At 51.2% G+C, this 129,046-nt stretch overlaps 4 protein-coding genes and 1 long non-coding RNA gene across 18 annotated transcripts; 3 read left to right on the top strand and 2 right to left on the bottom strand.

Moving 5' to 3' along the window:
* The first annotated feature begins 10,374 nt into the window (after positions 1–10,374).
* Positions 10,375–14,771, top strand: CD300C (CD300c molecule). 3 transcript variants are annotated; one of them, XM_047833779.1, is made up of 4 exons: positions 10,375–10,780; positions 11,525–11,644; positions 13,169–13,292; positions 14,392–14,771. In XM_047833779.1, the coding sequence occupies exons 1-4, from the start codon at positions 10,720–10,722 to the stop codon at positions 14,522–14,524; spliced, it is 438 nt and encodes a 145-aa protein (XP_047689735.1). In that variant the 5' UTR covers positions 10,375–10,719; the 3' UTR covers positions 14,525–14,771. The 3 variants fall into 3 exon arrangements, with proteins under 3 accessions (XP_047689735.1, XP_047689734.1, XP_047689733.1); XM_047833778.1 differs by having other exon boundaries at positions 11,496–11,644; XM_047833777.1 differs by having other exon boundaries at positions 11,309–11,644.
* A 3,520-nt stretch (positions 14,772–18,291) lies between these two features.
* Positions 18,292–28,727, top strand: LOC125151131 (CMRF35-like molecule 7). Of its 2 annotated transcripts, none has more exons than XR_007146649.1 (4): positions 18,292–18,436; positions 25,234–25,563; positions 26,580–26,854; positions 27,664–27,721. XR_007146649.1 is itself a non-coding variant. In XM_047831612.1 (4 exons), the coding sequence occupies exons 1-4, from the start codon at positions 18,400–18,402 to the stop codon at positions 27,767–27,769; spliced, it is 561 nt and encodes a 186-aa protein (XP_047687568.1). In that variant the 5' UTR covers positions 18,292–18,399; the 3' UTR covers positions 27,770–28,727. The 2 variants fall into 2 exon arrangements, 1 of the variants encoding a protein (XP_047687568.1); XM_047831612.1 differs by having other exon boundaries at positions 26,767–26,854; positions 27,664–28,727.
* An 11,348-nt stretch (positions 28,728–40,075) lies between these two features.
* Positions 40,076–76,685, bottom strand: CD300A (CD300a molecule). Of its 8 annotated transcripts, none has more exons than XM_047833285.1 (11): positions 76,454–76,682; positions 67,915–68,030; positions 67,158–67,303; positions 66,390–66,499; positions 65,113–65,319; positions 62,785–63,120; positions 61,942–62,107; positions 58,780–58,874; positions 54,866–54,903; positions 54,298–54,405; positions 40,085–40,652 (listed from the first exon to the last, which is right to left on the bottom strand). In XM_047833285.1, the coding sequence occupies exons 5-11, from the start codon at positions 65,171–65,173 to the stop codon at positions 40,479–40,481; spliced, it is 978 nt and encodes a 325-aa protein (XP_047689241.1). In that variant the 5' UTR covers positions 65,174–65,319; positions 66,390–66,499; positions 67,158–67,303; positions 67,915–68,030; positions 76,454–76,682; the 3' UTR covers positions 40,085–40,478. The 8 variants fall into 8 exon arrangements, with proteins under 8 accessions (XP_047689245.1, XP_047689241.1, XP_047689239.1 ...); XM_047833287.1 differs by lacking the exons at positions 40,085–40,652; positions 67,158–67,303 and adding exons at positions 52,953–53,084; positions 53,299–53,465 and having other exon boundaries at positions 76,454–76,677; XM_047833289.1 differs by lacking the exon at positions 67,158–67,303 and having other exon boundaries at positions 40,076–40,652; positions 61,942–62,050; positions 76,454–76,685.
* A 4,512-nt stretch (positions 76,686–81,197) lies between these two features.
* Positions 81,198–83,272, top strand: LOC125151931 (uncharacterized). Its single transcript, XR_007146987.1, has 3 exons — positions 81,198–81,328; positions 82,812–83,069; positions 83,154–83,272. It is a non-coding gene; the product is annotated as an uncharacterized LOC125151931 (long non-coding RNA).
* GPRC5C (G protein-coupled receptor class C group 5 member C) lies at positions 82,936–100,454 on the bottom strand. Of its 4 annotated transcripts, none has more exons than XM_047833476.1 (5): positions 100,252–100,454; positions 91,807–92,889; positions 88,880–88,974; positions 86,238–86,387; positions 82,936–84,302 (listed from the first exon to the last, which is right to left on the bottom strand). In XM_047833476.1, the coding sequence occupies exons 2-5, from the start codon at positions 92,855–92,857 to the stop codon at positions 84,270–84,272; spliced, it is 1,329 nt and encodes a 442-aa protein (XP_047689432.1). In that variant the 5' UTR covers positions 92,858–92,889; positions 100,252–100,454; the 3' UTR covers positions 82,936–84,269. The 4 variants fall into 4 exon arrangements, with proteins under 4 accessions (XP_047689432.1, XP_047689431.1, XP_047689430.1 ...); XM_047833475.1 differs by lacking the exon at positions 100,252–100,454 and adding an exon at positions 98,905–99,716; XM_047833474.1 differs by lacking the exon at positions 100,252–100,454 and adding an exon at positions 98,524–98,893.
* Positions 100,455–129,046: the final 28,592 nt, after the last annotated feature.

The following is a 129,046-nucleotide window of genomic DNA, read 5'->3' as shown; positions in this document are numbered from 1 at the left end:
ATAGTCATCAAAACAGTATGGTACCGACATATAGACAGACAAATAGACCAATGGAACAGAACAGAGAGCCCAGAAATAAACCCAAACATATATGGTCAACTAATGCTTGACAAGGGAACCAAGAATATGCAATGGAGAAAAAGCAGTCTCTTTAGCAAATGGTGCTGGGATAATTAGATATTCACATGTAAAAGAATAAAACTGGATTCTTTTTTTTACAGCTCTCACAAAAGTTAACTCAAAATGGATTAAAGATTTAAATGTAAGGTCTGGAACCATGCAGCTCCTAGAAGAAAGCATGGGAATAAAGCTCCTTCACATGGGTTTTGGTAATGATGTTTTGGATATGATACCTAAAGCACAAGCAACAAAATAAAAAGGAAGCAAGTGGGACTATGTCAAACTAAAGAGTTTCTGCACAGCTGATGGGAAACTATCAACAAAGTGAGAAACAACCTATGGAATGGGAAAAATATATTTGTAAACCATATACCTGATAAAGGGTTAATATCCAAAATACATAACGAATTCATACAGCTCAAGAGCAAAAAAACAACCCAATTAAAAAATGGGTAAAAGGCCCAAAGAGACACTTCTCCAAAGAAGCTATATGAAAGGTCAACAGACATGAAAAGATCCTCAGCATCACTAGTCATTACGGAAATGCAAATTAAAATCACAATGAGATATCACCTCATGCCTATTAGAGTGGCCAAAATAACAAAGACAGGATATAACCAATGTTGCCAATGGATATAGAGAAAAAGGAAACTTTCTGGTTGATGGACATATAAATTGGTGTAGCCACTACAAAAAACAACACAGATTATCCTCAAAAAATTAAAAATAGAAATACAACATGATACAGCAATTCCACTTTTGGGAATATATCCAAAGGAAATGAAAATACAAACTCAAAAAGATATCTGCATCTCCATGTTTATGGCAGCACTGTTTACAATAGCCAAGACATGGAAATAATCTAAGTGTCCAGGGGCGCCTGGGTGGCTCAGTCGGTTGAGCATCTGACTTCAGCTCAGGTCATGATCTCACAGTTCGCGGGGTTTGAGCCCTGCGTTGGGCTCTGTGCTGACAGCTCAGAGCCTGGAGCCTGCTTCAGACTCTATGTCTCCCTCTCTTTCCCTGCCCCTCCCCCACTCATGCTCTGTCTGTCTCCCTCTCTCTCTAAAATAAACGTTAAAAAAATTTTTTTTAAATCTAAGTGTCCAATGGATAAAGAAGGTATGGTATAGATTTACAGTGGAATATTGTTCTGGAATAAAAAAATTAGGAAATACTACCATTTGCAAAAATAAAGATGGACCCTGAAGGCATTATGCCAAGTGAAATAAGTCAGGAAAGGCAAATACTGTGTGATCTCATATGTGGAATCTAAAACAAAAACGAAAACAAAAAATAACCAAATTCATAGTTACCAGAGGCAAAAGTGGTGGGGGGGAACTGGAGGAAGGTGGTCAAAAGGTACAAATTTCCAGTTATAAGGTAAATAAGTACTAGGGATATGCTATACAACATGATGCCTACAACTAACACTGCTCTATGATATATAGAAAAGTTGTTAAGAGAGTAAATCCTAAGAGTTCTCATCAAAAGGAGAAAATATTTTTTCTTTTTTCCTTTCTTTTTCTTGTATCTATATGAGAAGATATATATCAGCAGGGAAAAACTATACTGGGCTGAATGAAAACTTAAAAAAATATATATCAAAATGGGGCACCTGGTTGGCTTAGTCGGTTAAGCATCCAACTCTGTTTTAAAATTTTTTTACATGTTTATTTATTTTTGAAGGAGAGAGAGAGTCAGGGCATGAGTGGGGGAGAGGCAGAGAGAGAGGGAGACATAGAATCCAGGCTTTGAGCTGTCGGCACAGAGTCTGATGCAGGGCTCAAACTCATGGACTGCAAGATCATGACCTGAGTTAAAGTCAGATGCCCAACCGACTGAGCAACCCAGGCACCCCAAACGTCCAACTCTTGATTTTGGCTCATGTTATGATCTCACAGTTCATGAGATCAAGCCCCATGTTGGGCTCTGTGCTGACAGCTAGAGCAGTGCTATGAGGGAACTTTATAGCCTCTAATTCCTGTACTAAAAAAAAAGGAAAAGTCTTAAATCAATCATGTAAACTCTTACCTCAAGAGTTTAGCCACTCTGGAAAACAGTATGGAGGTTCCTCAAAAAACTAAAAATAGAACTACCCAACTACCCAGCAATTGCACTATTAAGTATTTATCCAAGGGATACAGTGTGCTATTTCAAAGGGACACATGCACCCCCATGTTTATAGCAGCACTATCAACAATAGCCAAAGTATGGGAAGAGTCCAAATGTCCATCAATGGATGAATGGATAAAGAAGATGTGGTATATATATATACAATGGAGTGTTGCTTGGCAATCAAAAAGAATGAAATCTTGCCACTTGCAACTACGTGGATGGAACGGCAGGTGTTATGCTAAGTGAAATTAGTCAGCCAGAGAAAGACAAATATCATATGACTTCATTCATATGAGGACTTTAAGACACAGAACAGATGAACATAAGGGAAGGGAAACAAAAATAATATAATAACAAGGATGCAGACAAAACATGAGACTCATAAATATGGAGAACAAACTGAGGGTTAAGGGAGGGGTTGTGGGAGGGGGGATGGACTAAATGGGTAAGGGGCACTAAGGAATCCACTCCTGAAATCACTGATGCACTATATGCTAACTAATTTGGATGTAAATTATAAAAAATAAAATAAAATAAAATAAAATAAAAACCAAAAACAAAGAACAAAATAAACCTAAAGCAAGCAGGAAGAAAATAATAAAGATAAGAGCAGGCATCAGTGAAATTGAGAACAGAAAAACAGGGGCCCCTGGGTGGCTCAAGTAGTTAAACATTTGACTCTTGGTTTCTGCTCAAGTCGTGATCTCACGGTTTGTGAGTCCGAGCCTGGTGTCGGGCTCTGTGCTGACAGCTCGGAGCCTGGAACTTGCTTTGGATTCTGTGTCTCCGTCTCTCTCTGCCCCTCCCCTGCTAGAGAGTGCACAAATGTGCTCTCTCTCTCTCTCAAAAAAATAAAATAAAACATTAAAAAATTTTTTTTAGAAACAATGAACTTCTAGCAAGACTGACAAAGAACAAAAACAGAATGTACAAATGATATCAGGGGTGTCACTAAGACCCTGAAGCCATTAAAGGATAATAAAGAAATGCTACAAACAACTTTATATCCACAAATTTAACAAACTTAGAGGAAATGGACCAGTTTCTTAGGAGCCACAAATTACCAAAACTGACCCAAAATGAAATAAACAACCTCAGTAAGTCCAATTACCATTAAAGAGATGAAATATGTAATTTAAAAACATCAAAAAAGAAATATCCAGGCCCATATTCACTAGAGAATTCTAGTAAGCATTTAAAGATGAATTAACACCATTTTTGCACAATCTCTCCCAGAAGAGAGAATAAGAGTGAGAACTTCCCAATTCATTTTAAAAGCTAGTATTATCCAGATACCAAACTTAACAAAAACAGTACAAAGAAAACTAAAGACCAGTATGTCTCATGAGCATGGACACAAAAATCCTCCACAAAATATTAGCAAATGGAATCCAGCAATGCATAAAAAGAATTATACACTATGATGGAGTGAGATTTATTCGAGGTGTGCAAGGCTGGCTCAATATTTAGAAATCACTCATTGTAATTCACCATATCAAACTAAAAAAGAAAAATCATAAGATCATATCAATTGACACTCAAAAAGCATATGACAAACTCCAATACCCACCCATGATAAAAAAAAAACTCATAAAAATAAGAATAGAGGGAATTTCCTCAACCTGATGAATATCATCTAAAAGAAAGGCTAACATCATACTTAGTGATGACAAACTAAATGCTCCCCGTCTAAGATCATGAGCAAGACAGAGATGTCCTCTTTCACCATTGTTACTCATCCTAACATCATTGTTACTCATCCAGAAATTCTGGCCTTTGCAATAGGCTAGAAAAAGAAATAAAGGCATAGAGAATGGAAAAGAAGAAATAAAGCTGTCCTTATTTGCCGATGACATAGCTGTCTATGTAGAAAATCTCAAGTGATCTACAAAATCTCGTAGAACCAATAGGTGAGTTCATCAGGTCATGGGATCCAAGATGAACACACAAAAATCAACCACATTTCTATATACCAACAATGAACATATATGAACCAGAATTTAAAATGCAATTCCTTTTACAATAACTCCAAAGGAAATGAAATGCTTAGGTATAAACTTAACAAAATATGTAGTGGATCCTTACACCAAAAATTACAAAATGCTGATGACAGAAATCAAAGAAAATTTAAACAGATGCCAATCCTTCCCAAATCTGAGTTCTAATCTATTTTGCTGAAAACCAAATTTTTTTTCCCAAGGGGATGGAGACTTTCCCTGAGGCCCAGCTCTCTGTCTGAAGGGATCTGGAAGGATCATAACATGGCCTGATACCCAAATACAGAAGGCATTTCTATTTCCCAACCTCATGGATGAGAATGAAGGAAACAGCCAGAGCACATTTGTTGCAGTTTTTCAAGCCACCACGAGATGGTAATAGTGGCCATTTGCAGAGCTTCTCTGGAGACCCTGTTCAAGGACTTAAAAATAGTTCTACTCTGGGGTGCCTGGGTGGCTCAGTCAGTTGAGCATCCTCCTTTGGCTCAGGTTATGATCTCGCAGTCTGTGAGTTCGAGCCCCGTGTCAGGCTCTGGGCTGACAGCTTGGAGCCTGGAGCCTGCTTTGGATTCTCTCTTTCTCTCACTCTCTCCCTTCCCCGCTCATGCTCTGTGGTTCTCTCTCTCTCTCTCTCTCTCTCTCTCTTTCTCTCTCTCTGTCAAAAATAAATAAACACTAAAAAACTAATAATAATGATAATTCTACTCTAACAGGATTGCTTCTCAGTGGCTGAGTCCCTCCTGGGTGATTCAAATACCCTGATCCTGGCCACCCCTGGGTGTTAGAAACAAACCCATTGTACCCTCACGGCCTTTCCTTTTCAGGCTGAGTCTTACATCATCAGCTATGCATGTGGGGTCACTTTGTCTCCTTTGGGACCAACCAGAGGTGGACCCAGACATTCACAGGTCCAAAGCTCAAGATCCAACCAGGGGTCTGGAGCCCAAAGGGCAGTTCAGACTAGAATAAGTCGGAGCCCTAATACCCTGTGCCTGGAGGACGGAATAGAACCAGGCAGAAAGACAAGACACTTCTGACTCTACCCAGGGCTTCAGCTTTATTGAGAAGCAGCATCTGCAGGGCTCTTCTGGAATTCTTACCCTTGGAAAAGATAGAAGGACCCAGTGCCCCCTACTAAACATGGCCAGCTGGCTTAGAACTTGGTGTGGTGACAGCTGGCAATGCTTCCTCTCACCCCCCATGAACAAGGGAAGCAGCTTTTTCAAAGATATAATTGGTACCAGCAAGGTCTGAGGAAAGGCATCTGAGGAGGTGAGAAACAAGGAGACAGAGGTGCTGGGACCAAGAAAGATGGGCAGACATGGGCTGGAGGCTGGGGTGGGAAGGTCTACCTTGCAGCGTGGGGAGAGATGTCTGTACTTTGGCTCTGGCCTGGCATCCCAGGAACAGCCTCAAAAATGGTCTTTAACATTATCTCTATGTTGAATTGTTTACACAATCACAGGGCTGCATTGAATTGTCTATCCTATGTACTTATACATGTGTTTTATTTCTACCAAAGCACACATACATTAACACTATAATTCAGGAATCATTTTTATAGCCCAATTATTTATACCTTATGACCATTTGTGTATCAAAAAGTTGATTCATGAACTTCACACATTTAAAATATGCCATAATTTTTTTTTTGGTCCCCCGAGTACTCACACTCTCCCTTCAGTCCCAGAGTGGTCAGCACCTCTGTGAGCCCCAGTGCCCACAGCCCAGGGGTCCCTGCTGGCATCCTGAAGACAAGCTTGTGCCATCGGAGCCACCGCACTCGGGGCACCCGGTCCTGGCAGATAGTGGAACTCGGCATCCTACAGGCTGGCATTGGGAGCCAAGCCAAGCTGCCACCTCTTCCAACTCTAAAATACACTGTAATTTTGGGGGCGCCTTGGTGGCTCAGTTGGTTAAGCATCTGACTTCAGCTCAAGTCATGATCTCATGGTATGTGGGTTCAGTCCCCACATTCAGGCTCTGTGCTGACAGCTCAGAGCCTGGAACCTTCTTCAGATTCTGTGTCTCCCTCTCTCTGCCATCCCCTACTCACACTCTGTCTCTCTCTCTCTCTCTCTCTCTCTCTCAAAAATAAATAAACATTAAAAAAATTTTTTAATTAAAAAAAAATATATATATACCATAATTTTTGTAGCCCTATTTTGGAATCTCTCTTTTCTTAAGATGCTGAGAGCTTCACAAAATAAAAGTGGCCCAGGCTTCTCTGGACCTCAGGGGGACCATGAAGCCAAAGAGGAATAAAAAAGATACTTCTGATTCTAGTCCAAGGAAAGGCATAACATTTGCCTTTAACTTGATCTTTGTTTCATTATTTTTTGCTTGCAAAAGAGAGGCCCAATTCACTGTGTGGATGGTTCCCATGCTATTTCATGCTCAGCCTGCTGACCTCCTAGGCTTTTACTCTGCATTTCTCTATAGCAGCCTTTAAAACACCAATGTTCCATCAACTCTGGCAGATGTAGTGGGAGGTGACAGGAGGTGGTGAGTTTTTGGATCCTCCCGTGTTGAGTCCTCACATGGATCTTCCCTCATGTGGAGGCTTGAGGGTTGGAGAAGTAAATCGCCACTGGGTCAAAAACACTTGTGTTAGTCAGGGAAAGAGAGAAACAGAACAAACAGGAAAATTATGAAGAGTTCATTATAAGGAATTGGCCCCCATGGTTATGATAGATGAGGAGTACCCAAGAAAGCCAGTGGTATAATTCATTCCAAGTTCAAAGGTCTGAGAGCCAGGAATGCAGAGGGCAGGAAAAGATGGATTCCCTAGCTGAAGCCATCAGGCAGCAAGGGGCAAATTCCTCTTTCCTCTGCTGGTCATTGAATTCTACTCAGATCCTCAACAGATTGGGTGAGGCCCACCCGCCCAGGGGAGAGCAACTTACCTCACTGAGTCTGCAGATTCAAATGCTAATTTCATCCAGAAACATCCTCACAGACACATCCAGACATAATGCTCCATCTGAACAGCCAGTTAAGTTGACACATAAAATGAACCGTCACAGCACATACTCAAACCTAAAGTCAAGTTTCTGCTGTTTTTGCCCTGCCCACCCGGTGGACCTTCCAACTTTTCAGGGCAATCAGGAGCTGACAGAAGCTGAAATGTTTTCAGAAAAAGAAGAAGCACTTGGGAAGTGAGAGAGGAAGAGAGATGGTTGTGGGTGGAGAAGTTTCAGGAAACAGTGAGTCCCTGTCAATTTTCTCAATTTGGGTTACAATGGCCACTGGCTGCCTGACAAATCCTCTCATTCTGCTTCCTGGGTCTGAAGATTGTGCCTCTCCCCCTTGCTGTCTCTTGGCCACCCTCTCCCCACCAGAGTTATGATACGAGGGAAAGACGCTTGAGCAGTGGAGCCAGAGGAATCTGGGTTCGGATCCTGACATCAACCCTTATAACATGCTTCTGGTCAGCTTATTGATCCTCTGAGCTGTTGGCAAGGTAGCTAGAAGGGGGAGAGATTATGTAAACTCTTTGTTATATGAAGAAAGACCAATAAATGACAACTGCCCCCCCCCCAAAAAAAAATCAAGCAAAGTTTCAGAGCTATAATTTCAAGGTTTGGTTTTTTGTGGTTTTTTTTTTGTTTTTTTTAATTTTTAATTTTTTTTAAGAGAGAGAGAGCAAAGGAGGGGCAGAGAGAGAGAAGGAGACAGGGAACCCAAAGCAGGCTTTGCACTATCAGCACAAAGCCCAACACAGAGCTCAAACCCATGAACCGTGGGACTATGACCTGAGCCATTCGGATGCTCAACCGACTGAGCCACCCAGGCAGAAGCAATAGTATAGGACTTTCAAGGATCAATCATAAATGTGTTGGGCCTTGCTCCTTCTGGGATCACTCACTGTGGGAGAAGCTAGTTTCCATATCATGAAAACACTCATGCAGTTCTCTTGCACAAGGAGCTGAGGTCTCCTGCCAACAGCTATGTGAGTGCGCCATCTTGGAAGCAGATCCTCTAGGCCAGTCCAGCCTTCAGATGAGTATAGCCTTGGCCAACATCTTGACCACAACTTCATGAAAGAGATGCCCTGAGCCCAAACCACCCAGATAAGCCACTCTCAGATTTGCGACTCTCAGGAAGTGTGAGGTAATAATTGTTTGATATTTTTATCTGCTAAGTTTTGGGGGAATTTGTTATGCAGCAATAGATATCTAATCTAGTTGGACTTGCCTGGGGTCAGTGTCTGCAGCCAATTCAGTTCTCGTTTATTTACTCAATCACTCATTCACTCATATAGCAAATATTTATCATAAGCCGACCATTTGTCACATACTACAGTTGGGCACCGGGTTATTCCGTGGTGAATACAACGGATCCCAAATGCCGCTATGATATAAGCTATGATATATCCTAATGGGGTGGGGGAGTGGAAAGAAACCACCAAAAGAAAACATAATAACAAGGTTTGGTGAATTATGGAGGAAATAAACAGAGACCAGTGGTTTAGACAACAGAGTGACCCCTAGGAAGGGTGATCAGGGAAGGCTTCCTGAAGGGGTGACATCCAAGGTGAAATCTAAAGGGTAAGAAGGAACAAGCAATGAGAAGAGGTGGGCAAAGGATCCAAGGAAAGGAACAAGCAAGTGATAAGGCCCTGGGGCAGGATGGGCACTGTGGCTGGAACACAGGGCACACTGGGGCAGGGGGGCAAGATGGAATTGCAGAACCCAGCAGTGGCTGAGTCCTCTTGGGCTATGTAGACCAACCAAGAAGAGTAGATTTCATCTGAAGGTCATGAGACAAAGAGTGTACTAGCTACTATTGGCTTTTGTTGAAGTACTCTCTTGCTGATGAGTGGGAAAGAGGAAGGTCAAGGCACTGGGGGGACAAGGAAGAACAGGGATGTCACCATCGCACTGGGAAGAGAGAGTACAGTTGTAATATCAGGGGGAAGAGGGGAAATAGGAAGATGGAAAGTGCTAGAATAAGCATTAAGTGGAGTGACAGAGAGAGGAATCCCTGGTGTCGTGGTCTGGTTGCAATAACACTGGAAATATTGTTGTCTTTGATCAGGATAAGATAGCGTAGGAGAGGACCAGATCTGGGGAGAGAGTGTTTAGGGGGAAGTTGATAGACTTTGTTGTGTAGACCTGGTTGTGCATGACAATGCTGAGAAGCTGGCATAACCCAGGCAAGATGTTGGGCCCTGAACCTTGACCTGCTTCACTACCATTTCCAAGGTAAACTCATCCCAAATCCATCACGTCATGAGAATGAGCCACTCTGAGTTAAGATAGACTTGCCTCCTCACCTCCAGGCAAGGACCTTCCCCCATCCTGCACCTTGAAGAGACCCCCAGTCACCACTGTGAACCCAAAAGAGACAGCAGCAACTTGTGTTTGGCGGACCACCATCTTGTTACACAACCACCCCTCTGTGCCACTGGCTGGAGAGGACAGGCCCAGCCTCAGCTTCACTTGCCCCCATTTTCTCTTCAGTACCTCCAATCCCTGCATCTTCTTGTCCATTCTCAGTACTCCCCCTGCAAGTCACAGCAGAGTGGACTTTCCAAAGAAGACAGTAAAAAGTGAGGTCCTCATGTTGGTGACAGCTGCTCCATGTCTATGTCTGGAGAACAGAGAAACACAGCCTGAGGGATTTGTACCCTGGTTGGGAACCCCGAGTCAAAATGAGACCTTTTTTTAAAATTTTTATTTATTTTTGAGAGATAGTGTGTGAGCAGAGGAGGAACAGAGAGAGAGGGAGACACAGAATCTGAAGCAGGCTCCAGGCTCTGAGCTGTCAGCACAGAGCCCGAAGCAGGGCTTGAACTCTTGAACCGCAAGATTCAAGATTATGACCTGAGCCAAAGTCAGATGCTCAACCGACTGAGCCACCCAGGCACCCCAAAATGAGACCTTTGAAGGAATGTGAGGTCACAGTGCCAACATGTGTGGCTGGAGGAGAGCAGGGGTCCCATGGGGGACTGTGGGAGTGCTTGGAGCTGCAGGTTGGGGGGGGTCCTAACACCACTGTGGTCACCACTGATGGGTGCTCTGGCCTTTACCCCAGAGATGGTGCCTCCTGAGCACAAGGAAGTGACGTGTCACAAGGGTGTGGATGGCCCACTGAGGAGGAAATGCTCTGATGTGGCTCCGTAGTGTGGGGGTGAATGTGGATAGTGAGAGGAACAGCTGTGGGCTGTGGAGAGGGATGGCAATCCCACGCCGGCCCTGGACCCGGATTGGGACCTGTCCACAGATTGAGAAGCACCCAGGGCACCAGGTCCTGGGCTCTGCACCAGCCCATGCTCTTCTGTCCCCAAGCTTCCTCCACCCTGACCAGTTCGAGTGACCATGGAAGAAGACTGTGGGGACCAAAGACAGACTGAACAAGGAACCAAAGAGGCCTAGGAAAGCAGAAGTGGGATGTGGAGACCAGACCTTCTGTGAGGAGGCTTGAAAGTGTTCCCCCTCAGGAGCCTGACATTGCTGTGGGTGACGTCTGTGCCATAGAAATGACCCTGGGGAATGGGAGGGCATGGCTGCCTACAGCTCTACTCCTTCTACAGGTCTCAGGTGAGTGGGGCTGAGCCTGGGCAGGGAAGTCGGCCCTTGGTGGGAGGGAGGGCAGGGGGAGGTGGGGAGAGAGGGACCCAAGGGGAAGGAAGGAGGATGTGGGAGGGAGGAGGGAGAATAGAGAAAATTTCAGGAGCGGCCAGCTACTGCCTCAGCAGTGACCAGGAAGATTCAATGCATGAAGCAGGTGAATCTTGTCCACTGTCCTGGACTGAGCAGCACCGATGAGAGGGAATCTGTGTCCACCATTAACGTCATTGTCACAGTCAGAAGTGATGTCTTGGAGCATCATGTGCACACGCGGGCACACACACACACACACACACACACACAAACACACATCATGAACAACCTCTCCTTGCCCACTCTGTGACATCCTCTCCCTTGGGTCTCAGAAAAGGACTGTCTCCTGCCAAGGCCTCCTCCAGATCCTGAGGGCCCTTGAGGGACTCAAGAGGCACCTTGACCCAAAAGCCCACTGACCCAGGCCCATCTGATGAGGGGCCCACACTTGGCTGTGTTTTCCAGGCTGTTCCTCTATAAGTGGCCCCACCTCCGTGACGGGCACTGTGGGGGGATCCCTGAGCGTGCAATGTTCATATGAAGAGCAATTAAGAGAACATTCCAAATACTGGTGCAAAAGGCCATGTTTTTGGAAAACTGTGGAGACCAAAGGGTCAAACAGAGAAGTGAGGAATGGCCACGTGTCCATCAGGGACCATCCTGCAAGCCTCACCTTCACAGTGACCTTGGAGAACCTCACAGAGGATGATGCGGGAATATATCGGTGTGGAATCGATACATCATGGTTAGGAGGATACTTGGAAGACCCCGCCGTCCACATTGTGGTGTCTGTGACCCCAGGTGAGCTGTACACACCCCTCCCCCAGCACCAGTACTAGGGCCCCTGAGACTGGGGCCGGTCACCCCGAACCTTCAGGAAAGTGGTGACACGTAGGCTAGAAGAACAGGGAGAGGATGGGGCTGGTGACGCGGGACACCGGGGAGGTGTATGTATGTGCTCTTGTGGGCGTGTCCACATGTGTGTGTCTAGATGTATGTGCATTCATGTGTGCATGTGTTGTGTTGTCTGCACACTCACACAAGCACACCCCTGGCTGTCGTAGGTGCCTCTGTATGCCACACCCTGACACACTGTCAAGCCTAAAGCTCTCCCGGGAAGGGGGATGGGAGAGGCCCCGAGTCTGAGGTCAGCTGCCTTCCTGCCCTGACAAGAGTCCTGTCTACTCTAAAGGGACCCTAGTCTCCTCCTGGAATCTCTCTATCCTCCCAATGGGAGACAGGACCCCTCAGATATTGCTTCTTCACCCTTATAGGCTGCCCATGACCCTGGGGCCCTAGAGAACATCACTATGTCATGGATGGTTCCTGGGGCCCCAGCCTCACAGCTGTGATTTTCAAGGTCTGTAGCAACCTCGAGACGGCCCAAGAATGAGCTCCAGACCCTGATCTGGAGCTTCTGTGACCATTTGGGAACCACCCCGCCCTCCAACTTGACCCTCCCCCTCTTCTTCTGGGACCTCGTCCCCACAGGAGGGAACCCAGAGAAACCCCTGAAATGGCTCCCCTCAGACAAAGGAGAAGGAGGAGAAAATGCGTTCTCAGGTCTTATGGTCCCAAATATACCAAATAAGTCTTCTTTAATAGAACCCTGTTTTTGTTTCCTAAGAACAAAATGAAGCTCATCCCTCCAAGTCTGTGGATTTTTATCTCGTGTTCTTATTCTGCTTTTGTCCCTGGTTCCTCTGTGGGAACTCTGAGGTCCTTCTTGTGGGTCTTAGTTTGTCTCTCATGCATGAGGCATTTCCCTCCCATGCCCTCTGTTGGTTTCTACTCAACAGTGAGGAGCTGAGTGTCCACAGGCGTCCCTGGGGACCTGAGGGAAAGACCTTCTTCTCATTGGCTTTAAGACAGGCCACTTTCTATGGGGTCCACTGGGTGTGTGTCTGTCTCCCTAGATCGTTCTTTCTGGTCATTCCCTCCCCCAGAGAGGACTGTGCAAGGGCCGCCCAGGTTCGTAGGCCTGGCTGACAGTTCTGGGGGCCGAGTGCACTGAGGGCCAGGGTTTCCGTCACTCATCGCAGACTCTGCTGAATGTGCTCTTTCGTGATCCTCACCCCAGACATCAGCCCTGCCTGAGGATCCTGGCTCCCCCAAGCTCTGGATCAATCTCTACAGAGTAAACCTCACCCCATCCTCTGCCGGGGTGCACGTGGTGTGGCTGTGGTTGAGCCTGAAGCCATGTGTTCTGTCCATGCACTGGAATCTCTGAGTGACCAGGACTCTGTGAGTCAGAACCACACAGTTGACCGAGTGGGAGACCCAGGGGGAGGGCGGCAGGCCTGATGTGTTGTTCTTCCCTCTCAGGCTCCACTGAAGCCCCCAGCATCATGAGGTCCACCAGCCCCCCAGGCCTTCACAAGACCCTGCCAGCACCCACGGGGAGCACTGCAATCCAACAAGAGACCCCCAGTCCCAGCCGACATCCCGGGTAAGAGGCTTTCATGGGGAGACTTATGACACCTGACTGATTTCTAGACCACACGGGGAGCTGAGGAATGAGGGTGCGTCTCTCTCAGCCCAGCACCCTCATTATTTACCAAGTCCACACCTAACTGTGAGGGTCCCACCTAGTGCCAGGCACTCTTCTGTGGATACAGCCCTGAGCCACTGAGACACATCCTGCTCTGACAAAAGTGGGGGGTGGGATTCACACAAGGACTAAGTCAACATGCTCATCATAAGTGCGTATTCATGATGAGTGCTTGGAAAAAATCCGTCAGAGGGGTCGGGGAGGGCACGTGCGGGAGGGGGACAGGCAAGCTATTTAATACACAACCACGAGGGAGAGGACATTTCACTGGGGACCTGCAGGATTTAGGGAGTCGCCACTCAGATGTCTGCAGAAACGGGGCTCCAGAGAGAGGTAAGAGAAAGCATCAAGAGTTTTACAAAAGACGCCTTCAGGGCTCGGCCCAGGCCAGGTGCTCTGGGGGCCGGTGGCCCTGCCCTGTGCCCCCTCCTTCCCCCGCCCTCCAAGCCCTGGCCAGAGTGGCATCCTGTCGAACACCAGGCCTCTGAGGGAGGCGAGAGCTGAGCCATGTCATCTGTCCCTTCTATCATCAGCCACTGAACCAGGTGCCACACAGGTGCCAGATGCTCATTGCGAATAAAGCTAACATTTCCGAGCCCTTGTGGGAGATACTGTTTACGGGAGAGCAGACACCAGACAAATAACCCTGATACTGATTTCTAGTCCACAGACAGGGTAACCCCCAATGCAGAAGGCTGAGGTAGAACCCTCTTCCTGGCCCAGGTCCCACGTCACTCCCTGGAGTCTCCCTCACATCACTCCAGGAGCTGGGCCCTTTTTCGTGTCCACCGTCCTGTCTCAAGGCCACCTGTTAGCCTGAGGGGTACGGGAGCAGTCTCTAGTGTGGGGCTGCCATGCCCATGGACCCGCCTGGGACTCATCTCCGCATGGGTTGTTGGGGCCTCAGGACATGGGCACAGGGACAGAAGGAAAGCGGAGGGTACCAGGGACTCTCCCTGAGGATGTGGCTCACTGTCTGTCACTGTGTCCCCCACAGGTCCCTGCTCAGCAGCGTCTACTTCTTGCTCCTGGTCTTCCTGGAGGTGCCCCTGCTTCTAAGCATGCTCAGTGTGGTCCTCTGGGTGACGAGACCTCAGAGGGGCTCTGGGGGACAGGCGGAGTCAGCCTAATTATGAAGACCAGTAACACGTATTGCCCATTGATGATCTGTCCGGGAACACAGCGCCCCTCATGGATGGGAACGGCCTTCTGACCAATACATCCAGCTGTTGTCCACATTTCTATCAGAATACTCTGTATGGGAATGCAAGCTGGTGCAGCCACTCTGGAAAACAGCATGGAAGTTCCTCAAAAAACTAAAAATAGAACTACCCTACGACCCAGCAATTGCACTATTAGGCATTTATCCACGGGATACAGGTGTGCTGTTTCGAAGGGCACATGCACCCCCATGTTTATAGCAGCACTATCAACAATAGCCAAAGTATGGAAAGAGCCCAAATGTCCATCAATGGATGAATGGATAAAGATGTGGTATATATATGCAATGGAGTATTACTCGGCAATCAGAAAAAATGAAATCTTGCCTTTGCAACTATGTGGATGGGACTAGAGGGTATTATGCTAAGCAAAATTAGTCAGAGAAAGACAAAAATCATATGACTTCACTCCTATGAGGACTTTAAGAAACAAAACAGATGGATATAAGGGAAGGGAAACAAAAATAATATAAAAACAGGGAGGGGGACAAAACAGAAGAGACTCATAAATATGGAGAACAAACTGAAGGTTATGGATTGGGGGGGGGGTGCTAAATGGGTAAAGGGCACTAAGGAATCTACTCCTGAAATCATTGTTGCACTATACGCCAACTAATTTGGATGTAAATTTAAAAAATTAAATTAAACTAAAAAAAAGACTACTCTGTAAACTTTTTTTCTTGCAATGTATCATAGACACAAAAGAATGTATCCAATAAGTGCATACTCTTTTTAAAATATTTTTTTTTCAACGTTTATTTATTTTTGGGACAGAGAGAGACAGAGCATGAACGGGGGAGGGGCAGAGAGAGAGGGAGACACAGAATCGGAAACAGGCTCCAGGCTCCGAGCCATCAGCCCAGAGCCTGACGCGGGGCTCGAACTCACGGACCGCGAGATCGTGACCTGGCTGAAGTCGGACGCTTAACCGACTGCGCCACCCAGGCGCCCCTTAAAATATTTTTTAATGTTTATTTATTTTTTAGAGAGACGGAATGTGAGGGAGGGAGGGAGGGTCAGAGAGAGAGGGAAACACAGAATCTGAAGCAGGCTCCAGACTCTGAGCTATGAGCACAGAGCCTGATGCAGGCCTTGGACCCACAAACCGTGAGATCATGACATGTGTCGAAACCAGGAGTCAGGCGTTTAACCAACTGAACCACCCAGGTGCCTCTCCAACATATTAACAACAACAACAAAAAAGCCAAATCACATTATAGAAGTTGTTATTTTTATTGTTGTTATTGAGTTGCATGAACTCTTTATATATTTGGTATATTAACCCCTTATCTGATATATGACTTGCAAATATTTTCTCCCATTCTTTTGGCTACCTTTTCATTTCATTGATTGTTTCTTTTGCTGTGCACAAGACTCTAATATGAGGGGCGCCTGGGTGGCTCAGTTGGTTAAGCATCCAACTCATCACGAGCATGCACACTTATCTTGATGAGTGTGTTGACCTAGTCCTTATGTGAATCCCCCCACTTTTGTCAGAGCAGGATTGCGTTTCAGTGGCTCAGGGCTGTATCCACAGAAGAGTGCCTGGCACTTGGTGGGACCTTCACAGTTAGGTGTGGACTTGGTAAATAACGAGGGCGCTGGACCGAGAGAGACACACCCCCATTCCTTAGTGCCACCAACTCCCCACCCCCGCCCTTGTGGTCTAGAAATCAGCCAGGTGTCATAAGTCTCTTGGTTTCAGCTCAGGTCCTGATCTCACAGTTGATGAGTTCAAACCCCGAGTCAGGCTCTGTGCTAACAGTGTGGATCCTGCTTGGGATTCTGTTTCTCTCTCTCTCTCTGCTCCTCCCCCACTCACACGTGCTCTCTCTCAAAATAAATAAACATTTAAAAAACAAGCCAGTTTTTAATATGCAGCCCAGTCCTACTTATTATTAATTTTTGCTTTTGTTGCTTGCGTTTTTGATGTCATTTTGATGTCATTTCCAAAACTCTGTGCCAAGACCAACGTCAAGATGCTTTTTTCCCTGTTTCCGCCTAAGAGTTTTACAGTTTCAGGTGTTACATTTAGGTCTGAATCCATTTGGAGTCAACATTTGTGAGCGGTCCAAGTCCGTTGTTCTGCACGTGGTTCTCCAGTTTTCCCATCACCATTTCTTGAGCAGACTCTTCTTCCCCCCTTGGCCACTCTTGGCTCCCTTGTCAAAGGTTAGTTGACTTTACGTGTGGGGAGTTTTGTGGGCTTTCAATTCCGATCTAGAGGTTTTTATGCTGGTACCATACTGTTTTGATTACTGTAGATTGGTAATATGCTGTGTGTCACTACAGGACTGAGCCTTCTTCTTCTCAGCCCTTCCGAACGTGCCCCAGACCCCAGGACTTCCAGGAAGACCTCCTCTCTCCACAGCTGGCTCTGGACACCTGGGAAGAAATACCTTCATCTGTTCCCCAAAGTTGTTCTTCAAGGGGCACCTGGGTGGCTCAGTCAGTAAGCATCCAACCTTGGCTCAGGTCATGATCTCACAGTCTGTGAGTTCAAGCCCCATGTTGGGCTCTGGGCCAACAGCTCAGAGCCTGGAGCCTGCTTCAGATTCTGTGTCCCCCTCTCCTGCTCACGCTGTGTCTCTGTCTCAGAAATAAAATAAACATAAAAAAATTTTTTTTAAGTTTAAAAATTTGAAAAAAGGGAGGGGGGTGTCTCAGTGGCTCAGTTTTTTGAGTGTCTGACTTCAGCTCAGATGACGATCTCGCGTTTGTGGGTTCAAGCCCCATGTCGGGCTCTGTGCTGACAGCTCAGAACCTGGAGCCTGCTTTGGATTCTGTGTCTTCCTCTCTCTCTGCCCCTCCCTTTCTTGTGCTCTGTCTCGCAAAAAATACAACAAACGTTAAAAAAAATTAAAAAAAAAACAAAGCTGCTCTTTAAGAGTTTTAGCTACTGGGTTATAAATCAGGATCCCAATTAAATTAGGCCAGGTTAAGGCTAGAATTTGCTTTATTACTAATTAGAGAACCCAGTTCACCAGCCTTCTCTTAGCCTCCCGCCCTCGGCTTATTATGTCTGACTGCCTATCTAGCATCTAAAGCTTTACCTGGGGCACTAATAATAATGTAGAGTGCTAGCCCCATCCCAGGATTGGGTCCTCAAAACTCTGCAAGCCTTCTCTCACTTAATTCCTATAACAACTCTTACGAGCCCAGTTTACAGATACAAAAACTGAGGCTCAGAAAGGTTCAATAGGTTGCCCGAGGCCACACAGCTTGTAAGCAGTGCTTGGGGTTAAAGCCCAGGTCTGTCTGATCCTACAGTCTGCACTTTTATGCCCTTGGTTGTAACGCCTGAGCAAATGCATCTCTAAGTGCACCAAAGTTGCTCACCTGACACCTGAGTGGGAAGGAGGCTCTGCTCCCCGCTGCTGGGACCCACTGCTGTGGTAGAGAAATGTTTCTGGAGCTGACATGCAGGCTATTGTACCCCTTGGGCCCTAAGCCCAATAGGTCCGATGCATTCTGCTGAGACCCTTCTGCAGAAACACATCATCCTGCCCCTCCTCACTCTGCACAGCCCTGTCTCCTCTTTCCTACGTAGTGGAGACTTCCGTGCCCTGTGATCTGGCCCTTCTAAGAAATTGCACCCAGTTTGCTGAATAATTAAAAGCAGGAAATACTCTATAAAAGGAAGTGAATAGGTAAGAAACTCAAAGGCGGTCCAGTCAAACAAAGTGCAAGCTGGGGCTCCGGCAGAGCTCTGAGAGTCCAGCTGGGATCCGAGTGCGAGCTCTGGTTGTGGGTCCAGAGGGACAAGGAGCCCAAGAAGCAGGACCATGCCGCTGCTGCTAGTTCTTCTTCTCAGCCTCCCAGGTGAGCGCAGCTGGGGCCCTGGGGACTTCGTACTATTAGGGCAGGGCAGGGGATGGATAGCGACCCCAGGCTGAAGGGGAAGTGTCATATCTGGAGAAATGAGAAGTGGCTCTTTTTCATTTATTCAGCAAAAGCATACTGGGGTCTTACTCTGTGCCAGGCATACACCAGGCCATGAGGAAGTGAAGGGAAAAGGGAAACAGGGCTGGCCATTAAAAAGAGGACACCATGGGATGCCTGGGTGGCTCAGTTGGTTAAGCGTCCGACTTCGGCTCAGGTCATGATCTCATGGTTCATGAGCTCGAGCCCCGCGTTGGGCTCTGTGCTGACAGCTCAGAGCCTGGAGCTGCTTCTGATTCTGTGTCTCCCTCTCTTTCTGCCCCTCCCCTGCTCATGCTCTGTCTCTCTCCCTCTCAAAAATAAATAAACATTAAAAAAAATTAAAAAGAGGACCATACAGACAGCATCCGTTTGATGAACCTTGAAGAAAGGGATCAGCCCTTCAAGCAGAGAAGGGAGAAGAGCATGCCAGGGAGAGGGGAGTGCTTGGCCAAGACATGCAGGCTTGAGAAAGGATGGGGCATTCGTGGGCTGAGGGCCCACAGTGGGCAGGGGGCCCATAGTGGGCAGGGGGCCATGGGGTCACTGGTTTGTCGTGAGGTTGGAAACACACAAGACAAGATTACGAAAGCCCTTGGAGGCCAGGCCTAGGAATCAAGCCTTTCAAAGAGAAAATTGCTCAGGAACCCAGGTGGGAGATGGGAGATGGGTTGTGTATCTTTTCCTCCTTGGAAAGCCACTGCACACCCCCAAAGACATTAGGGACAGTTCAGAGGTTTGCAGAACAGATGCTGCGTGTGTGGGTCACACAGTCTTCTCTCTGGGCCAGGAGACTGACCATCTGGCAAAACAGACTGGTCCACAGGGATCCCCCAAAAAGGGCATAGCTAGGGAGTGGGGAGACTGGAGTTCCAGTCCTGACAGGGGCATGTGACACGAGCAAGTCCCTCGTTGCTCTAAGACCTGGATTTCTGGTGTGGATGAAAGTCCCTGAAGCCCTTCCTAGCTGTAACGTTGTGGGACCCTGTTATTCGGATCAGATATAAATAGATGAGGACTGTGGTCATTCTCGAATTATTGCCACCATTGTTGATTTTATCAGTGATGAGGAAGCCCATGATAATGCCTGCAGATGGGTGGGGAAGGCAGCAGCTTCTCTGTGACTTTTACGCTCCTTAGGCGGGACTCCAAATGGCCCAGAATTCCCAAAGAACAGCAATTCAGAATGCCTGCATCTCCCCCAGGACTCTACCTGTGCATTTGAGTTCAGAGACCCCCATCTGCTCCTCTCTTAATCCCAACATCCAGCTCAGCAGGAGGCCAAGGGTAAGGGTGAGCTGCCTGGGCTCCCACACACAACACACACACACAGTGGAGTCAGATGCACACACCCCCATTCACATCTGTGCTCTCACACACTCATACAGAGTTAGACACACACTCACATGCACACACAGGCTCACATACAATAAGCCACACACACTGTCTTCTCCCCCAGACGAAGGCTGAGAGGCACAGTGGCTGCTCTGACTTGGGCAGGGCCATGCCGCAGAGACAAGACAGGGTGTCCCTCATCCTCCTCCAACTCTGCAAGTTAATGAGGGAAGGGGGTGAAGTAGTCAATGACGCAAGAAAAGCCACCCCACTAGCAAATGGCCATTAGACACTCTGGGGTTACTTCTGTGAAACAAAGAATGAATGTGGATGGGCTGAGGTCAGAATGACCCAACTTCCGGTAGGACGTTCTTGTCTGCTCAGTTTTGTGGTCCTGCAGCAACATAGAGGAGAAGGCAGGGTGCTGGAACAGATGGGTGCTCAGTAAGCATCTGCACGTAGAAGCAGAGAACCACAGACCTGTAGCCCAGAAATTACTCTTTGGAGCCCGAGCTGGTGCAGTTGCAAGGGGACCCCAGCAGGGACACCTGCCCCATCATTGCAAGGCAAGGTGGGCTCAATCCCCTCTGCACATCCCACACCCACATGAGCCCCTCTGCTCTGAGCCCTGCCCTTGGCTGCCTTTGGCCCATTTTGTGTCATTTGTCACTTGCTATCAACCCAGATAGCAACTGTTTTCTCGATTTTGACACGAGACTATTCACCAAGGATTGTGCATATGGGGCAAATTTCCCTGAGGGATTGACATGAAGAGAGAGAATTTCCATCTCAGGGTCAGGGATAGGAAAAATGGAGATTCAAACAGCTTAGGGTTTGAAAAACGCATGGTCCCACTCTTGAGTCCTCCTCTGAGCTGACTGCTGTCCTTCCTTCACACCAACTCTCGACAAAACACAAAGACTTGATGAGTGGTTCTGCCCATCGCGGGCTGTGCTTATAAAAGCCTCCCACATATTTCTTTTTATTTTATTTTGTTTTAAAAATTTTTTTAATGTTTATTTACTTTTGAGAGACAGAGACAGAGCACAAGCAGGGGAGGGACAGAGAGAGGGAGACACAGAATCCAAAGCAGACTCCAGGCTCTGAGTCATCAGCACAGAGCCCAACGCAGGGCTCGAACCCACAAATGGTGAGATCATGACCTGAGTGCAAGTCAGATGCTTAACCGACTGAGCCACCCAGGTGTGCTGCACATATTTCTTTTTAAAACAAGCCCAATCACGTTATGAATGCCTTACTGCCAGATTAAATTAACAAAGCTATGGTCAATGACACTTCGGTTTTGAAGGAGTGGCATCTCTCTTCCACTCTTCCATCTCTCTTCTTTGATTGTTGGCAAATACCATCTACACTGAGTCTCGGCTTTGGATTGTAGCTATATTGTCGATGTCTGACCGCTTCTGCTGACTCTTTTTTTTTAATATGTATTTATTTTTGAGAGAGAGAGAGAGAGAGAGAGAGAGAGAGGGCATGAGTGAGGGAGGAGCAGAGAGAGAGGGAGACACAGAATCTGAAGCAGGCTCCAGGCTCTGAGCTGTCAGCACAGAGCCCGACGCGGGGCTCAAACCCACTAACCATGAGATCATGACCAGACACTTAACCAACTGAGCCACCCAGGTGCCCTTTCTGCTGACTCTTGCATCTGATTTTAATTTACATCATTGGTGTCCCTTAGCAACCTTTTTCCTAATTGAGTTCTTCTGCTTATTACCATTTTTTCTTAGTTGTTTTGTTAGTGATGTTGTAAACATTTTCACGTAATAGAAATGTATGATTTAGAAAGTGACATTCTGGGGGCGCCTGGGTGGCTCAGTTGGTTAAGTGTCCGACTTCAGCTCAGGTCATGATCTCATGGTTCGCGGGTTCGAGACCCGCATCAGGCTCTGTGCTGACAGAACCCAGAACCTGGAGCCTGCTTCGGGTTCTGTGTCTCCCTCTCTGTGTGTCCCTCCCCTGCTCATATTCTCTCTCTCTCTCTCTCTCTCTCTCTCTCAAAAATAAATAAACTTTAAAAAAAGGAAGTGAAATTCTGCCCTCCACCCCAATTTCAGCACTGACCACTGATAAAAGTTTACAACAACTACTGTCCTGTTTTTTTTTCCTACGCATGCCAGAATTGAATGATTCTATCCAAAGATCTTGATGTCCAGGTTCTTTGTAAAAACAATCATAAACTTGGGACACTTGGGTGGCTCAGTCAGTTGAGCATCCAACTTCAGCTCAGGTCATGATCTCACCATTCATGGGTTCGAGCCCCACATTACGCTCTGTACTGACAGCTCAGAATCTGGAGCCTGCTTCGGATTCTGTGTCTCCCTCTCTCTCTCTGCCCCTCCCCTGCTCACACTCTGTTTCTGTCTCTGTCTCTCCCATCTACATAGATATAGATGTAGATGTACACTGAGTCTGTCTGTGTCCCTCTCTCTCAAAATCTCTGCTCCTCAGTGTCCTAGTGAGGGAGACAGTGAGAGAGGCTGGTAATGGTAACAAAATACCAGTGCAGCACCCAGGTTCCTATAAAGGCATGGGAGCCACGGGACGAAGCAGTTCTGGTTGGGAAAGGGAACAAGGTGAAGTAGGCAGGCTGGGCTTGGAGAAGGGTTTCCAGATGGAAGGAAGGATGTGAGCAGTGACATGGCCCCTGAGAGGGGTCAGAGAAGAGAAAATTGGGGGCATCAGGCTATAAGGTCCAGTGGAGGCAGGGAGGGGTAGGAAACAGTGGTGGACAGAGAACTTGGATCTAAATGGAAGAAAGAAAACAACTGAATGCCCAACTAGAGAGTTTTAAATCATCCTGAGACAGTGGCAAGTGGTTGCAGAAGAGATCATGAGATCTGCTCATGACAAGTGCTGCTGAGGACAGGATGGGGACAGTTTTAGCACATGACTCCAGCAGTGATATGCAGAAGGCACTGGAGAAGGGGGTGCAGTGGAGAAATCTTGCTGGATGCCACAGCCATGATCTAGGCACCAGATGAGCTCCTGACCTGGTGACAGTCTCTCACTGGTGGGGCAACCTCCAAAAGATGGTCTGTGGTTTGACATGTACCCGAGTGTTACAACAACCTGCAGAATGGAAAGTACCACAGCCATTTTGCAAACCAAGAAGCAATACCCAGGGAAGTTAAGTAGCTTGCCCAAGATTTCCCAAGTAGCGTGCGGTAGACGTGTCTTTCTGTGCCCACATTCACTCTCTTTCTGCCGTGTCATGCTGTCATCACGAACGGAGGGGAGGAAAGAAGAGAATCATTTTGAGAAACATTTTTGAGGCAGAGTTGACTAACTTGTTTACCAACCAGTTGTAGAGGGAAAAGGGAAGGACAGGACTAATGAAGATGCCAAGACCTCCTTCAAGTGCATTAGTGGCGCAATTGGTTTTTTTTTTTTTAATTTTTTAATGTTTATTTTTGAAAGAGAGAGAGAAGCAGAGTATGAGTGGGGTGGGGGGGCAGAGAGAGAGGGAGACACAGAATCTGAAGTAGGTTCCTGGCTCTGAGCTGTCAGCACAGAACCCAGTGTGGGGCTGGAACTCACGAACCATGAGATCATGACCCAAACCAAAGTTGGACACTTAACCAACTGAGCCACCAAGGCTCCCTGAAACACAGTTGGTTTGAAAAGCATAGATAGAGCTCATTCTACTGATGGAATACTACTTTTATTTCCAAAGGCTGCTGTAACAAATTACCACAAACTTAGTGGCTTGAAATGACAACATTTACTATCTTGCAGTTCTGAAAGTCAGAAGTCCAAAATAGTCTGACTGGCTGAAATCAAGTTGTAGGCAAAGCTGGATTCCCTCCAGACGTCCTGGAGAAGAATCCTCTTTCTCACCTTGTTCAGCTTTGAGAGGCTGCCTACATTCTTTGGCTTATGATCCTTTTGTCTTCCCTCAAAGCCGGCAATGTAGCATCTTCCAATCTCCCCCTGACTCTGACACCCTCGTTTTCATCTTATAAGGACCTTGGTGATGACCTCAGACCCAACTGAATAATGCAGGATAATCGCCCTACCTCAAGGCTGACAACTTAATCACATCTGAAAATTCTCTTTGGCCCTGTAAGGTGACATATTCACATATTCTTAGGATTAGGATATCAACGTCTTTGGTGGGGCATAATTCTGCCAACCACAAATGCAAACCTCATGTGACCTAAAATAGCATCAGGGAGAAGGTTCGAGGTGTGAAGAGGTTCACCTTCCTGATACCACAGACCTGACTCCCTGTGCCCCATGCAGACGCCCCCACCTCCTTGGCCTGGCCCTGAGGCTCTCCATCTAAGACAGTCAGGAGAGGCTTCCATTGTGTTCCTCTGCTTCTCTGTGAATGTTCACATCCATGTGACCAAGGCACAAGTGATCATTGCCAAGGACAAAGAGTGTCTGTCCAGCCACATATGGTCAGCTTAGCTGGCTCAGTCCCCAGAGCAGAAGAATACCCTTTGCACTTGTGCTTGTCCTTAACCCGTCCCACTCCCAGTTGACCTTTGCTAGCATGCTATGTGAGCCCTCCACTAGAAAAAAGAAATACTGAAGAAGACCAAGTTCCAGGTGGATTTAGTTCTGTGACTATTGATTTTGGGGTAGAGATGTATAGTGTGTGTCTGGAAATGGTAGACTGGAGCTAAGGGGAGAATTTGGGCCACAAACATGGGATTTGGGGGACCATTAGCATATTGACAGTAACTGAAATCATAGAAATGGAGAATCCCTCCATGAGGATATAATAAAGTGGGACAACATGAGACCTGGAGAGGGGACCCTGGGCTACTGCCGAGGTGTTCTCAGACTGGATCACACTGACTCACAACAACTAACTTGGGGCCTCTCTTTCGAGCTGTGTGGCCAGTGACATTGCCTCGATTGTCTGAAACCAGCCAGGGTGGGAATAGTTACACTACAGAAATTGGAAAAATGCTACAGACAGAGATTTTCTCCCCCAGAGGCCTAGTTGTTAAGTATTTATTTACCAACACACCACTGTCTGCACCAAGATTTAAAGAGGGAAGAAGAGAAATCAGCAGAGGCCTCTGAGATGAGCAGTCAGAGAAAGAAGAGGTTAAATGAGGGCTGAGTTGAGAAGACCAGGAAAGATAGTGTCAGAGGTTTGGGAGTTTTGTTGCTGTGAACAGGGCCCATGAGATGAGGGACCCAAGAGGCCGGGACATTGTCACCAAGAGAGCTGACAGGGAAGCTGGATGGAGGAGGTGGATGTTCAGGGTGAGCCAGGGCATGGCCCAGAAGGCGAGGACCCTGGATCAGTCCTTGGACACCAGCCTGGGGCCACTTGAGCCCATTGGGCTCAGGTAGCAGAAGATGTATCTTGGGATTCTGTCTTCTAGGTTGCCTCTCCATCCAAGGCCCAGAGTCCGTGAGGGGCTTAGAGGGCGGATCTGTGACTGTGCGGTGTGACTATAAACCAAGATGGGAGACCTATAGGAAGTGGTGGTGTCGTGGAGCATACTGGGAGTTGTGCAGGACCCTCGTTCAAACCACAGGATCACAGCTAGAAGTGAAGGGAGACCGTGTGTCCATTGGGGACAACCAGAGTCACCACTTCCTCACAGTGACCATGGAGAAAGTCAGGCAAGATGACACAGACACTTACTGGTGCGGGATCAGCAAGAGTGGACCTGACCTTGGGGCACGTATCAGAGTGACCATTGAGCCAGGTGAGAACTTTCTCATGTACACAGTGAGGCCCTCGTGCTCAGGACAGAAAGATTGAGGTTCCTCCTGCCCGAGGGCAGAAGGAAAATAGTTGAGTGCCTGAGAACAGCGTCTTCATCACCATCTGAGGTTCCCTGAGGCATCCAGCTGATGCAGGGCAGGGCTGGCCAGCATTGGGATGGGGGTGGGGACGTGGACCCTGCCTTCGATGCCCACAGCCCAGGCCTGCTTTCCTGTGGACCAGAAATCCCTGGCAGCCCCCCATTCTCCCATCAGAGTTCTGGCTTGACCTTGGACGCCCGCAGACATTACTCTAGGAAGTGGTCACTTTCTGACAGTCACACTCCAGACCCGCCATTACACAGAGAGGAGAAGGGGAGACACCTGGGGAAACCCAGAGGGCCCCAGCACTGAACCCCAGGAGCTTGGCCAATCCATAGTGGCTGTGGGATCCCAGTCACTCTCTTCTCTATTTTTTCCTGGCTGCATAAGAGGGAGCAGGGAGTTAGAGGGACCCAGAAAGGGGCTGGTGTAACAGTGGATGCTTTAAGGCAAAAGGAAGGCTTTGACCATTAAGCTAATGTCACGGGGCCCCTCTGGCAGTCCTGGGGTCTCCTCAGGCCTGGGACTCAACTAAAAAAACAGGTCATGGTTACTCAGGAATCTATGACCAAGTAGGCCACCATAAATCATCTTCATAGTGCCTCATGAAGATGTTTAACTTATCACAACCATTGCTCACGATTGAAGCAGAATGTGCCCTCTGGTTCACCAGCCCTCCAAAGTCCTCCTCCTCCTTACCACCCAAATAACTGGGGCACCTCACTTCCAGAACCACCTGTCCTTGAGCCCAGCTCAGGCACCACTTGAAAGAAAAGACCAGGGACTTGCCCCCAGCCAAGAGCCCCACCTAAGAGGGATAAGCAGAGAGAAGGTAGAAAGATTTATCTCTCTCCCCCCAAGCAAGTACAGTGCTTCTTCTTATTTCATTTTTATTTCTTCTTGTCACACTTTAAAGTGATGGAAAGCAACTATGCTGCAATTCTGAAGACTCAGCAGCAAGGGAGAAGCATGGGGACTGTATCCAGAGACGCAATGCCCAGTGCAGGGGCAGGGCAGCTCCCGGGGAGGGCTAGCAGGGCACTAGCCGTGCACGAGTGCCCTGTCTGTGCCCATAACTTGTGACTGACTCTGCCCGTGTCTAGAGGGAACACTTCTGACCACCTTGGCGAGCATGCTATCCAGGAGAACCACCAATGGCCGTGCAGGGGTATCGTCTGTCTCCTACAGCAGGTGAGTGGCTGCCGTCCTTACCCACCCCTACTTGGGGCCTCTCCTACTCTGCTTCTGTGCCCTCACATGATGCCAGAGCCGCCACAGCCAAGGTCAAGGCCCAAAGTGCCCCCCTCCATTGCTCCTGCCCATCACTCCTCACCCCTGTCTCCCCATGCCAGCCCTCCCCAGGAAGCCACTCTGTAGAATCTTTTTCTCTATAAACATCATCTGCCCATTTAGTTGTCAACAAAAAAAGCCTGATGACCTAGTGCGTGCCACTACATAGCAAAGTCACAGAAGCAGGCACACAGCCTGTTGTGAGGGACCCTACTGTGCCAAGAGGCACTCTGGGAAAGGGGAGCCACAGAAGGGGAAATTAGAAAGGAACACGAGCCCCTGGGGCACCTGGGTGGCTCAGTCAGTTAAGCATCGGACTTTGGCTCAGATCATGATTTCGCAGTTTGTGTGCTGACAGCTCAGAGCTTGGAGCCTGCTTCACATTCTGTTTCCCTCTTCTCTCTGCCCTTCCCTGCTCTAGCTCTGTGTCTCTCTCTCTCAAAAAATAAACGTTAAAAAAATTTTTAATAAAGAAAAAAGAAAGGAAGGTGGACCCAGAACAAAGAAAAACCAAAAAGTTGAAGTTACTTCTGAGATGCCCTTGTGGTTGGGCCATTAAGGTTCATGGCAACCTTCAGAGTAGGGCTGCGGGGCTTGGCCAGAGTAGGGTCACAGGCTTGGCCGGGCTGGCTAGTGCCCACTGTGTCAGGGAAGCAAGCGTGACAGCGCCTGGGGTGCCTGGGGCCTGACGGCTCTGTCTCCTCTTGCAGGAACCGCTACATCCTTCTGGTGTTCGTGAAGGTGCCCATCTTGCTCATATTGGTTGGTGTTGTCCTTTGGTTGAAGGGCCTCAGTAACGACAGTCTGTCTACATGAACTTGTCCTTGATCTTCTCACCAAAGACACAGCCGCTCAGAAAGACGGATGAACAGAACCTTCTGACCCCTGGACCCCATTTCCAGAGGAGACACGGTCTGTGGAAGAATTGCCTCTGAGTCCTTAGGACGCGGTGACTGAGGCTGGGGGTGCTAAGGTGAAGCCCGGGCACCCTCCTTGCTCGGCACAGCTCAGGGACAGAGCTCAGGGCCCTCCTAGGGAGTCAGGGGGTGCCAGAGAGCCAGCACCTGTTCCATTCCTGCAGGCAGCAAATGCCCCTGCCCCACGGGGCTCATGGTCAGAGCTGCTGGCCTGGAGCCCAAGCCCTGTCCTCCCTGACACCAGCTCAGCACACTTTATGCCCAGACTTCTGGTTTATAGGGTTGTTTCTTAAGTCAGGTTGGGTTCGGATGACTTGGGCCCATGAGAACCTGACACATGCCCGTGTGCACGCACACACACACACACACACACACAGATGGTGGGCTCCTGGTTCTGGGGCATCGCTCCTCTGCCCTGGGAGGACACCGCTCTGACAGCCAAGCAGAAGAGGGACCAGGAGTCTCTCTGGGCCTAGCTCCAGTGCCGGCCTTCCTCCACCTCCACCCCCCATCTTCCTCCTCTGTCCTGGCTCCCCAGGGCTCCCTGCCCCTCACCCCTCCAGGCCTGGGGCTTCCTGGGTGCTGCCTCTGTTCCTCAGGGCTGCTGGGCCTCAGAAACTACCTCAAGGTTGGGGAGGGCATTCAGGAAAACTGTCTGAGGGAAGTGATGTTACCTTTCCTAAATGATGATGTGTAAATAATCTTAATAATTAATTTGTTTAAATAACCTTAATGATTAAAAATGTCTAAGATAGGGTGCCTGGTTGGCTCAGTCAGTGGAGTGTGCAACTCTTGATCTCAGGGTTGTGAGTTCAAGCCCCATGCTGGTTGTAGAGATTACTTAAAAATAAAATGGTAAAGGGGAGCCTGGGTAGCTCAGTTGGTTAAGCATCTGACTCTTGGTTTCAGTTCAGGTCATGATCTTACAGTTTGTGAGTCTGAGCCTCACGTCAGGCTCTGTGCTAACAGTGCGGAGCCTGGTTGGGATTCTCTCTCTCTCTCTCTCTCTCTCTCTCTCTCTGCTTTACCCATGCACTCTGTCTCTCAAAATAAATAAATAAACAAAAAAATATATCCACCATCAGCAAATTTCAAATATACAGCACAGTATTATTAACTATAGTCTTCATACTATACATTAGAGCCCAGAATTTATCTTAAAACTGAAAGTTTGTGCCCTCTGAGCAACATCTCACCATTTTCCCCATGCCCCAGCTCTTGGTTCTATGAGGAATATTTCCCTCTGAACACCTAGGGGACTTGTCCACCCTGCCCTTTGTGCTAATAAGTAGGCCCTGGTTCTCAGCCTCAGGAGGCCAAGGGAAGATGCCTCACCAGTGGATAAAGGAGAAGCGAATTCCTGTGCCCAGCCTGGAAGCTGGGAAAAACCCCCACCCACTGGGAAGCTATAGTGCCTTCCCTTTGCCCTTCAGCCAATGAAAAACCTTCTCCCACTTGATGCTTGGTTTGGAGCTCTGGTCAGTGGCGGGCCTGAAATTCCACTGTGCCCAGAGAAGACAGACTTTGAGTCAGACTAAGACCCAGTGAGTCACTCTTTTGGGGACCAAGGTCCACAGTCCACCAGCTCCAAAGGTCCACCTTTGTGAAAACTTCCCTGGATCCAGCCTCCTCAAGGTGCAACCAGATTCAGGTGACAACCAGCTCTTGGGGGGCAAGGCCAGCTGGCCCAAAAGGGTACAAGGCTACTGACAGTTGCTGCCCTGATGCCAGCTTTTCCCATAGTGCCTTACTGTTGATATTCAACAACCTCTATGTCTTTGTGAAGTTTCTGTGGTTGGATTGCTATTCTCAGGACTTCATCCAAGAGAATGCATTGGAGTAGGCATCTGTTGTCTGTCCTGAACACCTCCCCACCACCACACACACACACACACACATTTCTGGGAACCCCTTTGGTTCCCATGAAAACTGTCAAGCAAAACTTGTCTCTTACACCCACTGTCCAGGGTATAGAGAAAGACAGAAATTATAAATTAGGTACTGGGGCCGGGGAGCATTTTCCAGCAAATGTGTTTCCACTAGGAGCCGGGTGCCAAAGCCCCCATGCCCTTAAACAGCTCTAGACTGGCACAGTTCCTCATGTGTTCACTTTAGCACATGTTGTAACCCAGAATTAGCGGAGACAGAGAAGTGGAGAGCACAGGGACACATTGCTCTTCTAAGAAGGAAACACGGCTGGGGCACCTGGGGGGCTCAGACAGTTCAGAGCCTGACTCTTGATTTAGTCTCAGGTCATGATCTCATGGTTTGTGGGTTCGAGCCCTGCATCAGTCTCTGCTGGCATTGTGGAGCTCCTTGGGATTCTCTCTCTCTCTCTCTCTCTCTCTCTCTCTCTTCTCTCTATCTCTCTGCCTCTCCCTCTCCCTCTCTCGCTCTCAGAATAAAAAATAAACTTAACAATGTATATATTTTGAGGCACCTGGGTGGCTCAGTCTGGTTAGGCATCTGACTTTGGCTCGGGTCATGATCTTGGGAATCGTGAGTTCGAACCCCGTGTGAGGCTCTGTGCTAACAGCTCAGCGCCTGGAGGCTGCTTCGGATTCTGTGTCTCATTCTCTCTCTGCCTCTCAAAAATAAATAAACTTTAACAAAATTAAAAAATATATATGTATCTATATTTTAAAAGTATGTTAGAAAAAAAAGAAAGAAACACAACTTCTCCTTCCCCATGAGTCTCCTTCTCGTGGATCCTTACTTCTTTTTTTTTCTCTCTCTCTCTCTCTCTCTGGAGGGTCGGTACTTCTGAGAAGCTTTGCAACCACAGAGGAAGTTCACCAAGAGCAGGGTGAAGCTGGTCAGAGCAGGAGAAGCTGTGGCAGCCCCACCCAGAAAGGACACCACATTGGGAAGGGCCCTGCCAGCACCTGGGGCATTGGGTTTGTTCTGTTTGATGCCAGATATGTCCTGAATGGAGTTTTCTTTTCTTCCTTTTTTCCCCAGTATTTTTCAATGCTTATTTATTTTTGAGAGAGAGAGAGAGAGTGCACAAGCAGGGGAGGGACAGAGAGAGAGGGAGACAGAGAATCCAAAACAGGCTCCAAGCTCTGAGCTGTCAGCACAGAGCCTGACGTGGAGCTTGAACTCACGAACCATGAGATCATGACCTGAGTCAAAGTCAGATGCTTAACTGACCAAGCCACCCAGGTGTCCCCTGAATGATATTTTCTTAACCAATGAGGCTAAAGGATGAAGTTTCTAGCACTTTCCCTGCCTGGTCTCTGAAGCATCTCTCCCTACAGCTTACCGGTCTGGCTTGTTCCACCTGCCTTGGGCTTCCAGATCCTCATGGCTGGTCTCCTTATGTGCCCCCTGCGCCCCAGCCCGGCTGTCTGGAAGTCAAGTCTCCACCCAGAATGGGATCCAGATTCAGCCCCAACAGCTCTCCTGGGCTCCTCCTAAACCCATGCCGTGGAGGCTAACAGCGAAGAGGCCTGGGGGCTGGGCTTCCTCTGGGCACCACTGTCTCATCTCATCTTGCTGGAAGGGGACCCTGAATTCCTCCACCCCAGGTCCTAATTTGCTGGTCATCTTTCTTCAAATCTTTTCTTAGCTTAGGAACATCAGACCTACAGCTCCCTGCCCACGTCCTGCTCTGCCAGCTCCAACAGAGGTCATGAATCACCCTTGAATCTGTGCAGCCCCAAGACTGGGGCCAACTCATCATGGCCAGGACAGAAGGTGTCCTGAGGGTAGAGGTCAGCCTCAGTCCCCGAGAGATGGGACCACCGTGCAGTGGGGAGCTGCAGAGATGACTTTGGGGGAATGAGGGCCAAGGCTACTGTTCCCACTGAAAACATGGGTCTGGGGCCAGGTCTGATCCTCACGCCCTCGTTTATTCATCCACTCATTCACTCATTCATTCATACATTCAACAAATGCAACTAAATTACCTACTGACTCCAGGCACCGTTTTCAGGGCACATTGACTATTGTATGAATGAGGGGAGCCCCCCGGATGTCTCCTCCTGTACATTTGGCTTGAAATGCAAGAACCTGACCTCATATCAATTGCCCCCTTTTTATCACTGAATAGAAAGGTTTCAGGTGAGAAGGTAAATCATGGGTTCTCCTCTGGCAGCCACCATTGGAGATGATTTAGAAAGCACAGCTTGGGATTCAAACAGTAATGAGATACTGCTACCCACCTACTAGAATAGCCAAAATCCAAAACATCCACAACACTAAATGCTGGTGATGGTGTGGAACCCTCGTCCATTGCTGGCGGGAATGCACATGGATTTTTATAGCAGTTTTATTCTCTTTTGTTTTCAATATTTATTTATTTATTTATTTATTTATTTTGAGAGAGACAGAGACAGCATGAGTGGGGGAGGGGCAGAGAGAGGGATAAAGAGAGGGTCCCAAGCAGGCTCTGTGCTACCAGCACAGAGCCTGACGTGGGGCTCGAACCCTCGAAACTGTGACATCATGACCTGAACCGAAACTGAGAGTCAAACACCCAGGAGCCCCAGTAAGTCCCAAATTCTAAAGGAACTATGGAGGCCGCCCCTCGTTCCTCTGGCTGACCCTGACCCTCCTCTGGGGTGGGACCTAGCCTCACTTGCCCCCAGGCTCCTGGGTCTCCCTCCACCTTTATGAGGAGCTCTAAGGGGTGACACAGACCGCATCTGATTCCCAAAGCTTCTGTCACTGGAACCCTCAGCACATCATCTAGGATACCAGAAACACTATCCGTGTCATCAGCCAGTCATCTGGTATACCCACTCACGGTGTCTGCCACTTTCAACAAGAAATAAGAAGCTAGAGGAGGCTGCATTTAGAATGAACCAGAAGCTTACCAACAGGTTTTAACAAGTTACCAAGAAATGTTGACCAGGATAAGAGGGAAGGAAGACAACTCTAGTTCAGGCACAATGAATAACAGATACCTGAAGACAGGAAGTTGGGGAGGGAGACACCATAGGGTGATGGTTAACATGATGGCATCTGAAACTGGACAGACCTGAGTTCACACCCCAGCTCTGTTGTTTCCTTGCCTGCCATCTCAGACCTTTTGCTCTCACTAACCATCAATTTCCTCACCTAGAAAATGGGGATGAACACAGATCCTGTCTCACAAAGCTATCATGACCACGGGGATTAAAGAACACCCTGCAGGCCAAGCGTTAGCTCAGAGCTCTCAGTCCACTCTTGGAAGTGCTTGGGGAAGTCAGTGAGAAACCAGGACCACTCAGGCTCTTTGAGACATCTTTCCAGGCAGATGAGAGAGGAGACCCAGAAGTTCTGGGCAATGGGACAGCTCCCTCAGGACACTAGCTCCTCACAGAGGACACAAAATAACACTAAATTACCTGAAAGCAGACCAGAAAGGACCTGGAAAGGGACTCATAAAAGAGTTTATCTGGTTTGGCAGGTAAAGCAAAGTACATTAAAAAAAAAATTCTTCTTGGGAATGCAAGCTGGTGCAGCCCTTCTGGAAAACAGTATGGATGTTCTTCAAAAAACTAAAAATAGAACTACCCTACGACCCAGAAATTGCACTACTAGGCCTTTATCCATGGGATACAGTGTGCTATTTCAGAGGGACACATGCACCCCCGTGTTTATGGCAGCACTATCAATAACAAAAGTATGGAAAGGGCCCAAATGTCCATCAAGGGATGAATAGATAAAGAAGATGTGGTGTATACACACACACACACACACACACACACACACACACACACACAATGGAGTATTACTCGGCAATCAAAAAGAATGAAATCTTTCCATTTGCAACTACATGGATGGAACTGAAGGGTATTATGCTAAGTGAAATTAGTCAGAGAAAGACAAAAATCATATGACTTCACTCCTATGAGGACTTTAAGAGACAGAACAGATGAACATAAGGGAAGGGAAACAAAAATAATATAAGAACAGGGAGGGGGACAAAACAGAAGAGACTCATAAATATGGAGAACAAACTGAGGGTTGCTGGAGGGGTTGTGGGAGGGGAGATGGGCTAAATGGGTAAGGGGCACTAAGGAATCTACTCCTGAAATCATTGTTGCACCATATGCTAACTAACTTGGATGTAAATTTTAAAAAATAAAAAATAAAACTAAAAATATTCTTCTGAAAAACATAAAATTATATAAATTCTTCTGTGCTAGTTGGTCCCCAAGATAAAGCTTAACTCCTGGGAATTCACTATGTGGTTTAAACCTGGGTTTTACTGAAAGAGCCTCTTCCTTTTTAAGAAGGAATTAACGGTTTGGATGACTCACTAGACACAGCTGGGTGGCAACAGAGCCGAAGTGAAAGACAAGCTCCTAGATCCCTCAGGTGGAAGTGCACAGTGGTGCCAGCCCAGAGTGAGCCACCTGAGTTCACACCCAGAACTGGGAACTTGAATCTTATGTAATCCACCTCTGCAGGTAGCAACAAGAAGGGGACAAGAGGGGCGCCTGGGTGGCTCAGTTGGTTCAGCGTCCGACTTTAGCTCAGGTCATGATCTTACAGTTCATGGGTTCGAGCCCCGCATCAGGCTCCGTGCTCACAGCTCGGAGCCTGGAGCCTGCTTTGGATTCTGTGTCTCCCTCTCTCTCTGCCCCTCCCCTGCTCACACTCTGTCTGTCTGTCTGTCTGTCTCTCTCTCTCTCTCTCTCAAAAATAAATAAACATTTAAAAATAATTAAAAATGAAATAAAATAAAAAATAAATTAAAAAGAACAGAAAAAGAAACCTAGCCCCTGGGGCAAATCCAGCCTTGCCCTACCATCAACCCAGAGTGATGTGATAGATGCTGCAGATAAGGGAAGCTCCCTGAGCCACTGCTGGCACCCCTCCTGGGAAGCTGGGCCTGGGCCCCTCAGCCAATCTCTGGTCCATCCCTTGGTCCTGGCCCCGACGTCGTCCCAGTCAGAGCCTGGTGGAAGGTGACCCGGAAGCCACACGCGGTCACCAGTCCTCTTGTGTACCATCTCCCTTCTGGCACATTCGGACTCTCTCAATCTCATTCAGACACTCTGCACACCGGTATTGTGTACTAAGCAGGCAAGAAACACTGCAGGGGACACTGTGGGGGACTCCAGAGGAAACAGATCCCAAAGAAACCTGGCCACACACCTCTCACCTGGCGAGAGGATAAACAAGTCTTGCTCAGCAATGAAAAAAAACCACAACTGGGGCACCAGGGTGCCTCAGTTGGTTAAGCAACTCTTGATTTCGGCTCAGGTCATGATCTCACGGTTCCTGAGTTCAAGCCCTGCATCGGGCTCTGCACTCACATCCCACAGCCTGCTTGGGATCCTCTCTCCCCTCTCTCTCTGCCCCCCCCCCCTGCTCTTTCTCTCTCTCTGTTTCTCAAAAATAAATAAATGTTAAAAAAATGTTTTTAAAGAAACAACCTACCAGATGCACTAGAGCAGGGAAGGGTCATGCTAAGTGAGAGAAGCCAGGTGCAAAAGACAAAGTCTACATGATTCCCTTCAGATACAATTCTGGGAGGGGCAAAAAAGAAGCAATAATAGAGACAGAAAGCAGACTGGTGGTTCCCCAGGGCTGGGGTACAGGGGGATGGGGAGTGACCATTGTATGGGGTTTCTTTTGCTGTGATGAAAGTATTTTGGAACAAAATCAATGTGGTGATTGCATGACATTGTGAATGTACTAAAAGCCACATGAAAATGGTTCAATTTATTTTGTGTGAGTTTCATCTAAAATTCACATTTTAGGGCACCTGGGTGGCTCAGTCAGTTAGGCATCTGACTCTTGATTTCGGCTCAAATTTTGATCTCAATGTTTGTGGGACTGAACCCCACATTGGGCTCTGTGCTGACAGCATGGAGCCTGCTTGGGATTCTCTCTCTCCCTCTCTCTCTGCCCCTCCCTGCTTGTGCTCTCTATCTCTCAAAATGAATAAATAAACATTTAAAAAAATAAAATAAAATTCAGAACCAGAAAAGACCCCGCATAGCCAAAGCCATCTTGAAAAAGAAAACCAAAAGCAGGAGGCATCGCAATCCCGGACTTCAAGCTGTATTACAAAGCTGTAATCATCAAGACAGTATGGTACTGGCACAAAAACAGACACTCAGATCAATGGAACAGATTACAGAACCCAGAAATTGACCCACAAATGTTTGGCCAACTGATCTTTGACAAAACAGGAAAGAATATCCAATGGAATGAAGACAGTCTCTTCAGCAAATGGTGCTGGGAAAACTGGACAGCAACATGCAGAAAAATGAACCTGGGCCACTTTCTTACACCGTCCACAAAATTAACTCAAGATGGATGAAAGATCTAATGTAAGACAGGAAGCCATCAAAATCCTAGAGGAGAAAGCAGGCAAAAACCTCTTTGACCTCAGCCACAGCAACTTCTTACTCAACACGTCTCCAGTGTCAAGGGAAACAAAAGCAAAGCTGAACTATTGGAACCTCATCAAAATAAAACTCTTCTGCACAGCGAAGGAAACAATCAGCAAAACTAAAAGGCAACCAACAGAATGTGAGACGATATTTGCAAATGACATATCAGATAAAAGGTTAGTCTCCAAAATCTATAAAGAACTTATCAAACTCAACACCCAAAAACCAAATAATCCAGTGAAGAAAGGGGCAAAAGACATGAATAGACACTTCTCCAAAGAAGACATCCAGATGGCCAACTGACACATGAAACAATGCTCAACATCACTCATCATCAGGGAAATACAAATCAAAACCACAATGAGATACCACCTCACACCTGTCAGAATGGCTAACATTAACAACTCAGGCAACAACGGACGTTGGCGAGGATGTGGAGAAAGAGGATCTCTTTTGCCCTGCTGGTGGGAATGCAAACTGGTACAGACACTCTGGAAAACAATATGGAGTTTCCTCAAAAAACTAAAAATAGGGCTACCCTACGACCCAGCAATTGCACTATTAGGCATTTATCCACGGGATACAGGTGTGCTGTTTCAAAGGGACACATGCACCCCCCATGTTTATAGCAGCACTATCAACAATAGCCAAAGAACAGAAAGAGCCCAAATGTCCATCGATGGATGAATGAATAAAGAAGATGTGGTATATATATATATATATATATATATATATATATACACAATGGAGTATTACTCAGCAATCAAAATGAAATCTTGCCATTTACAACTATGTGGATGGAACTGGAGGGTATTATGCTAAGTGAAATTAGTCAGTCAGTGAAAGACAAATATATGACTTCACTCATATGAAGAATTTAAGATACAAGACAGATGAACATAAGGGAAGGGAAGCAAAAATAATATAAAAACAGGGAGGGGAACAAAACAGAAGAGACTCTTAAATATAGAGACCAAAGAGAGGGTTGCTGGAGGAGTTTTGGGAGGGGGGATGGGCTAAATGCGTAAGGGATATTAAGGAATCTACTCCTGAAATCATTGATGCACTATATGCTAACTAACTTGGGTGTAAATTAAATAATTAACTAATTAAAAAATAAAGAAATAAAATAAAATTCACATTTTAGGTGAATCCCACATAAAAAAAGACAAAAAAATCTATAATTTTTTAAAGCAGCTCAGTGGTTGCCAGAGACTGAAGGTGGGGTGTGGACTGACAGCAAAAGGGCACGAGGGAACTTTCCAGAGTGATGGAAGATTTCCACCTTATGAGTGTGGTAGTAGTTTCACAGTTATATCCATTTACTAAAACTTGTCCAACTGTGTACTTACAGTTAGGGATTTTCATTTTACTATAAATTACACGTCAAAGAAGCTTTTTAAAAAAAGTTCTCAAATGGAAGCACCTGGGTGGCTCAGTTGGTTAAGTGTCCAACTCTTGATCTCAGCTCAGGTCATGATCTAGAAGTCCGTGAGTTCGAGCCCTCCATCAGGATCTGCGCTGCCATGAGGAGCCTGCTTGGGGTTCTCTGTCTTCTTCTCTCTGCCCCTCCCCTGCTCATATTCTCTCTCTCTCCCCTCCCCCTCTCAAAAAGAAATAAGCAATAAAAAAAAAAAATTGCCTCCCAACATTGTCAAATGTTCTCCGAGGGCAAAATCCTCCCAGTGGAGAACCACTGGAGCAGGCGCATAGTAGTAGATCTTCCGTTGTGGCTTCTGTACCTCATAGCCTCACTTGTGTGTCATCTGCTGGTCTCTGCCTGCCTTCTGGGGGACCTGTCCAGATCACAATGTCCCCTTCGGTCACAAATCTGCTGTTCAGCATGATCATTATGGGTTTTTTTTAATTAGTTAATTTATTTATTTTTTAATGTTTTACTTATTCTTAGAGAGAGACAGACAGAGCATGAGCGGGTGAGGGACTGAGCGAGAGGGACACAGAATCCGAAGCAGGCTCCAGGCTCTGAACTGTCAGCACAGAGCTCCACATGGAGCTCGAACCCACAAGCCCTGAGATCATGACCTGAGACAAAGTCAGATGCCTAACCGACTGAGCCACCCAGGCACCCCCAGTATGTTTTTTTAAATTTTTTTGACATTTATTCATTTTTGAGAGACAGAACACAAACAGGGGAGAGGCAGAGAGAGAGGGAGACAGAAAATCTGAAGCAGGCTCCAGGCTCTGAGCTGTCAGCACAGAGCCTGACGCGGGGCTCAAACTCATGGTCTGTGAGATCATGACCTGAACTGAAGTTGGACACTCAACTGACTGAGCCACCCAGGCGTCCCTTTAATGTTTTCTTTTGTTAAGCCCATCCAACAGACTTTATATTCTTCATCAGATCATCTCAACAACAGAAGTCTCCAGAGAATTAAACCTATAGTTGGTTCTACTGACTTTTATGGTGGCTTGTTTCCTTCTGTGCTCAATAATATTATAGTGGGAGCTTGCATTTGGCTAAATTTAATGTGGCCAAATGTGGATTGAGAATGGCTTCCCTCCGGGAAGTATTCATGTTTGCTTCTGCTGGGTATCATTTTAATTTAAGTTTTCCTGCTTTGGGTTTCCCTACGTGTGGGAAGGGTAAATTTGAATCCCAGCCTCATGCTTACAATTCTCAAAGGATGCTATTCATATTATCATGATTGTTCATACCGTTTTCTCCTTGAAGCTCCAATAAAAGCAGGTTATAGTTATCATTAATTATTATTACTATTACTGTTTGAATCATTTCCCTTTGTTCACAAGCAGGTAATTCCTAATCTACTATTTTCCTGAGGACGCAGACCCTTTAGGGATTCTGGTCTTAAATCGTGTCTTAAGTACAGCTCCTCCCTTTCAGTGGCCTGAGTCTACTGTGCCCCAGACTCTGAGTTCATTCCAGAACACTGACCTCCCTGTAAGAGCACTTGGCGGGAGTAGCCACAAGCTTCCTCTCTGGTTTCACTGGTAACTATTCATTTTGGAGTTTTAGTTGCTTTGTGTGGCCTTTGGGGATGCCCTTGGAGTTGGCTGAGGCAAGTTGCTTCCTACTCTTTGCATCATGGTCTCAGCATTGCCTTCATCGTGTGGCTGGTCCTCCCCCAGAGAGTGTGAAGTAAACAGTGATCACACCCAGACTCAGGGCTTCTGGGAAAGAAAATCGGGTGATCGCTCTGAGAAACCTTCCAGGAGCCCTGACCACCAGCTCTCCCATGACATCTCATTGGCTGGTTGAGACAAAGGTGACACCTTGAACCGATCACTCATTCACATGGGGAGGGGGGAGGACAGCCAGACAAGATGGTGGCTCCATCTTGGGGGAACAGAAGTTGTGTAGGAGGCCATCCAGATGTCTGCCACAGAAACCTTCCTAGAACCCACTCTATTCTCTGGCCCATCTGGTATCTTCTTGGATCCCTGTGCCTTGGTTTATGTAAACAAGACAAACTCCCTGATCTCACACCCACTTCTCAAGGCCTTGGGCTCTCTGTGAGCTGAGCTTTGGGAAAGTGACTCTTTCCTCCTCTCCTGGGTTTCCCAAATCAGTTTCCCCTTGGGCAATAGCAACTCCTTTTTTTTTGCAAACAGAAGGCTCCTCGAGGGCACAGACTTCTCACAGCTCAAGTCTTGCCTTAGCCATCCTCTCTTTCCTGCTTTTTTTTTTAAACATGTATTTATTTTTGAGAGACAGAGAGAGACAGAGCATGAGTGGGGGAGAGGCAGAGAGAGGGGGAACACAGAATCCAAAGCAAGCTCCAGGTTCTGAGCTGTCAGCACAGAGCCCGATATGGAACTTGAACTCAGGGGCCACAAGATCATGACCTGAGCCAAAGTCGGACGCTTAACTGCCTGAGTCACCCAGGCGCCCCCTCTCTTTCCCACTTTTAAGGATAAACCCAGGTGATTGTGGCCCTGGTAACAACAACTATTAATACTTTATTCAGCTGTTAATTTCTCTCTGAAATTTTTCCAGATTTCTGAGGGAACAACTGCCCTTTCAGTGCTAAGGCCCTTTAAGCTAGCTCAGCTCTCCTCCATGTTCCCAGGAAGGGTATGTCCTCAGGGCATCCTCACCTGGCATCAGCAGAAGAAAGATGGGGCATTGCTGGTGTGGGCCTGGGAGCAGGAAGAATCCGAAATTCTACGAGGCACAGACCAGAGTCCCCAGTTAGGAGGTCCCCAGTATATGGTGGTAGAGTTTAGTCTGATCCTTTGCCAGAGACACCTAATTGAGCCTCAGTGACATCCCTGCTCAGCTACTGGTGATCATCCCTTCAGACAGAGCAGCCAGAGACAGCACAAGATGTCATCTGACATCTGGTCCTCAAGTTTATACAGGAAGTGGAGGACTTTTGGATGTGTCTTCCGATGTCTCATTTGGTGATGTGCACCTGCTGTGAGCCCTTGGTGTGCTGTGATTTGCTCCCCGCTCCAACCAACCTTGGGAAAAAACAAACAAACGTAGATTATATTACCAGGATTATAAAGAACTGACAGTCCCTCCCCATGTTGGTAACACAGAGGCTACCGCAGAATCATATGGGTCTCCACCACCCACCATTTGATATCATGTTCCAAAGATAAGATGAATACCAGTGAAACTGATCCTAATAAAGCAAATATGGGAAGGGGAAAAAAATCCCTCGCTAACCAGAACCTAATTTTCAAACAGGAAACAGGGGCAGAATGGTTGTCTTTGAGACTTTTATTTAGGGCACAAAGAGAGAAAATGACAGCCTTGGAGAGGAAGGGTGGCTGGCCACAGGCAGAAGTGGTAGTGCAATAAAGAAGCTTGCCACATGTAGAACATCCGATGCATTCTCCTTATTAACTCACCAAGACAAAGCTCATGGCCGCATTTCCAAAACTCGACCCAGCTCTGTACATTTCTGGCACCGTTACCTTTTTTAATACATGAAATAAAGACGCAGCTGGAGGGGTGGAAGGAGAAGGTAGATGGAAAGGGATCTGGGCTGGGAGCTGGGTAATTAGCAACCAGACCAATATGGTAGCCCCAAGCCGCATGTGGTTACTGAGCATGTGACGGTGTGGCCGGTGGGCACTGAGATGCACCGTAAGCATCAAATATACACCTGGCGTTGAAGATTTATTATGAAAAACCAATTTTTAGTATCTCCATATCATCAAATGATAATATTTTGAGTGTACTAGGTTAAATCAAATGTACTACTGAAATTAATTTCACCTTTTTAAAAAGTTTTTTTAACATGGCTCCTAGGAAATTTAAAATTACACATGTGGCTCCCATTAGAGTTCTACTGGACATTGCTGGGGGTAAGATCCACATGAGGTTGGGATTTGCTGCCTTTTATACATCAGGAGAAGCAGGAGCTGGAGAGGAAGGATTCTGAGCCTTCCCCAGCACTTCTTGGGGAATTATCCGGGGAAGGGGGTGCTTCTTGATGGCAGGAGGAGGGGACATGAGGCTAGAGGGACAGGTTTGGGTCAGAGTTCATCCCACTAAAAAGATGATGATCTGAGAATAAAATCAGGATGGGCACTGTACAGATTTTCTAGTTTTTCCTCTCTGGGTAAATCTCTTGAATGCCGTTAGACTCAAAAAGAATAATAATTTTTAAACACTAATTTTTAAAATAATAATTTTTTTAAAAGGAACAAATAACTCTGCCTTGGATTGTACATCAGTTAATAAGGCTGAGTTCATCAAGCACCCTGAGAAAGCCTTGGGGGGGGTGGTGATCATATCAAGACAGACACCCCCAGTCCTGGGTAATGGGAGCCAAAGAGCGCTATAGTGAGGTCAGGACATGTGGATCCTGGTCCTGGTGCTGATGTGACTGTCTCCTTGATCTCCCTCCTCCTTTCCTCCCAATGTCCCATGTGCAGTGAGGGCATAGATGTGATGGCTTCTGACAGACTTTTCATCTTAAATTTCTAGAACTCCTGATCCCTCTTTCTGCACATCAGGCACCAACAAATGTTTGTCATTGGTAGCAACGAGTGGAAGGAGGAAGAGGAAAGCTATGAATCAGGAACTTTGTTTGTTTCGGTTACTTCCACATTCCCTGGGTGCGGGCAGCCCCTGGTACCTAAAACAGTTAGTAAATAGATGCAAAATAAGGATAAGGGAATGGGGAAATGACAGAAAATGGGGTGCCTGTTTGTACGAGGGCGGTCTGTCTCTGAGAAGGACGAGGTAATTTATTAAGCTTTTATTTAAATTCCAGTTAGTTGGGGTGCCTGGGTGGCTCAGTCGGTTGAGTGTCCGACTTCAGCTCAGGTCATGATCTCGCGGTTCGTGGGTTCGAGCCCCGCGTCGGACTCTGTGCTGACAGCTCAGAGCGTGGAGCCTGCTTTGGAGTCTGTGTCTCCTTCTCTCTCTGCCCCTCCCCTGCTCATGCTTTGTCTCACTCTGTTTCTCAAAAATAAATAAATGTAAAAAAAAATTTTTTTTAATAAATAAATAAATTCCAGTTAGTTAACATGCAGTGTCGTATTAGTTTCACGTGATTCACCACTTTCGTACGTCACCCGGTGCTCATCGCAAGTGAGCTCCTTAATCCCCATTGCCTGTTCCACCCACTCACCACCCACCTCCCCTCTGGTACCCTCCAGTTCCTTCTCTATAATTAAGAGTCTGGTTTGGGGGGGCACCTGGGTGACTCAGTCAGTTAAGTGTCTGACTTTGGCTCAGGTCATGATCTCCCCGTTCGTAAGTTCGAGCCCCACACCAGGCTGTCTGCTGTTAGTACGGACCCCACTTCAGACACTCTGTTCCCCTCTCTGCTCCTCTCCCACTCATGCTCGCTCTCAAAAATAAACATTAAAAAAAAAAGTCTGTTTCCTGGTGAGAAGGGAAAGGTAATTTAAATTATATCTCAGCACTGGGGAGACAGAGAGAGGAAGTTTAGAAGGACACATAGAATGTTTTCCAGGACCGACGGATGAGTGTCATGATTTAACTTAACCTTGATAAGCCAAACCGACCCTCTAAACAAGAGGCTGTCAACCAGGGACAATTTTGCCCCCTAGGGGACATACTCCATTTGTATGCAGTGTCCAGAACAGGTCAGTCTATAAAGACAGAAGGTAAATTAGTGGCTACCAGAGATGAGGGAAGGAAAAGTGGGGTTCCTGGTACAAAGTTTGTTTGGGAATAAAAAAATGTTCTGAAATTAGATAGTGGTAGTGGTTGTACAACTTTGTATGTATGCTGAGAACCACTGATTTGTATACTTTCAAAGGGTGAATTTATAGAATGTGAACTGGATCTTCAAAAGCAATCACTCAACAACATCGAATAGTGCCAAGTTTGAGAGACTCTAATCTAGACAAAAATGGGAAGCCAATAGTAGGTTATCTGGTGATGGGACCCAGAGGAAGGGAGAGACCAAGGGGGCCATTGGAAGCCAGCCTGGCTGTGGAAGGGGAGCCCCCAGTGCAGGGACACCTGCTCTCACCCACGTTCCCGAGCTACCTTCTGCCCACTCAGGCAACCTGCCAGTGAGCTGACATCAGAAAAATGGGGGAGGGCAGGAAGGCATTCAGATCCCTGGGAAGGAATGTTCCCCAGATAAGTCCCTTGGGTTGAGTATCATAAAGCTGAGCCTTTCCACTTGCCTGGATAGAGTCTGGGTTCTAGATTTGCAAGCCTGAGGACCAGACTCGGGCAAATTCACCAGAGTGATGTTTCTGGAAAAGACTGTTAAGGACTCCAAGCCCTCATCCTACTCACACACATTCTTCTTTCCTCCCACCGCTGTGTCCCCCCTGCATGTTAAATGGCTGTGCTGTGCCTGAAATTCACAAGGAAGGAGAAGTGCCTACAAGAAGCATTCAGAAAGAATCCATGGACAGGTGGTCAGGGGAGGGAGGGGAAGTGACATCACAGGTCGCCACTAACATTGGGTAATGTGAGCACACGCACCGTGTTGACAGCTGGCATGCCTCAATCAATGCCCATCCCACTGTCCCTCCCGCAGCTGTAGCTGGTGGGTAAGGCTAGTCTCAAACCCACTTGGCTGGTGAAGGAAGTCAGCTTGAAGAAGGTGACTCAGGCCTATTTGGAGCCTGGTCCTGAATCCAGGCTCCATACAGTGTAGACTAGGGTGCGCCCCTTCACTTCCCCAGACCTCAGTTTTCACATCTGTGGAATGGGTGACGTCTGACCCCCTCCATCCCTTCCAGACAGACTTCTCATGAGTCTGAGCGAGGACAGGATACCTGTTTCCAGACACCTGGCCAGGCCTCTCCAATGATTGACTGGGCTGTGATTTTTATTATCTGTCCACCCCCTCCTAGGGAACAAGGTAGAGAAGGAAGGGACACCATGTATCTTCTTCACTGCTTTCTCTCTGGTGTGAAGTACAGGATGCCCTCTACCCCTGCACATAATAGGTGTTCAATAAATATTTATTAAATGAATGAAAACAATGCAACCGTATATAAAAGAATGAGGTAGGAGCACCTGGGTGTCTCATTTGGTTAAGCATCCAACTCCTGATTTCAGCTCGGGTCATGATCTCACGGTTCATGAGATCAAGGCCCAAGTCAGGCTCTGTGCTGACAGTGTGGAGCCTGCTTGGGATTTTCTTTCTTTTCTTTCTTTCTTTCTTTCTTTCTTTCTTTCTTTTTCTTTCTTTCTCTCTGCCTCTCCCATGCTTGCTCTCTCTCAAAAAACAAATCAATAAAAAGTAAAAACAAAAAAGAATGAGGGGCACTTGCGTGGCATGAGTTGGTTGAGCGTCTGACTTCGGCTTAGGTCATGATCTCACAGTTTGTGAGTTCGAGCCCTGAGTCGGGCTCTGTGCTGACAGCTCAGAGCCTAGAGCCTGCTTCGAATTTTGTGTCTCCCTCTCTCTCTGCTCCTCCCCGGCTCATGCTCTGTCTCTCTCTCTCTCTCCTTCAAAAATAAATTTAAAAAAATTTTTTAAAGTTAAAAAAAAAACCAGAATGAGGTAGATTTATACATGCTAGTGTGGAAAGGTCACCCACATATATGCAGTGAAAATAGTGATCTTTTCAGAAAGAAATACTTTTAACATAACAATAAATTTACTGAAGGCTATGTAATAAATAGAAAACAAGAGTTACTTTCATGGAAGATTAGTATACTGGAGCCTGGGAAGGCCAAAGAGAACTTTTCATTATATACTTTCTTGCAGTGTTAGAATTTTCTGAGCACTCTATGGACTTTTTTCTTTTACTTCACCTTTCTTTTTCCTTTCCTTCTGTATTTTTATGTTCAGAGACATTATCTAAGTATAGAATTATACGGTCTTTTCTGAATTAATGATATTTTAATTAAAAGCAATGAGATCTCAAGAGGCACCTGGGTGGCTCAGTCGGTTAAGCGTCTGACTTCAGCTTAGGTCGTGATCTCACAGTTCATGAGGTCAAGCCCCACAGGGGGCTCTTTGCAGACAGTTCAGAGCCTGGAGCCTGCTTCAGATTCTGTGTCTCCTTCTCTCTCTGCCCCTTCCCCTCTCTCTCTTTCTCTCAAAAATAAATAAACATTAAAAAAAAAAGAAAAGCAATGCGATCTCATTTCTCTCAAATTGGCAAAAGTTTGTTTAAATAATTTTTTTGAGTACCATTCTCAGTAGCAATGGGATATGCTAAAGCATACTCATTAAACAGCTATGTGTCTGGCTGGAACCTGGCCACCATCCTTATGATTTGTTCTAATATGTTACTGTAAGACACTGGCTGTTGCAAATTGCATAAGGCAGCTGAGGTTGACCCTGTCACACCATCACTCTGCAAACAACCAATGTGCTCTGCTGGGCTCTATTGGTGGAGAGGGATGAGTTAGCCTCCCTCTTATAATTTATTAAAAGAAAGGTCACAAGGTCGGGGCGCCTGGGTGGCTCAGTCAGTTAAGCGTCACTAAAGCTCAGGTCATGATCTCACGGCTCCTGGGTTTCAGGCCCCAGATGGGGCTTTGTGCTGACAGCCTGCTTTGCATTCTCTGTCTCACTCTCTCTCTCTGCCCCTCCCCCACTCATGCAGGTGTCACATGGGTCTTATAGACTTACTTAACAATTACTATAAAGAAGAAGGAAGGGGCGCCTGGCTGGCGCAGTCGGTTAAGCGTCCGACTTCAGCCAGGTCACGATCTCGCGGTCCGTGAGTTCGAGCCCCGCGTCAGGCTCTGGGCTGATGGCTCAGAGCCTGGAGCCTGTTTCTGATTCTGTGTCTCCCTCTCTCTCTGCCCCTCCCCCGTTCATGCTCTGTCTCTCTCTGTCCCAAAAATAAATAAACGTTGAAAAAAAAATTAAAAAAAAAAAAGAAGAAGGAAGGAAGGAAGGAAGGAAGGAAAAAGAGAAAGAAGGAGAAGAAGGGAGGAATTCACACACCTGGAGAGCAGGTTTTGGTTCAAGGCCTCTGCTTGGTGCATCACGGACTCTGTCAACAATCCCGAAAGTAGACACTGTCAGCCCTTTTCCGCTTTCCTTCCCAGACACATGGGGCCCAGGATTTGCCCTTGGCCTGGATGTTAGGATGTGTTGTGGTTCATTTGCCCCAGGTGGCTCAGATTTGCATGTAAGGCAAAGGGGAGTCCAAAGGGTCAAGTTGAAAGTTGCTGAGGACTAGCAAGCCATAAATCAAAGGAATGGCAACAAAGAAGTCTCAGCAGTGAGAATCCAGGAGGGGGTGTCTGGAAAGAGTCTCAGAGGCAAAAAAAACAGCACAGAGGATTGGGGTGGGGGTGTGGTGGGGGAGTGGCGAGAGCCTTTATAAAGAGCTTTCTTCTGACCAGCCTGGCGAGGGAGAAAAGCACCAGAGGACAACTAGGCCATCCTTGGTTATGGTTGAGCCAACAGACTGGGGTGGCCTTGAATGCCAACCCCAGAATGTGGAGCTGGTAAGGGCAGATGTGAGATTTAACACCTGTTCTGTCTGACCCCAAATCTGCCACACCGGCTACAGGTGGGGTGACTGCCCTTCCCTCTGACATGCTGAGGTCAGGGTGGGAAGAATTCAGGAACTGAGAAGAGGCAATTGGGTGCTAAATAAGGGAGCTCAAGTTTGGGGAGGAATGGAATCTTCAGCACAATGACATCCACGGGGTGGATGGTTAGGGGAACTGCAAAGCAAGCAGGAGTCTTCCCGTCCTTACCCTGTTTCAGGCCCTTCCCCTGCTCAGCCGCACTGACCTGGAAAACCCAGAATTCCCTCCAGATCGGCCTACCAGCTGGAGCAAACACGCCCCGCTTGGAATCCAAGATGTGTGATTCCAGACGCAGCCACAAGGTGGAGACATACAGTTGTCCAATCCCTCTGTCTAGCTCCAAGGCCAGCTGCACTAAGGGGTTCACCCAAACAGCCGACTTGTTGGGCTGTAAGGTTTAAAAACAAACAAACATAGTCTTGAAATCATTTTCTAAGCCCGGGTAAGTAAGCCCTGGGTCATCTTTTGAAAGGACTCAGGCTAATGTAGAAATACCTTCCACCTCCTTGGACCAGCTATGAATATACGGATACCTAACCTAATGTTTTTCATCCTGCAAATGTTTATCAGGCTGGCAGTCTGTGGAGGGGAATCTGAACTGCAGAACAAGGGCCGGGCACCATGGGGAGAGGGCGCCATCCAGCACCCCTGGACACACAGCAGGACAGAACCTGGGTGTCCCAGGCTTACTCCAATGGAAGCCATGTAAGCAGCCTACTCACTGAAGATTCTAGAAAAAAATATGTACAGATATTAACATATTGAGAAACCAAATGTGGCAAAATGTTTTCAAAAAATAAGTGAATCTGGGTAAAGGATATATGGGACTTTTGGGTACTGCTTTCACATGTTTTTTGAAATTATTTCAAAATAGAGGGTTTTAAAACACTAAGAATCCAGGAGCCCTGGATGCAAGATTCAGACTTTCTTTTTTTTTTAATATTTATTTATTTATTTATTTTGAGAGAGAGAGCATGAGCAGGGGAGGGGCAGAGAGAAAGGGAGAGAGAGAATCCCAAGCAGGCTCCAGGCTCTGAGCCATCAGCACAGAGCCTGACGCAGGGCTCGAACTCACAAACCCCGAGATCATGACCTGAGCTGAAGTCAGATGCTCAACCGACTGAGCCATCCAGGTGCCCCTAAATCTTGGTAGATTAAAAAAAATAGATATCATACGAAGTATTTTCTCTAACCACAACAGGGTAAAGCTAGAAATCAATAACAGAAGTAAAACTAGAAAATTCACAAATTTGTGGGAAACTAAACAAAACAGTCTCACACAACCAATGGATCAAAGGAGGAATTACAAAATACTCAAAGATGAATGACAATAAAAACACAACACACCAAATGTGGAATGTAGCAAAAGCAGTGCTGGGGGGGGGGGTATTTATAGCTGGAAGGGCTTATGTTAAAAAATGAGAAAGATCTCTGGAGCGCCTGGGTGGCTTGGTTGGGCTTCCGACTCTTGATTTCAGCTCAGGTAGTGATCTCACAGTTGTGGGTCCAAGCCCTGCATTGGGCTTTGCCCTGAAAACGTGAGGCCTGCTTGGGATTCTCTGTCTCCCTCTTTCTCTGCCTCTCCCTCTCTCCCTCTCTCCCTCCCTTCCTCTCTCTCTCAAAATAAATACGTAAACTTACAAAAAAAAATTTTTTTAATGAGAAAGATCTCAAAAAAACCCCTAACTTTACAACTCAGACAACTAAAGAAAAAAAATAGAACAAAATAAACCAAAATCTACCAGAAGGTTGGAAATAATGAAGATTAGAGCGTAGATAAACAAAATAGAGAATATAAAAAAAAAAATAGAGAAAAATCAATGAAGCCAAACTTGTTTATTCAAAAGATCAACAAAATTGACAAAACTTTACCTAGATGGACTTAAAAACAAACAAACGAGGGGCGCCTGGGTGGCGCAGTCGGTTAAGCGTCCGACTTCAGCCAGGTCACGATCTCGCGGTCCGTGAGTTCGAGCCCCGCGTCAGGCTCTGGGCTGATGGCTCGGAGCCTGGAGCCTGTTTCCGATTCTGTGTCTCCCTCTCTCTCTGCCCCTCCCCCATTCATGCTCTGTCTCTCTCTGTCCCAAAAAATAAATTAAAAACTTTGAAAAAAAAAAAAAAATTAAAAACAAACAAACGAAACAACAACAACAAAAAACCCCAGAAAACTGAAATTACCAAAATCAGAAGTGAAAGTGGAAGCATTGCTACTGACTTCACAGGAACAAAAAGATTCATGAGATTGCTACAGTTGTTCAACCGTACACCAACAAAATGGATAACCTAGGTGAAATGGGCAAATTCCTAGACCCTAGCAAGACTGAATCAAGAATAAAGACTGTGGAGGAGCACCTGGGTGGCTCAGTGGGTTAAGCGTCTGACTCTTGACTTCAACTCAAGTCATGATCTCACAGTTCATGGGATCAAGCCCTGTGTCAGGCTCTGCACTGACAGTGTGGAGCTTCCTTAAGATTCTGTCTCTCCCTCTCTCTCTGGCCCTCCCCTGCTTGCACTCTCTCTCTCTCTCTCTCTCTCTCTCTCTCTCTCAAAATAAAGATACATTTAAAGAAAAAAATGAACAAAGAGAAAGACTGAACAGAGCAATAACAAATAAGGAGACTGAATCAGTAATCAAAAATATCCTGACAAGGGGCACCTGGGTGGCTCAGTCGGTTAAGCATCTGACTCTTGACTTCAGCCCAGGTCATGATCTCAAGGTTTGTGAGTTTGAGCCCCACATCAGGCTCTGTGCTGACAGTGTGGAGCCTGCTTGGGATTCTTGCTCTCCTATCTCTGTCCCCCTCTCAAAATAAATAAATAAACTTAGAGAGAGAGAGACAGAGACAGAGAGAAAATGAAATACTTAAAAAAATATATTCTGAAGAGACAAGCCCAGAACCAGATGGCTTCTCAGATTAATTCTATTAAACATTTAAAGAAAAACAAATACCAATCCCTCCTATACTCTTCTAAAAACCAGAAAAAGAAGCAACATTTCCAGACTCATTGTATGAGCCCAGAATCATCCTGATAGCAAAGCCGGAAAAGACACTGCAAGAAAACAAAACTAAAGCCCAATATTCCTGTGAACATTGATGCCAAAATCCTCAACAAAATACTATCAACTGAATTCAACAAAATACTAAAAGGGTTATGCACCATGACCAAGTGGGACTTATTTTTGGAATGTAAAGATGGTTCAACATAAAAATTGATCAATGCAACACACCATATTACCAGAATGAAGAAAGAAAAAAAAAAAAACATGATCATTTCAATGGATGCAGGAAAAACATTTGGCTAAATCCAACACCTTCTCATTATCAAAATACTCAACTAAGAATAGAAGCAAACCATCTCAACATGATAAAAGCCATGTATGAAAAATCCACAGTGAACATCATATTCAACTATGAAAGACTGAAAGCTTTTCCTCTAAGATTGCAAACAAGGCAAGGCTGCCTACTTGTGCTTCTTCTATTCAACATAATACGGGAAGTTCTAGCTTAGCAATTAGCCAAGAATAATAAATAAAAGGCATAAAAATTGGAAATGAAGAAGTAAAAAAAGAAAAAAAGAAAAAAGAAAAGGAAAGGAAGAATTAAAATTATCTCTGTTTGCAGATGATATGATCTTACATGTAGAAAACCCTAAAGACTCTACCAAAAACAAAAAGTTAGAACTAATAAATGAATTCAGCAATGTAGGAAGATACAAAGACAACACACAAAAAATAAGTCACATTTCTATACGTTAACAATGAACAATCCGAAAAGAAAATTATGAAAACAATTCCACTGACAAGAAAATCGAAAGGAGTAAAATACTTCCTGAAACCAATATTACACCATATGTTAACTAACTAGAATTTAAATAAAAATTTGGAAGAAAAGAAACAAACAAAAATGAGTAAAATACATAGGAATTAATTTGACCAAGAGGTGTAAGGCTTGTACAATGACAACTACAAAACATTGCTGAAAGAAATTAAAGAAGACACAAATGAAAAGACATCCCATGTTCATGGATTGGAAGGCTCGATATCATTAAGATACATCCCTATCAAAATTCCAATGACATTTTTTTGCAGAAATAGAAAAACCCATCCTACAATTTATACTGAATCTTGTGGGATCTCGAGGGAATAGACAAAACAATCTTGAAAAAGAGGATCTGGAGGACCCACGTTTCTGGCTCCAAAACTTGCTACAAAGCCACAGTAATTAAAAGCCAGTGATGCTGACATGAAGTCAGGCATAGATACCAATGGAGTAAAAAAGAGTCAGAAATAAACCCTCACATGTGTGGTCAAATGCTTTTCAACAAGAGAGTGAAGGCCATTCAATGGGGAAAGGACAGTCTTTTCAACCAACAGTGCTGGAAAAAACAGGATATCCACGTGGAAAAGAATTAAGTTGGTCCTTTAACTAGCAACATATACAAAAACAAACTCAAAATGGATCACAGGTCTAAATATAGGAACGAAATCTGTAAAAAAAATTCGGGCGCCTGGGTGGCTCAGTCGGTTCAGCGTCCGACTTCAGCTCAGGTCACGATCTCGTGGTCCGTGACTTCGAGCCCCGCGTCGGGCTCTGGGCTGACAGCTCAGAGCCTGGAGCCTGCTTCCGATTCTGTGTGTCCCTCTCTCTCTGCCCCTCCCCTGTTCATGCTCTGTCTCTCTCTGTCTCAAAAATAAATAAATAAACGTTTAAAAAAAAATTCTTAGAAAGAAACACAGGTCAAAAGCTTCACAACATTCAATTCAGCATTCAATTCATGATAGGACATGATGAAAATTTTAAAGTTTTGTGCATCAAAGACACTACCAACAGAGTAAAAAGGCAACATACAGAATGAGAGAAAATATTTGCAAATTATATATCTGATAAGGGATTAATATCCAGAATATATAGACAACTAACATTCTACCAAAAAACCCAATTCAAAAATGGGTAAAGGAGTTGAATAGACATTTCACCAAAGAAGATATACAAATGGCCACCAAGCATGTGGCAAGTTGCTCAGCATCACGAATCACTGGGGAAACATAAATCAAAATTACAGTGAGATACCACCTCACCACCATTAGGACACTGCTATCAAAACAAACAGGGGCACCTGGGTGGCTCAGTCAGTTAAGTGTCTGACTTCAGCTCAGGTCATGATCTCGCGGTTTGTGGGTTCGAGCCCCGCATCGGGCTCTGTGCAGACAGCTCAGAGCCTGAGCCTGCTTCAGATTCTGTGTCTCCCTCCCTCTCTGCCCCTCCCCCACTTGCACTGTCTCTCTCCCTCTCTCTCAAAAATAAATAAAACATTCACAATTAAAACAAACTAACCAAAAAAAAAAAAAAGAAAAGAAAAGAAAAGAAAAAGAACCAAAACAAAAAACGAGTTTCAAAGAGATATTTATACACTACGTTCCTAGCAACATACTCACAATAGCTAAAACACAGAAACAAACCAAGTGTCCATCAGCAGATAAAAAGATAAGCAGAGTGCAATATACACTCACAGTGGAATACTATTCAGCCTTCAAAACGAAGGAGCTTTCTTTAATAGAGGATTGCAGACACATAGCATGCATTGCTTAAATAACTTTTTTCTTCTCTCTCAAGAGATTTTGCACTTTATTGATATGTCTTAATATTAAAAATAAAGTCATCCAAGAGTCCAGAGAAATGTGCCACTGGCTCTGGAGCCATGGGCAAGCTTCTGCTCTCTCTGGGCCTCAGGGTCCTTGTCTCTGAAACCAGGGAGACTCGATCATCAGGGCCTTTGCCTTCTCCCAGTCTCTCTGCCAGTGCTCCTCATGCCGTGGCAATCCCACACTCTTCCACAGAGCTGTGATTTATAAAGGTATTCAGAGGTACCATCCTACATGGGTCACATCTTTTCCTGGAGCCACACAGGACTGAGCCTCTGCGCTCCACACACAGCTGGAATGAAACAAAGAGGAAGGATGTGCCAGGAGCTGGGTAGGGGGGTGGAGGGTTCTCTACAGGTCCTGCTCCTCCCCAGTCAAGCCGGCCAGGCTGATGGCACAAAAGCAACAGTCTGAGGGGGGCCCAGTTGCCTTGCTGGTGACTGCTGAGAGGAGCAGACTGAGGGGGACATGGGTGAGGGTTCAGGGGGCCTGTGGCCCACAGAGACCTCCAGATGGTGGGGCCAGAGACACAGGCTTAGGTCTTCTTAATCACGCTGTACTCTGGCTCCTGTTCCGGGGTCCTCCGGGAGGGAATCCTGTTGGCCTTAGAATCCTGACTCTCGGGGTCAAATGCCACCAAAGAGTAGTGAAGTTCTTCCAGAGAAGGCTTCTTCTGCAGAGAGAGAGACTGGAGGCTCAGGGAGAGGCAGGGGAAGCACTGGTCCCCAGCTCAGGATGGAGACAAGGGACACCTGAGGAAACCCTGAGGGGCTCCACGGCGGTGGGTCCAGGCTTCCCCACTGTCCTGCCCCACCCTTGCTTCACCCCACCTGTTCAAACACAGCACAAAGTCCCAGGCATGAGACCTGGAGACGGGGCAGGGGGGGTGGGGTGCCTGGATCGACTTTGAGATCATTAACCACCAAGTTAGAAAAACAAGGATGCTGCTAGTCCCAGGGCCACATGTCTGATGCTTTTCTCCCTTCATCTTCTCCAACAACAGGGTCCCCAACCTCTCCCCGAACTCTTCCGCTAATGGGTGGGTCTTGACCCCTGCTGGAGAAGCCTCTTCCACGCTGCACTTTACAGTCACTGTGCCTAAGGGTTGGCTTGCAGAGGGGTCATTGATTAAAAACCTGAAACGTAGAGTTGATGCCAAAGAGATAATGGTACCAAAACAGTGGGAAATCACAGGCTTTAACATCGGTGTGTGGTATATAGTAGGTGCATAATAAATGCTCCGCTTCACTGACTGTTGACCATCACTGGCCACCCCAACAGCCCCTTCGTCTCTGCCCCAGCCCCCAGCCACAATGGCACCAAGCTCTGGCAAGGTCTACACTTGACCTAGGTTCTGTGTGGCCCTGTGTTGGTGGGGCACAAGGTCACCAAGTCAGCCCCTCCCTTCCCTCTCTGCCTGCTGCCACCCCCCAGGGCGGTGCCTCTCACAGAGCCCAGGCCCTCCCCTCCCCCCCTCCCGCCAGCTGCCAGGCCCTCACACTCACCACAGTGCTGTATTCTACCTCTTCCTGTCTCGGCTGTGTGGGCTCTCCCTGAAGCGTCCTTGCCTGCAGCTCCAGATTCGCATAATAGAGCTCACCTTGCAGAGTATTCTGGGTGGGCAGAAGGTGTGGAGATTTAGCGGGTGTCCACGGAGCCCCTCCATAGTCCAGCTCAGAGGGACCTCTGTTCCTGCCTGCCTGCGGACATCTACCCCTTCTCTCAATGTTCTGGGTGCCCCAGCCCCAGTCTCCCCACCGTGCCTCCCCCATCCCTCACTCTGGTCCCCTCTGGGCAGTATTTGAATGCCCCCCCCAAGTCAGCATGGAAGGACCCTCCATCATTCCACTTTCTATGGGGGATGGGGGTGGGGACAGACTAACCAGAGCTAATTAGCCAGAGACCCAACCACCAGATGTCCCAGAGATCATTCTCCCTGCTCTTGGGCAAGCACCCAACTCCATCCATCAACAATGCACTCAGACCTCCACTGGCCAGTGGGACTGTTGAAGCCCCCAACGTCCTCTGTTCTCTCCGCCAGCCACCCCGGCACACCTTCTGCCTGTGTCTTACCTGACTATGGGTCCGGAGTGGCTTTGGATTCTCACCAGCTAAAGAGAGAAGAGTTAGGAGTCTGAATCCGAGAACAAAACAGGGATAAGGATCCCCTATGATCCAGCTGGAGGAAGGACTTTCCCTAGAGACTTTGATGCTGGGGACCTGTCACTTCAGGGTAGGAATTGCAGAGAGAGTGAGTGGGTGAAGAAGGAAATGAAAAATGAATGCACGAGTGGAGGAGAGAATAAATGAACCAGCGGGAAGGCACAGGCTTGGGGAGAGTGGCCACACAAAGCTAGGTCTCGAAACAGTCACTCATAAAGAATGCTCTCAAGTGGGAGTAGACTGGAGAAGGACACCTGTTTACAAGGACCTATCCGCAGGATGAAACAGTTCCAGAGATTTCTTTCACAGCATCACCAAACTGTAAACTTAAGAATGGTTAAGATGGCTGGGCATCTGGGTGGCTCAGTGGGTTCGGCGTCCGACTTCAGCTCGGGTCGTAATCTCACAGTTCGTGAGTTTGAGCCCCGCATCGGGCTCTCTGTTGACAGCTCAGAGCCTGGAGCCTGCTTCGGATTCTGTGTCTCCCCCTCTCTCTGCCCCTCCCTGCTCTCTCTCTCTCTCTCTCTCAAAAACAAATAAACATTAAAAAAATTAATGAAAAAAAAGAAAGGCCAAGATGGCAAATTTTACGATACGTGATTTTTACCCAAATAAACAAATCGCAGATCCACAGGCCCTCCCCTAGACGTGTGGAACCAGAACTTCTGGGGATGGGTTCAGCAATCTGTGTTTTAAGGAGCCCTAAAAATTTTTTTTAATAAAAATAAAAAAGGAACCGTCCTTATGGAGACCTTAGTACTGCATCAAACCATGAGAGGTCACCGGGGTCATCTGCTCTGATTCCCCTGGCTTGGGGGTCTGTCCCTCACACACAGGAGGCCCTGTGGCTCCAGGGGAACCACGGTTCAGGGCACACGACCTCTGGCCTGTGGCGTCTTCAGCGTCGCTCTGCAGGAGACCTGCCTCTGAACACGGCTCTGTGCACCCCTGGCCGCTGGAACCCAGAGACCCAGGAGCGGGCCGGCAGTGGGCATTGTGCACACAGCCGGAATGCCTTTAGTGTAGCTGCACGGCCAGGCAACCCCAGGGCCCCCCCCCCCCCGCACTAGATGCACCAGGGACAGACATTGCCCACCCCTCATAGAGCCCCAGAGTCGAAGGTGAGACACCGACATTCAGGAGACACACAGGATGGAAGTGCTAGCTGAGTGCTCTCAGTTGGCTTAATGGAACACCACCCGGGTGCTCTGAGGTGCAAACACATTCTGTTCCAAATACTGCGTGCAGGCTCCTGCCACCCTCTCTCTCCGCGGGCGACCTGGTGGCTGGTGGAGAAGAGATGGGTGGACATTGCTGGGGAAGGAATGTGGCAGTGAGAAAGTTCGGCCAGAGCCAGCTGCACAGGAAGATGGAACCCAGTCTCTCCTGGTCACGACTGTGTCCCCAAGAGCCCAGCAAGGGCCCGGTGCCACGGTAGGTGCTCCGGACGGCTGTGCTGTGTGCGTGAGCAAGGGAATGAATGAACTCATCATGAGAGGGTGGAGGGGAAGACAGGCCGTGTGTGACAGGCAGGCACCAGGCTGCAGCAGAGCAGCAAGGACAGTGTGGGGACAGGAGCTGAGACTTGCAGGGATGGGGAGGGAGTGTCAGCATCTTTGAACACAAGGCCTTTCTCCTGTGACAGAGGGTCCACGAAGCAAGGTGCAATCCCCCACACATCGTTAAACTCTGCAGTAAGAGACTTCTGGAACATTGCACAGCAGGGAAAATGATAATGGTAGGTTAAGTGCAAATATGTGTGTGTGTGCATTGTGTGTGTGTGCATTGTGTGTGTGTGTGTGTGTGTGTGTAAGAGGGATTGTGGTAGAAGCAAGCCATAAGTAAGAAATCGTATCTGCATAAATAAACATTGAGAAGCACAAGCAGGACATGCCCCAAATGTCAGTGCTTGGTTTTCTCCAGGTGCTGGGAGTTTCCTTTCTTATTATATTATTATGGACAGTTTATTTCTTTCTTTGTGCTTTTGCTTATTTTTTGAATGTTCTACCATAATCTTTAAAAAAAAATTTTTTTAATGCTTATTTATTTATTTTTGAGAAAGAGAGAAAGAGCACATGCGAGCAGGGGAGGGGGAGAGAGAGGGGGGGACACAGAATCCAAAGCAGGCTCCAGGCTCCGAGCTGTCAGCACAGAGCCCGATGCGGGGCTTGAACTCACGAACTGTGAGATCGTGACCTGAGCCGAAGTCAGACACTTAACGAACTGAGCCACCCAGGTGCCCCTGTTCTCCCACAACCTTATATCCCCCTTTTTCAGAAGGGAGGTTCTTGGGGCGCCTGGGTGGCTCAGTTGGCTAAGCATCCGACTATGGCTCAGGTCACGATCTCACAGTTCGTAAGTTTGAGCCCCGCATCGGGCTCTCTGCTGTCAGCACAGAGCCCGCTCGCATCTTCTGCCCCCCTCTCTCCACCCCTCCGCTGATTGTGAGAGGGCGTGTGCACTTGCTCACATTCTCTCTGTCTCTCAAAATTAATAAACATTAAAAAAAAAAAAAGGGAAACTTTCTAGGTGAAAGGGCAGAGAGGGCTGGGACCCACGGGCCTGAGGCTGAGAAAATCCCAGAGGGAGGCCTGGCCTGGGGTGAGGAGGAGGGCACTCAGAAGTGATCTGGGGGAAGCAGAGGGGGAAGGGGAAGTGGTTTTCCTTCCCTGCATCAGGCACACACGTGCTGAGGTCGACTCCTCTTCTAAAGGCCTGACCAAAGGCCTGACCCCCACGGTGGGCCCCCGCCCCGATCCCCAGGATGCACGGGCTCCAGGAGCACCCACCGCCAGTTGTGGGGCATGCACCCCTCCTCCCATACGGCCAGGCAAGGATTCCCCTTCGAGGCAGCTGCTCATGGAGTCCAGAAGCTTTAGAGCAAAGAAGGCTCACCCTGCAACTCGGGCAGAGACCTGCGCCCCGTGGGTGACAGCTGGGCCTCCAGCCAGCAACAAGGTCACATCTGCATCCTTCTGCTCTTTTTATTGAATTCGCTCGTTTAGAGTCAACTGAGCACCTACTTCCTGAGTGCCAGACAGGGTGCTGGGGGTGCCACATGTGTTCTCTCTTTGTGTCTAAGCCCAGAGGAGAGCAAGTGGGCCCCAGGATGCCCGAAGCATCTGAGATGCCCTCATGGCTCGAGATACTAAGCAATACATTAATTCAACAAAAACTGACCGGCTGCCTTCTTGAGTTCCAGTCCCTGATCTTGAAGGAGAAGCACAGGCCGGCGGGAGACAGGCGAGGAAGCAGGCGGGGAGAGTCTGGTGTGAAAAGGGCATGAGGGTGCGTGCACACAGGTGCAGCCAGGAGGGGCCCCCAAGCTGCTTTTGGGGAGCCAGGAGAAGGTCCCAGGGGAAAGGGAGTCTGAGAGCCCCAAAGCCCACCAGGAGCAAGCCAGGGAAAGAGGGTAGCGAGAGGAGGTGCCCCCGGGGCCCAGAGCAAATGCAGAAGCACCCACTGATGTTACGGTTCCCACCATGTTATAGGAAGTTGGGAACAGCTGTCTTCGAGAGTGTGAGGATGGGCAGGGGCTGGGCGGGACAACACCCTCAAGAGTATGGGAGGTTCCAGAAGGGTATCAGACAGAAGAGGGTGACCGCTTCACGGACAAGCTTCCAGGGAGCCCCCTCCACGGCCTGTCTCCGCCATACCAGGGACACCTCCTCCGGGGCCTGGCCTCGAGGGTCACCCAGGACATGTGGTCCGAGGATACACTCCCGATGCCCATTCTGGGGAACAAGGACACAGAGCCTCAAAAAGGAGAGGGAGGTGCTGGGGGCCTGCCCACCCACCCCCCACCCAGCAGGGGGCTGACTCACCTTTGACCCGCTTGTGAACTATCCTCCAGGCCAGGAACAAGCTTCCCCCCAGCAGAAGCAGCAGAAGCGCCAACAAGGAAAGGAGTACTTGGAGCCTGGGGAGGACACGGCAGTGTTGAGCAGGTGGGAGCTTGCACTCCCCCCCCACCCCCACTTATTTGCAATCGACAGAAAAGGTCACATTAAAAAAAAAAAAAGGAGAGGGGCGCCTGGGTGGCTCAATCGGTTGAGTGTCTGACTTTGGCTTAGGTCATGATCTCACAGTTTGTGAGTTCGAGCCCTGCATCGGGCTCCGTGCTGACAGCTTGGAGCCTGTTTTGGGTTCTGTGTCTCCCTCTCTCTCTGCTCCTCCCCTGCTTGTGCTCTCTCTCTCTCTCTCTCAAAAATAAATAAACATTAAAAAAATTTTTTTAAAGTAGACAGTATATCAGTGTACTTAAGAACATTCCAGGGGCGCTTGAGTGGCTCAGCTGGTGGAGTATCTGACTTGTGCTCAGGTCATGACCTCACGGTTCCTGAGTTCGAGCCCCACATCCGGCTCACTGCTGTCTGTGCAGAGCCTGCTTCGGATCCTCTGTCCCCCCTCTCTCTCTGTGCCCCCCTCAAAAATGAATAAACGTTTATTTAAAAAAAAAAAAAAAGAACCTTCCAGAAGCTCTTTATTCAGATACAAGAAAATAGAAACATACATTATTTTCCCCCTTCTTTCACACAAAGGAGGTGTGATCCAACACTATTTTTGTTACTTAGCAACACGTCTTCGACATCTCTCCATGTCTGTGAATAAAGAAGACCCTCGCTCTTCTCCACTGCTGCATAGTATTCCACTGCATGGACAGACCATAATTTATTTAAGTCTTGCTTCTGACTGGCATGTCCCCCAGCCTTTTGCAGTTACAAACATTGCCACAAAAAAAAAAAAAAAAGTCGCCTTGTGGCTCTGCCATTTCACATACGAACAAGCCACAGCAGAGGTCGTGGGAAGCTGACTTCAGGTCCCTCGCTTGCCAGCCTCTTCTTTCCTGTCTAGCTTGCATTCATAATGTTCTAGTCTTTTTCTTTTTTTAAAAAATGTGTATTTACTTTTGAAGGAGAGAGAGACAGTGTGTGAGCAGGGGAGGGGCAGAGAGAGAGGGAGACACAGGATTGGAAGCAGGCTCCAGGCTCCAAGCTGTCAGCACAGAGCCTGACTCGGGGCTCGAACCCATGAGCTGTCAGCACAGAGCCTGACTCGGGGCTCGAACCCATGAGCGGTGAAATCGTGACCTGAGCTGAAGTTGGACACTCAACGGACTGAGCCACCCAGGCACCTCATGTCTTTTTCTTAAAGACGTAAGTCCCCCCACACGCACCAAAATGCATAGGCTCCAGGCCTTACAAAACCTAGTTCTGCCTCCTGTGTGTGCATCTGCAGTCAGTTCTGGAAGTGGTGTGTTTAGGACCTGAATTTCACCTTGCCTGATGTTAAGATAGTCACTTGGGTTGATGGAAGGCCTGTGGAAGGGTTTTGGGGGGTCATAGAATAAGGAATCTGAATGGGGGCACCTGGCTAACTCAGTCGGTAGAGCACGTGACTCTTGTTTGTGAGTTCGAGCCCCATTGGGGTACAGAGATTGCTTAAAAAAAAAAGAAGAAGAATCTGAATGGCCTTTGCCCCTAGCTTGTGGAAGGGAGACTCTAAATCCTAAGGATTTCCCCAATAGTAGGCTAGCCTCTGTTATTGAAGGACCCCTCGGATCACACCTGAGTTTATGCTAAGAGATGAATGGGTCAAGACTGGGGCTGGTCACCAGAAGACCCACCCCCATGATTATGGAGACTTGGGGCTCTGAGCCAGCCTGAAACTCAGGAAGTAGAGGGGGTCTGGGGATGGAGTTCAATCATGTGGCCAGTGATTCAACCAATCGTGCCTAGGTAATGGCATGTGCCCTGACATGCCCTGACCCTCCTAGGAGTCAGCAGGGAAGTTCTGTGCCCAGGACCCTCCCAGATCTCACCCCCTGTGTCTCTTCATTGGCTGCTTCTGGCCTTTTTCCTTTATGATAAAACCATACTCGTAAGCACTGGGCTTTCGTGCATTCTGTGAGCTATCTAGCCAATTATCAAACCCAAAAGGGTCATGGGAACCCCCAAATTCATAGCCAGTTGGCCAGAAACGTGATGGCCTGGGGATCCCCAAACTGCTCTGGCATCTGAAGTCAGGCAGTCTTGGGGCGCCTGGGTGGCTCAGTTGGTTAAGCATCCAACTTCAGCTCAGGTCACGATCTCGCAGTCCGTGAGTTCGAGCCCCGCGTCGGGCTCTGGGCTGACAGCTCAGAGCCTGGAGCCTGTTTCAGATTCTGTGTCTCCCTCGATCTCTGCCCCTCCCCCGTTCATGCTCTGTCTCTCTCTGTCTCAAAAATAAATAAACGTTTGAAGTCAGGCAGTCTTATGGAACTGAGCCCTCAACCCACGGGGTCTGTGCTAACTCCAGGTGGTGAGTGCTGGCATTGAATGGCAGGACGCAAGGTGGAGCCTGGTGAGGGAGTCTGAGATCCTCAGAAGTGGTTTACAGCTACACGCGCTTTTCTAAGGAGTCTGTAAGCATTGTCGGATTCTCCTGGGGGCTTGTGACCCCAAAAGACCAAGAATCACAAGTTTAGGGGTGCTTGGGTGATTCAGTCAGTTGAGCGCCCGACTCTCGATCTCGGCTCAGGTCGTGATCTCACGGTTTGTGGGTTTGAGCCCAATGTCGGGCTCTGTGCTGACATGCAAAGCCTGCTTGAAATTCTCTCTCTCTCTCTCTCTCTCTGCCCCTCTTCCCATTCAAAATAAAGAAATAAAGTTAAAAAAAAAAAGAATCACAGGTTTAGAAGGAGGAACCAAGACTCTGGAGTCACGTAAACCTGGGTGGAAGCCCCCCCACCCCCCGCCTCCCGTAGCTACGTGACCTGGCAGATCACTTAACCTCCCTGAGCTGTGTGCGCCTACGTAACATGAGGGCGGTGACGGCCCAGGGCCCTAGTGACGTGTAGGGCATTTAGCACATCCCTGGTAGGAGCATCAGCCCTCATTAGAAGTTCCTTTCCTGCCATCCCCACCTCGAGGCTTCCCCTGGCCCTGAGCAACTCCTGAGGCGAGGGCCTACCTCCAGGACAAGGGACAGGGGACAGAGGACCTCACCCCACACCCTGGCTTTGCTGGAACTCCTCTTGGCTGCTTGCACTGTGGGTGGCTCCCATGGTGATGGGGACAGTGGGTGAGGATGAGGACGACGTGGTCGTGATTCCAGCTGTGATTGTTGAGATCTGGGTTACAGTGATGTTTGCGGGTGGGGCGGACGTTGTTGCTGGCGCGGAAACACAAACGAGACCCGGAATAGCGCTATCGGACTCTCCCGCTACTTGCCAATACCTTTTTGGTTTGATTTCACACAAAATGCTCACTCAGGGTGGAGGCAGGACCGAGGAACCCCCCCGGGGCCACAGCCTCCCTGGGGCCCGGGGCCTGGGGCACTGTGCGCCCCCAACAGCCCTGATCCCATCCTGTGGAGGAGGGTCAGGGCCCTCCGGAGAGCCCATATGTCACCCCTGTGCTCCAGATTCATCCTCCTCTAGCCACAGCCAGATGCTGCCCGCCTGGGATCTCTGTCTAAACTCCAAGTCTGACTGCAAGTCTGGCTGGAGGCCCCCCCTATGCCCAGCACCTTCACCTTCGCCGTTTGGCCCCACCTGCCTCTCCATCCAGCTCCCACCGTCCTGTAGCATGGCTCCCTCTCTCCTTTGCACACTCTGCCTTCTCAGCTGCCCCTTCCCAAGACTGAGCAGAGGGGCCAGCTTTTCCAGGAAGCCACCCTGACTCTCTTTCTCCACCTACCACCCGCCTCATACACACACACACACACACACACACACACACACACAGTTTACTCCAAGCCTCTGATCTGCTTCCTGCCTCGACTATTCCCGCCTGAGACCCTTCAGGGGCCCTGGTGCTGGCGCTGGGGGAGGGGTGCGTACAACTCACCTGGGATCACAGACACCACAATGTGGACGGCGGGGTCTTGCAAATATCCTCCTAACCAGGACGTATCGATCCCGCATCGGTATGTTCCTGCATCATCCTCTGTGAGGTTCTCCAAGGTCACTATGAAGGTGAGGTTTGCAGGATGGTCCCTGATGGATACGCGGCCGTTCCTCACTTCTTTGCTTGACCGTTTGGTCTCCACAGTTTTCCAAAAACATGGCTTTTTGCACCAGTATTTGAAATGTGTTCTTAATTGCTCTTCATATGAACACTGCACGATCAGGGAACTCCCCAAGGTGCCCGTCATGGAGGTGGGGCCACTTATAGAGGAACAGCCTGGAAAACACAGCCGAGTGCAGGCCCCTCACCAGATGGGCCTGGGTCAGGGGTGCCCTGGGAGTCACCCCCAAAGTTGCCCCATCTCACATTGGCCACCCCCCGTCAGCCAGAACCTTCCCTTCCTCTGCTTTTCTGTCACTCCCAAGATTTTTATCACAGCAGCCCCTTCTTCCAGACCCCAGCCTCCCTTCTGGCTGCTTATGGTCACCAAGTCCTATCCCTGAGAACCCCAGATAAGCAAGTGAATCCCCCAACTCCAGAGGTCAGGAGAGGAACACACGCATATACACCCCACCCAGGAGGAAAGAAAGAGTAAGGTCAGAGCAGAAATCAGCGAATTAAGAAACAGGAACACAGTGGAGTTAGCGTATACGTTGGAAACTTGATTTTTCGTATGGAAGATACCAACATTCTAGTGATAGCCAAGTCAAGAAAAATAGGAGACGCACATACACAAGTCATAAGAAAAATAACCAGGGTAATTTACAAGCCTCTACAAACAAGTCTGTAAACTTAGATGAAACAAATGATTTCCTATGTTTTGGAAAATATTGGCTGGAATGTATTTCTTTTTTTTAATGTTTATTTATTCCTTAGAGAGAGAGACAGAGCATGAGTGGGGGAAGGGCAGAGAGAGAGGGAGACACAGAATCCGAAGCAGGCTCCAGGCTCTGAGCTGTCAGCACACAGCCCAACTCAGGGCTTGAACTCATGCACCCCAGGATCATGGCCTGAGCCAAAGTCAGATGCTTAACCGACTGAGCCACCCAGGTGCCCCCTGTTGCTTCTGTTTTTAAAAACACTTTGTGGGGCGCCTGGGTGGCTCAGTCGGTTAAGCGGCCGACTTCGGCTCAGGTCATGATCTCACAGTCCATGAGTTCGAGCCCCGCGTCGGGCTCTGTGCTGACAGCTCAGAGCCTGGAGCCTGTTTCAGATTCTGTGTCTCCCTCTCTCTCTGACCCTCCCTCGTTCATGCTCTATCTCTCTCTGTCTCAAGAATAAATAAACGTTAAAAAAAAATTTAAAAAAAAAACACTTTGTAACGAGACACAAGCAGACGCCTTCTTCACACTTAATGGGAAACAGTGGACACCTGCCCTCGTCAGAGACAAGTCAAGGATGGTCACTACATCATTCTGGCTGGACCAGCCTGTGGCCGATGAGAGAAACAAACGGGACAAACGGATATCCAAAAGGAACCACGAGCTCCCACTGCAGGCAGATTCCATGAAAACACAAGGACGCCCCAGAGGGTGATGGACAGAGTAGCCGTGGGAGGGTGACCCGTTGCCAAATTAATACACAAAGGGAAGAGCTTCCCCGTGGCCAACCAGTTAGCAAACGGAGTCAAAGAAAACATGCAATTTGTAATCAAAACGACCAAAAGGATTTTAGGCACCCCAGGGACAGACCTGTCTAGGCGGTGCGTGCCTGTGTGCAGAGAGCTCCGGAGAGGCATGGAAGCCGGATCCCTGGAAACGGGAAGTCCTCTGCTCCCTGGAGAAGCTCTCCTCCCTGTGACTTCTCTGCCCTCCCCTTCCTCCCCACCACCGTCCCCTCCCCTCTGTCCCCATCTCTCTGCCTTGAGGACGCTGAGCCCCTCGCGCTGCCCTGGCTACACACACCTCAGTGCACCCCAGAGGGTGGTGTTCCCGCCAGTCGTCACCCCTCCTCCACACCTGCACAAAACACACCCCCCTCCCCTCGGTGTGCTCAGCGTCCGCTGCTCTCCCACCCGCTCTGCTGCCACCTGGTCGCCCCTCCTTCTTCCTGGAATAATCCATCCGAAACTGCCCTCAAAGCCCCTTCTGGGCGCCCCAATGTGGCTCATGGAAGGTCAGGTGAATGCCCTGTCTCACGTTTCCAGGGTACGATCCATCTTACGTGGTGGACACAGGGTGCCCCTCTCCCAGTGCCCCTTCCTGTGCTCCCCTGTCCCCCACAGCCTCCCTCACCGCTGAGCCTCCCCCTCCTCGGGCAGCCCCTCACCTGGGACCCAGAGAAGCAGCAGAGCCAACGGCAGCCACACGGCCTGGTCCGGCCACCTCATCTTCTCCGCACAGACGTCACCCTCGGCAGTGCCAGGCGGCTTCAGGCCCCTTCAAGGAGGAGGGTCAAGTCTCCAATGTTTCCACTTCTGCTTTTCTTTGCGCCTGCTGCTTCCTTGTTCGGTTTCTTTAGGTTCTGCTCCTAGGGCTGGTCAGAAAATGAAGGGCACAGAGGGAACACAGCCACCGGGGATGGGGACCGGCTGAGACCCGCTCCCCCCCACCACAACCATGCACCCTTCTACCCATCCCAGCTGTGCCACAGATGCCACAGATACTTCCAGGGGTGAGACCCCTACTCGCCCACAGCGCCCCAGACCTGAGCCACCCCTCCCATCACACCCCCAAAAGCACAAGGCCAGCTGGGCTCAGAAACTCCTTGCAGGTCCAGGCGAGCACCCAGTGGGGAGGAATCAGGGCCAGCATCCTTCTCCAGCCCTGATGAGGTCACCCCAGGGAGCTCCCCTTCCGTGAGCCTGCAGCTCAAGGCCCAGACCCCTAAGCTAGCACAGTGACCTCAGAGTCTCTGAAAGGCTCTCAGTCTTAGAAACGTCTCCTCAGGCTGTGACCTTCCTTCCTGTGCAGCCCCTGCTGGTCCCAGCTCAGGGCTGGGCACAGAGTGGGCACTTAGCAAGCTTTCAGGGACCCCTCCTTCCCTGATCCACGTGGAATTCAGACTCTAAATACACACACGCACACACACCTGTATACCCTGTGACAAGTGCCCTCAGCTTACACAGAATGGCCACACGCACATAGGAAGCCAATCCTAATGTGTGACATGTCATCTGATAGCCTGCACTGAGTGCCACCCACAGGGAGCCCTGTGCCATCTCTGGAGTCCCAAGAATGCCCTTCTTTCTCTCCCTGCTCCTTTGGGGATTTTCACTTTCCTCCTCCCTTCTGGCCACAGGAGCACCTTCCCTGGGAAGCTACAAGGAACCAAGGAAACTTGTCCATTCTCCTCTGGAAGCTTCCAAGCACAGAGTTTGGTGGGCATCAGAAGAATGTCTATGGCAATGCAGTCATAGACTAGCTGAAGCTCATGAGGATTCAAGATCAAGGTCTTGAACTGAACATGAAAATGTAGGAGAGGTATACTTGGTGGTTGCCTTGGTCTAATAACCACAAAGTTTCTCCAGAAATGCGTATTTTCCAATTCAACCACCAAAAGACACTGCTACAGTCTTGAATGTCAAGGTTCAGAGGGGGACGCACCAGACTGAGAAGCAGGAGGCCAGGATCTCCCGTGGCTTGTCTGCTTAGCGCTGGTACAACCGTTGGTAAAAATCTGTGTCTCCTGCAAAATGTCAATGATCACGGCCAATCTGTGGGGATGAACAGCATAATAATTATAAAAATACTTAAAAATGAGCTAATAATGTCCTTAGGTCAGGTTTTTTTCCCGAGGGAATACATCTTTACCCTAAAGAAAGGCGGGGGGGGGGGGGGTCTCCTGGGTGGCTTGGTTGGTGAAGCGTCTTATTAACCTCAGGTCATGATCTCATGGCTTGTGGGTTTGAGCCCCGCATCGGGCTCTGTGCTGACAGCTCAGAGCTTGGAGCCTGCTTCTGTGTCTCCCTCTCTCTCTGCCCCTCCCCCACTGACGCTCACTGTCTCCCCCCCCCATCTCTCTCTCTCAAAAATACATAAAAACATTTTAAAGAAAGGCAGTAGGAAGATAGGATTCAATAGAAAGATGTATGCGTCATGAATAGGCTGTGAGCTATGGAGTGTGATTCTTCTGAGGGGCACAGAGAAACATCGAGACTACTGAAAGAGGAAGGGCAGGGGCCTCGATCCCCGCCACATCCACCTTGCTGGCCCCAACCTGTCCGCAAACGCTAGGGAAGAAAGGAAATGATACAAAATTGCCACGTGATGTTAGAAAATGAGGGAGATGACGCCTTCCCCACCACCGATAACCACTAGCAGACGCGATTTAGGGGAAGACCAAGGCTGAGAGCCGCAGGCCTGAGCCCCCACCTTCCCAGGCGGGGTCCTGCAGCTACAGAACCTCTCATCAGCTTCGGAGCCTCTTCCCAGCATGGACACATGCACTCGGAGGCCAGCGGGGACAGGAGCGGACACTCTCTGGGCAGACACAGTGGCAGCAGCCTCCGCACTGAGTCCTATGAACGGTAGGGGTCCCAGGAAAGATTTGGGGGTGGTTTAGCTGTGGGGCCATTCGGGAGAACTTCCCTTTCTAAGGGGGCACAATCTCAGAGCCGCCCTCTCCCTTGGGCAGTCCGTGGCTCCCATCAGTCTGCCTCTTCGTCTCCAGAGCTCAAGGCCCACGGGGGTCTCTGGGAGCACCTCGCCCACTGTGGGTACCCCTCAAGGGTGGCCAACAGGCCAAGGGGCTGGGCACCGAGGGCCACACAGCAGTTAGTGGCCACATGACTGGCTGGTGGTAGGAAGGGAGCTGACAGTTGGGCGAGCCTGGAATGAGAGGGGAGAAGAAACCAGCACCTACTATGGGACGAGTGCTTTGTCTCCAGGGGGTCAATGTCTTCGGGATCCCCAAGGCAAACAGACCACTGTGCATGAGAGGCAGTGGGGGCAGGGCGGCCAGGAAGGAGGATGAAGCAAAGGAAACATCTGGTTGCCCAATCTGGCCGGGACTGTTTCTCCGCTGGACTCCCCGAGACTGCCCGCACCCCAGCCTCCTCCTCCTGCCCATCTCAGGGGAAGCTACTCCAGCATGGCTGGACCCTCCAGGGTCCCAGGCAGCTTGACCAACCTATATTCCAGCGCATTCCACAGTCCCAGGGTCGCAGTCCATCACCAGCTGGTCGTGGCCTGTAACACGCTCTCTTGCTTGGCCCCGGGCATGCTGTGGTCTAGACTGAGCGGAAACTGTGGGCGAGCAGAGGAGTGTCAGTGCTGGCCAGAGGCCCGAGAGTGTTCTCTGTCCCCCAGAGGGCTTCCTGGCCACAGAGCCCCTGCTCCATGAGGGTCGTCTGTAGAAAAGCTGCCTGGACCTGTAGAGAATGTCTGCACCTGCAACCTAGGGTTTTGCAGAGCTCAGCGGGAGCATCTACCTGGGGCCTGCTCCTGGCTCTGCCCCGAGGGCAGCCCTGGGGCTCCGCAAAGTCCCAGTCGTAGGGACGGGATCAGCAGCTGCGGGAGGGGACATGGGTCACTCCTTCATCTTCGACCTCCTCCATCGTTCCAGGCTGCAGTCAAGCCATCCCCTCAGAAGACATCCCTGCCTCCTCCAGGCCCCTCTGAGCCCCCTCCTGCATCCCCGGCCCCTGCAAAGTCTGGTTCTGGGTTTGCTCACCCACGCTGGGGTGACACTGAATGCCTCCCTTCCCATGGTAAGACTCCATGGAAGCAGGGCCCCCGCAGCCCCAGGTTCATGTGCCCACCATGTTGCCCAGGGAAGGGAAACCAGATCTGGGGACAGGTAACAGGGAGGCCAGGGCAGCAGGGCCCCTCTCATCCTCTTGCCAAACTCCATCCTCAGGAAGAAGAAAGGGCTAGAGCTTAAAACGGTGTGAGCATGTGATCATCCATCCAACTGAGCACTTAAGTCTTGTGCCCTTACCCTAAACTACTGCTCAACAGAAACTAGGTGCAAGCAGAGGCCAGCAGCCTGCACACCGGGCAGGGAAGACAGGGGCAGCATCCAGGGCTCTGTGCCCGTCCTCTGCCAACCCCCCCAGGGACACACAAAGCTGGCGGGTGGGTAGGGGCAGCCTCCCCCAGCACCGGCCTCGTGTGTCTCCTGAATCACAGCTGATAACCTGGGAGGTGGGTGCAATAACCCCAAGCTCTGTGGGCCATACTACACCTGTCGAGTGGGTAACTGCTCGGGGCAGGGGGAGAGTGAGTTCTAGAAGGCAGTGGAGGGCACCAAACTGCTGACCCAGGAGTGTAAATGGGGAAGAGGATGTTGGGCCCCCGAGTCCTCACTCCCCCGGCCTCCCCCCTACCCATCACCACCTTCTGCTTCTTCTTCCTTCCTCTCCCAAGAGCAGCCCCAGGCCTCTTTCCATGTGGAATGACACCAGACGAACCTAAAACAGTCTCTGGGGGCTCTTGCCCCTGCGCTGACAGGGGGTGGGTGGGGGTGGGATGAACCTGCAAACCATCCATCCAGAAACTTCTAAAATTGGCTTGGGAGGGGGCACATTTGGCCTCGAGCTTGAATATCTGAGTGTCTGACACTCTGGGAATAACCCCAACTCAGGAAGGTCAGACGCTTCCTCAAACACATGCACACATACCCCTGTAACCACCTTGACCGCTCCACTCCCCCCACCCCACTGCTGCCGCCCAGCTCATCTGTCCATCACACAGCAGCCTTCCCTCAGGCATTTCTAGAAGCTGGTAGAATGTGTGTGTTTCAAAGGGCCACCTCAGGCCAGCCCAGAGCTCATGGCACCTTGCCGTGGGTGAGTGCGAGCTATAGACACGGCCACGCCTATTCTGACACAGCAGGTGAGTGTTACACGCGCCGCCCGTCCGCAGAGGTGAAGCCAAATGTGTTGCCTCAACTTGCCTGCGTCTCGTGTGTTCTTTTTAATTTCTTTCAGGTTTTCTGTGCCTCCCTGAGAGCCAGAGAGGTCTGGCCATTTCCATTTTCTGAGTCACTTAGTATATTACAAAATGAAGAGAGTCCAAAAGAGGATTAAAGAAAATTAGACATTTAACAATTCGAGGCTTTTGACATGCAGCACACGCACACGCACACGTGCACACACATGCGCACACACACGCGGCAAGAAATTGAACTGTTCCTCAATTATGAGGTTTATAAAAATATTAACTCACAGTGTGGGCTGGCGGTGGGACCCAGGTGCAGAGCAATGGGAAAGATACCTTCTCTCCTTCCCAGCAGGGGATGTCCCATAAACTGTGACTTTAAGAACCAACTCACTTAGCTTGAGCCCTGCTTCAGGTGAACCCCACTTCTCTCCCTCTCCCTCTGTTTCTCTGCTCCTCGCTCACTTGTGCCCTCTCTTTCTCAAAAAAAAAAAAAAAGAAGAAGAAGAAGAAGAAGAAGAAGAATTGACCATATAGAACTTCGGGGCGTCTGGGTGGCTCAGTTGAGTGTCCAACTTCGGCTCAGGTCATGATCCCACGGTTTGTGGGTTTGAGCCCCGTGTGGGTCTTTGTACTAAAAGCATGAAGCCTGCCTCGGATTCTCTGTCTCCCTCTCTTTCTGCCCCTTTCTTACTCACACATACTCTCTCTCTCTCTCTCTCTCTCTCAAAAATGAATAACCGTTTAAAAATTTTTTTGAAAGGAACCAACTCACTTAGGAATAATGTCAATCCTATCCAGATGGCCAACAGGCACATGAAAAGATGCTCAACATCGCTCCTCATCAGGGAAATACAAATCAAAACCACACTCACATACCACCTCACTCCAGTCAGAGTGGCTAAAATGAATAAATCAGGAGACTATAGTTGCTGGCAAGGATGTGGAGAAACGGGAACCCTCTTGCACTGTTGGTAGGAATGCAAACTGGTGCAGCTGCTCTGGAAAACAGTGTGGAGGTTCCTCAAAAAATTAAAATAGATCTAACCTATGACCCAGCAATAGCACTGCTAGGAATTTACCCAAGGGATACAGGAGTACTGATGCATAGGGGCACTTGTACCCCAATGTTTATAGCAGCACTTTCAACAATAGCCCAATTATGGAAAGAGCCTAAATGTCCATCAACTGATGAATGGATAAAGAAATTGTGGTTTAGATACACAATGGAATACTACTTGGCAATGAGAAAGAATGAAATCTGGCCTTTTATAGCAACGTGGATGGAACTGGAGAGTGTTCTGCTAAGTGAAATAAGTCATACAGAGAAAGACAGATACCATATGTTTTCACTCTTACGTGGATCCTGAGAAACTTAGCAGAAGACCATGGGGGAGGGGAAGGGGGAAAAATTATAGAGAGGGAAGGAGGCAAACCAGGAGGAGTCTTAAAAACTGAGAATAAACTGAGGGTTGATGGGGGTTGGGAGGGAGGGGTGGGTGGGTGATGGGTATTGAGGAGGGCACCTGTTGGGATGAGCACTGGGTGTTGTATGGAAACCAATTTGACAATAAATTTCCTATTAAAAAAAAAGGAATAATGTCAATCCTAAGTTTGAAGAAATGCTCTAACAAAATTGGGTTCTGGTAATGGTCGTACAACTGTAAATTTACTAATAATTATTGAAGCACACATATCAAATGAGTAAATGTTACAGCATGATACCTAAATTTTTAAAAAACAAATTTAAAGCCCGTTGTGGCTATGAGCCCACAGGCCTTCTGTCCACCACCTCCCCACCCCCATCTTGACCTGTGTATGTCCTTCTTCTTGATTTTTATTCCCTCATCTGCCCCAATCTCCCTCAGATCCTTCCTGGTGCTGATCATATGTTAGCATTTCAAAGAGCTGGTTCCCTCCTTCCTGTAAAGTGAAAGGAAACAGGGAAGGCTGCTAACAGAATCAAGTACCAAAGTAGCCAAAAACTTCCAGAAGAGGGAGTGGGTGTCTCTATCTCTCCCAAGGAAGTGAGGAACCATGTGGAGTAGTGGCCGGGCCGCTTGTCAGCAGTGCTGAAGGCAAGATCCGCTGCCCTGGCCTGGCCTCTGGTATGCCCAATTCATTCCTATCTGGCTCCATTGCACCCTGAATCCCGACACCTTCCATGCTTCCACTCCTGACTGCACCCACCTCCCCCCCACCACCCACCACTGGCTGCACCTTGGCTCTATCCCAGCCCGGCCCTGCCTGTCTGTTCTATCTCTGGTTGGCCCCTGGGGACACATGAGGGCCCTAGAGAATGAGGTAGTGGGGCAGGGAGTGAGCACGGGCTGGAGAGAGTAGGGCTGGGGTAGGTCCGAAGGCCAAACCTGGCCTTAGAGCAGGCAGGCTGTTGGACCAGGGAAGTCCAACAGTCCTGGTCCTAATTCCCAAGGTGGCTGGAACTAGGGAACACAAATCAGGCAGCGGGTCCCAGCAGGCCAGAGGCAGTGCAGTCTGCTTCCAATAGAGAAGTTGCTCTCCCTAGAACCCAGGTAAATTCAGAACTGACGGGCCTAGCAGCCCTTATCGCCACCCAGGGGTGGTGGTTAGAACTGTCGGCTTTCTTGGACGGTAACGTTGTTCCTATCTCTGCAAACCAGGAAGTGGAGAGGTTTCCGTGCACACATCCAGGCGTGTGGCATTGATCCTTCCAGATCCTCCAGCCAATAGACCAGGAGCGAGGGGAAGGCTCCAGCCCCTTAGAAAGAAAGTGTGGGGGCTTCTGAGAGGCGGGGGGTCCCTCTGTGGTGGAGGAGGGACAGGGGAAGGGAGGAGGGGGAGAAGTATGGAGAAGGGAACAGACAGAGAGCCCAGCTCTCAGACCAGGCCGCACAGGAGGGCTGGGGGACGCTGGAACTCAGGCTCTGGGGTCTCTCGGGTGCCTGGTTCCCAGCCAGTGAGACCCAGGGGACGCTCAGATGCCCAACCAGACGGTCAACTGAGGCTCACCTGGGACTGCCCAGCTGCCTGTTAGGTTGAGTAGGCTGGTTATAGAAGAGGGGCAGGGCTGAGGCTGCAGGTGGGGGAGGGCAGCAGCCTCACCTCTGGGACTGAGAAGGCAGAGGCCGGAAGGAATCAACCTCCCTGCCCTCTACCGTAAAGCTCTGAGGTCAAGGCCCACGTACCCTAAGGCTCCCTGCTGACAGGAACTCCCTTCTGAATGTGTGTTTTGGCCACAGTTGAGGAAGAGACCCAAGATGAGACCTTCAGTGCTGCAGAGTTTCCAGCTCTAGAAAATAGGAAGCTTGGCTTTTGCGGTGGGCGGCTTCAGGGGTCCGAGTGCATGAGCCTGTCCGTGCAGGGAGGGGATGGGATGTGGAAGAAACAGCGCTTGGGGGGCCCGTCAGTGAAGCAGAAAGAGGTGTAATCCTGAGACAGCTTTCCAGCCCTACAGACCGCATTGGTTTATGCAAAAGCTGGGGTTCTCAACCGTGGATGAACATCAGACTCGCCTGGGGAGCTTTTTAAAAAAATACCCATGCCCGGGCCACCTTTCCAATCTCCTTCCCCTTTTCCCCACCCAGGTGCATCTTGAGGTTCTGACTCAGTTGATTTGAGCAGAGCCCTGGGACTGCCTGCACGCGCTGAGGAAGAGGGAGGGTATGGGAGGTGGGATGCTGCAGGACAGAGCAAGAAATTTAAGACAAACCCTGGACGCACCCAGGAGCAGAGTTGTAACACAGAAATCAGCTGAGCATTTGATTTCAGGGAGCCACTCTCTAACCCCTGGATCACCAAAACTCTCTCCACAGACAGGGCGTTTGCACAAGGGAACTCGACATAACAACAAAGCCCCAAGGCTGTGGGATCTGGTGTCCCAGCCCCAACCCTTCCGCAAGATCAGACCCACAGAGTTGGCTCTGAAAGTAAATGGATGCTGACCGACAGTGACGACGACGAGCAGGGACTCTGGGTCTCACGGCCTGACTTTGAATCTCAGTCCTGCCACTGACAAGCTGTGTGATCTTGGCTGAGTTATTAACCTCTCTGAGCCTCAGCTTGTCCACCTGTATGTAAGACGGGGACAATGATGGCACTACTCCCCAGTGTCCACGCTCCATAAAGTTTTGAGGTTGCTGTCTACACTGGCTTTATCACATCACCATCATCCTGCTGTGTTGGGGAGGGGGGCGGGGGGGAGTGAAGTGAGCCTCAGCCTGTGCCTCTTCCTTAATATCCAAAGCCAACAGAACAGCCTTCCTGGTCCTCACTCTTCTACAGAGGGGTAGGACATGTCCCTTCAGGTTGACTGTTCCAGCCAAGATCTGAGACACAGCCATGCTTCTGAATCCACCAGAGGGCACTCTATGCCCAGTTTATTGGTTTATTTGACAGCTACTTAAGGACTACCTACATTGTACAAAGCGCTGGTCCCGAAGATAGGGACAAGAAGTTAAAACCATGATAATTCTCCTTTCTGGGGAGTTCAGAGTTTGGTGGGTAGCACATAAAAAAAGACAGGAAAACAAAGAATTGCCTTAAAAGGTAGAAGTGATACTCAAGTCAAGGCAAAAATCCCAGTGGCCAAGGTGGGAAAGGGCCTCTCCCTTCTATCAGACACAAGAAAACAGTGCAGACAAGTGGCCTGGGGGTCCTGGATCCCAGCTCTGTGACCTTGCCCACATCAGTCAGTCCCGTTTGATTTCTGTCCTCCAAGAATTCTGGGAGAAGGATGAAGAGTCCTTGAAAATTCCAGAAGGATGTCCAGCCTGACCCCAAAGAGAGCCTCAGTCCATGGGACAACAGGCCTTAGGTCATCTGGCTCCTCCCCTTTCTACCTCACACACCCTGCCCCCCAAGGCAGTCCCCAAAGGGTGACCAGGTGATTGCAAGTTTCCCCGCACTGTGGGCCAGTCACCCAGCTGTCCCAACGCTCCCAAGCAGCTTTCACAGGACCCTCAGGGGAGTCAGGAGTGGGGACAGTATATAGCTTATCTGGGTTTCCACCACAGGGCCCCAGGCTTGGTTAACTGTCACAGCCACTGGGGTCCCAGTTAGGAATACAGATTTCTGGGGCTCATCTCAGACCTCCTGCATCCAGATTCTCCAAGGCTGGGACTGGGAATCTGTCATTTCAACAAGCTGCCCAAGATGATACCTACAATCAAACAAGATTAGGAAGCTCTACCATGCAGAATTGGGGATGCTTGGGATTCTACTTGTGCTCAGAGGCGGGGGGATAGGCTAAACTAGATTAGGACAGGACAGGACAGGACAGGACTGTGCCTTGCACTTCCCAGCCAGCTCCATAATATTTGCTGAATGACATAAGCCAGTGCAAGTGGACTTAAAGAGCTCTCTGGCATGAACGTGTGCAGCGTACAGAGACAGGAAGCCCTACAGCTTCTCCCAGACAGCCTCTGGATTTCCCTTGGCTCCCAGAAGAGGTCGGGGATATGTCCTATCCAGAAGGAGGGCCTTGGAGTCCTGGTGAAGAGTTCCCTGCTGCACTCACTGTGCCTCTACATCCTTGAGCATCAGAAGTATTTGTTAAAGCATCGTGTGAGCAACAGAAAGGTATCTAATGGTTGTGGCAGTCCAGATCCTTTCAAAGCTGTGTTATGAATAGTTCAGGGAAAATTTTTAAAGAAGGAGAGAAAGAAGGAGAGAAAGAAAGAAAGAAAGAAAGAAAGAAAGAAAGAAAGAAGAGAGAGGGAGGGAGGGAGGAGAAAGAAAGAAAAGAAAGAAAGAAAGAAAGAAAGAAAGAGGGAGGGAGGGATGAAGGAAGAGAGAGAAGGAAGGAAGGAAGAAAGAAGGAGGGAGGGAGGAAGGAAGGAAGGAAGGAAGGAGGGAAGGAAGGAGGGAGGGAAGGAGGGAGGGAAGGAAGGGGGGTCTGAGTGATTCAGTCAGTTCAGCTTCCAACTCTTGGTTTTGGCTCAAGTCATGATCTTATAGTTTCATGACTTTGAGCTCCCTCCCCACCCCCCCCACCCCCCCACCCCCCCACCCCCAACCCCACCCCGGTCCCTTGGGCTCTGGGCTGGCAGCATGGAGCCTTCTTGGGATTCTCTCTCTCCCTCTCTCTCTCTCTGCCCCTCCCCCATTCACATGCACTTTCTCTCTCTGTCTCTCTTTCAAAATAAATTAATTTTTTAAGCTTTTTTTTAAAACTTAAAAGAAAAAAAAAAGAATAGTTCCAGCACAGGATGGGATGGCTCAGGCCACCTCTGTGTCACGGATGAGGTTGTGGCCGGCAGGATCCCGGTTTACAGCCTGGCGGGTCCCCCCGTCGCCGACTGTGGGTTGGGAGGAGGGACTGGGAGACCCCAGTGAAGGAGAAGTAAAGCCCAGGAGAGAAGGTGGAGATGACGAGGTTAGGGCCTCTCTAAGGATTTCAAGATTTAAAATCTGCACGTGGAGGAAGGTCCTAAAGGAATGACCCTCAGAAAGATAAAACACAGGGAGGAAACAACAACAACAACAACAACAAAAGATAAAACGCAGAACTTCTAGGATTAATGTCAAGATTCTTCCAAGAAGCCCTGACTCTGTTCCCAGGTCCCCCCCTCCTGGCCAGCCGAAGGGTGGTCAGAAAACCTTCCCTGGTCATGGGACAGCCGAGGCAGGATGGCCACCTGAAAAGGCATTTCCTTGGCGTCTGGTACCCGGGAATGCCGGGGTGGGGGACCTCCCTCCCACCCTGCAAGGCTGAACTTCCTTGAGGACCCCGATGAGCCAGAAACCAGTCAGGAGTAGCTGTCCCTCTTGCCCTCCAGTGGGAACACGACACTGCATTTGGGTGTTACCTCCGGCTCGTGTGTCCTAGGAAGACGGGATTCTCCAACCTCCTCCCAGGTGGTCTTGGGCCCAGACGGGCTGGTGCTGCTCACTCCTGGGGGTGGCTGAGGCAGCGGTGTCTCTGTGCCCCGAGGTGGGCAGGTGCTCATGGCTTTTATGGCTTCCCTAGGGGACGACTGTGGGCCCATGGTGACATCCAATCACAGCTCTGTTGCCTCATCTGGGATGCTGGGGGACAGATGCTTTTATTGAAACATGAAAGACAAGAAAGCACACTGTCTAAACAGAGGGACTTCACTCTCCCCGTTTGCTCCTTGCCCGCCCACCCTTGACCCAGATCTGTAGCCCATATCTGGGAAGGGGGCACACGGATCTCAATGTTCTTGGCCCATGGACAACAGATAGTTGTCGCTGCTTATTAATGCCATCTGCTTTCCTAGGGGTGGGGAAGAATCTCAACCTGGTGCCAGGGAGACTCAGCCCCCGTGTGGGGGTGCCCCATCGTCCGCCCAAGAGAACCAAGACTGCGTTTGTGAATGATACGCTCCACGGCCTCTCCCCAGGGCCCTCTGCATTCCTCAAGTGGCCTTGGTTACTGTCTGCGCCGACAGGCCCACCCCCTTTCCACCTCACCCAAGAACCCCTGGCTGTTAGGGGCCGAATTCCCTCCCAACCCCATTCCTTATGGTGAAGTCCTAGTACCTCAGAATGGGACCTGATTTGGAGATGGGGGTCTTTACAGGAATAAGGTACAGTGAGGTCATTAGGGCAGGACTTAATCCAGTATGACTGGTGTCCTTATAAAAAGGGGACATTTGGACACAGAGACACACATAGAGGAAAGATAACGTGAAGAGCCACAGGGACAAGACGGCCATCTGCAAGCTCAGGAAAGACTCCGGGACGGACCCTTCATTTGGGGAGCCTCGGAAGGAGCCAACTCTGCTGACACCTTGATTTCGGACCTCCAGACTCCAGAACCGAGAGGACAGAACACATTTCTGTTGTGTAAACCACTGGGTCTGTGATGCCTTGTTAGATGGCCCGCACAGATACACCAGGTTCCCTGCCCACTCGTCCGTAAGGGGAAGGGACCTTCTGATGACTCAGACTTCGCCTCCTAACTTCCATGACCCTGACCAAGGGAGAGATGCTCACCAGCTCAGGCCACCCCCTCCACTCCACCCTGGGATCTGAGACACAGCCTCTCCCACGTGAGCCCCCATCTCCCAACATGGGTACACAGATACTTGCACACACAGGGTGTGGCTTTGTCCTCGCAGCCTGAGAACAAGACGGCACCTGATGAGATAGTAAAGTAGCTGCAGAATTCACGCAGAGGGTGGACAGCCCCTCCCAGAGATCCCTGGGGCAGGCGTGTGGCTGAAGTGCCCCGGGAGGTGGGGTTCACAGGATCCCCGAGGAGGAGGGAGAACTGTGTGCCGGAGTTCAAGGTGGGACCTGACGTTCATGAGCGTGATGGCAGGGAGCAGCCTTTAATAAATATTGAGGAAGGACTGATGAGCGAATGAATGAGTCAGAAGTCATTCCCACATCTGTATTCTCTGCAAATCTAACTCAGTGTCCTCAGAACTGCAGCTACTGAGCAAGGTTGGGGTGGGGAGTGGGCGTGGAGGGGGGGGTCCCATGCACCTACATGCCATGAACACACTCTGCCTTACCGGGCCCTCCATCTACAACCTCCTCAAAAGTCCTCCCAAGGGGAGAATGCTCTGGAAAAAAAAAAAAAAGAAAAAAAAACAGAGGCAGGGTGAAAGCTGCCTATTTTTCTCGGAGGGCGGGGCGTGAGAGGTGCGGCCAAGGACCGCTGAGGTCTGGCGGTTGTGAAGGGTGAGCACTGACAATACCAGTGGGTGGGCTCTACAAGGTGAGCTCACCTTGGGGTTCCTTTTCTTTTCTCAGATCAATTTTTTTTTTAATTTTTTTTTCAACGTTTATTTATTTTTGGGACAGAGAGAGACAGAGCATGAACGGGCGAGGGGCAGAGAGAGAGGGGGACACAGAATCGGAAACAGGCTCCAGGCTCCGAGCCATCAGCCCAGAGCCCGACGCGGGGCTCAAACTCACGGACCGCGAGATCGTGACCTGGCTGAAGTCGGACACTTAACCCACTACGCCACCCAGGCGCCCCTCAGATCAATTTTTTTAAACATACACAATTTATTTTCATGGAGAAGGAAAGAGGAAGGGGAAGGAGGGAGGGATAGAAGGAGGGAGCAAGAAAACAGTCAAAAGTTCTCCTGACCTTCAGGAGCCTGGCCCCGGTGACCCACCCCCTCCACCTTACACTGGTCTGGGGACTTGTGACTCTCTGTTTTGTTTTTAAAGTTTATTTATTTATTTTGAGAGACAGCATGAGCAAGGGAGGAACAGAGAGAGGGGCAGAGAGACAGAATCCCAAGCAGGCTCCGCGCTGTCAGCTGAAACCAAGAGTCGGACTCTTAACCCACTGAGCCACCCAGGCGCCCCTGACTCTTTGTGCAAATACAGGTAGATATGAATCTCTATGAGGAGGGGCCACTGTTAAAACCTTCCCCTCTAAGTATGGGATTGGATTCTTTTGGAAACTCTACTTTGCGTGGGGGATGGGGGGCAGATGCTGCTGGAATCTGATGCCAACATCTTGATGTTGAGGCCATTTTGATGACCACCCCCAAACAGCCCTGGTTAAGGAACAGAACGAATCTTCTCCAGCTGGGACTGATTTATTTCTGTCCTTTAAAACCCTGCTCCCCTACCTGGCCCCCCAACCTCCATGTGTGTGCACATGTATGCTTGTGTGTGTGTGTGTGTGTGTGTGTGTGTGAGAAAGAGAGAGAGAGAGAGTGCCCGGTTTTTGCCTCCCTTGTGGAAAGAGAGACTGAGCCCTGCCACATCTGGTCGGCCCCCAAGAGTCCACATCTGAACCCCAGCTGACCAGGATGCTCCCCTAACCCTCAGACCTGACAGCCCCTGGGCTCAGTTGGTGGCCTCAGCCCACTGCGTCCCCTCCCCCACCTCCTCTCCACCAACCCCTGAGGCTGCCTGACTGACACAGACACACCCTGTCTCTTTCTGGTGCCCAAATACCGGCTGCTACAGAGGAACACCCAAGTTCACCGAGTTTCTCTGTCCCTGGTCTCTGCCAGCACTCACATCAGGGCAGGGGCCAGAAGGTGTTTGCACAGCGAGAGGAGCAGGCTGGTCACCATGCTGCCCAAATGCTGTCAGGCCAGCGGTCACAGTCCCTAGGTTGGCCACAGGCATCTGTAAACCCTCGTGGAGAAGGGGATCCAGGAATCCTGTCCCAGAGTCCCCGCTGGCAGAAGTCCCGGCTCAGGACCCCCTGCTCTGTGGGCAGCATGTTCCATGGCCACTGTAATACCCCAGGGGAGTGTTTCTCAACCCAAGCCAGTGTGCCCCCAGGTGACACTGGGCGATGTCTGGGGATATTTTTGGTTGTCACAACTAGGGGGATGGTGATGATACTGAGTATCTGGCAGGTGGAGGCCAGGGATGCTAGCATCCTACAATGCACAGGGCAGCACCCACCACAAAAGAACGATCCGGGCCCAATGTCAGTGGTTTGAGGCTCAGAAACTCTGTTCTGGAGGCAGCCCCGAGGCCGCGATGGTGCTCCCAGTGCGCGGGGCCCCATCGCACCCCGCAATGCAAAGGTAATGAGCCCAGCGCTCCTCCCGGAAGGGATTCCGCCTCGTGGGGACAAAGACCTACTTGCCTGGGCCCCGGCTTCGTTCAGGGCCCAGAGACACCGGAATGACCGCGACAGGTATTGGCCTGCGTCTGGGGCCGAACAGACCGGGAGGGCACAGGAAAAAAGTTCACAAAGGACTGCAATCAAGGGAGGGGAGGCTGAGCGGAAGCAGAGGGTCTGGGCCAGGCCCCCGGGCTGGGGAGGGGCCACGCTACCGCCCACTCCCCGCTGGCGGTGGAAGCGGAGCCAGCCGGTCGGGGCCGGCTCGTCCCGGCGGAGGGGGATCGGGTTGCAGGGAGGTCGGGGCGGGGCGCGGGAGGCGGCCTGGGGTTGGCTGGGGGCGGCCCCCGCGAGAGTGACGTCAGAGCCCCGAGTCGGTCCCCACCCCCACGTCCCAGCACGCCAGGTGGGTTGGGTGCGGTGGCGGCGGCGGCCTTCCGCCTGGAGCCCCGGAGGGCAGGGCCGCGGCGGGAGCGCTCGGCTAACGGCTCCCTAAAACCTTCGCAGGCCCCCGGCCCCGTTGGCGCCGTCGGATGCTGAAGACTTCGTGCTCGCTCTGGGCGGCCGGGTCAGAATCAGGCGCCCCCGGCCGTGGCTTGGAGGGGCCTGGGGACCGAGCGGAAAGCCACTGGGATTCGGGCCCCCGCATCTCTGTTCCAGGAACAGTCCTGCGTGCACCCAGTTCTGCGCCAGACCTTGAGGACGCGAGGGCGCGCCCTCAGCACAGCGTGTGCTTTGGGGTCACCTCTCAAACTGCCAGGGGCCTCACCTCCACGGCTTAAGCAGAGCTGGAGGCTCGGGGTCCATTTTACAGATGAGGAAAGTGAGGCAGAGTCAGAGGAGCCAGTAAGAACCAGGTCCCACCTGAGGAGCGTGGAGCCGTGTTGGGGTGCGGGGAGCGGCCGCTGGTGGAAGCGTGATCCACCTGCTTAAGGCCGACCGACCGGTACGGATCCAGGAGGGACCCCGCTGCCACCAGGTCCACTTCAGCCCTCGCGTCTGACTTGGCAAAGGAGGAGTTAGGCTGTGAGTCCCCAGAGTTGGAGCTCGGTAAACATTTGCTGTGGACTGAAAGCAGTTCAATCCCCCCTCTTCAGCGTGGTTTCTTGACTTCCGGTGCCCCAGGTGACCCTCTGAAAACCTGGATTGACAACCGCTGCCAGTGGAGGTCTGTCCCTCTCCTTAGCATCCCCCTCCAATCCAAGCAACCCGCTATCCCAACCTCCCTGGGACCTTTGGGGGACAGCAGAGAAAAGGGAAGGTGGACCCTCTGGAGGACAGCATTCAGCAAAATCTGGCCTAGAAACCATTGTGTCTAGGCAGAAAACACTAGACGGCTAGCTCCTGGAAGCTCTGCCTTGGCTGTGACTTTCACAGAATGAACTTGAGGAGCTAGAACACTAAAAACCAACTCGGGGTATTAGTACTTCCGTTTTACACGTGAGCAAACGGAGCTGCCCAAGGTCACACAACTACTTAAGCAAGCAATGGGATCCGAAACCCATAGCTGTCTGATACCTGGGTCAAGCTCTCTTTGCGGAACTGCTTCCGGCTGACAGGGCAGTTGGTTTCTGGTCCTCATTTCCTTCCCCGGACCTCTTTCATTCACCCGCACCCCACAGAGGGGTCCGCCACCACCCCAGCCTCCACCAGTTAGTATCCCTTTTTCAGTGAGGGGAAGGTCAGAGCTGCGCCCTCAACCCAAGGGTGAGGGTGAGGTCAGCATTACCCTGCCAGGCGCAGGTACTAAATAATTCATGTGGCTGCTGTGAGGCGGGGGCTGCAGCTTCCGGGAGGGCCCAGGAGACACACGGCAGACCGGAAACAAAATCTGGTCACTTGAACTTGAGTCTGATCTCTGCAGACCCCATGGAGCTAGAGAAAAGGGCTAGGTTTGGTGGGAACGGGTCGGAGGACATGACCCCAGGCAAGTCACTTCGCCTGTTTGTTTCTTGCTCTCTTATGTGAGGTGTAAACAATTACAGGGAACCAAAACTGCAATGTGCCGGGCTCCGCCCTTGGCAGGTTCTCAGGGGAGGTACTGATCATCCCCTGGCCCTGTCTGCCTTCCCAGGAGCTCTTGTATTTCAGTGATAGCCTCCAGCATACCAGGCTGCCCTCCTCTGTCGTCCCATCCCTACATTCCCAGACCTTGTGGGGGTGCGGGCGGGGCCACGCATTTTGGCTGTTTTGGGAGGCTCAGTTTCCTCCCTTAGAATAAATCCCTAGCCAAGAAAAAGTTCGTTGGAATCAAACAGCCTCGATTGGTCTAGAAGGCAAAGAGACTAGGTTACAAATATGTATTATGAAATCCCAGAAAAATTCTCAATGAACACACCAGGTTTCTGTGGTTATAATTCCTCACAGAGGATGAGGTCATCTGATTCTGAGCAGTGAGGGTCCAAACTACTCTGCTTCCAGCTGACTGGCTGGTCGGTGTGAAATTTACCAAGGTCTGATGTCACCGGCAACAGGTTCTAGACTCTTCTAGTTTTTTTTCCATTCCAGGCTCGTTTGTGATGTAGCTGGACCACTTGGGGGAAGGCACCTTTCTCCTAAAAACACACCTATTGTCTCCACTTGGCCAAGGACTGGAGGGAGCAGGGCCACTGGGTGTCCCTAACTAAGCCAGGGTGGCCTGTATCTTTCAGGAGCCCATCTTCCCAAGCCTACGCATGGATCCCTGGAGGACTCAGGCTATGAACAAACCCACATTCACCGCAGGCTGCTCTTCGGGACTGCCTGGCGGGGCCAGGACTCACAGGAGACTATCACTTTGAAAAGCAAAGACAGTGCCTTTATTCACTATGAGGGATCTTGGGGCCGCTAACCTAGATCAAGAGAAGCCTGAGGTGCACAGAGCTCCCCCTTCCCCTCCATCAGAGGGACGTAATGCTCCATTCATGGAGGTAAGTAACCCAGTACAGGGATCGGTAATGGGGGGGGGGGGGGCATGCTGTCACACACAGTCTATGGCCCTACTCTCTCTGCAGGACCTGTTAGCCCTATTTAGCTCCGGAAAAATATTCCAGTTAACAAAGGCACAGCCTGCTTAGGGGCAGGAGGGTGGCGCTGGAGAGCTGTGGGAGGACTACAGGACAAGGTCGGGTCCTGCTCTGGTTCTAGCCCTCACCCTGGGCCCCCAGAGGCAACTCTTGCCTGAGGGGCAGGACCAAGTCAGAAGACCTCGTCTCCAGCTGTACACATCTCCGTCCTGGTTCTCCGTCCTGGTTGCCACCGTCATCAGGTCCTAAAGGATGCCCCCCCCTCCATTCCCTCTGGACCATCAGGACCCTCTGGAGCATGTCATGGGAGAGAACACTGCCAGCAGAGATCTGTACCTCAGCCAAGTCCCAGTTCCGTGAGCAGCTGAGACCCCAACCCACGTGGCCTGGGACTCTCAACCGGCCCCTGAGAATGAGGCCCCAGACCCCACCTTGTGTCTCGATGCACCCCGGTCGGTTGCAGGTGGGGAAGGCATGGGGCTGTGGCGTAAAGGGGCACATGAGGGAAGCACCAAAGGGGCTGAGACCCAGCACCCACAAGCCGCGAAGAGGAGGGGTGTCTGCGTAGGCCTCGGGCTGAGCTCTGTCCCAGCTCAGGGGCCTTCCAGGTCCAGGCGGCGGCAGGAGGCCCTGATGAGAAAGACGGGAGCCAAGTTCCACCAGGGCTCTGCTCCCAACACTCACGGAGGAGATTCACCCAGGCACAGGCGGGGCAAGCTGATGTTGGACACCAAAACAGCCGGAAGGCCCAGGGCGTGAAGACGGGGCATCTGAGGATGGCCATCTGGAGAACCACAGCATGGGGACACATGGGCTGTGACTCGGGGGGGGAAGGGCGTTGACGGGGGACGGAGGCAGGCCTGGCAGTTCTGCAGATCCTTGTGGCCTCAGTCACTTGGGGACCAGGAAAGGCTGGGCTGGCCCTGGGGCCCCAGCCACACACCTCGGGGCTTCACAGGTACCCACTCAGTCCACTGCTTCCGGGTGGTGGCCTCCGGTCCCTCCCAGCTCCAATGACAAGGGCGGGAGAGGTGCTGGGCCCTGCCCAGCCTGGACAGAGGCCTGAGGACATCAGGACGGCGTGTGGTTCAGGGAGGAGGGCTTCTACCATCTTGTTTTATTTGGCGGGGACTGAGCCTAAAGCAACCAGAAAGAATAAGAGTCAAAGGGGACCCCCCTACCGCTCGGGGCCCAAGCACTGACTTTTACTAAAAAAAGTGCCTGAGGCCCCGGGGAGGGCTGGTGCAATCTGACATAGAAGGGAAACTCTGGGAGAAGTTTGTTTTTCTTCCGGCAACCTTTCTCTCCCTTCCAATAGAGACATTTGTTTTTTCCCTGCAACCGGTGTCAGAAAATAGCTTCTGACCAGCTGGGGAGAAACATTCCCAAGCTTGGGAGGGGCGGGTTTGGCAGCCCCTTCGCAAAGCCCTGAGCCGGTGTTCAAGGGTCAAAGCACTGCGCTCATCCAGGCCCCGGCCACTGGGGCCCACTGGCCATCCCAGGGTAGGCCTAGGAAGATGGGTCTCAAAGACAACCTGGCCGGTCTTGGGGTGGCCACTTCTAGAGGCTGTGTGGCCTCTCTGGCTCAGTCTGTTTACCTGTGAGAGGGCCCAGGACCTCGAAACCCCTAACTTGCCTCTAAGGCCCTGTCCAACCCTACAATGGCATGATTCTGGGATGCTGACTCCACAAAGAGGACAGAATACTGTCCTGTCCATCCTTCTGGACAGCTACGAGGTTTAAAATGACCTGATGTGGGGGCGCCTGGGTGGCTCAGTCGGTTAAGCGTCCGACTTCGGCTCAGGTCAAGATCTCGCGGTTCGTGGGTTCGAGCCCCGCGTCGGGCTCTGTGCTGACAGCTCGGAGCCTGGAGCCTGCCTGGGATTCTGTGTCTCCCTCTCTGTCTGCCCCTCCCCAGCTTGCGCTCTGTCTCTCTCTGTCTCTCAAAAATGAATAAATGCTAAAAAACATTTTTCTTTAAATAAAAAATAAAATTAGCTGAAGTGGAAAGGCTGTGTTTACAGTAAAGGACTGAGCAAGTGAACGTGTTAATAACTGCCCAGGGATGAAACCAACCAGAACCAGCCGACCGACCCTTTCCACCTTTGGAAACCCACTTTGTAAACAAGTCCCAGTGCACAGCGTGCTCTAATGGCACGGGGCGGTGATTCTCCACCTCGTCCCCTAAAGGACCTTGACGGCCATTGCCCCGAAGAGGGTCTGAAGTCGGCCTAGCTTCCCTTACCCACACCTTACCCACAGAGCTGCCTGATGGCGGGCCCCTGCCTTCCCTGCTCTGGCCTCACGTATGGCAGGTGGAGGGGGTCCCGGAGGAAAACTGCCTGATTTCAGATAAACCCAGATGCTGGACTAGACCCCACACAGGAGCTGGGCCCCGAATTCGTTCTAATTGCACGCGACAGGGTTACCCAGGCTCAGCTGCAGACTCCTTCCCTGGGTACAGGCGTCAGCTACTTGCTTGCATGGAAGGAAACATCGGCAGCAGCTTTCACACGAACTGGATTTGGAGGGAGAAAGAGGAACCACCCACAGCCCGTAAAGGAGGAGGCCCATTCGGTGACCACGAGCCCAGGTCAGAAACGACATTCCCAGAGGAAGGGCTAATAAAGCAAAAACGTGTTTATTAGGCACCCTTGCTCCTCACAGAGGAGCAAGACCCAGGACAGACACTCCTGAGAAACCTCTCGAGGTTGCAGGAATCTCTTGGAAGATTCCAGAAAGTGGTGGCACGGACTGGCCACCACCCCCAAGAAGAACACTATTTGGCTGGAGCGTGAAGCTAGGGTGAGCTTCTCAACTCCACAAACACCGAGGAGTAGGGGGGGAGGGGGGGCCCTGGGACACCCCCCCCCCCCGCACCCGCCCAAACACTGGCAGACAGGGAGGGCTTTCCTGGCTCTGGGGCACAGTCGCCCGGAGCCACTGAGGGGTCAGTAAAGTAGGAGAGCAGTGGGCTCTTCTCCCGGGCCAGGTCCCCGCAGGGCCCTCCCCAAATCTGCCTGCCTTCTCCTGGCCGCCGATTCAGTCCCACACGTAGGGGTTTCTAAAGACCTGGGAGTTCTTGCCGTCTTTCGGCGATGTGGCTGCCTGGTGGCTCTGGGCCGCATACATGTCTTCGGCCCTCAGGGTGGAATTGGCACTGCCCATCACCTGGCTGTTGGCGGTGGCTCGTGGGAGGATGACGTCGTAAGCTCCTTCAGACTGGAAGGAAGGACAGGAGGTCTCACAGCCAGGTTCCGCCAGGGCGGACGCACAAACACTCCGCTTCCTGCGGGGCCGTGCCTGCCAGCTGCCCCCTCCCTGCTCCCCCCACCGCCTCCCCCAGCAGTGTCCCCACTTCTGGAAGCGGAGGGGCTGGCCTCTGACCTCAAGCCTCACCCTGCAGAGCTCCAGGCCTCTAGACACAGAGGAGGCGCCTGTCACCTCAGACGGTCCTGGGGCTTCACTATTATTCTCCGAAGGACCCTTTGCTCAAGCCCCCTCCCTCCTGCTCCCAATGCCTTAGGGAAATCCTGGGGCCCCGTGGAGGGTGAACCACATACTGAGTGCAACTGCCTGCCTGGTAACGCTCCCAGGCGCCCGTCTCCCCAGACTCTTCCCGGAGGCCTCCAAACGGCACTACACTGCCCGGCAGTCTCACAGCTGCTGTCTGCCTGGCCGAGGACGGCCTTCGGTTAGCCCACGTTTCTCATCTTAAAGCCTGGGCCAGCTAGTCAGATGTGGAGACTTAAAACCCAAATTCTCGGGGTGCCTGGGCAGCTCAGTCGGTGAAAGTGTCTGACTCTGGGTTTCAGCTCAGATCAGGATCTTCAGGATCTCTGGATTCGTGAGTTCGAGCCCCACATTGGGCTCTGCACTGTTGGCACAGAGCCTGCTTGGGATTCTCTCCCTCTCTCTGCACCTCCCACATCTCTCTCTCTTTCTGTCTCAAAATAAACTGAAGAACAAAAAAGCAAAACAACAAAAACAAACACACACACACACACACACACACACCAAATTCTCTGCCCGGAACCTGGCTAGAGCTGTGATGGCCCTATTCCTGTGGAGGGGAGACAACTGTGGGGTGAGAAGGGCCCAGAGGCACCCGGCCCAGCTCTCACCCTGGAGGGAAGGTGAACTCCTTGCCCCACCTGCCTTATCGCTACAGAAAGACCCGCCACGAAACCCCTGCCGCTTCAGGGTCCCAAGCCGCTTTCTGTCTCATCAGACCCGGCTGGTCCTTCCACTCGTTTGCACCCAGGTTCGGGCCCCGGGTGCTCCTCCCACTGGTTTGCAACCCCCAGCTGCCCTGGGGGGACATCTAGCTCCAGGGACATCTAGATGGGTGGTTCTCCAACCTGGGTGTGCAACAGAATCACCTGGGCAGTTTGTTAAGCCACAGCCAACACCTAGTCAGGATCCAACCCAGTGGTGGCCTGGTAAATGTTTACCTGGGGTGAGGAGGGAGGGAACCTTCCACTGATTTCTGTGGGCGGGTACTCCCCATGTGGCAGATTCCAAGTTATCAAGATGATACCACTGAAGAGATGCTAACCACCAGCCCCATCCAGGTTGCATTTATAGCAAGTTCCCCGGTGATGGTAATGCTGGGGGGCGGGAGGGGGGGTGGTTAGGGAATCTGGAGACCACGTTTTGTGAATCACCACATCAGAGAAAATATCCCTGTCCGTCCAGATCCTACCCCCAACTCAGGGAAGCAGGACTCAGGTGCACAGGTGAGTGGAGGGTGGCAAGGTTGGGGCATCCGCTGAAGGAAGGATCCCGGGGTGGGGGAGAGGGACGGGTTCCACAGCCTCGGAGGCTGTAACCAGCAGACTCGGTGTCCTTCAGAGACTCCCTGCCCCTCCCAGCGCCCGGCTGCAGGTTCAGCTTCGGGAGAAGGAAGGGTCTGGGACTGTAAGTTTCAGATGCTCACTGCACCCTGCCCCCCACCCCAAGGGCTCACGGCAGGGAAGGGGGGGCGGGATGAGAACACCACCCCGCTGACCTCCCTCGTTTCCGGTTCCCAGCATCCTGCCAAGGCGGGTCACTGACCTCTCCCCACAGTGACTGCCAGCCCGGGAGAAGGAACATATATGGAGTGAGTGAGAATCTAAACCCCTGTCTTCCTGTTCCCACCCCCCGCTGGCTAATGGAGCATCTGGTTTCCAGAACCCACTGTTGGGGGGGGTGGGGGGGTGAGGTTGAGAGCTGCCTCCTCCTGCCTGTGGGGGGAAGGGAGCCTGGGCTCTCTTGGGACAGCTGTGGTTGAGGAGTTAATACTAACCTGGATCTGCTTTGGGGTCCTCTGTGCCTTTGGGGGCACCAAAGAATGACACTTACCTACCTACTTGGCTGAGACTTTCCTCTGTCCTTCCCTAAGCTGCTTAGGGTAAAGCTGGCACCTCCACCAGCTCAAAGAGGGCCTATTCTGCATTCTCCACAGCAAGGGACCTCAGTCACCGTGCGACGCTCCATGACACGGGGCAGGTCCCACTGCGGTGAAGCTGAGGGCGGTGTATACAACTCCGGAAAAAGGGCATCAGGAGCCCCGCTTGGTTCCCTGAGCCTGATGCATCAGAGGGAGAAGCCAGCCTTCTCCATCCATACCCCACCCCACCCTGCGCTGGCCACACGGCCTCTGCACCTGCCCGCTCAGGCTGGGCTCCGTGACCCCAGCAGGGTCACAGAGACCCTGGGACTCCACTCACCGGGCCTTTGTGCATCAGGGCCATCTCGGTGGGCTGGTACACACTGGTCAGCAGCTGCCCGTTGTACCCGCTGTATGGGGACACCGGTCTCTTAGCTGCAAAGAAACACAGGAGCCGTTTGGAGGCTGGACTCTCAGGCAGGGCCCCCAAGGGGAGCACACAGAGGGAAGAGGGGGGTCTCACCTGCCCAGGGATGACATCGAACCCAGGGGGGAAGCCTGGCCGGGGTTGGCCAGGCTGCAGGTGTGGGAGCCCCTCAAGAGCCCAGCATGCCTCTGTCGGGAATCAAGGCAAGCAGGATGTTGCCTGCCTTCCCCTCAGGCTTCCCTGCCGTGTGAGGACCACCCCCTCCCCCCACTTCAGCAAAGAAAACTGCTCCTGTCAGCAACCTCCACATCCCCATCCGCCCTGCGGGGCCAGAGGCCAAGAGGGGCACATGGGCCTTCGTTCGGCCGCCTTCCAAGATGGCCAGGCTCCAGCGCTGGCCTCTATCACTGCAGGCCAGCTGCTAGACACTAGGGCAGGCACAGCAGAGACCCCACAGCCTGAGACTCCTCACGTCGTCACAAAGCAGAACTGGATGCTGACCCTCCAGGACCCCACAGCCCAGAGCCCCACCAGGAGGACTGAGTGTACCTCCTGTCCTGTGGCACGCTGGCAAGTTTCCAGAATGATTTTCAGTTCCAGGAATACCTAGGAATACCTCCCCGGGCCTCGGCCCGGCTGGCATCCCGATCTGTTCTCTCCTGCTGGGGTTCCCAGGGTGTCGGAGGAAAGCTGCTGACCAACCCCTGGGGCCCGAGAGCAGGCTGTGCCTCAAGGAGAGGCAGGCGGCTGTCTGTCTCCTGCAGACTGATGGCCCGCGGCTCTGAGGGACCACAACTATACATGGCTGGCTTCCTAAGTGCTGGGCCGGCTCCATTGATTTTTCCATTTAGAAAAAAAAAAAAGAAAGAAAAAGAAAAACCCTCACAGCCCCAGAAGTGTTTGCCTTGAGAGGACAAAGGCTGAGTACTGCTGGGGCCTCCGGGCCAGGCAGCAGAGGTGAGCAGGGAAGGTCCTGCCCAAGTGTGCACACAAGCCCCGCCCCCCGCCAGCCTCGCCAATTGCCCCCTGCCCCATCCCCCTCCCCCGAAAAGCGCTCAATCGGTCCTGCTCGCGTAGGTGCACCTGTGCCCGGGGCCACCCCAGTGGGCAGATCAAAGATCAAGTGCCAGGCAGGACAAGGATCACTCCTTTCCCCCCCATCGAGATTATGGGCATCTCAGTTTGTAAAGACACAGGTTGTTCTGATTCTAGAGCTTTCCCTGCCTCTGGCTCGCACCTCTAGCAGAGACCCCAGAGCTGGTGACCGACAGTCAGGCATTAAAGCCTTAAGCCCCCAAACATCTTAATCAGCCCAGTCTGGGCTTGGGGGTCAGGGCTCTGTACCTCCAGTTCCTGGTCATGTCGGGTGAAGGGGCTGTAGCCAGCTGGCTAAGAAAGCACGCGAGACCGCACGCCACAAGATACATCAGGAAAGGCGCGGCTCGTGGCACACAGTAGGTGCTCAGTAACGGCTAGACTAACAAATGCCAGAGAAATACTCTTCCCTTGGGAAACTGGGAACTCAACTGGCCAAGGGTCCCAGAGAATCATCCCCCACCCCACCCCCACTACCTGCTTCTCCAGCTACTCCCAGAGGGGGCTTGGCACAGGCTGCAGAAACCTCACCCACCCCTGCCTCTTCCAATTCCAGAACCCCCTCAGCCCGACCCCTCCAAGGCTGTATGGCTGGCCGGCACCCCTAGTGCTGGGCTCCAACAGGACAGCCTCATCTCATTAACAAAGAGCCGTGACAGGAGCTTGGGGACAAGCCAGGTGGATAGAGGGTGCTGCTTAGATTGGTATGTGGCACAGAGCTTTTATTAAAATGAACAGAATCCTGGGGTGCCTGGGTGGCTCAAGCGGTTAAGCGTCCGACTCCTGATTTCAGCGCAGGTCATGATCTCACGATTTGTGAGTTCCAGCCCCATGTCCAGCTCGATGATGTCAGCTTGGAGTCTGCTTGGGTTTCTCTCTCGTTCTCTCTCAGCCCCTCCCCTGTTGGATATCTCTCTCTTTCTCTCTCTCTCAAAATAAATAAACATTAAAAAAAAAAAAGAAGAGGGGCGTCTGGGTGGCTCAGTCAGTTGAGCATCCGACTTCAGCTCAGGTCATGATCTCGTGGTCCGTGAGTTCGAGCCCCGCATCAGGCTCTGTGTTGACAGCTCAGAGCCTGGAGCCTGCTTCAGATTCTGTGTCTCCCTCTGTCTCTGCCCCTCCCCTGCTCACGCTCTGTCTCTCTCTCCCTCTCTCAAAAATAAATAAAGATTAAAAAAAAAAGAAGAAGAAAATCTTAGCTGGGAAGACTTTTAACAGAAACCAAGACTATGAATGTATACCTAAGAGAAAAACAAGTCCTGGAAGGGTACTAACAATAGTAAATTAATGGCAATACACACAGCTAATAGCTAATACTTCTAGAGTACTTTCCTAGTGCCGAGCACATGCATGAATTTACTCCTCGTAAGAATCCTATTTAACAGGAACCATTATCAGCCCCATTTTGCAAGTGGGGAAACTGAGGCCTGTGGAGGTACACGATCAGTGGTTATCGTTCTAAAGACAGAACAGGAAAGAATGGAGTAGAACTGGGAAGACAGCTGGGTGGGGGAGGGGAGTTTTATCCGTGGTGTTTGCAATTTTAGAGTGAAAATACATTCATGAACTACAGGAGTACAGGAAAAAAAAAAAACTTTTCAAATCTGGAATTCAGGGAGTTTCAGGCAGGAAATTACAGATAAACCCGAGAACCTTCCATTCTGCCCAGGAGACCAGCCCCGTGTCCTGCCACAAACAGTGCAGAAGGAAAGACGGGCAGGTGGGGAGGGGATTCCTCCACTTACCTGAGGCTGGCTCGTCCATGGAAAAGGCCTTGTTCTCCACAAACATGCTCTGGCCCTTCTGCTCCTTCAGGATGGTCTCGTAGCCTACGCCCCGGGTCGGGTACATGTCCCCCTGGTAGCTTTGCTCTGGGCTGGCCTTGGTCACCTGGGAGACTTCAGGGATGACGTAGAAGAGGACAAAGGCCCAGGCATTGGCGGCAAGAGCAATGGCCAGCGTGGGATCGTCCCAGGTGGGACTGTTGTGCTGCTTGTTGCCGTAAGTGTACATGACAATCCACACCACCCAGATGGCGATGGAGGTGGCCGTGGTGAGCAGCACAAAAACCCCGTGCTTGCGCCAGCGCTTGAAGCGGCCACACAGGGCTGGCCAGGCCCCCGTGAAGGCGCACAGCAGCAACAGCATGACGTAGATGAGCGCCATGACAAAGTCCATGTTGGCGATGGCACACGGGGAGGCCGTGGTCCAGGCAGCGCTGCCGTTGCCCGGAGGGCCGCCCTCGCCACCGCCCCGGACCAGCGTGATGATCAGCCACTCGGTGTTGATGATGACCTCCACGAGGGTCAGCAGCACGGCCACGGTGAAGATCACCCAGCCCCGGGGCCCATGGTTCTTCCGGGCCAGGAAGTTGAGGGCAAAGACGTGAGCCACCAGGCAGGAGAAACAGATGGCGAACAGAACTCCAAAGAGGAACCGGCGAGAGGCACAGGTGGAGAAGTCCGGCTTCACCACGCAGGCAAAGACGAGGCAGAAGAGGCCCAGGGTCCCCAGCAGAAAGAATACCTGGGTCCCCAGGAGGCTCCGCTTCTTGGTGTCCTGCACAAAGGGGAGGCTGGCCACAAGGATGATGGTGAGGACAAAAGTGGTAACGACGCCCGCCCCAGCCACTGCCTCCAAGACAATGCCCCAAGCCCCAGAGCGGTCACACAGGTTGTAGTAGAGGGGGTTGAGGTCCGGGCTGCAGCCGGGTGGCACATGATTCTGGGCCTGGGCCCCTGAGCATAGGAAGAGGGGCAGCCCCAGGCATGTCAGCAAGGCTTTGGGGATGGCCATCCTGGCTCCCAGGCCAGGCTCCAGCTGGGTCCCTAGAGATAGAGCAAGAAAAGGTAAAATCAGTCCTCCAAGGCCGGCCAGATTCGGACACACGGGTCTCTTGCTTTCCCCTCTCCTGAACCAGGGCAGCCAGTGCAAGCTGATGACGAGAGCTTCTCGTCACTGTCCCCTGAGCTTCAGAATCCTTCTTGACACAGAACTCCCGGGAGGCATATCGACTGACCAGAGAGGCAAGTGAGATGAAGCCCATTTGTCATCTCTGTCCCTCGTCATGGAAGAGGAGGAAAGTGTCACTGAATTTTCAGGTTCCCTGTTCCCTTAGCCTATCCAGCATCCGAATATTCCCTGAGCTCTGGTAGCTGGTGTGAGGGTTTGTGAGCAAGTCAAAACCAAGCATACCACCCATTTAGCAGTTTGTCTCTGCCCTGAGACTCCCAGAGTTCAACAGGCCCGATGCCGTGCCCCTCAACTCTGCCCCTGTGACGCCCACGTCCATGGCCAGTCTGCCACGCACTCATTCACGCAACGCGTACTTAACGAGCACCCGTGACAGGGTGCAGCCTGCGGCCAGAAAAGATGAAGAAGCCAGTTCCCTTGGATTCCTCCCTGTCACCTCCCTTTTCTGCCCTTCATCTGCCCACTTTTCAGGCCAGCTCTCCTCTTCAGAATCCAAACTTCTTTGTCTAGCTCAGTTGCTGGAGTCAAGGATAAAATAAACGAATTTCTCAGCTAGGGACTTAATGACTTCATGCAAAAATCCTCCTATGAGGCATTAACATTTTAAAAGCAAGAACCAGACAAGGGCAATGCAAGAACTCATCTATCATGGAAGACTTTAAGGCGCAGTAGCTAGAAGGCAAAAAAGAGATTTTTTCATTCATACCAGGAAGGTAACTGATTACTCTACGTACTCCGCATCGGACCAGTCCCAACAGCGGCTCTACCAAGTGCTAAGCAGCAAAGAAAATGAAACCCCCGCTCTCAAGAACAGCTGGATGTTCCCTGTGTGAAGTGGAGGTCAAGAACGTGTCTGGTTCTTGAGAAATGAAACATCCAATCAGTGAGCTGTCCAAAGAGAGACTTTACATTTACCTGGAGAACAGAGAATCTAAATGTTCTAGAAAGCCAAGTTCAAGGGCCTGGGTGGCTCGGTCAGTCAAGCCTCTGACTCTTGATTTCAGCTCAGGTCATGATCTCGAGGTCCGTGGGATCGAGCCCCGCATCAGACTCCACACTGACACCGCTGAGCCTGCTTGGGATTCTCTCTCTCCCTCTCTCTCTCGAAATAAATAAACTTTAAAAAAAAAAAAAAAGCCAAGTTCAAAAATACTATGAAACATAGGTACTGCACATCATATCACCCGTTATGTTCAAGTAACTAGTTGTAACCTTGCCTCTTCCTCTCTCACTTCTGGGGTCCTATAGAACCCTCCAGAAAGACAGCAACCAAGCTTTCCTGGGCTGACAATGACCGCTAGTGACTCGTGGGGGAATGGCATGATCCACCTCTTCCCACTTCCTTTCTTCCTCCTTTGGGGGTGGTGATACCTACCCCCGTATGTTTTCACCATCCCTGGTTAACCTGACCTCTCTTTTATTTATTTATTTATTTATTTATTTATTTATTTATTTAGAGAGCGGGCGAGCGAGCAGGGAAGGGTCAGAGAGAGCAGGAGAGAGAATATCCAAGCCGGCTGTGCACTGTCAGCAGAGTCCGACGTGGGGTTCGATCCCACGAACCATGAGACCATGACCCGAGCCAAAACCAAGAGTCAGATGCTTAACCAACTGAGCACCCAGGTGCCCCCCCCCAACCCCGTTACCCAATTTCTAACAGGTGAACAAAAGTCCTGTATCCCAGTCAGTAGAAACGTCGTCTCTCCATAATTGAGAAGTGGAAGAGTATTGTTACTGGATCAGGGAAAATAGAAACTCATGGAGAAAGTGAAATTGACATAATAAAAGCGCATCAATTTTCAAAGTCCTTTAATACATATCCTACAAGCCCCTTGAAAATACCGTCGATATCTCGACCTTCTGAGCTACTTCATTTTTCAGTTAAGCTTGCTATTTCCTTCCCCAGATACCACCTATCGTTAACTCTTCATAAACTAACATCTTTACTGCGTTCCTAAAAAAACTGCACGGTCACAGAGCTCAGTTTCTCTTAACTTGTAACGCAAAAGCACCGTGCCTTCCCCTGCATCGACATTTAAATAAGCTTTTGTAGGAGACTTTGTGTAATCGTAAATCAATAACGCATAAACCATATTTACAAGTGCCGGAAAGAAAGAGCAGAGAATTCATGGGTAAGGAGGAACATTGAACCACTCCAGGGGATATAATTTGCAGATTACATGCTATGGGTTCCTAAGCATTTAACCCCATCTTGGGCGTTTGGGGCTCACAGCAAAGCAGCCAGAACTTGTGGTAAAGTTGGAGATGTGGAAGTGAGCCCTGAGAAAAGCCACTCCGATTTGGCCCCCAGGTATTTGCACATCTTCAAGCACTGCTCCCCCCTCCACCACCTTGCGCTGGGTCCCCATTTAGAACAGGTGATTATTCCAAATCAGAAAATATTTACTGTGCATCTGAGGGGGGAGGGGCCGGGGGAGGGAAGGGGAACAGAGCCCAAGCTCTGGAAACTACAAAGATAAACAAATACAGTCCCTGACTTGATGGTTTTTAAAATCCAGTATGAGAGATAAGGTATGAGAAAATATGAGCCATAATAAGGTATGAGAAAGTAAGTGCCCCACAACAGAATTTGCCTCTGGGGAGAAAAAGGTGTGTCACAAGGCACAGAGGAGGAAGCCTTGCGCTGAGGGGTCAGAAAAGACAGAATGGAGAAGATCTTTCAACAGCGTTTTATTCAGTATTTCATCAACTTCAAGTATGAACTGAGTTTGTAAAGGGAGACAGCAGGTGGCTAGCGACAGACTAGAAATGCTACAGGGAAGGAGTTTGGGGCATTTTTCTGAAGGCAATGAGGAGCCACGGAAGGTTGTTTTTTTGCACCAAGGAGGCATCACCAGGGCTGTGCTTTACAATTTCAATCTGGCAAAAAGCACAGGCAATCGATTTGTTGAGGACACGGTTCACCCCTGTTGAAAGATCAAGGCCAAAGGTAACAAGCCATAATGGACAGGTCTGGGAGATCGTTTCCAAAATAACATCTAAGGGCTGGTTGGAGGTGAGGGGAAAGGATACCAATTCGCTACAAGTTCATATCTGATAACAGCCACATCATTACCAAAAAAACCCCAAGCCCGGTCCCATTTAGCTCTGCAACCCCTCTGTCACTTATTCTTCTGGGTCCATCTTGCTTTTGGAGTACATGCCTTTACCCTGATGGCATCCAGCAGCCTCCTAGCTTCTCAGCACTGCCAGTGTGGGAACTTCCAAAGAAGGAAACAGGAACTTGTTTCCTCTCCTCCTCCCCATCGAGGACCAAACTGCCCAGGTGCCCTGAAACTTACCAGCCCCAGATGAAACAAACCATTCCCACCGTGATACAATCCATTTCTCTGATTCCCCTGGAAATTCAAGGGTGAGGGTAGACATAGGAATACAGCAACTCAGGCCTAGGGCAGCGATCCCTGGAAGCCAGCAGATTTAGAGCAAGAAGCTCAAAAGAGTTCAGCACTGGTCCTTTGACCTCCAGGAGTGCAGATTCAGCCAGTCAACCCATGCCATCTTTTAGATGGTGGAGAAGGGGGAAGGACTTTTTAGAAATGGACCCAGCTCTGCCTAGAGACTCTCCCTCCACCGGGTCCCTGAGCCCTGCACTTCCCGGCTGTCTTCTGAGCCTTGATGGTTAAAATTCCGTGTGTATGTCTCCCCTACGAGGCTGGAAGGTTTGGGAGGGCACTGGACAAGACCTGTTTATCTTAGCATCCTTGCAACACCTGGCACTGTGCCTTGAACACAGGAGGCATTTAAAAAACATTCGCTGAACAGACTCGGTGCCCATTTCTCCCCTGCCTTCTTCATTCTGGAGTCACATCTCCTTGCTTCAAGATTCTCAGTGGGACCAAGGACGGGAGGGGGAGGGGGACTTCTTTCTGCCCCATGAATTTCTCCTACACCACCGCTGCGGCATAGCCCAGTCTCAGATTATTTTCTGGACAAAGGGGCCCTTTTGCTTCACCTCCCTGGAATCAGTCATACAAATATTTTTAATCACCTCTGAAATCGGCCTTTCCCCAGCTGAGCTACTCAGCCCCCAGCTCTGGTCTGAGTCAGCCCTATCCAGTTCCAGAATCCCCTTCCTCCCTCTTTCCCTCTCCAGGGGGAAGCAGAGAGGCCTCCAAGGCACCGGTGGGTTCAGAGGCCCAGCTGGCCCTGACTGGCTTGATCAGAGGCGGTCAGGCCCTCTCACCTTTCTGGAACAGCCCCTTCCTCAACCCCTACCGTTCACATCAGAATCTGAGAACCTCTAGGGCCTGGGAGACCATCCTGAAGAGGGCACCATGGGCTTCTCACTGCCCGGGTCTGAATCTCCTAGGCTCAAGGATACAGAGTAAGATAAAGACACACAGCCAGTGGTTACATTTAAGGATGCCATGACCTTTGATAGCCCCCTCAAAGGCACCTAAGCTCACCCAGGGATACTACAGAACATCCTCCTAACTCCCCCTCCCCGTCTGCCAGCACTGAGAAGACCAGCAGGAGAAACGCTAGGACCTACCTACAGTGCTCCCACCTCCTTCCCTTCTCCCCACTCCCCTCCCCCCCTTTCTGGAGTCCAGTACTTAGGTACTTAGGCCATATCATCTTACTCAGGTCCAGGGGTCTCCAGGTTGGGGAGGGAGGGGCTTCTGGGAATCTCATCCTTGACTCCACATCAGGTGGGCCTTTGGGCCAAAATTTCCTGAGTATTCTGAAACGTGGAAGTCTTCAATCCAAGGGTCTGCTCTGGAATGCCACTCTGGAATGTGCCCTACTTCCCAACATCCCCCCCCCAAACATAGAAAGACACAAGGTGGGGACCTCCAGAAGCACAAAACCCTATTGTGACACATTCTGGTCCCTGTGCTTTAGGATCAAGATCGCGACCTTTGAGATGACAGGCTTCTCCGGGGTGTAGAACCGCTGGCGGGTGGATGGAGGGGCGCTACCCAACCCCTGCGGCTGCAAAAGGCCCTGGAAAATCCATGGGGGTGGGGAGTGGAGCGGGGATCTAGAAGCCAAGCTGCCAGTAGAGAGGCTCTTTGATGGTCTGATTGCAAACTTCCTACAGGAAGATTCGGAGAATTTCCCTCCCCGCTTCCTGGGGTCTACACCGGCGCTCCCCCGGCCTTCGGAACAGAATGAGCAGGGACCCAGCCTCTCTCACCGACTCCCTCTGGCCACAGAAACCTGCCCTCCCCATCCACGGGCACCGGAGAGGGCGCCGGCCCATAAGTCACTGCTGACGGTGGACTCACGCAGAGAGGCGGCCGGAGTGGAGGGGGCACCGATTGTGGGGTTCGGGACAGCGCCGGGCTTCCCCCCACCCCCGTCCCCCAGCCGGCTCCGGTTTGGAAAGTTTCTGCGAACGAGCGGAGTTGGCGCTGTCCTCCGCCCCCGGTCCTCCGCCCTCGGGCTTCTGCCCGCACCCACCGCCAGCCAGCCCGACCCAGGCGGCGGAGGGGAGGGCGGAGCGGGAAGGCAGGAGTCCTTACCTGGGACGCACCGCCCGCCCGACTCTGCCACCTCCGGCGCCAAGCCGGGCGCGGGCGGGGGGAGAGGGACTCGGCGTGGGGCGCGGAGCCAGGCGCAGTCCTGGCCTGGGGTGGCGGGGCCCGGGCGGGGGGCTCGGGGCTCGGGGCGCAGGGCCTGCCTCTCCCCGGGACCTGGGTTGAGCTGGCCGCGCTCGGTGTCTCCTTCTAGCGCTGGCCTCTCCCCGCACTCGGCTCCTTTCTCCGGGCGAGGGTGGGCTGGCGCCGGCATCACCGTGACATCACCTCCATTCAAGCGCTTATCGGGCAGCCGCAGCGCTCCAGGTATGTGCAATCCGTTTGCACAGTAACAAAGCCCGTCCGGCCCTCCCCCAGCCGACTCACCTCCAGGCTCCGGCGAGGCGCACTTTCCGGCCGAGGAGGAGCACCGAGTTTCTGGCGGAGCTGGAGTGAGTGTTGTTGCTGTTTACTGCCACGCCCCCGCCCGCGGGCGCGCGCACTCACGCGCACTCACTTTCCGGGCTCGGCTCTTGCTCCGGAAAGCGGTTTGCGGGGCAGCCCAGCACACCTCGCAGGCGGGTTCTCCCGCCCCGCATGTCCCAGCGCGCACACACGGCCAGGCGCGGGGGCCACCTCGGTGCGTCTCACCTAGCCTCCGTCACCTTCGTCCTGGCTCGCCCGAGAGGCACACGCGCCGGGCACAGCGCGCTGCTCGCGGCTGGAGCGAGGCGCACACTCAGACACAAAGTCCGTCTTTGTCACGCCTTCTGCGCCCCCTCCCCTCCCCGAGCTTGAACACGTGGACACACCACACACCCACTGTCCGCCTCCTCCACGCGCGGCCCTTCCCCGGCCCCGGGGTCACCAAATGTGCGTGGGAGGGCCAACCGCGAGCGTCCCTGCTGCGTGGGCCGGGCCCAGGTCCACTCGGGACAGTGAGCAAACGTCGCCCTGGGCCGACTCCCCTGCGCCTGGATTTCCTGCGATCGCCCCAGACTCAGTCCAACTCTGAGCGCGCGCTCCCCTCCCCGCGTCCCGGTTCCCTGTTCCGACTTGTCCTAATTAGCCTTCACGGTCGTGTTCCCCGAGGTACAGTGTTTAACCCGGCTCCCGCGGTCCCTGCGCTCCGGGACACAAAGGCCCTGACTCCGAGTCCACCCCTCGGGACTTTTCCACGAGTTCAAATACCCTCCGCCCCTCTCCGCGCCCCACCCCCCACTCCCTGCCTCGGGGTGGATCGGCGGGTTGCCACCTTTTCCCCTCCGGCCCCAGGAATCAGCAGAAAGGGAACTGCAGAAATGGGGAAGCGAAGCCAGTCTGGGACGTCCCTGGCCCAGTAAACAAGAGGAGATTTTCCGGCCGCCTTCCCCTGGGGCTGCGGGCTCCGCGGGCGCCCAGAGGGGCCTAGTTAGCCGGCACGGAAGGCCCGGAGGGGCCGCGGCGCACCGGGAAGGGAGAGGTTGTTGGACCTGGCTAGGGCCCAGGGGACGCGGAGGGAGGGCAGGGCGCCGGGTCTCCGGGGTGCTGTTCTCGTGACGCCGAGTTGCCTGGGGGATCGCCAGCAGCGCGCGGTCGGAGCCAGCCTGTGGCGGGGCGGGCGGCGGGGTGTGTTTGCACAGCCTGGAGCGCCCGGGAGGAGGGGTAGCGGGGGGGAGGGGAGGCAGCGGGTGTCCGGCGGTGGCCAGGTGGGGGGGGGGGGGGGGTAGGGCGCGGGGAAAGGTGAGGGGGTACCTCTGGGGCTGTTTGGGTGCCTCAGTCTACGACCAGCAGGAGTCAAACTCCATGAATCACCGGGAGCTGCCCGAGCGATAAACCTCAGGCCTGCCCCTCCCCTCGCGCACCGGCTTTTCCGACTCCAGGAGGGAATGTTTGCTTAGCGGCCGGGGCTGGCGGTGGGGCCCTGGTTTTCTAGAACCTGCCTCCGTCCCTGTGCCTTGCCCTCGCTTGCAGGTCTGGGGAGTGTGGTGATCACTGAATTGTTTCCGTTCCTTTTAAATATTAAGAGGAAGAGCGCGTTCGGCTGCAAAGTTTGTACCCTACTCCGTGTCTCCCTCCCGTGACTCCACCCCTGCCCCACGTCTCCCCGACCCTCCAGTGTCTGAGGGCGAGCCCAGAGTGACCCAGCAAGTTCTTCTGGCCTCTGACCAGTAGCTTTCATTAACAAGACAGCTAATGCCCAAATCAGTTTGCTGGGAGGGTTGCTCATTAGCATATGTGAAAAGCCAATTCTGAGCGCGAGTCGGGGGGCGGGGCTGGGGAAATGGGCTGGAAGCCGGTGAGCAGTGGATCCAACCCAACATCTCAGTTTGCTTTCAAGCTTCTGGAACTCCTTCCGGGACGGAGGCCTCTCCCAAGAGGCAAGTCTACCCCCACCTCATTTCCTGCCCAGGCAGGGGTAAGGTTGGGGTATGGGGTGCCTGGCCACCCGATGGGAGTTTGGGAAGAGGCCTGCCAGCCTTGAGCAGTGGATAGTGGTGGAAATGTAGCGCAGTTTTCTGGGAGCGGTTTGCTGGGTCCCTTTTCACCCCATCTCACTCTGGAACAGGATCTGCCTTAAAAACAAGGCAAGGCCCTTGGGGCAGATGACCTGGCCCTTTCAGCCTCTAGGATCCCTGGGGCCCTCAGCTTGAGTCCCTTGAGCAGGGCCTAGCTGGATGTGGGGTGGCTAGATGGGAGGTCCAGATCTTGAGTACCGCCCCCACCGCCGTCACTGCCCACCCCGTGAGTCACGTGGTCGGGGGTGGGTGCTTCCGGACAGGACCAGCCAGCATTGGCTAGAAGGGAAGTTTTGCTTTCCAAGACTCCAGGTACAGGGTCCTCTGCACCCCACCCCCCATATGCCCTTCACCCAGTTTAATGACCCACAGGCATCTAAGCCTTTATGAACTCCCGGTTTTCACCAAAAAATAACACTTTGGGAAGCCATCCCTGGTGGATACTGCCCACCCGCTGTTCAAAGAGATCCGGGATTGATGGATTGTGGGGGAGTGTCTAGCTCCCCGCCTCCCCTAATACAGTGCTTGAGTTCCTGCTGGGCCATCAGAACCACTTTTATCCATGGCCGCAATTGTCTGAGGGACTGACAAGGCCCGGGGGTCAGAGGCAGCTTTGCCACCTGCCAGCTGTGTGACCCGGGCAAGTCACCATATCTCCCTGGCACCCTGCCTGCACTTTCCTCTCCATGGGCATGATAACCCCTCCCCCACACCTCGCTGTAACATCCAGATGAAGCCCAATCTAGAATGTTCCTCGCACAGCCTGCCTCTCACAGGTGTCCAGAGGTCAGCCTCTCCTTTCCTGATGCACCCCCTCTGAACCTTAGTCCTGTCAGCTAAAAGGGCCCAAACTCTTCTAGAAGCTGCATCTCTGACCTTTCAATTCTGTTTTACGGTTATCAGAATAACCTTATGCTCTGGGTCTTCACCTCTGCTTTTCCTTCTTCTTCCAACATCCTGTCCTTCCTGTGACCAAAATTTTTACAAAATCAACCCTGCCTCAAAGCTCAGCTCCCGGCTCCCTCTGTGAAGCTTTCCTCACCTTCCCCAGAAAGAACCCTGGGCCTTGCCCCTTTACGCACAGCCCATCATGCATCGTTGATGTATCATGACCCTAGTGTACCTTCATCAAGCTTGTTAACCGTTGTCCACCCGCTCCCCCCCCCCCCCCACTAGACTGTGCCTTTCACAAGAGGGAGGCATGTCTCACTCATCTTGGGTCCCCAGGGTCTGGCTCAGAGTCTGTCACGTGGTGGTGGCTCCATTGTTTCAAGGTCAGGACAGTAGCAGCAAGAGTCGAGATGCAGCCCCTGGAGGGTGGTTCCCTGCAGACCTTCCCCTCACAGCAGGGGCCTTGCAAACAGTGTGCACCTTCCCTGCCCAGAGCCGGAGGCCTTGGGAAGCAGGCAAGCCCCAGTGCCTTCTGGAAAAGTCCGTCTCCCCCAACCCCCGCCCCGGGGCCAGCAATGCCCTACATTCCATGTCCTGGCTTGGGGCACTGGGTGGTCAGGGGAGGCTAGAGGTCAGCTGTGCTTCCTAGAGAGACCCGCTTGTATGGGTAGCATGAGTCCTGGATGCAGCTTCAGCTGGTGGAATCACTTTCAGCAGTCATTTCGTCCCTGGGGGTTGAGTGCCCTTGGTCTTGTGGCCTGGCCCCAGTGAAGCGAGAACAGTTTCTCACTGAGCTGGGGGTGGGGCTCTTGGATCCCTGACAGGTAGGGACCTGGATTCTTGTGCCAGGCGGCTGGGTGCCCCACAACTGGCTGAAAAACAGATTGTGCGTTTGACTTCTCCTTGCTCCCGGGCCCCATATTAACTGGTTACTGCCCAGGCTACTCTGTCTGGCCAAGTCTCCTTTTCTCTTGGGCTTATAAGGATGGTGCTTGAAATAGTAGGTGCCCCCTGGGTTTGTTTGTTTGTTTTTAAGGACCCAGGTACCAAGGTAGCACCTTAAGAAGTAGGAAGCCAGGGTCCTGGGAGCAGGCAAGTTAAACACTAATTCACCACCACTGGCTGCCCATGGATGATCCCTCTGGAATTGTACCCGGAAGTGGGCTTTGGGCAGAGCCTGCTGGAATGTCACCTGACGCCAGGCCCATCCACACTGGCCACAAATCTGCTTCTGCCAACCGCCACCTCCCCCCCCCCCCCCTCCGGCCATGGCTCAGTGGCCACTAACCAACTCCCAGTGGAGAAGAGAACTGGATTTTCTGAGTGCCCGGGTCTGGACAGTAGCTGTCAACAGGCAGTAACTCTAGGAACCAGGGTCAAAGCAGAAGGCCCAGGGATTCAGGCCCCTCAGCCCACCCATCCCTTCCGAAACCAAAAAAGAAACGTCTACGCAGTGCCCCATCTAGCTCCCTCTTACCTTCAGGAAGGGTCTCCCGCCCCCCACATCTGAGAACATTTCAGGGACAGGACATCCTTCACCTCCTAGCAGCTAAATGGCCCCAAACTGGTGACCTCACTTGCAGCCTTCCTACCACTCCCCAACACCTCCAGTCACCCTGCAAACCCCTGTCCTTTGGGGGACATTCCCTGCCTTCATCCCGGCACTCTGCTGACACCTTCCCTGGTTCCCACTGCCTTGAAGTGAAAGACTAAACTTGCTCGCTCGGCATTCAAGGCCTCTGCAACCTGCACTCAACCCAGACGCCAGCCTCATCCCCTTCCTTTCCCCCATAGGAAATGGCCAGTCCGGCCTGAGAGGTCAGCTCCCAAGTCCAGTCAGCTCCGGACTTGCCTTCCTGTGGCTTTACTCAGGCTGCCCCCCATTCTCTGTCCGGGATGCCCCCTCTGGGTCTCTCTGAACCAGTCCCCCTTCAAAGTCCTGTGCTCCTCGCAGAATGTTTTGCGGGTGACCCCACCCCATGGCTCCCCTAGAGCTCCCCATCCAACTTGAATTTGCTAATCTGGCACTGCTCTGCGTTGTTCATTATATCTTCTGCATAAACATCTTGCCTCTCTAACCCCCGATAGGCTTGGTGGGGAATGGCTTCTGATTTCATTCGAAGCCCCAGGATAGTGCTTTATACACACAATTCAAAAAGGCAGTAAATATCAGCAGAATATTGGGTTGACTGGCCAGCAACTCAGTGAGGCTGCCTTCTTGAAGAGAGAGGTCAGGCTCAGGGTTTAGCCTCGGCCTTGCCGCTGTTGTGAACCATGTCCTCAGATCCCCGCCTCCCTCTGGGCCAGAAATCCAGGCCAGGAAGTTCAGAGAAAAGCTAGGTGGTCTGATATCGCAGTACTCATAATGGCTTGCTCCTGTAGAACACTGTACCACTTTTAAGTGTCTTCTCTGTATATTTGATCCTTGCAGCTTGATGAGTTCAATTGAGCCGATATCATTACCCCCATTTTACAGATTTAAAGACTGAGGCCAAGCCCGGGATTAAAACCCATTTGTTGGAACGCCACTGGATTGCCCGTCTCCGGGCCATGCTGCAGAGTGCCTTTGTCACCTCTCATACGGCTCTTCCCTCTTCTGCCTTAGTAATGAACGCATCTTACGGGTAGAAGCTCTTTGAAGGAAAGATGGGTATCTGACCCATCTCTGTTCCCTTGGTGCCTTGCCCATAGTAGGGCTTCAATAAACCTTTGGGAGGGAATAAATAGACGAAGGATCTGGACAGGCCTGCACAGGAGAAGGACACTGGCCACAGAGCACCTGGCATCAAGCGCACGGCCAGCCTCTTCTCAGCTACCCTTTCTTCTCGGGACAGTCCCTTCGCTTCAGAAGCCAGCCTCATGGCAATGCTGTGCTGAGCAGTTGCCTGGCCTATGGCAGGGCCACGTGTCTCCTTCTCGAGGCCTTTCTTCCTTCTCCAACCCTGTTCTCCGGGTGGCTGCTGGCCCCTACAGTCACTCACATCCCCTCTGCACACAGGGCAGCCTGCCTTCGGAGCCACTCAGCCCTTCACCAGCTCCCGCCAGCCACCAACACAATTCATTCAATGGCATTCAAAAGACCCAGTCGTAGCCCCCAAACCCCCGCCGATCCCCCCCCCCCACCCGCCTGGGATTTGAGGGCACCCTGACTCTCGAACTCAGCCAGGACCTGGAGGTGAGGGAGAAAGCCAGGGTGCCACGGGAGCGTCACACACGCCGCACTCACCACGGATGGCGCTCCCGCCAAGCTGGCTTCTGGGCAGCGTCCAGTCCCCGCTGATCTGCCCTGCGCTGCTGGGGCCTTGACTCTGTCTCCCTTGCCGGAAGCCCCGCTGCGGTGCGGCCGGAGGCTGCCGGGAACCCAGCCCGGCTATTCTGGGAGTGTGATGGGGCTCCGGGCCGCCTGGCAGCAGCTGAAATTTCAGCCCCTTTGGTTTCCACACTGTTCTTCTCCTCCCCTCTGATGATAAGGCAGAGTTCGGTCATTATGCCAAGTTCAGAACCACTGATGGTGCATTTGAGGGTCTTAAGAGCAGCTGTGGTTGTGCTAAAGTGGGACCTGGCCATAAACCGCCGTACTCCAGCCCGCTGATGCAACGGCCTGCGTTTTCGAGATCAGTCATCCAGACCGTGGCCCTGCTCGTTCACTTTTACAACCGGCCTCATACCCACCCTGCCGCATCAACCCCCTGCTCGGGCTTTCGGACACAGTCCCTCCCGATGAAAGCCAGTCGTGGAATCCCTCCGAGAGCCTGTTTCCTTCCTTTTTTCTTTTCTTTTAAAATCGACACTGCGGGATTTGATTCTGCAATGTAAGCAATAAAGTATGAAGAGTGAGTTTGGGTGACAGAACGTTAGAGTCATAATCAAACCCAGTTACAACAAAGTTAAGCCCCCTGTGATTAACCTGTGTCTCGATAGACCCTGTAGAAGCCCCCGGAGATGATGGGGCCGGCTTTATTATCCTCGTGTGGAAACTGGAGGCCAGGATAAGAACACAGCCCGCCCAAGGTCACGTGGTGAGGGACAGAAGGCTTATGTGTGGCATTTGACCTCCTGTCATGAAACTGTACTTTTAGAACTAGAAAGAGCCGCAGAGTTGTCCAGAGAGCACAGAACTTGCTCACCTGTGACATGGGGTGGTCATCCCTGCCCCGTGGGATTGCTGTCAAGATTATGCTAAACCACACATCCGAGAGAGCCCTCGGCTGGAATGCCCATGATTGGGGACGTTCTGGCCCCAGGCTCATCTCCCTCCACTCCCCGATCGCGTAGGGAGAGAGCATCTTACAAAAACAGTGGTGAGGCTGGTTCTTAGACTTTCTCCAACCTTGTGTTGCACTGTTCGTTTAAAAAGCAGATTTCTGTGGGAATGCAAGCTGGTGCAGCCACTCTGGAAAACAGTATGGAGGTTCCTCAAAAAACTAAAAATAGAACTACCCTACGACCCAGCAATTGCACTATTAGGCATTTATCCACGGGATACAGGTGTGCTGTTTCGAAGGGCACATGCACCCCCATGTTTATAGCAGCCCTATCAACAATAGCCAAAGTATGGAAAGAGCCCAAATGTCCATCGAGGGATGAATGGATAAAGATGTGGTATATACACACACACACACACACACACACACACACACACACACACAATGGAGTATTACTCGGCGATCAAAAAGAATGAAATCTTGCCATCTGTAACTATGCGGATGGAACTGGAGGGTATTACGCTAAGTGAAATTAGTCAGAGAAAGACAAATACATGACTTCGCTCATATGAGGACTTTAAGATACGAAACAAATGAACATAAGGGAAGGGAAACAAAAATAATATAAAAACAGGGAGGGGGACAAAACAGAAGAGTCTCATAAATATGGAGAACAAACTGAGGGTTACGGGAGGGGTTGTGGGAGGGGGGAGGGGCTAAATGGGTAAGGGACACTAGGGAATCTACTCCTGAAATCATTGTTGCACGATATGCCAACTAATTTGAATGTACATTTTAAAAAATTAAAATTCAAAAAACATAAATAAAAAAAATTAACAAACTTATTGAAAGCAGATTTCTGGGTCCCACTCTGGATATCGAACCTAAGTCTCTAAGCCAAGAAGCCTAAGAGTGGTTGTCCAAGGTGCACACCCCCCAAGTGCACGCTGACCTTAAGAACCAGTGAGGCAAGGTTAAACCGAGAATTGTTCAAGTCAGCTATGAGGAAAGGAAGGTGAAATACAGGCAAAACACAGAAGGCCTGCATGCTCCATGAAGGATTGGGTTCACTGCTGCTGGGGAATGAGGGACTTAGGAGGATGAACTTGGAAGGGGCGGGTGTGGGGGGGTGATAGGGAAGCACAGATCAGATCCCCAGGGGAAGTGTTCCAGGAAACAAGCACCTTGTGGTTTTCTCTATTCCTCCCCACACCCACCCTTGGCCCTTCCTGTGTTAAAGGCATGATTAAGGGTCAGAAAGTTACTATGGCTGGGGGGGGGGGGGGGGGCGGGCCTGGGTGGCTCAGTCGATTAAGCATCCGACTCTTGGTTTTGGCTCAGGTCATGATCTTGGGGTTCTTGGGTTCGAGCTGAGCTGACAGCATGGAACCTGCTTGGGATTTCTCTCTCCCTCTCTCTGCCCCTCTTCTCTCTCTCTCTCTCTCTCTCTCTCTTAATAAATAATAAATAAACTTAAAATAAATAATAAATAAACTTAAAAAAAAAAAAGGAAGTTACTATGAGGCTTTGCCTCCTTTGTCTTGCCCTCCTGCCCTTTCCCCTAATATTTTCCAACCCTGTCTGAAGTCATTCCAATTAGGGTGACGTTCCTCAGTGTTTAAGGCTCATTCCGATTCTCTTTTAACTAGTACTCCAGACGATGGCTGTGCTAATAAAGTTTAAGAACCACCAAAATACAAATCTATCTTTTTTTTTTAGTTTATCTATTTTTGAGAGAAAGAGAGAGACAGAGTGCGAGCAGGGAAGGGGCGGAGAGAGAGGGAGACACAGAATCCAAAGCAGACTGCAGGCTCTGAGCTGTCAGCACAGAGCCCGACGCGGGGCTCCAACTCATGAACTGCGAGATTGTGACCTGAGCCAAAGTCGGACACTTAACCAACTGAGCCACCCAGGCGCCCCGCCAATAAGATTCTTAACACGGGCAATTTTTAAAAGGGCACTTTTGGTCCCTGTTAGGACCATCCAACATGCACAGAATGAATGGTGGTCAAGGGATTTAACCGACTAAGCCATCCAGGCGCCCCAAAATGCAAATCTATCTTGAATACAAACACACATTTACTGGAGAGAAATGTGACGAGAAGGACTGGGGGACGAGAGGCGGGCGCCACCGAGGGCATGTGGTCACACAACAGTCTGGTTAAGTGGACGCAACCCTGGGAACTGGGTCTCGATGGAGAGACAAGCAGTGAGAGTGCAGGGCATGGGGTCCCCAGTGGGGGCAGCGCTACAGTGAGGAGCTCCTCAGGTCGCTGGACTCTTGTCTGTTGGAAGGTGAGGATCCCGGAGGCGGGAAGGGGGCTCAATGTGAGCCAGCCCCCACAACAAGCCCTCAAAAACCCAGTTTCTGGAGCTGACCCCTTGTAGGTTTCCTCTTCCTGGAGGTCAATGGCAGCGATCATTGAGTCATTTTCTGTTGGTGTCTGGCCTTGCCCTTCTCACCCAACCTTCTCTTTCTAGAAATGGTAAGGCTCCAGAGAAAAAGCAAATCAGCTGAAGAGCCTCTGGCTGCTCCCATGGGGCATTTGGGGTCACGATGAAGTAGGGGAGGGAAGAACGATTTTCCCTCTATCTTTCTAGGTCCTCTGCCAGGAACTCTGTGACAAAAGACACATTAATAAGAGGAAAACAAACATGTATACATGGGAAATGAGTAACTCCAAGAGGTGGCCTAGAATTCAGGCCTTAAATACTATCTTCAGCTAAAGGCCAAAGAAAGAAAGGCATGGGAGGAGGCCAGTGGTGGGGAGGTGACCAGGAAAAGTCAAGTAAATAGGAGTTAGGGTTTGTTATGCAGATTGTGCAGGTGTCTCTCCCGAGATAAGATTCCGGGGAATTTAGAGTCTAGTCTTTCTCTTCCCGGTACAGAGAGGGCGACACCCTTACAGATGGAGATTTCCTTTATAAATGTAAATTTTCCCTTACAAAAGGGTGACTCTGACAGTTTCCATAGCTTCTCCAGGCGTCTGCTGTTTCTCAAAATTATCAGCTCAACATAATCCTTATGCCATAGGGGCGTATTTTGAGGCGGCCCGCTCTGCCACTCTTCAGTGACAGTTTGGGAAGAACCACACCCAGTAAGCTTCTCTGATGTTTTCCAAAGAGCTACACGCCTGGCCGGTCATTAGCCACATGCACACCTGGAGGTTCTTTGCATCCAGTTTCCATAGGTGAACTTGCCCATTCAAAGGTACATTTCAAGTGCCGCTGGCTTTTTCATATTTCTGCCCCTTCTCCCCGTCGCCTCATTTGCCATTCATGGTGTCCTGCTGTCATATGTGGGGTGGGAGCCACGGACGTAGAGAAAAAAGAGGAGTGAGTACTTGTTCTATGGAAGCTGGTGGCTCCTGAGCCTTCGCTGTCCAAGGTCACTTCGATCAGCTTGAATGAAAGCAGCCCGCGTGGTGGACATTGACTCCCCGACAGCTTTGTCTCTCTAATACCCTATTGCATTTCAAAAAGAGTTGTCCTGCCCTCTCAGCCATGTCCCAACCCGGGCTGAAAGCAGTGGCTCATTCGCTGTCCTGGGACCTGCTCTGGCAATGAAGAGTGGTCCAGAAAAGGTCCCTCAGAGGGTGCCCGCCTGCCGCTACCTGGTCTCTCATGCCCTTCCAGCACCCCTCCTGCAGGGATTGAGTTGTTCTCCCAGGGCCAACGCCAGAGCCACAGTCTGACCTGACTGGCTGCCCTCCACCCCCAGCACAACATGTGTGGCCAGCTGGGGACAGTGCTTCATGGCGGCAATGATCTGCTGCAGGGGAGGGGGTTGGAGAGCTTACAGACTCACCCAGGGTACACATTCGGTCACCCAATTAAACCATGAGCGCTGTACGAGGAGTCAAGAGACTGGGTTCAGACTCAACCTAACTTCTGGGTACCAGGTGGAGACATCTGTCCGCCTGTCTTGGGCTGCTTCTCACCCATATGATAACAACGTTTACTATGTGCCAGGGACTGTTATAAGTTATGTATTAAGTCTTTAGAGCCTCCAACAGTCTCTAATACAGATTACAGTGATGCTACCTGCTTGTAAATGAGGAAGCTCAGAGAGACTGATGTAGTCTGTTCAAGGCCAAGAGCTAGTAAACGATAGTTGACTCCAGAACGTGGCCTCTTAATTCCGACGCATACTGCCGCCGTTGGGATAGGAAAAAATGTATCGGCTATCCAGTGCTGTGTAACAAATTCCCACGCAGGAATCAAGAAGCCGATGGCGGTGTCTCGCTCAGAGTCTCTCATGAGGCTGCCACCAAAGGGTTGACCGGGGCTGCACTCATCAGGAGGCTGGACCGGGCTGGAGGATCCACTTCCATGATGGCGCCCTCACACATTACTGGTTGTTGGCTGGACGTCTCAGTTCCTCTCCATGTAGACCTCTCTCCACAGGCTGTTTGAGTGGCTTCAGGACACGGTTGTAGGCTTTGCCCAGTGCGGTTACTCTAAGAGAAGGCAAAGCAGAAACTGAACTTAGCCATGGAAGGCACACACGGTCGTTTCCACAGTATCCTATTGGTTACACAGGTCTGCCCTCTTCCGCGTGGAAGAGAAATACACAAAGAAATAGATACCAAGTTGGTGGGGCCAGTGGAGCCATCTTGGAAGTTGGCTATCACAGATAGTGACAGAGAGCAGCTAACAGGGTGGTCGGGAGAATCAAGTCAGAGAATAGATGTAAGCATGCTGTAGGAGTTTGCTAAGGCTATTGTACCACAGACTGGGTGTCTTTAAACAAGAGAAATATATCCTCTCACCAGTCTGGAGGCCAGGGGCCCCAAATCAAGATATCCGCTGGGCCACATTCCCTTTGAAGACTCCAGGGAAGAATCTTTCTTTGTCTCTTCCAGCTCTCGGTGGCAATCTTGGGCTTAGAGTTTCCTCACTCCAATCGCTGCTTTGTTGTCACACGGTCTCTCCCAGTGTGTCTTTTTCCTTTCTTTCTTTGAGAGAGAGCATGTGCGTGGGCTGGGCAGGGGCAGGGAGAGAGGGGGACAGAGGATCTGAAGCAGGCTCTGTGCTGATGGCAAAGAGCCTGATGCGGGGCTCGAACTCACAAACTGTGAGACCATGACTTGAGCGAAGTTGGATGCTTAACTGACTGAGCCACCCAGGCGCCCTCCCAGTGTGTGTCTTTACATGGCCTCCTTATAAGGAGAGTAGTCACATTGGATTTAGGGCCCACCCTACTCCAGTGGGACCTTATCTTAACTTGAGTACATCTGCAAAGACCCTAATTCCAAAGAAGGTCACATTCGCAGGTATGGGAATTGGGACATCAACACCTCTTCAGGCAGGTGAGGGGGTGCGATCCATCACACAACATGCCCTGTGCCACGTGTCGTACCGTCAGTCCATATTGTCTTCAATCGCAGCCGAAATGGTGATAATGGAAGCTGATGTTCGACTGGCTCTCCTGCTGGAGGCCATTGTCATCGTGATGGCAGCCTTTAGTTCACTTTGAAAGTCCTGGTGTCCTGGCCACTTTCCCAAGCCCAGGCTGCTGTCTCTCACTGGAACTTCCTCATACTTCCCAGTGGATTCTGGATTCTAGCCACCGTATTTGTCTCTATCAGATTCTCTCTTGCACACGCCATGCCCCCGAGGCTGATTCTGTCCCACACCTTTTTCACCTGACTGCCCCAAACATCTCTGCGGCCCACGTCTCCCTCCCTGTTCCTGAAGCCACTGTTGCTCTAACGGTTGTTTCTTGGTGGAGTGCTGGGACCCTGCCAAGAAACGCCATTCAGCCCCCTTGTTCCTGGCACCCACTGGCTCCTTGGCCAAGCCAGGCACCCGGCGATGTGTGTCAGGAAAATGGAGCTAGGAAGTGGTTTCGAGTCCCAGCTCTGCCTCCCGTGAGCTAGGTGACCTCCAGCAAGTCTCTCCTCCTCTTCCCACCACAGCCTCTGAATTTGCCAGGTGCATTCCAGTGAATCCTTACTGGATATTCCCAGCGTGCCAGGCACGGGGTACAAAGGCAACTGAATCACGGTCCCTGTCCCCAAGCATTTATAATTGAATCAGCAAGAATAATGCCAACCAGTCACTGAGATACAGCTTGATAGGAGTTACAGAAGTGCACGAGGTGCCATGGGAACAAAGACAAGGGAGGAAGGACTCCACGCCAGCCAGGAACCAGGGTGGGAGGGCATCCAGGAGAGAAGGAGCAGAGATAGGATTTAAGCTCAGTGCCTGGCTGAGCTGGATGGTCACAAAGGCAGAAGTCACAACAGCAGCTCTCACGCCCAGTTTGACCCACAGAAATGTTGTTTTAGCCACCGGATGCTTTAAATTTGAATGGATTACTACAATTTAAAAATCAGATTTTAGGGGCGCCCCTGTGGCTCAGTCGGTTAAGTGTCTGACTTTGGTTCAGGTCACGATTTCCACAGTTTGTGAGTTCAAGTCCTGCATCAGGCTCTGTGCTGACAGTGCATAGCCTGCTTGGGATTCTCTCTCTTTCTCTCCCTCTCTCTTCCCCTCCATCCCCCAACATAAAATAAATAAACTTAAAAAAATTTTTTTTCAATCAGATTTTACATGAAAATCTGGATTTCCAGCTTCTCTTAGAAGACTGGAAGACGGGGGCGCCTGGGTGGCTCAGTCAGTTAAGCCTCCTGCTTCGGCTCAGGTCATGATCTCATGGTTGCTGAGTTCAAGCCTCGCATCGGGCTCTGTGCTGACAGCTGGGAGCCTGGAGCCTGCTTCTGAATCTGTGACTCCCTCTCTCTCTGCCCTTCCCCCCACTCACGCTCTGTCTCTGTCTCTCAATAAATACATAAATATTAGAAGGAAAAAAAAGAAAACTGGAAGATGAGGCAGCTCAGGGTCCACGTTCCTCCACAGTGATCATCAGCAAGAGCACTCGGTTTGCCCCACTCCCCACCAGTCCCTCTTGCCCTGCACACTCAGCCTCCTTCCCTCGCTGATGCTGCCTGCCTGACCCTTGCCAGCCCTGAAGTTTGTAGTCTCTTTTACAAGACCCGAGGCCGCTGTGGTGTCCCTGCCTTTGTAAAGCATCGCATGCCAACTGGTGATTTAGTCCCAAAGCCACACAAGATTTTGAGGGAAAGCTTTGTGGGCACACACTGCCAAAAAGTTGAAATCTGAGGATTGTAGGGAAGTATCCCGAACTCTAGGATCAAAAACTTGTGACCCCCACAAGACATTCCTGCTTCGGTTTGTCTTATGGGAGCCTGCCTTTTCTTTCTTTCTTTCTTTCTTTCTTTCTTTCTTTCTTCCTTTCAGTGTTTATTTATTTACAATTTTTTCAATGTTTATTTATCTTTAAGAGACAGAGAGACAGAGCACAAGCAGGGGAGGGGCAGAGAGAGAGAGGGAAACACAGAGTCTGAATCAGGCTCCAGACTCTGAGCTGTCAGCACAGACCCTGAGGCGGGGCTCGAAGTCACGAATCGTGAGATCATGACCTGAGCTGAGCTGAAGTCGGACACTTAACCAGCTGAGTATCCAGATGCCTCTGTCCTACAAAAAGGCAGACTTTTCTGTAAAGAGCTGGGGTGGAGAGACAGCATGCCTGACGGCCGGGGGCTCCTTCACTTCCTGCCTCCACCCTCCTGCCATCTGCTCTGGGCCTCCCCCGAGCTGGGGCCCACGGGTGGGCACAGTGCATCATCTGAGGAGTCCTGATCAGAAAATTCCTGTTCTTCTTGTCCCCCTCCCCCCGCCCCAGGGAACACTTCTGTCATCAGTTCTGCACCTGATTCAGGAGCCATCAAAAACAAGGTCAGGAGAGCAGCACATTCTGCACAGCATCTATGCTCCCATCAGTCCCCTAGGGCTGCCTAACCCTGCAGATGTCTACAGATGACAGGAATGAACACTCACAGCTCAGGAGCCTGGAAGTCCCAAATCAACATGTCAGCAGGGCCACACTCCCTCTGAAGCCTCAAGGGGGACGATCCTTTCCTAACCTTTCCAGCTTCTGGTGGCTCCGGCATCCCTTGGCTTGTGGCCGCATCACTCGAGCCTCTGCTCTGACTTCTTTCCCATCTCTTATAAGGACGCTCACCATTGGATGTAGGGCTCACCTTAATCCAAGATGGTCCCATCTCAAGATCCTTATCTTCATTATACCCACAAGCCCTTATTCCAAATAGGGTCATATTCTGAGGGTTTTTTAGGACAAAGAGGGGAGACCAGCCCCCCAACCAACTCTGCTATTGCCGTCTGACAAATAACCCTGACATTTAGTGACTTCAAACAGCAACCACCATTTTCTTCTGTCTTGGTTTCTTTGGGTCAGGAATTCGGGAAGGGCTTGGCTGCGCTGTTCTGGCTTGAATAGCGACGGTGCTGGAACAGTGTGGAGCTGAGGCAGCCAATGGGGGTGGGGTGGGGGGGCCAGCAGGCATCTTTCTTGCTGTGGCCTCAAGGCCTCCCCGTGTGGCCTCCTTATGTGGGCTGGTTTTGGCTTCCTCACAGCATGGCAGCCGTGGGGAGGTCTGACTGCTTCGTGGAGACTGAGGCAGAGAGCTCACGTTTTGTGATTCAGCTTCCAACATCACCGAGGGTCACATCCACTGCGCGCTTGTCCCTGGAGGCAGTCACAAAAGCCCCCCCTAGGTTCACACCAGCTCTCCCTTTACAGATGCAGAGCCCTGGCTCTGTCACTCATATTTGTGTGATCTTATGTAGCTTCGTGTTCTAGAACAAAAGGAATAAGGCCTCCCTGCTACTTTCATGGGTGAAACGAGGCTCAACGTGCTGGACTGCTTGCTAAGATAATCCCAAGAGCCCGACGCAGGGCTCGAACTCACAGACCACGAGATCGTGACCTGAGCCCAAGTTGGACGCTCAACTGACTGAGCCACCCAGGTGCCCCATATTCGTTGATTTTGATGTAAAATTTTCCTCCCAAGCCTAGCAAGAGCAGCACCACCGAGGAGCACGGAGACCGTGGGGTCAAATCATCAAGGAGGGACTGTGGGCTTGGGAGTGGGGAGGTGCTAGTGCCAAAGGTCACCCACGAATAAGCCTGGGGACGGGGATGAGGGGATGAATCTTTCCGAGTACACCTATCATTAAGGGCTCTGTCAATGAGCCACCTCTAAATTTAGTGGCTTAAAACAATTTATTTTTATCTCTCATGGTTTTGTGGGTCAACAGGGTTCAACTGGCCGGTTCCCTGCTGGTGGTGGAGGTCGTCTCTAAGTCTCTACTAGTCTCTCAGGCAGCAGCTGGGGCTGTGGTTGTGTGAAGGTCCCACCCGGCTGACAGTCCCAGATGGCAGCTCGGCAGGGCTCCCCTGTGGGGCCTCTCTCGCCAGCCGTAGGGGCCCGGCTTCTCAAGTGGCAATTCGTGATCCCAAGGGCTGGTGGCAATGCCAGGCCTGTCAAGGGCTGGGTGAGGTCTGGCTCAGCGTGTCTTCTGCCATATTCTGACGGTCAAGAGCGTGGCAAAGCAGCCCAGATACGAGGGAGGGGGGGGAGGGGGGCACGGCAGCTCCTGAGCTGCCCAGTTTAGATGGGCTGTGGTTGTGACAGCACAGAGGGCCCAGCTTTGACTGGAGTGCAGGGACAGGAAAAGCCCCTCCACTGAAAAGCCACTAGGCGGCCTTCGTCCCCTCCCCCGGTCACCCAGGTGCTGCTGGTTTGCTCTGGGCAACAGGAATGTGGACCAGGCCCTGGGCACCAAGGTCAGGGCTGTGATATAGAGGCCTACACGTGGCCAGCATCCAGCCTGGCCTCCCTCCCACATCCTGACACAGCTCTGACCAAGCAGGCGGATGGCTTCAGCGGGGCGGTTTCGGATGGTCCGGTGGACAGCTGGGCGGGCCCAGGCTTCGACGTGGGGGCGGGAGGGCCACTGGAAGTGGTACAGGGAGCCGACCAGAGGGTCCTCTCATTGCCTCGGCTCTAGCTCTTTAACAGAGACCTTGTCACCAGCGCTGTCTCAGGCACCGAGGACATGGAGCCTTGCCCTCCGCCAGCCTCGCCTCTCCTGCTTATTCTCTGACCTCGCCCCTCTCCCTGGCTCGGGCAGCCGCTCCTCTAAAACTCCCCCTTAAAGCCAGCACACTCCCTGGCTTTCCAAACCAAGTGCCACCCTCCAGCTTCCCCCTTCCCGCATCCTCTCCCTGCCCCTTCTCCCATCCTACTAGCTTCCCTGGGGACTCGGGGTGGCACCAGTGTGACTGGGAGCCATCCGCAAAAGTTCGCCTGTGGCGTGTTAATTTCCCAAGACTGCGGCCACCGATCGCCACGCACTCGGGGGCTTCAAAGAACAGAAACTGATTCTCTCCCAGCTCAGGAGGCCAGAAGTCCAAGATCGAGGTGTCGGCAGGGTTGAGTTCTTCTGCGGGAGAACCCGTTCCATGCCTGTCCCAGCCTCTGCTGGCTGCGGGCAACTCTTGGCTTGAGGAAGCATCACTCCTATCTCTGCCTCTGTCTTCAAGAGGCCTCCCACCGAAGTCCCCACGTCTCCTTTTTCAGTCCTTATAAGGACTCTGTCATTCGATTCCATGCAGTATGATCTCATCTCAATCCTGACCTTAATTATATCTGTAAAGACCCTATTTCCAAATAAGATCACGTTCGGAGGTTGAGGCGAACGTGAGTTTTGGAGAGATACCAGCTAAGTCGGGACACGGCCACATGGCATGTTCACCCAGCAACCCCCAAAGAACCTTCCCACCAGGACACTTGGTTCCGCTGGGCAAGGAGGGCAGATGCAGGAGAGACAGGCCTCCCGCTGAGATGGTGACGCAGGGGCCACAGCCCCCCCCCCCATTCCTCTAGAAAGTGAAAATGGCGATTATCCCAACCGAATCCGAGGAGATTCCCGAGTTTCTTGGCCCACTTCCACCCTTGTCTTCTTGGATGTGTGCTTTCACGTTTTCCTTGTGGCTGTGGCTAAATCTGTGCGCCTTGGGCAAGGCATTGCTCCTCTGGGTTTCAGTTGCCTCTCCTCTAACAGGGTAATAGGAGCCTCCTCAAAGGGTCGTCTTGAGTATTAAGTAAGGTTTCACTTAGCGGTTCCTAGCACAGGCCTGACCCGTGGAAGGTGCCAGTGAGTCCGCCAGCAGCCGAAGCAGCAGGTCCGGCCCTGCCCTTACACGTTAAGTGTTGTGTTCAGTGCTTTCCTCGTGTTATCTGAGCTAAACCTCAGGGGCTCCAGGAACCAGGTACTATTTTTATCTCCATTTTATAAAACAAGGAAACTAAAGTTTAGAGAGATTAAGTAACTTGCCCAAGGTCATTCGTGAGTAAGTGGCAGCAGCTCTGAGCCGGAACCCTGTTTTTCCCACTGTAGCCTGACCCTGAGCCCCGGGCGAGGTGGACATATCTGGCTCCTGGGCCCTGCTCCTTCCCCCTTCCCTCCTCCCCCCACAGCCGCCCCTCCCTAGGCTTCCAGCAAGTTCTCTAGACTCACATACCCCTGGAAACACATCACTCCTTGTTCCTCTCTGCATCATACCTTTCTCGGTGATTTATGGAGCCACAACTATGCTCACTGGGGAGATATCTGTTCATGTTTAACTTAAAAATTGGGCAAAGGTGGGGCGCCCGGGGTGGGGGGGCTCAGTCGGTTGAATGTCTGACTTCAGCTCAGGTCATGATCTCATGGTTTGTGGATCGGAGCCCAGAGCCCCGCATCGGGCTCTGTGCTGACAGCTCAGAGCCTGGAGCCTGCTTCGGATTCTGTGTCTCCCTCTCTCTCTCTCTGCCCCTCCCCAGCTCACACTCTGTCTCGCTCCTCTCTCAAAAATAAATAAATGTAATTAAAAAAAATTGGGCAAAGGTGAAGTCATTTACAGGGGATGGGGATGGAAGTCCGATCAGCAAACATCTGCTTCCCCCCGCTTGCCCCCCCCCCCCACCTCCGCCAAATTCCTCCTGTTCTTTTCAGTGGTGACAGCCAGGCTCCAGGAACCTTGGCTACCCCACTGCAGGTTTAGAGAGTTTAGGAAAGACAGCTAACCCTAAAGGCTGCTCAGACCTGCCCTGGTAAGGGTCTGGTGAATTACAGCTGGGGTTGACAAATGGCAAACACTCCACAGGCCAGATCTGGCCCGCCGTCTGTTTTTATGAATAAAGTTTTATTGAAGCACAAGTCACGCCCATTTGGTGACATATTTGTGGTCTGCTTTCAACCTACCCTGGCGGAGCTGAGTGGTTGTGATGGAGACCCTGGCCACGAAGTAGAAGACGTGGCCATCTGGCCTTTTACAGAAGACTGCCAGGCCCTGAATGAGGGAGGTCCTCGGGCCGCTCTCTGTATGAGGTGGTTTCTGTCTGGGCTTCTATTTGGGCTCTTGGAGGAGAGAAGAGATTCTTCTTCTGAGTAAGAGACAGCCCATTGGAGGGGATGTATCGGTGTCTCTCCCAACTTGACAGGTGGGGCTTGTTCACGACAAGAGCGGGGCTGGGGTCTGAGGTAGGGCTGACTCAGGGCCTAGGTCGTTCCTCACCCCCACCCTGAGTCCACCATTGGCCACTGAGCAGCTACAGCCTCAAGCAGAGAACCATTGGTCCCTCGTGTCCCAGGCAGAGGGGGCTGAGCGCCTCTGTAACTTGAGCTCAGCTGTTAAAGTGACCTGGTTTATGCAGCTAGCTGGAGCGACTTGGGCTCCGGGCCATTCCTTCCTCTCTTCCCCTCCCACCACAGTGGCGGTCTCGTTATGTGGTCCCTTTTCCCTGAATATCCTAGGTTCCCCATGGATTATGCCCCCCCCCCACCCCCAGCCACCTTCCCAGACCTGGGAGGGGCTGTGAGCCAGGGAGGGCTTCTCCTGGGTGGGTTCTAAGCACACGGGGAAGTCAGCACCCACACCCACGGGCGAGGAGCTCCAAACATAAATAAACAAGCACAAATGCACACGGCCCCATTCCTCCTCGCTGTCCGGTGAAGGTGTGCCAGGCCCTGGCTGTGCCCTTGGCCACCGAATACAGTTGGCCCAGGCCGGCCTCTGCCTGCTGAGCCACCAGCATGCCCAGAACCCCAGCTCCACAAGCTGGCTCTTTAGGAAGACAGTGGCGGCACCCGGCCCCCCATTCGGGTGGGCTGCTGCCCCAGCGATTGATTTTCTTTTAATGTGCTCTGTGCTGACTCCATTCTGTCCTGCAGCATCCTGCTCTCTGGCACCACGGCTCTTGCCTGCAGCCTGGTCTGGCCAGATACCCAGGGAGGAACATATGTCTTGTATCTGGGGTTCAGAGGAAGGAGGGAGGGGCCGACTCACAGCCACCGTGGAGCCACGCCCTCTCTCTCTGCCACCTGCCCTGGAACCCAGATCCCCATCCTGTCTGATCTCAAGGACACCCCCAGATGGAGAGATGCATTATTATGTTAGTGCATTTAATCACTGTGAACATCCACAAACTTTTCTTTTTATCACAACAGGAATTCATACTTTCAAAAATTTTGAAACAAGACCAGAGTTGTTTGAACACGAAAGACACCCTGATGCCCGCCCCCCCTTCTCCACTTAACCCCATTCCATTCCCTAGAGGAGCCAGTTTGGGCAGTAGCTTTCCAGATATTTTCTGTGCTTGCTCATTTGTGTCTGGAAATCATTCCACGAGATGGGCAGGTCAGATAGCGAAGTTGCCAGTTAACAGGCGGCAAAGTGGGGCGGGAGGAAGTCAAATTCTCGGCTGAGGGTCTAGCTGCAAGGCTAGAGACCCTGGGAGCGGAGGGGCAGAAGGACAGTGAGGTCTCCAGTCCCAGGAGGGAGGCCAGTGGGGAGAAGGCGTTCCAACTCCTGGCGCTGGTCAGGTCCGTGCAACCAGGGACCCCCCTTCCACCTTCTTCGTTGCTCTTAGTATGGTATTGAGTCACCTCGCCCGTTCTAGAATCCAGAGATTTGGGAGGCAGGGAGTGTATCCAGACCCAACAATCACAGAACGAGACAAGATGAATTCCCACTCCACTTGAGAAGAAATGATGTGTGTGCGCGTTCTGGCAAGTTCTCTGACCCTTTAAAAAAACAGGCTTCAAACGGATAAGTAATATCTTGCAGGCTAAGTCAGACTGTTTTGCTGTCAGAGTGAACACGAGTTGGCCTTGGGAGCTAGTGGAGAGCATTCATTTGCCTGTGAAACTTTTTACAAACCCTTACCAACTCCATAGTGAGTAAAAGAAAGCAAATTTGAGTTTGTCATATTCCTCAGGCAAAATACAATCTGTTCTCCCAGGAAGCAAATGAATGGCTGTTTTTTACTTTCCTATAAAATCAGCATTTCTTGGGGCGCCTGGGTGGCGCAGTCGGTTGAGCGTCCGACTTCAGCTCAGGTCACGATCTCGCGGTCCGTGAGTTCGAGCCCCGCGTCGGGCTCTGGGCTGATGGCTCAGAGCCTGGAGCCTGTTTCCGATTCTGTGTCTCCCTCTCTCTGCCCCTCCCCCGTTCATGCTCTCTCTCTGTCCCAAAAATAAATAAACGTTGAAAAAAAAAATTAAAAAAAAAAATAAAATAAAATCAGCATTTCTTCCTCCCTTAGAAGTGACACAAAGTCTGGTCTGAGGGTGAAAGTCGTAGCTACGACAAAGGAAGTTGGGACATCATCAAAAGTCTGTACCAGGGTGTAATAAGAAATACATTTGGTCTTTGTCCTCTGTTCCAGGCACAGCGCTCCTAATGTACCCTTGCAGTTTCTCAGGTGAGAAGAGGGGCTTTGGATCACGCCTGAGTTCGTGTGGAAAGAGGGGACTTACTGTGGGGTCCCTACATAGCCTCTGGGTGGGGCTGGATGTGAGTCATTAGCAGGTTACAGCTTCTGGCCCCTTCCACCAATGGCGATGGCGGCTGAAGACCGAGTTCTACAAAAACTCTTGAAAACAAGATCTGATGAGCCTCTGGGCTAGTGCCAGGAGGATAGTGCAAAAGGCTTGAACAGACACTTCACTTCAGAGGACATACAGATGGTGAATAAGCACATGAAAAGATGTTCCGCGTCATTAGCCGTTAGGGCAGTGTAAATTAAAAGCATAACGAGATGCCTCTAGACGTCTAGTATATTGGCTGACATTTTAAAAATTGATATATCACGCATGGGTGGAGACGTGATGTACCTGAAACTCTCATGCATTGTCGGTGGGAATGCAGAATGGGGAAGTCGCGCCAGAAAATTCAAAAAGACAACCTCCAGGAACACATCGGTGGTTGCCAGGCAGGGGCCAGGAGTGGGGAGAGGGTCCCACTCCCCAAGGGGAAGCTGGAAAGGGTGTGTGTGGGGAGGGGTTGTCGGGACGGGGGGACTGTCCTGCCCGGATGGCGGTGGGCAGCTACACAAATCTAAATGCCACAAAACCAAAAACAGATAAAAGTCGGCTTTATTCTAGGTTAAATAATTTCTTTTTAAAAATATTTTATTTATTTTTGAGAGAGCACAAGCAGGGGAGCGGCAGAGAGAGAGGGGGACAGAGGCTCCGTAGCGGGTTCTGCAGGGACAGCAGTGAGCCTGGATGCGGGGCACGAACTGCGAGATTGTGACCTGAGCTGAAGTCGGACTTTCAACTGACTGAGCCACCCAGGAGCCCCTATTCTAGGTTAATTTAAAAAATAAAGTAGGAGCAGGGAAAGGGAGACTGAATTAAGGGGGAAATGGTTCTTCTTGTCAATGTTTTCTTCCTTTGAAGGACGGTATCAGTCTTCTACCCACGTGAGGACACCCCCAGAGGCACCCGCACCTGCTGTGGGCCAAGGGGAAGGCTTCACCACCACAGCCCCGCGCTGGGTGCCTGGCTCATGGACGTCCCGGCCCCCAGAACGGCTGGAATCCAGACATTGTGGTGAAGTCCTCACTCCAGGGTTCTGTCCGCCCAGAAGAAAGGGCCGGTTGTCCTTCACCCAAAATCCATTTTCCCCTACCCCGCCTTCCACGGGGCTGCTGCCTCCGCGTCTGTCTGGAGAGGGCACCCCTTTTTGTGTGCAGAGCTACTTTCCATGGGATGTATACTTGCACTTGCTTGGACCCCCTTTAACGTCGCAAAAACGGCACTTCAGGCTGCGAAACTGCGAACTTGGCCGAAAGGCCCAGAGACCCGGGGGGCTGTCGGTCGGTTTCAACACCCAGATGCCGGTGGCTTAGTGAACAGCCGAGGCGCAAGGTGGAAAGTGCCTGGTTCCCGGAAGGGCTCTGTGGAGTAGAGAGGTACTGACAGACGAGACTACCCCCTCCAGACCATTAGATGAGAGAGAGAAACTTTTGTTTTGTTTTAAAAAAATGGTGGTTGGGGCGCCTGGGTGGTGCAGTCGGTTAAGCGTCCGACTTCAGCCAGGTCACGATCTCGCGGTCCGTGAGTTCGAGCCCCGCGTCGGGCTCTGGGCTGATGGCTCAGAGCCTGGAGCCTGTTTCCGATTCTGTGTCTCCCTCTGTCTCTGCCCCTCCCCCGTTCATGCTCTGTCTCTCTCTGTCCCCCCAAAAACAAATAAACGTTGAAAAAAAAATTAAAAAAATTAAAATTAAAATTAAAAAATGGTGGCGGTGGGGCGCCCGGGTGGCTTAGTCAGTTAAGCATCCGACTGCAGTTCAGGTCATGATCTTATGGTGTGTGGGTTCAAGCCCCGCGTCGGGCTCTGTGCTGACAGCTCGGAGCCTGGAGCCTGCTTTGGATCCTGTGTCTCCTTCTCTCTCTGCCCCCCCCCCCCCACTCATGCTCTCTCTCTCTCTCTCTCTCTCTCTCTCAAAAATAAATAAATATTAAAAAAAAATTTTTTTAAAGATCGTGATATGGAGGTGCTATGTAGCTAAAGGCTGTGGGTCAAACCTGTTTAGTGGAGAAAGGGAGAGGAAAAATTGGCCTCTAGTTGCCTTCTTCCTTCCTATTCGCCTTTTTCTGGTTGATTATAATTTCCAAAGAAGACAGGTCTGGGATGTTTAAGTGGGAGTGGAGGGCGGAGGGGAGAAGGGGCAGACAGCCACGTGTGGCCTCCTTTCTCTGCTAGGGAGGCTGTCCCGGGTCTCCGTGCATCCCTCGGGGCTGCTGAGAGCTGGGCAGAAGCAAGGAGGGCAGGACAGGGTGGGGATAGAAGGAGGGAGAGAGAACAGAACACCAGAAGGAGGGCCTGCAGGCCCACAGGGCAGGACCAACACTACAGTGAATGCAAAATGCTTTTCCTTTTGATTTGTGCAAGATTCCTGAGAAGTAGACGGCTCCCAGCGGGGCCATCTCAGAGGGCAACTCCTGGCCGCGGGAAGCCTGGCCTGTTCCTACTTCCAGGCTGCTGTTCTCTTGGCACTCAGCCCATTTAATCCTCACGACAACCCTCTGAAGTGGATGGCATTCTTGTTCCTGCTTCACAGATAAAGTGACCGAGTGTCGGCCCAATAAGCAACTTCCCCTAAGTCACCCAGGCGGGATGCGGCGGACCCAGAATTCGAGTCTGGCCTCTGACATCACAGCTGGAGCCTGAACCAGTAAGCACGGCGGCCTGGCTCATATTCTAGGTGGAGATGTTCTAGGTAGGGGCGCCTGGGTGGCTCAGTCGGTTAAGCGTCCGACTTCAGCTCAGGTCACGGTCTCGGGGTTCGTGAGTTGAGCCCCACCTCTGTGCTGTCAGTACAGAGCCTGGATCCTCAGTCTCCCTCTCTCTCTGCCTCTCTTTCAAAAATAAACATTTAAAAGAATATCACAGCAGTGACCTGAGACCCCAGTACTCTCTGGCCACAGGGTGAGGTAGGAAAAGGCTTATGAGGGGGAGGCAGAAAACCTGGATGCAAGTCCGGGCTCAACCACTTGCTGTGTGACTTCTGAGAAATCACTTCACCTCTCTGGGCCTCCATTTCTTCATCAGAAAGAAACGGGCTGTCCTGAGGACTGAGTGCGCAGCATGAATGAAGCTGTCTGTAAAAAGTAACCCTCCACATGACCGTAAGATGGGATGATAGCTCTTGTCCACCTCTTCCCTCTGTTCTGGAACTTGCTGGCCTCCCGAGTTCTGGGAGCATTCCATTCCATTCCATTCCATTCCATTCCAGAGTGGGGCCCACAGAGTGGCAACTGTATTTTCTTTTCCAATAGGTAATATAGTCACAGTTCAAACATTTAAACTTACAAAAAGGTAGATGATGAAAATGTTCACTCCCATGTAACTGATGAAAGCAATTTCTTAGGTACCCATCCAGAGATGTTCTTTAGCACCCACAACCGGACAAGCATATGCATTGTTTTTCTATCCTTTTTTTTTTTTTTTTTTAGTTTGCTTATTTATTCTGAGAGAGATAGGAGGATGTGCATGGAGGGGCAGAGAGAGAGGGAGAGAGAATCCCAAGCAGGCTCTGCAAGATCAGCACGGAGCCCAGTGCGGGGCTTGAACTCACGAACCATGAGATCATGACCTGAGCCAAAACCAAGAGTCGATGCTCAACCCACTGAGCCACCCAGGCGCCCCTGCACTGTTTTTCTTTTACGCTTTTTACCAAATGGTAGCATGCCGAGTCATTCGTTCATTCATTCATTCATTCATTCATTCGTAATTGATCATTGAAACCAGCCATCTGTAGTCTCTTCTGCTCCTGCCTTTCTTTTCTTTAGTTTTCCCACTTTACACGGTAACTGGGACGTGTCTCCAGATCCGGACATCAGTGGTTCTAATTCTTTGTTCTGGCTGCCGCATCCTGTCACCTGGGCATACCGTAAGTGTGGAGTCCGTCCCCTGAGGACAGCACCCCGGATCCCTTGTCATTCCCGTAAACCACGCCTCTAGGTCATTTCACAAATGCACGTGCACAACTGGGCGTTACTTTTCTAGAAATGGAATTGCTGGGTCGCAGAATCTGTGCATTCGGCAGGTATTGCCAAATCGCCCTCCATGGAGGTTGTGTGGGTTTATGATATTGCTGGCAAAGCACGAGAACATCCTTCTCCACCTTTGCCAGCTCGGGCCATTGTCAAACCTTTGATCTTTGCCAATCTGCTCAGTGGAAAATGGGGCCTGAGTGTCACTTTCATTTGACTCTTGCATTCTAAGTGAGGTTGAGCATCTTTTTAGTGCCCAGCCATGGACTAGGTCCTTTCCGCACACAGCCGTAGGCCACGGCCTTGCCCGCTAGCCCCTCTGCAAGATCCAGGACCAGGTTTGTGTTTCTGTCCCCCAGCTTCTTGCTGAGTCACTCAAGAAGGAAAGGGCAGCAGTCTCGGGTTATTTCTGCTCCGGGAGCCATCCGAGCTGCCAGTCCTGGGAAGACCTTGGTCTCTGGCATTCTCTGTGGGCATCTGGCACCCATGCACACCGGATCATTGCACCTGTCAAATCCGGGCTCCCTGGTCCTCCTGGGAGAGATGGGCTGCACAGGTGGGGGTCAGGGCAGACAAGTTTACAAACTAGGCATGGAAAGATCTCAGCTAGATTTGGAGAGGGGACATTTGGAAGGAACACATGAGCAAAGTCCTAAGCTGCAAGTGACAGAGTGAGAGGGGCCCGGTCAGGCATAGGGGAGGGAGGATTTCGTTGTTGGGAAAGGCTCTCTGGGCAGGGTGTGCGGTGAGGAGTTGGGAAAGTTGGGGGGGGAAAGATTCTCAGCAGAAACCTCCAAAGGCATCTTGCATGAGATGCACCCACCCCGGGCTGCTCTGTTCACCAGTTTGGGGCTGGTGCTAATCCCGGCCTGGAGTTGGAAGTAGAGGTACCCCTTGTTGCACGTGGAGGGTTCAGATGACCAGCGAGGGGCGCGGGGAGGCCGGGTACCCTCGCCGGCCCTCTCTGAGAGGTGGCTCAGCGTCCGTGGGGCAGCCCAGGTCACATCACTGTAATTTAACCTCACTGCCGCCCTATGCATCTGGTAGCCTCTTGCTCCCGGACAGAAGATGCCAAGAGGAGCCAGTGGCTAGATTCCTGGGCCCTGGGGAGTCTGCCGCCGTGATTTCCAGACTCAAACAAAATGCAAATTTGCACTGGAGATTGCTGAGGCAGAATCATCCTGGAGCCCTTCGAAGCACAGGGCTGCTGTGTAAGTTTATGACCTCCGGGGCATCTGACCCCACAGGAGAGCTGGGCCTGGCATCTGTGACCTAGAGTAGAGCCCGGGATCTGTCCTAGGCTGCGCCACCACCCACAGTCCGGCCTGTCTTCTCTGCTGGAGTGTTTTTCAGCGATGGACCCAGGGAGGGGCCCCCTTGTATCTTGGACCTCATTGCTGGTCCATTCCAGCCACCACCACCCCCACCACCCCCCACCCCAAGATGCTGCTCTGTGCCGGAGGGAACATCACTGGGCAGTGGGCAAGAGGAGGCTGCCTTCCTGCAGCGAGCTTCTCAGTTGTGGCCGCAAGAACTATTGTTACAGATACTCTCCTCCCCTCCCCCGGCCCCTCCCCAGCCTCCCTGGGGGAAACGTACAAAAGTTGAGGCTGTCCCCGAGGGCACCAAGAAATGCTTAATTGCTTTCTGAGAGAATTGTCACCTCCTTCTGGTTTCCTCCCCTCTCCAGGTCCCCGCTCTTCCCCAATCACCAGAGGCTCTTGCTTAGAGAATTAGGGCTGTGTGCTCCCTGGCCGCGTCCCAAAGTAACCAGCAGCCGTGCGCCAAATAGCAAGCAGCTCGCTTCTCCAAATATATTGCTGCACCACCTTTGCTGAAAAATAAGAAGCCTGTGTTTTGGGGAATAGATGTGCATTTTTTCTGGGAGCCAGGCCCTCACTGGCAGCAGACGGATGGCAGCCCAGGCCAGCTGAGTCAGCCAGACTTCGGCGTAAGCAGACAGTGAGTATCAAAGCAGGAACGGGAGCCAGCCAAGGAAAGCAAAATACAGAGAGATAGTTGGAGGCTCTCACCCCAGGTTAGTCAGCACCTTGTGCAACTTGATTCGGGTGAGGAGGGATGTATGTGCTTTGTAAAGTGTGGGCTGGAAAGCTGTAACGGACCCCCCAACTATATAGCAATCATTCACGTTTTATATAATGGTTCAAATTATACATAATGGCATAATGACTCAAATACCTTGGAAATACATTTCTTAGTCATGTAACACCCCAAGGCAGGTATTCTTGATGGGCCAATGGCTTTCCTCCACATGGTGATTCAGGGACCCAAGCTCTTTCCATCTGGGTCCCCTGCCATTCCCCAGGGTCTACATCCAGCTGGCAGAGGAGGGAGGGGAGTCTGGGGTGGGGGGGTGGGCACACCTGCTTCTTCTGGCCTTGGCTTAGAAGCCGCTGACTTCTCTTCTGCTCACATTCTATTGGTGGGGGTGAGTCACATGACCATACCTGGTTGCCAGGGCAGCTGGGAAATGTAGTTTCTGCTCCTTAATGACAACAGCTATGAAAGCAGAGCAGGGATTTTGATGATGGCTCACTGACCATCTATCTGCCACAGGATGAAATCAAGGCAGTTAGGTCATGTGACTGGGGAGAGAGCAGTTCATTCTGAGTTTGAAGGAACTATCTGGAAGGATAATCTGGGTCTGAAACTAGGGAGTCTGGCTTAGATAATTTGCCAGAAGGGACTTCACCTCACTGTTGCCAAGGACCGCAAGATCCAGCAGCATCAGAACTGGGCGGAAATATAGGAGAGAGTTAGCAGAGAAGCGAACTTCTAAGAGACCTGGCTAATTAGGCCTCAGACGGGGTGTGTGCTTTTCACCTGCAGTGGGTCTATCTATAAACAGTTTGTGTCCAAACTTTCCGGCCCGCAGAGTGGAGCTGGGGCCTCTGGCAGAGGCTATGCGGACAAAGATTTGGGGGCCTCGGTGTGGAGGAGGTGCACAGCCAGAGTGCAGGATGGGGTTTTGGGAAAAAATCTGAATGCTGCCTTTTCCTTCTCACCTGGGCTCAACATATACAACCTGTGCAGACAGCTGTTCTCCATTGCACAGTAACAAATGACCACAAAACTTACAGGCAGAGCAACATCCACTTATTAGCTCAGAATTTTTTTTTTTAATTTTTTTGTTTCTTCAACGTTTTTATTTATTTTTGGGACAGAGAGAGACAGAGCATGAACGGGGGAGGGGCAGAGAGAGAGGGAGACACAGAATCGGAAACAGGCTCCAGGCTCCGAGCCATCAGCTCGGAGCCCGACACGGGGCTCGAACTCACGGACCGCGAGATTGTGACCTGGCCGAAGTCGGACGCTCAACCGACTGCGCCACCCAGGCGCCCTAGCTCATAATTTTGTAGGTCGGAAGTCTGGGGTGGGCTTGACTGGGTCTCCGCTTAGGGTCTCAAAGCCAAAATCAGGTGTTGGCCAGGCTGAGCTGTTACTGGGGAATAATCTGCTCCCGGGGTCCTTTAGTTTGTGGGCGGAACCAGTTCCCTGGGGTTGCAGCACCAAGATCCCCACTTTCTTGCTGGCTGTTGGCTGGGGGTCTTTCTCAGTTCCTAGAGGCTGCTCTCCAGTCTTTTCCACGCACAGCTCCCATCTTCAAAGCCAGTGATGGCGCATCAAATCCTTCCCATGCTCGGAAGTCTGACTTTCCTTTTGCCACCAGAGAAAATCTGCTTTTAAAGGTCTCATGTGATGAAGTCAGGCCCACCCACATACCTGTCCTATTTGAGGGTCAGCTGGTGAGTCACCTTCATTCCGCTGCGAATCCCTTTTGCCACATAATGTAATATAACCACAGGAGTGAAACCCAGGGAAGGAGGTCGTGGGGACATCTTAGAATTCTGACCTCCATGGGACCTGAGGCTTTGCATCTGAGACTTAGAGCGGGGTCCTTTGGAGCTAAAGAGACTTTTGTTTTCTGGTCAGAAAGCTGCCCCGCTTGGTCCACCCAGCCTCGGCAGGTGGCAGGTTGACTTACAGGTGCAGGTCTAAGAACAGAGAGGAATGCCCCCCTCTGCCGCCCCTGCAAGTTCCTTTTTCTCAAAGCTTTACAGAGACTGGGCTGCCCCTAAGGAGCAGCTCAACACTACACAGAGCACTCCGCACCGGAGAGAAAGGAAGCTGGGGCCGCCATCAGGGTGCTTGCTAATGGCCCTGACTTGCCTCCCCAACACCCCTGCCCCTCCG

Source organism: Prionailurus viverrinus, chromosome E1 (genome assembly GCF_022837055.1).
Source record: "Prionailurus viverrinus isolate Anna chromosome E1, UM_Priviv_1.0, whole genome shotgun sequence".
NCBI classification, from domain to species: Eukaryota; Metazoa; Chordata; class Mammalia; order Carnivora; family Felidae; genus Prionailurus; species Prionailurus viverrinus.
This window is presented reverse-complemented; position numbering and strand designations above follow the sequence as displayed.

Coding starts and splice junctions, on each gene's coding strand:
- CD300C (XM_047833777.1), top strand. CDS start 10,720: ATGACCCTGGGGAATGGGAGGGCATGGCTGCCTACAGCTCTACTCCTT. Junction 11,645..13,168: donor TGTGGTGTCTGTGACCCCAG/GTGAGCTGTACA, acceptor CTTCCCTCTCAG/GCTCCACTGAAGCCCCCAGC. Junction 13,293..14,391: donor AGTCCCAGCCGACATCCCGG/GTAAGAGGCTTT, acceptor TGTCCCCCACAG/GTCCCTGCTCAGCAGCGTCT.
- LOC125151131 (XM_047831612.1), top strand. CDS start 18,400: ATGCCGCTGCTGCTAGTTCTTCTTCTCAGCCTCCCAG. Junction 18,437..25,233: donor TCTTCTTCTCAGCCTCCCAG/GTGAGCGCAGCT, acceptor TCTGTCTTCTAG/GTTGCCTCTCCATCCAAGGC. Junction 26,855..27,663: donor TCGTCTGTCTCCTACAGCAG/GTGAGTGGCTGC, acceptor CTCCTCTTGCAG/GAACCGCTACATCCTTCTGG.
- CD300A (XM_047833285.1), bottom strand. CDS start 65,173: ATGAGGTGGCCGGACCAGGCCGTGTGGCTGCCGTTGGCTCTGCTGCTT. Junction 63,121..65,112: donor GCTGCTTCTCTGGGTCCCAG/GTGAGGGGCTGC, acceptor TGTGTTTTCCAG/GCTGTTCCTCTATAAGTGGC. Junction 54,406..54,865: donor CACTCCGGACCCATAGTCAG/GTAAGACACAGG, acceptor CTGCCCACCCAG/AATACTCTGCAAGGTGAGCT.
- GPRC5C (XM_047833474.1), bottom strand. CDS start 98,791: ATGCCGGCGCCAGCCCACCCTCGCCCGGAGAAAGGAGCCGAGTGCGGG. Junction 92,890..98,523: donor GGGCGGGCGGTGCGTCCCAG/GTAAGGACTCCT, acceptor CTCTATCTCTAG/GGACCCAGCTGGAGCCTGGC. Junction 86,388..88,879: donor CCCTGATGCACAAAGGCCCG/GTGAGTGGAGTC, acceptor CCTTCCTTCCAG/TCTGAAGGAGCTTACGACGT.